General features: G+C 46.5%; 2 protein-coding genes and 1 long non-coding RNA gene across 3 annotated transcripts; 2 read left to right on the plus strand and 1 right to left on the minus strand.

The window, feature by feature from the left end:
- The first annotated feature begins 13,736 nt into the window (after window positions 1–13,736).
- On the plus strand, window positions 13,737–77,754 carry ADAM17 (ADAM metallopeptidase domain 17). Its single transcript, XM_066597421.1, has 20 exons — window positions 13,737–13,852; window positions 17,909–18,239; window positions 27,047–27,179; window positions 27,451–27,584; window positions 29,477–29,565; window positions 31,160–31,325; window positions 49,516–49,652; window positions 51,345–51,431; window positions 57,083–57,196; window positions 59,270–59,414; window positions 62,482–62,570; window positions 64,459–64,611; window positions 65,828–66,027; window positions 66,926–67,029; window positions 68,443–68,577; window positions 69,687–69,817; window positions 71,015–71,093; window positions 72,310–72,398; window positions 74,286–74,342; window positions 77,219–77,754. The coding sequence occupies exons 2-20, from the start codon at window positions 18,110–18,112 to the stop codon at window positions 77,555–77,557; spliced, it is 2,511 nt and encodes an 836-aa protein (XP_066453518.1). The 5' UTR covers window positions 13,737–13,852; window positions 17,909–18,109; the 3' UTR covers window positions 77,558–77,754.
- Window positions 77,755–85,763: 8,009 nt separating this feature from the next.
- On the minus strand, window positions 85,764–99,164 carry IAH1 (isoamyl acetate hydrolyzing esterase 1 (putative)). The gene is made up of 7 exons (XM_066597433.1): window positions 99,124–99,164; window positions 97,347–97,415; window positions 93,082–93,134; window positions 92,767–92,915; window positions 90,389–90,550; window positions 89,861–89,982; window positions 85,764–88,795 (listed from the first exon to the last, which is right to left on the minus strand). The coding sequence occupies exons 2-7, from the start codon at window positions 97,392–97,394 to the stop codon at window positions 88,604–88,606; spliced, it is 726 nt and encodes a 241-aa protein (XP_066453530.1). The 5' UTR covers window positions 97,395–97,415; window positions 99,124–99,164; the 3' UTR covers window positions 85,764–88,603.
- A 13,461-nt stretch (window positions 99,165–112,625) lies between these two features.
- Window positions 112,626–138,299, plus strand: LOC136609919 (uncharacterized). Its single transcript, XR_010790059.1, has 2 exons — window positions 112,626–112,738; window positions 137,998–138,299. It is a non-coding gene; the product is annotated as an uncharacterized lncRNA (long non-coding RNA).
- The last annotated feature ends 5,880 nt before the right edge of the window (window positions 138,300–144,179 follow it).

The raw sequence follows: 144,179 nt of genomic DNA on the forward strand, positions 1-144,179 counted from the left end.
GAGCAACTAGAGAACCACACCCCAAACCCTCTCTCAGGTATAATTTATAGTCAGCATGCAACCATGCTGCATACAGAGAGATAGCAACAACAATCTCTGCACAACGTGCATTAACCCTTATCCTGCATAGCAATAAGGCGACAGGTCTGACCCTGCATCACAGCCAACATGCCACGTTGCTGTCACGACCGACAAGCCGCGACAATACCTCCCCTTTGAGTTGGGGCCTCTGGACCCTTAGGACCTGGTTTACCAGGATTCCATTTATGAAAGTTTTTAAGCGGTCCGCGTTGACCTCAGCCACTGAAACCCACGTCCTCTCCTCAGGATCCTACCCTTGCCAATGCACCAGATACTGCAGCGAGTTCCTGACTTGACGAGAGTCAATGATGCGGCTGACTTCGAATTGCAGATTCCCATCCACCAAGACTGGCGAAGAAGGTGACGATCCAAGTACAGGATTCACCACCTTCTTAAGTAAAGACTTTTGGAACACATCGGTGATCTTTAATGAGCTAGGAATCTCCAATCTTAAGGACACCAGATTAATGCTCTCAGTGATCTTAAAAGGACCAATAAAATGTGGACCCAGTTTAAAAGATTTTTAAGCTTCATTTTCCTTGTAGACAACCAGACCAAATCACCCACGTGAAAACTAACCCCCTCTGACCAACTGTCATCCGCCACTCTCTTATAGTTTCTTACCGATCTTTTAAGATTTCTCTGAACTTCCTCCCAGACTGCCTCAAGGCTGGACAACAATTCATTCTCTTGGGGCACCTCCGATATGGATTTAGCGAATGAACCAAAATACACATGGAACGCATAATTGCAAAAAAAAAGGAGATGTGCCCGTAGACTCTAAAGATGAATTGTTCAGAGCAAATTCTGCTAGGGGTAAATACCCCGACCAGCATTCTTGATTATCAGAAACAAAGCACCACAGGTACTGTTCGAGACTGGTTACACCTCTCTGTCTGACCATATGTCTCAGGACTGTAAGGGGACGAAAAAAGACAGCTGTATAGCTAATTGGCGACACACAAAATGCCAGAACCCAGATACAAACTGAACACCTTGATCAGAGACAATATTAGATGGTACCCCGAGCAATATGAGCTTTGAACAGCTAAGCCAATTTTTTAGCATTGGGTAGGCCAGGCAAAGCAACAAAATGACACATCTAGCTGAAGCGATCAACCACCACTTGGATAAGTGTTTCCCTCTGAGGATGGTAAGTCACTGATGAAATCCATGGACAGATCAGTCCAGAGTCTCACCGGTAGAGGCAACAACTTCCTGGCTGGGAGATTCCGAGGCGATTTAGCTATAGCACAGACCTCGCTTGTGGAAACAAAACAAAGAACATCATGTCTCAATGACGGCCACCAAAAAAACTCTATTTACCAACTTTAGAGTATTGTTAATGCCTGGATGAACTGCCAAAATAGAGCTATGCATTTTGGAGAGTACCTGGAGCCTCAAATGTAGAGAAACAAAAAGTTTCCCCTCTTGTGCCTTCTGAATCTGCTCCTCTAGATTCTGGAACACCGCAGACAGAATAGGTGCAGGGGGTTCATCAGAGACCACTGGAACAAACCTCCTAGAGAGAGCATCCGCCCTGATATTTTGACTACCAGGCCGGTATGTGACCACAAAATCAAGACGAGCGAAAAACAACGACCACCGTGCCTGTCTAGGGTTAAGTCTCTTCGCTGATTCTAAATATATCAGATTCTTGTGATTGGTGAAAACTGTCACCTCATGTTGAGCCCCTTCCAGAAGGTACCGCCACTCCTTGAAAGCCTATTTAATGGCCAACAACTCTTTGTCACAAATGTCATAATTCTGTTCGGCAGAGATAAACTTTTGTGAAAAAAATGCACAAAGGCAAAGATTCTTCAATTCACCAGTGCCTCGAGACAGAATAGCCCCCACCCCGACCTCTGAAGCATCCACCTCAACAACAAAAGGCTTGGACAAGTCGGGCTGAACAAAATAGGCGCAGACGCAAAACACCTCTTCAATGTCTCAAATGCATGAATGGCTTTTTAGAGACTATTCAGAAGAAAAGGATCCTTTTTTCGTAATATAGGTTAAAGGTTTGACCTTCTCCGAAAATCCACGTATGAACTTACGATAATAATTTGTGAACCCCAAGAATCTTTGAAATGCCTTCAAATCCTCAGGCTGAACTCAGTCCAAAACAGCTTGAACCTTCCCCGGTCCATCCTAAATCCCTCTGGGGGTTATAACATGTCCCAGAAAGGTAATCTCCTTGACGGCGAAAATACACTTCTCTGTCTTGGCAAATAAATCATTTTCACAGAGAGCTTGCAACACCTGTCGAATGTGCAAAATATGACAGTCATAATTGGGGGAAAATACGATAAATATATACAACTGAATAAGCAGCAAGGAGGAAAGGGAAGGATATGAATATAAAGCTCTCCACACCTGCTGATAGGAAGAGCAACTAGAGAACCACACTCCAAACCCTCTCCCAGGTATGACTAAAAGTCAACATGCAACTATGCTACATACAGAGATAGCAACCAGCAATTTCTGCACAACGTGTATTAACCCTTGTCCTGCTTAGCAACAGGGCGACAGGTCTGACTCAATGTAATTGTTGCCAACAAGAGAAACCAAGTAATCTTGTAGATATGATACCTTTTAATAGCTAACAAAAATACATGATGTTATAGCGAGCGTCCGATCCAATGCAGAGTTCTTCTTCAGGCTTAAATGAAATAGATCCAGGACCTCAGTGACATGTTTACTAGCGGATACCTAGCTAGACTTCAACAACCAGCAACATAAATTGACTCAAAATATATGTACGGCTACCAGAGTCTATATAGCATCACAATGGTTATTGCCTGTACTACAGATTGGTCTGGTCAAGGCTAGAATCTCATGAATGATGGTATACGAGAAGCATTCAGCTATCAGGGAAGATAGGATGGAGTTGTTCCTGAAAACGTGGCAGCCATGGTCTGACTATTTGGGAGCTCCAGGTCTTACCGAGGCCCTTCAGCGGTGAGATAGGGAGGATGGTGGTCGGGGGAGGGAGGGGAGATTTACAGATGCCCTACGGAAGAAATAGAGAGTAGCCAAACTAACCAAAAGAAATATCTGATATATTATGTGAATATCATTGCCTTGATCCTTCATTACCTGTTATTATGCTATGTTTTATTTTACAAATTTTTAAATTCTGGAATCCCCCTGGGCGGGGTATATTTTTTGCAAATATACTGCTATATTCTTTTTTTTCTCATTCTTTATTTTATTAAAGTGGAAGCATACAGAAAATCAACTATTATCTTGTTACAATGGAATATTCTGCAAATCATAGTTGTACGATGCTTAGCAAAGTTTTTACAGGTTTAGGGGGTGGGGGTGAGATAGAGGGGAGGGGGAAGATGCATCACTTATATCTTATATCTGACGATGCCATATACCTGAAGACATATATGTTGCGTTCAAATACTCGTTTTCTTTAGAGGGGAGAGTTACGGTTCAGGTTTGTTGGGCTGCTCTGGTGTATGGAAGAGTAAGATCCTGTTCTGCTGCGGTTTTATTTGTGTGGTGTGGGGGAATTGCCTGGCCAGTGTTCCCACGTTTTCCTGAATTATTCATGTGTCCTGCATGACCAACTCGTCAACTCTTCGAATCTACGAATTTCATTGACCTTTGCCATCCATTGAGTAAAAGTTGGTGCCTGAGGTTGGAGCCATGTTAGGGGTATTAGAGCTTTTACTGCAGATATGAGGTGTTTGGTCAGGTTTGTTTTAGAAGGTTTATAATCTTCTGACGGTTTATATACTGCTATATTCTGAGGAAAAATAATAAAATTATTTGAAACTAAAATGAAATAGATCCGAAGAGACATGCATATTTATACCACATACTTATGACAAGGTACATATATGGATAGGATTGGTTTGCACTTAAATGAATACTGCAACAAAAACACAAACATTTTTAACTAGACACTGATAAGCGGGTGAAAGTTTTATGGTCCCTGAATTACTGTTGGGAGGGACACCAAGCCAGGGTGTTATCTGTGCTATAGATTTCTGATACTTCTCAGTCACACATGAATCCTCGTAAAGAATGTAACCCTCTGTTGAAAGTGTCAAAAGTTGTTATACGTTTATATTCCCAAAATTTTTCTATGGCTTTGTGACTTGAGACCGTCCTTCAGTATCATAACTCTAATATCTTCTATGACTAAAAATGTGCTCGGCCACAGGTAATTCTGTCTTTCTCTGTTTAATTGTGTAGCAATGAGATCTCCTTGCTTTCAGTTTTTGTCCCTCAACTGGACATACTGCACAAGATCAGGTACACAACATCAGACGTGGAACATGTGAATGTTCCCGGGATCTTATAGTCCTGCTGTGTGTTGGGGATTTGCATCCTGTCTGCGGTCAGTACATGTGAGCAGGTCTTGCAGTTCCTCACATTACAGGGATAAGTTCCTTTTTGTGTGTCGGAGAGCAATGCACTCCTGATTCTGAAGTTCCTCAAACTTGGAGGTTGCCTGTAACACAGAAGCGAAGGGTCAGGGAATATAGTTTTCAGACGGTCATCCTTGTGTAGGGTATGATGGAGTTTCTTTGCGGTTTTACTTAGTACCTCTAGCTGCAGATTGTAGGCCACTACTAGAGGAACACGATTGTTTCTTTCTGTCTCTGTGTATCGGAGTAGTTGTTTCCTGGGTATCCTGGTGGCCCTGGTGATTTGGTCATCAATTAAGGTGGGATGGAAGCCCTAATTTAAAAATGTCCTTTTAACCCCTTAACGACCAGCCCATAGTGTTTTTACGTCCTCCCGAAGTGGGCTCTATTCTCTGAGGACGTAAAAACATGCTTCCTGCAGAGAATAGTGCCCCTCGGGATGTGGACGTGACAGCTCCATGCTGTCGGTGTCCGCAGGTAGCTGACAGCATGGAGCTGTCATCCCGGGCTGTTCGGAGCCCCCCCCGGCATTGCGATCGGCGCTATGCAATGCATAGCGCCGATCGCAAAAAAAGTAAATAAAAGGACATAAAAGTTAAAGATTCAGCTGCTCTGATGGATCGGATCCATCGGAGCAGCTGAAATTACTCACCCAGGTCCGGCACGCTGCTCCCCGCTCTCCTGCCGCTCCGGGGCCCGAAGCCGGTCTTCTGCGCATGCGCGCCAGGCGGCATTACGTCAGCCGCATGCGCAGAAGGCCCGGCGGCGCGGGAGATTTAAAATCTCCTGGCTCCCGGCTCCTGTAGGTAGCCGGGAGGCAGGAGATGTCAGCGGGGACTGCGGTGAGCGGTCCCCGGTACCGCGATCGCCGTTATCCAATGGTTAGCGGCGATCGCGAAAAAGTTAAAAAAAAGTTTTAAAAAAGTCAGTTTCACCTCCCCTCATGGATCGGATCCATGAGGGGAGGTGAAAATACTCACCCCCAGTCCTCAGCGGTGTCCCGATGTCCCGGGACCCGAATCCCCGTCTGCGCATGCGCGCCCGATGATTGACATCGGGCGCGTGAACAGACGGGCTCGAGCCCCGGGAAATTTAAAATCCCTCTGCTTCTGGCTGCCATGTGTAGCTAGGAGCAGAGAGATTATACCGGGGACATGATCACTGTCATCCAATGGATGACAGTGATCATGTAAAGTGAGAAAAAAGTGTAAAAAAGTTAAAAAAAAAAAAGTAAAAAAAAGTTTTTAAAAGTTTAAAAAGCGTACGTTTCATCTCCCCTCATGGATCATATCCGTGAGGGAGGATGAAAGTACGTACCTAAGGCCCCCAGATTTATCCGCGGACCTTACCACAGCTTCTGCACACGCGCCCGTCGCCAAAATGGCGGGCGCATGCGCAAAAGCTGTGGATTGCCAGGATAATTTAAATTCTCCCTGCTCCTGGCTACAAAACGTAGCCAAGAGCATGGAGATTTAATGGGGGTCCGCGGTGAGCGGTTCCTGGTCACGTGTTCGCCATTATCCAATAATGGCGATCACGTAAAAGTAAAAAAAATAAATTTGAAGTTTCATCTCCCCTCACTGATGCGATCGGTGAGAGGAGATGAATCTTTTTACCGGAGGCCTGCGTATTTGAATCCCGACGCGATCTTCCTCCGTGGACCTTCCAGGATTCTGTACATGCGACCGCCGGCAAAAAGCCGGACACATGCGCAGGAGTCAGGGAGCCCAGGAAACTTAAAATCTCCTTGCTCCCAGCGACCAACGGTCACAGAGAGCCTGGAGCAGTGACGGGTGGCCTCGTTGAGCCGTCCCCGGTCACGTGATAAAAAGGTAGCGATCTACCTTAGGCCGGTCTCACATGACCGGATAGGAATTACGGATTCCGCATGCGTCTGATCCGGGGTAATACGCAGATCAATCGCATTGGATTACACAATTCCGCTCACATTAGCGGGTCAGAATTGCGTAATCCACTCGCAGAAAAGAGAACGCAGCAGGTTCTATTTTACTGCGGATATCGGCAACATAGAGCCCATTGTGCTCCATGGTCGCGGATATACCCGCAGTCCATACGCAACTACATTGTATACGGGCTGCGGGTACCCGCGTCATCGCTAAGCGATGGTGCGGGAAATACAAACAAAGGTGTACTGTGCATGACCGCCTGTGTGAGTACGCAGTTATGCGCAGTACATTACGCAGCCGTACGCAGGGTCACAGCCGGGCTCACAGATGGGATCCGCTGTGGGCCTCCGCAAGCGGATTCCGCCTGCACCCGCGTGAGCCCGGCGTTATTCAGACCGCTACCTGTGATACGTATTTTACAAGAAGCCCCGGGAACGCTCGCCTTCCTGCAGTTCCAGGAGCACCTTGTTGAGCGCCTTCTGTGCGAGACCGCCGCACCTCATCAAGCTTACGGAGACTCACGGAACGCCACTTTTTACACCCCATACCCGCCACTGAGGTCATGAAATACCCCCAAAAAGCATGAGAGGAGGGGGGGGGGATACCCGGTTTTATTGCCCCATGGGCCCATTCCAACCAGCCTCCGTAATTACCCCTGTCTTCGGAAATACTACACAGTTCACATTTTTACTTTTATCTAAGATTTGCGAACGCCAAAAAGGGCGCGGAGGGTGTGGGGGAGGGGGGGAATTTTTAGGGAGTCAATCTTTATTCTGTACAAATAAGCAATGGGGCCTGGAATTTATTCAGTTGTGCCCTAAAATCCAACAGGTGTTCCGTCCTTTATAGGCCTTGCCATGCGTCCTGTAAGTAGATTAGGGCCACAATGGGTATGTTTCTGAACTCGGGACAAACGGGGGTATGCATTTTGGGGTGAACGTCTTCATTCCTATGTGCACTGTACAAAAAAACTGTTTTTAAATTGAAAAAATTGCCAAAAAAATTGAAAATCGTAACTTTTTCCTTCTGCTTTGCTTAGATTCATTCAAATACTGTGGGGTCAAAATACGCAGCACACCCCTAGATGAATTCGTTAAGGGGTCTAGTTTTCAAAATGGGGTCATTTGAGGGGGTTCTTTATAGTTTTGGCCGCTCAATGGCTCTATAAGTGGGCAATGGGGCCTGAAATTTATTCAGTGGTACCCTGAAATCCAACGGGTATTCCTTTCATTGTAGGCCTAGCCATGGGTCCTGTAAGTCTATTAGGGCCACAATGGGTATGTTTCTGAACACGGGACAAACAGGGGTATCCATTTTGGGGTGAAAGCCTTCATTTATATGTGTGCTGTACAAAAAAAACTGTTTTTAAATTGACACAATAGCCCAAAAAATGAAAATCCTATTTTTTTCCTTTTGCTTTGCTTAAATTTATTCAAAAACTGTGGGGTCAAAATATGCAGTACATCCCTAGATAAATTCGTTAAGGGGTCTAGTTTTCAAAATGGGGTCATTTGTGGGGGTTCTATATGGTTTTGGGCGCTCAAGAACTCTACAAGTGGGCAATGGGGCCTAAAAGGACTTCAAGCAAAATCTATGTTCTGAAAGCCACCAATTACTCCTTTTATTTTGGGCCCCGTTGTGCATGCGGACATAAGATTAGGGCCACAATGGGTATATTTCTGAAAACAGCACAAACAGGGGTATCCATTTTGGGGTGTAAGTCTTCCTTCATATGTGTGCTGTACAAAAAAAGCTTTTTTTAAAATGACAGAATTGCCAAAAAAACAAAAATCCAAATTTTTTCCTTTTGCTTTGCTTGAATTTATTCAAAAACTGTGGGGTCAAAATGCGCAGTACACCCCTAGATAAATTTGTTAAGGAGTCTAGTTTTCAAAATGGGGTCATTTGTGGGGGTTCTCTATGGTTTTGGCGCTCAAGAACTCTACAAGTGGGCAATGGGGCCTAAAAGGACTTCAAGCAAAATTTGTGTTCCGAAAGCCACCAGTCGCTCCTTTCATTTTGGGCTCCGTTGTGTATCCAGACATAAGATTAGGGCCACAATGGGTATGTCTCTGAACACGGGACAAACAGGGGTATCCATTTTTGGGTGCAAGTCTTCCTTCATATGTGTGCTGTACAAAAAAAGCTGTTTTTAAAATGACAGAATTGCCGAAAAAACGAAAATCACAATTTTTTCCTTTTGCTTGGTTTGAATTCATTCAAAAACTGTGGGGTCAAAATATGCAGTACACCCCTAGATAAATTCCTTAAGGGGTCTAGTTTTCAAAATGGGGTCATTTGTGGGGGTTTTCTATGGTTTTGGGCGCTCAAGAACTCTACATGTGTGCTATGGGGCCTAAAAGGACTTCAAGCAAAATTTCTGTTTTGAAAGACACTGACTACTCCTTTCATTTTGGGCCCCGTTGTGGACTCAGATATAACAATAGGGCCACAATGGGTATATTTCTGAACACAGGAGAAATAGGGGTATCCATTTTGGGGTGTAAATCCTGATTTTCATGTAAACTATAGGAAAAAAATATGTCTTTAAAATGACAGATTTGCAAAAATATGAAATTTTACTTTTTCTCCTCTAAATTGAATTAATTCCTGAAAAAAAACTGTGGGGTCAAAATACTCATGACACCCCTCAGTGAATACATTAAGGGGTGTAGTTTTTAAAATGAGGTCATTTGGGGGGGTATCTATTATTCTGACACTCATGAGCCTTTCCAATCTCGGCTTGGTATAGAAAAACAAAGTGTTCCTCAAAATGCTAAAAAGTAATGTTAAATTTGTACGTCTCCTAAATAGTTTTAAAAAAAACGAAAGTTTTTCCACTGTGCGCCCAAAATAAAGTAAACGGGTGGAAATATAAATCTTAGCAAAAATTTCTATATTATGTTTGCACATATTTAAGATATTGCAGTTGGAAATGTGAAAAAATGACGATTTTTTCAAAATTTTCCCAATTTTGGCGCTTTTAATAAATAAACACAATTTCTATCGGTCTATTTTTTCCGCCTAAATGAAGCACAACATGTGGCGAAAAAACAATGTCAGAATCGCTTGGATATGCAAAACCTTTCTGGTGTTTTTCCATGTTAAATTGACACATGTCAGATTTGCAAAATTTGGCCTGGTCATTAAGGCGCAAACAGGCTTGGTCACTAAGGGGTTAAGATGGTATAGATGTTCCTCTCTGTCTGTTGGTTTGGAGCAGATCCGGTTGTATCTGATGGCCTGGATGTAAACTATCGACTTTTTGATGTGTTTAGGGTGGAAGCTGTCCCATCTGAGGTATGTGGGCCAAGCAATCGGTTTTCCGTATAGGGATGTCTGTATTGAGTTGTTTGAAATTTTTATAGTGGTGTCCAAAAAGTTGATTTCGATATACAAGTAACTTAATGTCAGGTTAATGGTGAGGTGGAATGCATTGAATCTCTCATGGAATTTTATTAATTCTTGTTTAGTGTTGGTCCAGATGATTATGATGTCATCAATGTAGCTGAAGTAGGCCAGTGGTTTCCTGAAGCAGGAGGCCAGAAAGTCACTCTCCAGTTTTGCCATGAAAAGTCGGCAAACACGTGTGTATTTATATAGAGAGAGATAGATAGTGGTATATCTTCCTTCTTAATGGATAGCTATCATCTAAATGGTTATTTTGTTCATGCTATACACTGGTGTGTATTAGATGCTGGCTCATACTCTTACATATCCTTTCCTGGCTTCGGAATGTCCAGAGATAGCGGATTCTGACCCCCCTCCATTCAGAAAGGAACTATCAGAACAATGAACACTAAATAAACTCCCTCTTAAGTTTTGTTTCTTAGGAATTACGTGTTTAGTAGTAGCATACATCTTAAGGCGTTAACATATGTTAATCATTAGAGTCATTACAAATGAAGCTGATTGTGTAGATCATAGTCACCCTAAAGGCTGGTTTACACGGGACGATAATCGCTCAAACGACAGTTTGAGTGACAGCTTTGCGCGATCATTTTGCATAAACTATTAAGTAGCTACTCAGCTACTTAAGAGCAATTAAGTGTGCAAATGAAGCCTTAGCTGAAAGCAGTTAATAGCCCGAGGGCTATTATCTGCGCTCAGATCCTTTGTTCTCCATGGGAAACACTGCTATTAGCACTCCCCGTAGAGAACTGCTGATAAGAGTTAACAACGATTTTTAGGTTGGACTGAATTTAACGATCAGCTAGGAGAGCCCGAAAAATGCACGATGGGCGCACGTTTAGATTCGCCGATGATTGCTAAAACGATCGACGTTTAGAGTTTGTTTTTTTTTTGCGATCATCGGCTGGTGTAAATGGGCCTTTACTCTTGATTACGTAAGTGAACTGCCTTGTAATTAAACAGAAGAGCTTCATTGTCATATGATACTGGCTAGTGTAATGTATAATTTGTGTACACAACTTCTTATATACAATCTGCAGCAGACAATGAAACGCTGTATGGAGTTTCTTAGAACTCCGACAACAAATGGATAATAGTGATAACGTAAAAGTTAAAACCAGTTGAAGTTTAATGCTCCTTTCGGTTGGGGCCCCATTGTGCATATGAACATAAGATTAGGGCCACAATAGGTATGTTTCTGAACACAGGACAAGCAGAGGAATTAATTTTGGGGTGAAAATCTTTTTTCCTTCTACTTTGCTTAGATTCATTCAAAAACTGTGGGGTCAAAATACACCATACACCCCTAGGTGAATTCGTTAAGGGGTCTACTTTTTAAAATGGGGTCATTTTGGGGGTTCTGCACAAGTGTACAATGGGGCCTAAATCACCTTTAAACAAAATTTCTGTTCTGAAAGCCACCGGCTGCTCCTTTCGGTTTGGGCCCTATTGTACATACAGATATAAGATTAGGGTCACAACGGGTAAGTTTCTAAAAACTGGGGTATCCATTTTGGGCTGCAAATCCTTATTTTCATGTGCACTGTAAAAAAAATCCTGTCTTTAAAATGACATATTTGGAAAAACATGAAATTTTATTTTTTCTCCTCTAAATTTCATTAAAGGGGTTGTCCCGCGGCAGCAAGTGGGTCTATACACTTCTGTATGGCCATATTAATGCACTTTGTAATGTACATTGTGCATTAATTATGAGCCATACAGAAGTTATAAAAAGTTTTTTACTTACCTGCTCCGTTGCTAGCGTCCTCGTTCCCATGGAGCCGACTAATTTTCGCCCTCCGATGGCCAAATTAGCCGCGCTTGCGCAGTCCGGGTCTTCTGCTCTCTTCAATGGAGCCGCTCGTGCAGAATGCCGGCTCCGTGTAGCTCCGCCCCGTCACGTGCCGATTCCAGCCAATCAGGAGGCTGGAATCGGCAATGGACCGCACAGAAGAGCTGCGGTCCACGGAGGGAGCAGACCCCGGCGGCCATCTTCAGCAGGTAAGTATGAAGACGCCGGACCGCCGGGATTCAGGTAAGCGCTGAGCGGTTTGTTTTTTTAACCCCTGCATCGGGGTTGTCTTGCGCCGAACGGGGGGGGGGATAAAAAAAAAAAAAACCCGTTTCGGTGCGGGACAACCCCTTTAACTCCTGAACAGAAACTGTGAGGTCAAAATACTCATGACACCCCTCAGTGAATATATTAAGGGGTGTAGTCTTTAAAATGGGGTCATTTGTGGGAGTATCTATCATTCTGACACCTATGAGCCTATGCAATGTTGGCTTGATGCAGGAAAACAAAATGTTCCTCAAAATATTAATCAATTTTAAATTTGTAAGTCTGCTAAATGGTTAAAGAAAACACTAATGTTTTTCCAATGTGCTTCCAGAATAAAGTAAACAGATGAATATATATATATATAAAATAAAAAATGTATACAGTTTGTATATTTCCACATATCTGAGGTATTGCAGTTAAAAAATGATAATTAAAAAAAAATTCCCACTTTTGGAGCTTATAATAAATACTGTACACACAAAGTCTATTTTTATCAAATGGATGAAGTACAATGTGTGGTGAAAAAACAATGACAGAATAACTTGGATATGCAAAACCTTTACGGGGTTATTCTATGTTAAAGTGACACATGTCAGATTTCCAAAATTTCGCCTGGTCATTAAGGTGCAAACAAGCTTGCTCACTAAGGGTTTAAGAATGAGTGTGCAAAGTAGATCTTTTACCTCACTTACACTATGCCTATAGAACCTTTCCTATCTGCGTGCCTCTTCCTATTTTAGAAATCTTCCAAAAAGACCACCTTAACTCCTTCATGACCAAGGCCTTTGATGCCTAAATGTCTGCATCACCATTTTATATTTTCAAAACAATAAATTCTAAGCTGTCATATTTTTCATTTGATGCCTAATTTTATTCATACATAATTCATAAACCCCGCCTCCGGGAAGCGATGGCTCTGATTGGTTCTCGAGCACTGCGACTCAGCCAATCAATACATAGCTCGATGAACCAATCACAGTCATCGGATCATGTTAATTATGTATAGGCTGAAGGTCGCATGCCTCCATTGACATCAACGGAGAACGTCTGCACGGATTCCGCGGTAAAGTGGGAAGGAAAATTTGAAAATGCATGCCTTTCAAGGCACGCATTGTACCAAGGATCGTGCGTGCAGACTCCGCAATTCAAATCAGGTCGCGTGAGACCTCCCTAACATTGAGGAAAATCCCCATTAGGCCTCACGTCCATGGCATGCACAGATCCGCACATGGCTTTCCCCAACGGAAGACCTGTGAGTCAGTGCGGAAATGATTTCTAAATGTTTGCCGGACGATTGCGGATGCGGTTTTTTTTCCCGCACGGATGTTCAAGGATGCACTGCGGATCGTCCACTCGGAAAATCGCAAGCCCAAAGTGACTGCCCCCTCCCCCCCCCCCCCCGTTTGGTCTCTAAGCAACCAGAGAGGTATCTGCCTACAATTCTGCAATGCATCCGCCATTGAATTGCGGATGCATTGTGGATCGCTCGCTTCTATAGAGATTAATAAAGCCCAACTGCGCAGAATCCGCGGTTTATCAACAGCCCTGTGGAAATTCCGCACAGGATATGTCTCAGCGTATCCATCTCATGTGAACATACTCTAAAGGGGTTCTAAAAATGCAGCTAATATCAATATATGTGACAATCCATAGCTGTAAAAATGCCCAGTACTACGAAGGCAAACAGTTCCTTCCTCTGTATGCACACAGCCCACATGCTGAGGCATGCCGCCCAACCCCAGCCCGCCAAAAGCACTTCTTACGTAGACTACGTAGCTTATCTCGTCCCTTACACAAACTACGTAGTTTATTACGTCGTTTGCGCAAAGCTGATCACATGATCCGTAGTGTATTCACACAAGCGAAAGGATATCCTGTGGAATCAAGTTCCGGCTCTGTGTGTAGGAAGAGACTTGTTGCTCGGCTGCGCTTCATTCTCAGCCGAGAGCTGTATCCGTGCGCTGCATCCTCCGCTCAGCGGGCACATCCGGATTCACAGCGAGCAGGTACGTAATGTGTTCTATGTCATTTATATCCCTGTGCCGTCACTGTCTTCCAGGGTTGTCTTCCTGGTAACCCTTTAGCTGCCTCGTCCCTGCCTTTCTCTAGACTACAAACAGTCTCATTTCCTCTTAGGGTTCTTACTTCAGTCTTTCTATAGCTGATGATAAAGGTCCGAACCGCGCCGGGCATTTAACGTGGACGCGTCCTTTATGTGTCCCCTGTAAACTTCCTTGTACTTCCTATGGAAGTCAGCGGCACACGATTGTTCTGTGCGGTTTCCTTCAGTACAACTATTAAGCGTCAGCAAAGCGCATTCGCACGGGTTGAAGTAAAATGGCGTATTCAGATTTTTTTTTTTGCGCACCGATATTACGTATAAAAAAAAACCCATTTATGGATAAAAATTACCCATGTGAGCATGAAAACCCCACAGCAAACATGGACATTACATGCTATGTGTTGTGTATTTTTTACACGTGTTGCTAGGCGACAGTGTATACAAAAAAAGTGACATCTGATTGCCCTTTCCTGCATTTTTTTTTCCGCACGCGCGGAAAACCGATGGTACGTGGGCAAAGAAAACGTACATACGCAACAAAAAATGCGTCCAATATACACGCTGTGAATTCGCTTAGTTTTCACGGACTGAAATCGTATTCGCCTCCGTGTAAAGGAGCCTAGATTTTGATGCCCGCTGCTGTCGCCGCCATGAGACGCGTTTATGTTTTGGCGTGAAAAGTTCAAGTATACCTAGAAAAATCCAGCTAAGAGCCCGCGGGCGTCACCTCGGGGTCCCCGATTCCGGATCGCTTGCTCTTGAGGGGCACAAACCTCTATTATGTGACATTTTGGGGGACAGATCTGCTGATTTCAGAGGGATACCCGATAATTTTGCGTCCGCTGATACGGATTTTGAAAGATACCCGTCTGCCACAGGCTGTTCTGCAGTTAGTTGGGCGCGACTGGATACTCCAGGAGGGCTCATCGAACGCCATTTTCATGGCAGCAAGTGAGCGGTTTGCAGCATCCTTGGGCAACTCCCACACTTACCATCGGTAAAACGGCGCATTTCAAACGCGATATTTTACCACGATTTCGAGGAGCATTGTAAAGCGTTCGGCAGTTGGTTTTTTTCGCACCCCATTAGAGATGAGCGAGCGTACTCGGAAAAGCACTACTCGCTTGAGTAATTTGCTTTATCCGAGTATCGCTGTGCTCGTCCCTGAAGATTCGGGTGCCGCTGCGGCTGACAGGTGAGTCGCAGCGGAGAGCAGGGGAGAGCGGGCGGGAGAGAGGGAGAGAAAGATCTTACCTCCGTTCCTCCCCGCTCTCCCCTGCAGCTCCCCGCTCCGTGCCGGCACCCGAATCTTCAGGGACGAGCACAGCGATACTCGGATAAAGCCAATTACTCGAGCGAGTAGTGCTTTTCCGAGTACGCTCGCTCATCTCTACACCCCATCATTGTAATCGGCGGTGAGCTATGTTTAAAAAGCGCTTAAACGCACAAAAAAAGAGCAGACAGCGCTATAAAAAATCGTGGCGTTTCGAGCGCTAGTCTGCGAAGTCTCATTGAAACCAATGTTGGCATTGTACAGCATTGACCTCAGTGCTCGAAAACGCATTGTGTGTGAGAGTGGCCTTACGCCATATTTACACAGGGTGGATTTGTCGCAGATTTACCGCCACATGGAAAATCCTGAGCAGCAATGTGGATAAGATTCTCATCACCGCTACGGAGCGCGGTTGCGGCTGAACGCGGGAAATTTCTTCTCCATCGCCAGCTTTTCAAACTACGCGCCAAAATAACCGCCGGCAGATAGGTGCTGCCCGATCTTCCCCGCCTGATGTATTCTCTCCCTGCGGGGAAGATTGGGCAAGTCCTATATTGTCTCAGCCGTAGTATCCACGCCTGAAAAATCCCAATAGTGAAAACAAAACCACTGAAAACCCATTGACATCGCATAAGGGGAGAAAAACTTTGGCGCAGATCAGCAACAGACTCCACAGCTTCGGTTTAACGGATGAAGCCGGCCGCAGATCTGCGTCAAAATCTGCCCCAAATGGTGTGGATTTTTCCACTGCAGATAATTACCACCCAATCTGCTACGTGTAAACGAAAGTCCGTAGCGCTTACACTGCAAGCTATGTGGGCGAGATTTAAAACGCGTTGTACACGTAGCGCAGAAGGACTTTACAGTCCATTGTGTAAAAGGGCCATTAGACATCTCACGGGTGGCATCTCACATGTCCACTCTTTCATGTCAGTAATACTTCTAGATTGTGGGGGGCTATGAGCGTAGTCCAAAAGAAAGTGGCCAGTAGTGGTGGTCCAATAAAGAATAAAGCTGCCCGCTACTGACGGTTCCTCACCCAACAGCCACATGGACACTTAGCGCTTTCTCTGAAGATACATTGATGATGGAGCTTCTGGCAGCGCTTCTCTCCTGAAAACAAAAGGATTGGGATCCTACTGCCCTCTCCTCATCGCCCGTATCCTCTACCATCAGTGGAGAGCTGGGTGGCCTCCATACACAGTAGAGGATTGGCCAGTCCTGCCATAATCGGCTGAGTTGGCTATCTGAATCTAATATGTAAGACTACCCTAAAGACTCTCTTTACATGTGCCGACAACAGTCGTCTAATCCAGAGGTCCCCAACTCCTGTCCTCAAGGACCACCAACAGGTCATGTTTTCAGGATATCCTATAGAGCAGGGGTCCCCAACCTTTTTGGCACCAGGGACCGGCTTCAAGCAAGACCATTTTTACAAGGCCCGGCAGGGTGGGGCGGGACATGGGCGGGGCTTTGGTTATATTGGGCGGGGTTATGAAGGGGGTTGGAGTTTAGTGCATATTTATTTAATTATGACATTTAGAATGTCCTGGCAGTACACACATAGGGCAGTATAATATATCCCTCCCCCTGCCTGGCAGCACACACAAAGGGCAGTGGGCAGTATATATTCTATCTCCCAAACCCCCGCCCCCCCCAGCACACACATAGGGAAGCATATAATTTATCTCCACCCCCCCCCCTCCACCCCCGGAACACACATAGGGCAGCATATAATTTCCTCCCCCCTTCCCCAGCACACACATGGGGCAGCATATGATTTATCTCCCCCCCAGCACACACATAGGGCAGCCTATAATTTTGAGGTGTGTGTGTGGGGGGGGGGGGGGGCGTGTGCCCAACAACCAATGAGGTTGCTGGAATCGCTCACCGCTTCTGAAGTGCGGCTGAAGTACAATATATGCGGCCCCTTCAGCAGCGCTCTGAGCTCACACTAACCTGCTATGTGTGGAAGCGGCCCCTTCAGCAGCGCTCTGCGCTCACACTATAGCAGGTTAGTGTGAGAGCGCAGAGCGCTGCTGAAGGGGCCACGGAATTGTTTCTTTTAGAACAAAAGTTCCCAGCGGTGCCGCGGACCGGCAGTAAGCACCTAACGGCCCGGCCCCGGTCCGCGGCCCGGTGGTTGGGGACCCCTGCTATAGAGAGAACACCTGCGGCAATGTCTGAGGCACCGACAATGATTACATCACCTGTGTAATACTGAGGAAATCCTGAAAACATGACCTGTTGGCGGTCCCTGAGGACTGGAGTTGGGGAGCACTGGTCTAATCCAACGCTGGTCAGCAACATCGGCACTCCTATAAGTGGCCTTCACACAGGTCAGTGCTGGCTATATGGCAGATGAGCAATTGGTGATACTGTATTGGTAAGAAATAGTCATATTATCCCTGTCGGCTAACCCAGTTAGCCAACAAATTAGTAGTTGCTGATTCATTGGTTGATTGGGGGCATATTTACGAGGTCCAATGATTGGAAAACAAATGTTTGGACCCGATCATTGTGCCTTAACAAAGGAAAGAAATGTTATTTTAGTGGGTGGTGAGACCCGACATCCAACTGATCTACTGGAGAAGTCCACAGTGACTTGCACTGGTCTGTTTCATGGACTTTACCAATGCAAGCAGTGGCATACCCTAGTAGTGCAATCAAACTTGGGACATGTAATCGCTTTCATGTGACAGATTCCTTGTTTTCCTCTTTCTCCAGACAGGTGTACATATATATAACTATGGTCGTCATATTGTCTACTTGCATATCTTCCGAGACGTGATGAAAACCTTTTTCGGAAAAAAGTAGTCCTAAAGTGTTTCTCTTGTCATGTGGCTCCTTCCCCGGCATATGTTGAAAGTGAATGGACCAGTTGGACATTGACGATTTGGAGTTTTGAACTTTGGTACACGGAGCGAGATGGATTCCTGTGGGCCTTATTACATCGATTTAGTTCTGGTACTCTCCCTATTACTCATCCTATCACCAGGACTACCAAATGGCGACCGGATACCTGCAGGGTATAAGTTGGATAGTTCTGGAGAACATGGTAAGAACAGACTGCTAGTCTTATAATTCCATTTTATGTGTATTGCATGAATGTTCTTCAAACAGGTCGTGGCTCCGTTTCCTCTGCAGGGAAAGTAAGGACTGGGGAGGTAGAATAGCTGGTAGGGGCTTAAAATACGTTTTATTGTTAGTGCTGCCCCATTGTAAATAATAAAGGGAACGCCCCAATTATTTATGCCAACAGTGTGTTCCTCATTAACACTTTGGCATCACACTGTAGATCTATGGCGCTGGAAACCTTTTGTTAAAGACCAGTGCCATAAATGTCCGACATAGTGAGGATTCTGGAATAGCACCATCGCCCGTAGGAGAACGGCTGGGATTGACGACAAGACTTGAGATCTCACGGCAACCGTTGAGATCACGGATAACTCCAGATATTGAATGTTCAACACCTTAGATGCCCGTTCATTATTGACTGTGGCATCCAAGTGGTCAAAGCAAAGGGATGGGACTCTCTTCTCATTGCTGAACCCTATCAGTTTAAAAAAAAACTGTAGTAGAATAGTTTTTGTTTCTTTGCATTGCCACCAATACAAGTAAGAAAAGTTAAACCGGAATATAGATGTATCCCAAAATGCCTGTATTAACCCATTAGGGACCAGGCACAGTAAATTTACAGCACCTGGTCCTGGGCTTAAAGCACCGCCGATAGTAAAATTACGGCGGCTCTTTAAGCCTGCTGCTCTGCAATCAGTCAGAGGCAGGAACGGGTTATCAGCTGTTAGTGACAGCTGATAACCCGGAGAAGAAGGCAGGAGGCATTTTTAACCCTTCCTGCCTTCTGCTTCCCTGAGTACACAGCGCTCAGTGAGCACTGTGTACTGAAAGTGAAAGTAACATGTAACTTTCACATCGGGAGCTCGGGGGGGGGGGGGGGGGGGGTCATGTGACTGCCTGGGTTCCCTGCTACTGCAGAGCTAGAGGGTCATACTAGACCCTAGCCAGCTCTACCAGTGACTACTGTCACTGCAGGGGCTGTTTTCCCCTGTAACTGGAGCTCCTATGGATGCCCCAGCTACAGTGAGAAAGTGTCAAATTAAAAAGAAAAAAAAAATGATTGTCCCCCAGAGGTATTATATGACGTAATGAGGGACATAAATAGTGAAAACATAATTCCATACATCAGTAAAACAAAATAGCAGAATAAAACAGCAATACATACATAAGAAAGAAAATAACCGAAAGCCGACGCCAACAAAAACCGTCGCTGTATGCGCCCTGTAAACCAAAACCATACATATTATATATCAAAATGTCCGAAACAAATAGAGGAACCCATTCCCATACTTTATTTTAGCATAAATATACTAAATAAAAAAAAAAAACTATAAATGTTTAAAAAATCATTTTTTTTAGCATTTTAGCAATAAAACTAAAAACGGAAAAAAGTCAGTGAAAAAGATATTTAAAAAATCGCCCTATATGTCACGGGAAAAAAACGCAGAAAAAATAACTTTGGTAGCTAAAGGAAACAAAATAGGGCAGTAAAACCGCCACATGGGTAAAATCCCTAAAAAGTGTCTGGTCTTTAAGGGGTTAAGTAATACAGCTCTTCTTGCAGAAAATAAACCCTCTTATATAGGCAAATGGAAACAAAAAGCTAATGCTGTTAGACAAAAGTTTTATTGCATAAGTTTCTTGAATTGGAACAATATGACAATGTAGCCGTCGAACCAAATAAGGTTGTGCACCCCCGCTGTACAATTATAAATTATCATCATTACCCGATTATTAATTATTGGAACATCCCTGTTGCTTAACCCGGGAGCCATTTTTAGTAATGCAGTAAAGTTCCTCTTGGGTTTGATTCTCATCTGTGTCATAGCCTCCATTTTAGATTCTGCGCCCATCGCCTCTTCCCCCTAAAAAAAAAATTCTTTCATTCTTCAAGAAGAATGACAGACACCATAATCGAAATCCGACAGATCCTGTTAAAGGCAATGAGGTCCAGTGGGTGCGGTTGGTGTATGCTATGTGACAGAACAAAAAACTGGGAATTTGGGGATGTCAATTTTGCTTTATCTGGAACTCTGAGATACATTTTACCTACTCTATTACATTGTAGCAAACTATCTGCACTGGTGAAGGATTTGTAACTGCTGCTGGTGTACTTCGCTCACAGAGCATTGCCTAGCCTGGATACAAGTGTAGTAAACTCCGCTGTGGAAAGTATTAGTTCTTTACTAGTTTTCAGCCACTGGATTAAACAAAATCCTTTATCGCTAACAGCAAACAGATATTTTGAAACTAGTGATGGATAAAAACAAATTAAAAAAATCACTGAAAGAGGCTCTCTTAAAACATAATCCTTATTACATCATTTAAAATCCAATTAGATCTCATAGACAAAACTTGTCACACATAAGCGATAAGAAGCCATGAGAATGATACAGATCAGTGACTGCAGGAATAACACAGTAAGCAGGAAAACTTACTATGCCTACCAAGCGGGAGACCCGCCCTGACGAGGGCGATCCTGCCCATGTGCCTCCTTTAATTTTGATAAAGCAGAGGATACATATCTGATGCAAGAAACATTATATGAACTCCGTGTGTCATAATTCCAGACTAATGGGATATATGTCTGGCCTCCTAGATTTTTTGCATTACATCAGGATGTCCATAGAAGGCACATGGTCGGTATCGCCTTGTCGGGGTGGATCTCTTACTTCATTGGCAGGGTATTATTAGGGTGTTAACAGTGTGAGTTTTCCTGTTTATTGTATTATCCCTGCATACAGTCTATATCATTCTGATGGCGTCTTATCAGCTATACATGGTTAGTTTTATCTACGAGGCCCGATTGGATTTTAACCTATTATGAACCAAGCACAGTAAATTTATGGCGCTTGGTCCTGGGCGTTAATGCCAGCCGATAGTAAACAAAAAATCCCAGACGGGGGATTAAAGTCTCCTGGCTCTGCAATCAATCAGAATCAGGTCGGGTTGTCAGTTGTCACAGCTGAGAACCCGAAGAAGGCAGAAGTGTTTTTTTGAACCCTTCTGCCTTCTTTTTTCCCTAGTACACAGTGTTCAATGAGCGCTATGTACTAAGAAGTGGAAGTATAACTTCCACTATGCGAGCCAGTGGTCACCTGACCGCCGGGATTCCCTGGCATAGCAGAGCTACAGGGTCCTAGCAGACCCTGATCAGTTCTGCTATTGACTGTTGTCATTACAGGGGTTGTTTTTCCCTGTAACTGGGGCTCCTATGAATGCCCCAGCTACAGTGGGAAAGTGTCAAATAAAAAAATAAAAAAACATGAATGTTCCCCAGAGGTCTTATATGACATCATGGGGGACATGGATGGTAAAAAGAATAGTTACATAAGTAAAACAAAATTACAGAATAAAATAAAAATATATATACATAAAAATGAAGATAACCCAAAGCTGACGCCAACCAAAACCGTCACTGTATATAACCTGTAATCCAAAACCATACATATTATATATCAAAACGTTCAAAAAAAATGAGTAACCTATTACTGTACTTTATTTTATCGAAAATATACTAATTAAAAATAACTATATATGGTCTTTTTTTTTTAAGCTTTTTACCCCAAATAAAACAAACAAAAAAAAAAACAGGAAAAAAGTCAGTGTAAAAGATAGTAAAAAAATAGCCCTGTATGTCATGGGGAAAAAATAGGGCAGTAAAACTGCCACATGGGTAAAATCCCTATATAGTGTCTGGTCCTTAAGGGGTTAAATGATGAAATATAAGTTATGTTTTTGGATGGCCTCTTTCTGCAATTTTTTTTGTGATTTCTTGGCTTCCTATATTTTTTGTGACTTTTCTGACAATTGCTTGCTGGAAAGAAACAGCATGTGAGCGTTTCATAATCCTGGCTTGTACAGTCATTCAGCTCTAGTCACATAAAACGGAAAACCCCTATATAATGTACAGTGCGCAAATCTACAGTATATCCAGAATGGTCCCTGCAGTGTACAAAAATGTTCCGTGAAGCACTACAAGTATCAGCAATGGAAAAGCCACAGAATCCATGGAACCTTCAAGAAAAACTGTTGTAAATGAACATTTTTGTAACTATTTTACTTCATTAAATGGGTTTTCTGTAAATCCTATTACTAAAAGGAGAGTTCCCTTATATGACTATAAGACACACTGAGGCCGGCTTCACATCTACGTTGATCGGAGGTTATGTCATGAGTCCGGCTCAAAATACCGGAAGAAAAAGCGCTGCATGTCCAAAAGCCCGGCAGCTGAGTGGAAAGCGGATGGAGCCCTTTATTGTCCGGCGTTGTTTGGTTCCGCCCAGAGACGGAGCCCTATGGCCATGGGGATGTGAAACCACCGTAACGCCCTTTTATTTTCTTATATTCGCCCAATTGTCTACCAAAAAGAAAACCGTCTTCCACTACTAATTTCCTTCCATTGCGGAGCCCCCTCGACTTCTATCGGGAATATCGCTACAAAGAATACTCGCCAAGAAAATGTTTGTGTTCTTCTCTTATGCAGAGACGATTTATTGTTTACCGCTTGTTGTGGTTAACACTTAAGCGCGGCAAATAATGAGCCCGCCGGGAGAGCGAGCGCTTAGTATATTTAACAAGCCGAGGATGGCTTTCCTGCAGCTGTTTCGGTGGTACTAGCGGGAGCCGTAATTCTTACTGCAGGAAACCTAAACCTCTTCCCACTGACAGAAGACACGAGAGCTCAAGTGGCCGACTGGAAGAGAAATCTTGGCAGCCGTCCCGCGGAGTGTGTATGGATTCCAATCAATCATATCACAAGTGAAGCCTTGGCAGAGCATTAGAGGAGGAATATTATTCCTTTTGTTTGCTGCATTGTTGTCACCAGAATTGGTGTAATCGCACTAAATTTGTTCTTATCCAGTGTATGAGCATATGGTGTGTCTTGTAACCCTGCCCCAGTATCTGTACAGTAGTAAGTGCAGACCCCCTGGCTATTTCCTAAGCACTTGGATTTCAGCTCCTGAACCAAAGTCTAATATCTTTAGAGAAAGCTGCCTCCACTTCCCCGGTTGTGTTAGGTCTTCCGGATTAGGAGACACCACTGTGACACCTATAATGTGCAGATGGGTCAACCAGCCTTAATATATTATACATGAGGTTGTTTGATTTCTATTGTAATGTTTTCCAAGGCATTGCAGACTGAAGGACTGAGATCTTGGCAAACCCTGTCGGAGTAAAGTAACAACTCTTCCCCTAGCCTCCTCCCCTGTTAACTTGACTTCGCTGCCTTTCATCTGAGCTATTACAGAGGGCTGTGTGACAGAGCCAGGGAATGGTGGAAGAGATCAGAAGGACAGAGATCAGAGAAAGCTAATATTACACAGCTGAATTTTCTGTCAATAGTGAGGGGAACCAGCAGCTTCTCAGATAAGTGATAGCTGTGTAGTATTGTATGGGCGTGGTTATACTACACAGCCTCTGAACAAGGAGGTGTACCTGGGCTTGTGTACATTCATAAGAAAGACCAGCTGATCACTGCTGGGAATGCCCCCAGCCAGAAACTTGAATTTAGGAGAGCCTGCAAATTAACCAAGTATGAGGCTTTCTAAATGCATAATAGAGAAAAGTCAATGCAAAAAACCCAGATAAGTGCATCATTTTTTCTGCAGTGAATTAGTAAGATGTGTATTGATTTTTCATGCACAAAAGTTTCCATACCCTTTAAGTCAACCGAATTCCTGCTGCCCCTGTTCCAGTAGTGTCCGATTCCCTGTTCTTTCCTGCTACATCAGTGATGATGTCCTCAGTTTGCATGGCTCCAAGTGCAGTGGATCCCAGATTTAGTTGTGTGCTGAGCAGAAGTGAACATTTAGGATAATCATCTGATTAAAATATAAAGTCTTGGTTTTTTTACCCTGTTTTCCTGAAAATAAGACATACCCTGAAAATAAGACGTAGCATGATTTTCCAGAATTTTTGAGGATGCAAAATGATTTTTCAGGCTTTTTGAGGATGCTTGAAATATAAGCCCTACTCCAAAATTAAGCCCTGCTAACAGTTAATTAAAAAAGTCAACTTAAATAGTGTCCAGGCAGCTATACATTTAAAAAAAAGTTAAACCTTTTGGAACAAAAATTAATATAAGACACTGTCTTATTTTCAGGGAAACACGGTATTTAACATTTCTACTTTTTCTTACTGGAGTTTTTCTACAAGTGGATGCTAGTTTTATGAAGTTTTATAAAATATCTTATAATTTAAAATATTTGATAATCTGCCACCAAGTCACATTGATAACGGATTAAGGAAGTGTAGTCCTTTACAAACTTTGCTCCCCAGTGTGGTCAGCTAATTACCACTGTTTACGGTGTTGTCCAGGATATTGCATTGGTGACTCCTGGATGCAATTCACGTTCCCAATAAAACATTATTTGAAGTTAGGTTAAAGGATTTTCCTATAATGGTGTTTGTACATGTAACAGTAATGTGGCATGAGGCAAAACCGATTTCGGTGAGCTGCAATATGGCTTTCTTTCCACACAGCTTGTACTTTTACTGCGCAAAAGTTAACTCAAAATAATGTACAAAACATGAAAGCAAGAGGAAGGAAAATAAACCTCCAAAGTCATGATGTAGACCTTGTTTTCAGAGCTTACTAATTCCTTGCAGAAAAAATGATGCGCTTGTCTGTGGGGGTCTTTTTGCATTGAGATTTCCCTCTTATGCATTTTAGAAAGCCTCATAATTGGTTTGAAGGCTCTCCAAATTCAAGTTTCTGGCTTGGGGGTTCTCAGAAGTGTTCAACTGGCTTCTCTCATGAATGTACATAAGCTCAGCTCCTCCTCTTTCAGAGACTGTGTAACATAACCACACCCATTAAATACTACACAGCTATCTCTCAACAAATGTAAGGCCTCGTTCATATCTGCTATTAACGGATCCCATTTTTTTTTTAAATCACTATAAACTTTATTATGTCTCTCAGAACACAGACCTTGTTCGGGCGTTACTGATAATACAAGTGTGTGTGGCATTTATTCTCTCCTGTGTTACAAGAGGAATTAACCACTTTACTACACTAAGGCTAGCTTTACACAGTGCGCAATACGCAAAGAACATTACCCATTGATTTCTATGGGTTCGTTCACATTCCCATACTTTTGTCACGCAAAAAAACACTCAAAAAACATTTTCTATATTTCTGCGTATTTGCACTCTGAAGGTCTCCAAGTCAATGGGGAGGGGTGCGAAAACGTGAGTGAATACGGAAAACACTGCGTAATTCTGCTGGGAAAAACAACGGAAACTCATTAGCATATTCAATTGGTGCGTTTAGCTAATATATCAGGAACGATACGGCTAGTCTGGGGAGCTGTTGTACCAAGTTGTAGAGCGATTCCTTTACCTGTGCCCCCACCTACTTAGTGCTCCATTGGTATCCAGTGCTTATAACCTGTATTCTCCCCTGTTTTACCGGGCATGCTCAGTGCCTTCACATTCTGTCATAGTGACACTGTATAGTTGTGAACACACGTTAGTAACTAGAAATGGAGCATTGTGGGAGATGTAGTTTTTGCCCTCCCCAGGCCATTTTTAAATAACAATGGGGAAATCTGAAGCTGGTTGGAACGCAAGAGTGGCGCAAGTCAGAGAAAAAAAGTTACTAGAGTTCAGTGTGATGATTTAGTTGAAAGTTTAGAATTATGCCACGAAGTGGAAACAGTAGGGAAAGTTTGAAAAATTTGCCCAGTCTCTGGAATTGCCATTTAGGCAACCTACGCACGGGCAAGAGCGATATCGGGCCAAGTTTCTTGCCAACATGTGGTTTCATGCCCATGCGAGGCATTTTTCTGGCAAAAATGCCTTCCGTCATTTCTGGGAAGTAGCGATCCTCTGGCGTGGTTTTCAGGCGCATTAGAGGATCAGCAAGTGTTCCCTATTATTTTCAATGGGAAACCTTGCATCGCACATGAAAACAACGGCCGATACATTACAAGGAAAAGTCTAAGGCCAGTGTCACTGGCCCCTTAGAATATCCTTTGTATTGATGTAAGGTAAAGTCCCCTGATGTAAGCACCGAGCCGTGACTGACTCCTAGGGTGATGTCACACCGTGACGTTTTCTTGGCAGACTGTTTTTGTGGGGTGGCTGCCTTCTCCAGTCATCTTTTACCCCCCCCCCCCCCCAACCAAGCTGGGTACTCATTTTACCGACCTCGCAAGGATGGAAGCCTGAGTTAACCTTGAGCCGGCTACCTGAACAATGCAGTGATTGCACCTGCAACCTTCAGGTCGTGAGCGAGAGCTTAGGACTTCAATTCTGCTGCCCTAACACTCTGCACCACACACAAGGCTCCTTTGTACTGATTAGCGTTCCACAATAATGGAAAAGTTTTGTATAAAGCAAAGGGGGCAAGAATATTTGGAAGAGGCCCTACTAAGATGTACTTCACCTTCATTAACTCCAATAACCCCTTCCAATCCAGTGTGGGACCTCGTCCAACATTGAGATTTCCCTGTATTGCTCCCATATTGGCCGAGGTGCAGAAGAGAACTTCAACATCGTATAAGGAGGGAATAAACAGAATTGATGCATAGTCTTGGGAGGGAAGATGACGAATCTGTAGGTTCCCTCTCCGCTATTACCATATGGATGGATTACTCATTGCTTGCTGTTACTTGAGTCATACCTGGTGTAGTTTTGGTTTCTGTGAATATATTGACCTTTACTACTAAATGATTAGATTAATCCCAATATTTTTCTTATTAAACCCCATCCCTTACAGAATGCCGCTTTTTCCATATGTTCCTGCTTCATAATTCTTCCCATTCTTTTTATCCTCAGCAAACCTGGACTCCATGTTGTCGGAGTACGAGGTTATCTCGTTGTCTGGGATCCAGCAGCACTCCATCCGGAAACGGGATCTAGAGACACAGTCCCAGGTGGAGAGGATGGTGGACTTCACGGCCCTGCACAGGTAACCCACCCCGACATTGCAAGAACTACAGCTGAACATACACGGCCTATTGGATGCATTTGGGAGAGAATTGGGATACGGGGGGGGGGGGGGGGTGCTAAAACTTCTGCAAAGTAATTTCATTTTTATTATAAGTCAGGGCTGAGTTTTCGAATCGCCTTGCCGGTGACCTACAAAGGGGTTGTAGTTCTCTATGGCCGTGTAAGCCAGAGATCTTCCCATTCGTTATGCAGATTTTTAGTTCTTTTTAATCACATTGTGTGTTTTCCAGGCATTTTAAGCTGTATTTAACCTCTGATGCGGATCACCTCTCTGAAAACCTAAAGGCCGTGATACTGGATGGGAACGGCAAAGGAGAAGAGTATCCTGTAAAGCGGTCAGACTTCTTCACCGGACATGTTGTTGGTGGGTGGGCGCTGCCAGCTAATTACTTGTAAAGAGCCAAATTCTCTATTTCTTGTTGCTTCCGTGATGACATCATAATCCGCACTCACCCGGTGGGTCTCGCAATCCAATTTCCCCATCTCATACATGTACATACGAGCCACATGTAAACGTTGTCATCTGTTGGATTTGAACGCAGTGCTGCAAGACAACAGAGCTAACCTGTAAGCCACCATTATTTCCACTTTGGTTATTAACCCTTTAAGGACACGGCCCATTTTGATCCAAAAGATGCAATGATTTTTTTTAGAGGGAATTTCCGTCTCCACTTTTCAATAGAGATAACTTTATTTTTCCGTCGACGCGGCCGTATGAGGGCTTGTTTTCTGCGCGGTGAACTGTGGTTTTTATTGGTAACGTTTTTGAGTACATATAATGTATTGTAAAACTTTTAAATATTTTTCTTTGACATGGCAGGGAGAGAAAACGCATCAGTTGTGCCTTTTGCTTTTCATTTTTACAGTGTTAATTGTGCACATTTTTTTTTTCTGTGGGTCGGTAGGATTACAACACCAAAAATGTTTTTTCTGCTTTTGCACAATAAAAACCCCTTTCTTTCGGGCGGTGGGGGAATTCATTTTTTTATTCAAAATTCCATAACTTTCTTTGTTTCCATGTACACAGCTCTGTGAGGGCTTCTTTTTTTGTGTGACGAGCTGTAGTTTTTATTGCTACCATTTTGGGGTACATATGGCTTTTCTTTATTGCTTTTTATTTGCGGGTCAAAATTAATTAAATGGGCATCTTGCCTCCTCCTTTTTTTTTCAGGTCGTTTACGGATACAATGTTACCAAATATGTGGGATTTTAAAGTTTGTTTTTTTGAATTATTTTTTAATTGGTTTTTAAACTAATGGGGGGAAAAAATTTCTTACACTATTTCTGTTCTGTTTTTCGTTAAGTGCCCCTTAGCCAGGACATAAACTTACATCTGTTAGCGTGAAGGAGTTAAAGAAGATTTTCTCCCAACACATAAAGGGGTTTCTAATATTGACTATTAATGCTTATGACACATTTACAGTCATATGTCACCTGTTTACTCCCATGTTTAAAAAAAAAACCAAAAAAACATATAAACAGTATACCATGCAATATACATGTATCTGCAGGATACCTCTGTACACAGAAATGGAAGAAGTAGTATACAGGTACACACTGGCCCGACCGAGAATATAAGGACACTCTTTTGGTCAGGTGAATGGAGCCTATGAAGATGTTTGATGCATTATATCGGAAGCTTTCCTGTGACATAGCAGCAGATGTGGTGTGGGAAAACGTGCGGATTTCTGTCATAGACTTCAATGGAGTGGCCGAGATTTATAGCAAGTTCACAACTGGAGCTGTGATTTTTGCAGCCTATTTACTACGCAGAAAATACGTAGATGATCTGCAACAAATCTACATTAGTAGCCATGGATTTTTTTTTTCTTTCTACCCACGGAAGCATTGGAGATAGAAAATCTGCCCCTTGTGGCCATAGGGTGTGTTCACACGTATCTCATTTTCTGTAGCAGAACTGCACCCCTTCAATTTAGATTTGTTTGAAGGGGTAACATCCGTTAAAAAATCCACAGCAAATGGTGCAAATGTAGGTGCAGATTTTTTTTAGTCCAAAGAGACCGCAGCGCCCGCTTTTTAACCCTCCCTAAAATCGGGACAGTTGGTTTTCCGTCTATGAGAAGCTTTCACAGATGTCAAGTGATAATTTTTCCCTATGTCATGTCTTCTGTATACTTGTGAATAGCGTTTATCTTTTATGTTAGACCCTTTGCTAGAGTGCTTAATAGAGAGGAGGTATATGCTATGTGTGAATAGTTCTTTTAGAGGACTTGTTATCGTTTCTTTCTATTTCAGGAGAGCACAATTCGAAGGTCATCGCACACATAGGTGATGGCGATTTTACGGCACGGATCACAGCTGATGGGGAGGAGTATAACGTTGAGGTAGGACTTCTCAATAAGTTCTTTCATCAGTTTCAGCTGCTACCATTTTTCTTCAAAAATAAGACCCTGTCTTTTATATGAATTTTTGCCCCAAAAGAGGCGCTAGGTCTTATTTTAGGGAGATATCTTATTATACTTACCTGGCAGTCTCAGTCCAGGTCCCTCCCGCTGCTCTCCGGAGCTCTGACACGCTTTTTGCAGTCCTCGGCCGCTCACAGAAGATCACTTTCAGGTTACGGGATTCATAAATCCCTCCTCTAGGAAGCAATGGCTCTGATTGGCTCTCGAGCGGTGCTCAGCCAATCAATGCAGCGCTCAATGAAGCAATGCGATGGCTGTGATTGGTTTATCAAGCGCTGCATTGATTGGCTGAGCAGCGTCAGCGCTGTGGAGAGCAGTGGGAGGGACCTGGACCAAGCCTGCTACCATAGGTAATGTATTTCTTTTTTAATGGAATGCAGCTAGGGCTTATTTTGGGGTAGGTCTTATTTTTGGAGAAACGGGGTATTAGGAAGTGTATGGTCAGCTTAATAAGTGCTTCTATCCTGCATTACAGTATCCTTTACGAAGGGAGAAGTTACATATAAAATGACAACCCTTTCATTGCACATGGCATTTTGCCTGGTTCGTAGCATCATGTCTGCAGACATATTGTTTTGCAGATTTGCCAAACTTTTTTTTTATAAACTTTATTTTTAAGGTAAGTACAAATCAAAGATGAATTACTTGTGGTTGCTCTAGAAGTCTAGTTTTAAAGGAGCTTTCCAGACATTTATTATTGATGACTAGAGATGAGTGAGCGTACTTGGAAAAGCACTACTCGCTCGAGTAATTTGCTTTATCCGAGTATCGCTGTGCTCGGGTCTGAAGATTCGGGTGCCGCTGCGGCTGACAGGTGAGTCACAGCGGGGAGCAGGGGAGAGCGGGCGGGAGAGAGGGAGAGAAAGATCTCCCCTCCGTTCCTCCCCGCTCTCCCCTGCAGCTCCCCGTTCCGTGCCGGCCCCCGAATCTTCAGACCCAAGCACAGCGATACTCGGATAAAGCAAATTACTTGAGCGAGTAGTGCTTTTCCGAGTACGCTCGCTCATCTCTATTGATGACCTATCCTCAGTATCAGTCATCAAAAGTTGATTGGCAGGGGTACGCCGCTTGGGATTCTCGCCTGATCCTCAGACCGATGTCAGTGTGGCTGAGTCGGACATCCACATCGGAGGTCAGAGACGGAAGTATAATAGAAAGGCTTCTCTCCCATTGAAATCGGTGGGAGAAATATATTTTTTTTATTACACTTCCGACTATAACGAGGAGCCAGTAGTGCAATGGACAGCATCACTTCCATTGATTTCGAAGGAGTAAAGCATTATGTTATACATCCAGCCCTGACCACCAATACGGTTGTCCAAGTGCACTGGCAGCGGCCGGAAGATCAGCGGGGGTCCTGAGCGGTGGAGGATAGGTCATCAGTAGTAAATGTCTGGAAAACCCCACTAATTGGGCATCTCTTTGCTCTGCAGGAGATATATACGTGCAAACATTGTTTTTTTCATGGAAGTAAAAGGTGGATCCTTTAATTTCAGAAGGATTTCTCTTTCAGCCACTGTGGAGGTTTACAGGGAACTCCTCGAGAGATAACCTACTGGTCTACCGATCCGAAGACATCCGAGAAGTGTCCCGTCTCCAGAACTCCAAAGTGTGTGGTTATGTGCAACCTGAGCAGGATGTCTTCAGAAACCAGGGGGAGTCTAGAGACGCGCACAAAGGTAGATGCTTATTCATCCTTAAATCACAGCGGTTGTGGTACAAAATACACTATAAGAGGGTCAGCGACCATGCTCCTGTAAGATAGCCATATCTGTGTGTTAGACCATGAGTCCTCAGACTTGGTGGGAAGTCTTATAAAACAGATCTGTCATGGCTACCCTACGGCATGTGCATCATTCCCGGCTCATGAATGTGCAGTTGTGTGTACTGATCAGTGTCCCGGATAAGATCCTATGTTCTCCCAGCCATTTCATTGTGGTCAGTCATCTGCTGATTCATGAAAGCTGGCCATCTGTCTGCAGACTCCCCTGGTGTGCAATAGTCTGCAGAGGGTCTGCCCTGCAGTAGCATCTCGATGTATTCCTGCATGGGTGCGCTCGTTACAAATCCACCATATTCGTAAGAAAATGACTGCCTTTGTGTATTTGACATCCATTACACTATACACTCCAGTACACAGGAGGATGTCGCTCACGAGTGACTTGGAAGGTGCCCTTGTTATGGTGCAGACACACGGTAGAGCTGTACTTAAAGTGTACCTCCAATTATATAGAATGTTATTATGTAGGACTGTGCATAAAAATAGTTTTTTTTAACACATTGCAGAGCAGATTACGCTTCTAAATAGCAGTACGGACAGGGGCCAGTGCTGCGGAATCATACTATGGGTATGGGTATGGGTACACGGGACATAATCTCTTCCACTGCAGATTTTGGTGCAGATCCTCATGTGGATTTTGACCCGATTAACTGCGGATTTCACTTTCTCACTTGAAGGGGTGATATATGTTGTGAAAATCCGCAGCATAAAGCTGCATTCACACAAGCGAGAATTTCGCGTGTTGCAAGATGCACGAACTCCATATATTTGAATGGACTTAGTCACATGAGCGATTTTATTTTTTTATTTTCCATCGCAACGATGCTGCAAGGAAAAATATCGTAGCATATTCTCTCTTTTGGCGTTCCCTCAGAACGCCTCGTTCATTGTTTTCAATGGCACCTCTTAAAAGACCTTGCATGGCCGTGCAATGTGATGTTTCCCATTGACATCAATGGGAAACACCTGCAATCCTGACGGACGTGAAACACGCGCCAAAGGATTGCAATTTCAATGCAAGGTTTTTAGTTTTTGACACGAATGAGAATGCGGCATGCGACATGACAGAAATCACAGCGGTGTCGGCATCTCCAACTGGTATCCTTCTACTGTAGACGTATACAGAGTTGTGACGTTTCATCTCCTTTGAGCCTTGCAATCTCCGATGTGAAATCTGCAGTGTTTATGTGTGATTGTACTCGCATCCCACGGCGCTGGCTGCCATACTGGATACAGGAACCTAGGAGGCACATGAGGACACTTCGTCTGCTTCACAGTTATACGCAGCCCACAGAACAGATCACGGCTGCTATCTAGAAGCAGAATGTGTTCTTCAATGTAGTTACAAAAAAACCCAACAAATTGGACATTCTCCTAAACCGTAATCGTTTGTCTGTTTATTTGGCGGTACACGGTAAGTGACGGATCCAATTAAAACACCTTTTTAATTTTAGGTAATCTATAAGATGCAATGCTAAGGGGAAAACATGTGGTGCGCCTGCACTCACTAAAAGGCCTTGCCACCAAAATATCCAGAAAATGTATGCCTGGGTCAGTGCCATACTGCTAAACTGTAACTGGGGCTTCTGAATAATAGCAAGGAAGTCTCCTACACAGAGAGAATACTAATTCCAGACATAAGAAATAGATGACATTGGTGCAGAAATATATATCAATCCCCATTCTTCTAGCACTATTTTAAAGAGGAACTGCACTTTATCTTTTTTTTTTTTTTTTAAATGTACAAAATAGGTGATTTATAAGCATTTTTGCAATGTTTTATCATCTTATTCTGTACGTTTTTAGTAAAGAACCCCAATGCAGCTAGGTGAAGACAGGAAATCCATTTTCAGCTAGCTAACTGTATAGCTGAAGAGGGAGTTCCAGCTGTGCCTGCACTGTTATCTCTAGTGCAGGCACAGTTGTTTCCATATACCAGTTTTTTTTTATATAGTATTTTTCTTCAGCCATGCTTTCTCTGCGTTCCACGATCTGCCCCTAGAGCTGCTTCATTCGCTGTCAGGAAAGCTCTCCTGTCTCTGATTCTCTACACCCCGGTGTTATGTAAGGCAAAGCCATTCTGTGGTGCAGACTCTTCTCCCCCCATCGGACCTGATTTACTCTCAGGGTCTCCGTGTTGTGACATACAACGTACTGTATATCTAATGCCCTGAGACCCTGACATGCATTGTTCCTGGTGGGAAAAGGACACTCTGTGAGTGAAGAAGCAGTCTGCAGCATAGAACAGCTTCTCCTTACACAGTGCCGGGGAATAGAACAACAGATGAGAGTAATAAAAGCAGCGCTGTGGACAGATCATTGGGGCATAGACAAAGTATGGTTGAAAATCTATAAAATAAAGTATAAAGCTGGATTTAAAAATTGGTATATGGAAACAACTGTGCCTGCACTAGATATAGCAGTGCGGCCACAGCCGGAGGCCCCTCTCCAGCTTTGCAGTCAGCTAGTTGAAGGTGGATTTCTCAGCCCCGTCTTCACCTAGCTGTGTAGCTAAGCGGGGTTTTTAAATGAAAAATGTACAGAATAGGCTTATAAAACCTATAGCAAAAAATGCTAAAAATCGCCTATTCTGTACATTAAAAAAACTGTTAAAAATGGTGGCGAGGGGTTGTGTTTTGTTTTTTTTCTGCTGCTCATGTAGCGAATCATCTTTTTCCTTGCGCTGTCAGCTGCAGCATACTTAGATGTAACTACGGTAGAGCAGCCTCGTTGGCATTGTAATGTCTTCTCAAGAAGTGCACAGGTCGCTTATTGTCTGCCTCTCAGCCGTACGGCAGTAATGATCATCCTTGTAGAAGGTGAAAAGCAAAGGCTTGAAATTAGCTGTAAGTGGCGCTCCCCACCCCCTCCTCCTCCGCTGCCCACTCACATGTAATACAGAACAGCTCCTGCGTGGGGAGAATCTTGTAGCAGCGGAGTCTTCTCTTTGTGGGATAATGTGCCATTCCATGGACTGCGGCTCTATGGGAGGTGGGTATTAATGACCGTACTGATATGGTCTGTTAAATCCAGGGAAATCATGTAGTTGCTGGAAGGGATGAGCGCTCTGTGATAGTTTATTGTGACTTTTATATGCAGATTGGGTGGCTGGCACATATAGCAAAGCTCTTGCAATATATGGGGGGAAAAAACGCATTTTGGAGTATGTTTAGTTTTAAGCACATTCATCGCTATCTGATGGTGGGGGATCGCATCTTGTACTTCTGCATTAAATATTGTGTCGTAGTATATAATTAAAAAGCAAGATGCCGTATCACACACATGTTTTACGTGCTCCAGACCCCCCTCCATGAGTCAATAACTAGGCTCCAGTTTGGTGGACCTGACTTGACTGTTAGAAAACGCCGCGATTTTTGAGCGGTCTGCTCTAGTTTACCGTGTTTAGCGCACCTCATCACCCATCACAATGATGGGGTGCGCTAAATTCCACTGTTGGGACATGCAGTCTTACACTCAAGTAAAATTGCGGCAAAACGCGATTTTAATTGGAGGAAAACCCCTTTAAAGACGGCGACTCAATATGACAACCCCTTTTAATTAAATTTTTTTTTTTTAAAGTAATAAACCATCTCGTCGTTCTAATTGCTGTGGTTTCAACTGCTGAAACCCCAGTAATTGGGAAGTTGCACCCATTTTCCCTTCAGTAGTGTGGTAATTAGAGATGAGCCAGCACACTCGGAAACAGCATTTACACGAGCGAGCATCACTCATCTCGAGTAACTGCTTACTGGTCCGAGCGTGCTCAGGGGTGGGGGGCGGCATGGGTGATCGGGGGGTTGGGGGGGGGGGGGGAGAGTGAGAGATCTCTCTCTCTCTTTCCGCCTCCCCCCGAGATTAACTGCTGTTTCCGACCGTGCTCGCTCATCTCTAGTGGTAATACATTGGCCATGGGGGTCCTTGCCCATCATGTGCTCTGATGTGACATATAGACGGGGGCTGTCATCATGACACAGTCCCTTTTAAGATGGAGATATACTTTAAGCATGAGTATATTTGGAGCTTACAAACAATGTATATGGGTGCAAAATGTACAATAGTGATGTTTTGCACGAGTGTCCTCATTGCTTGATGACTTCTACATGAGCCTTACGGGTTATTTTCCATTGAACCCTTCTGTACGTTGGCATACTTCCAGTACTGGAATCCTGCATTTCTGCATTCTTTGTTTCCAGTACTTCAACCTGTTGCCGCCGTTTCGGATGTCTTCTGTCTTCTTGCATTGCCCTCCAAATTAAACCGTACAGAAATCTCTACTGCGGTGTATTATCAACCACCGTTTCATTTACATTTTCCTTTTTTCATGCCTTCAGGGCTTTACAGTCCTTGGGTGTAATCTCTTATGTCTCAGCTGTGTGAATGCCAATTGCGCTCAACACTATTCTCTGTTACTGTATGGTCATATTGTGGCTCCACATGGAAAGGGAACATTTCACAAAGATGGTGGTTCATCCCTTAACTAAGATCACTTTGGATCCATGGAGCTTTTAAGGAGCTCCTAATCCCCTGGGTGCATCACTGGACAAGTGCATTATGGATTACGAGTGTCATTTGGGGGCAGCAATATAATAAAACCAAATTCCCAAATGATGCAACTGACAACTAGTGGTGCACAGCAACTCAAACACCCCCAAAGAATATCCCTATGTTATGCTTCACTGCCACAGGCTCTGCAACAACGCTTTAGCCTTGAGTTGTTTTTCCTTAACCCTTTCCAATCCACTGTCTGACCTCTGAAGACATTATGATTTAAGGCTGTACAGCTCTGATGTTGGAAGACGTCCGTTAGGGTTCTCTTACTGTATATTGCCAGCCTCTCTGCTGTCGGAGCCTATCCAATGTGTCACCTCATGCAGTACTAGCTTTAGCCAGCATATAGCGCCGTTGTATAATGGCAGAAAAAGAGTAAGCCCCCTAGGAAAACCAGGATACAAATTGGATTGGAAAGGGTTAAAGCGGTAAGAATATTGGTGATATTTATGACATATGTGAAAGAAGTCCCACCTCTGAGACTGGAGAGAATGGCTTTTCAGTGACCCCCCCCCCCATTGTGCTGTAAAACCCCAAGAAGGTGAAGCAGGAGATAGCCGGCCATGCAAGGATGCAGCTCTGTCCACTGTAATCTATAAGCGTTTTGGAAAGAGTAGAGCAAGCTAGTGTTCCCACACACTATCCTACCAAAAGTAATTGGACACCTGAGCAAGAATCAAAAGTAGTATTCTTTTACACATAATATTTACTTGGGCTCCTTTGGCCATAAGGACATCGGATACTCTCCGTGGCATACTTTCTACTAACCTCTTTATACACTTCAGCTGTTATTTCCCTCAATTCATCCTGCAAACGTCTGGTAAGATCCCTCAAAGAAGATGGACGCTGTTCATATTTTTTGACCCAACATTCTAGTTCATCCCAGAGATGTTCAGGTCGGGACTCTGTGCAGCCAGTCCAATCATGGAACATCCATGTCCTCAAACCAACGTTAACCCCGTTCGATTTTGTGACAAGCCGTGTCTTCTTGTAAGTATTGCTGACCATTCCCAGAGTATTGTCACATTATTGACATCACATTATTGTCTAGAGGGTCACTGTACACCTCCGTGGGTACTGGTGTATCTTGACGCTACCAGAAGCTAGGGGTTTGACAGGGCTTGCATGTAGCAACGCCCCTGTCACATCCCTAGCTTCCTATAGGCTGAAGAATAGAAGGTCCTTGCAGCGTGTGTATTGCTTGTGTGCCTGCCCTGGAGGGTTAGGGTGAGGGTTCGTTTTCCTATTAGGCTTACATATCTAAGCCTCATAGTAAATTGAACCCTCACCTTAACCCTTCAGGCCAGGCACAAAAGCAATAGACACGCTGCAGCTGTCCCTGCGCTCACTCAGTGGTCCCATGTGGGCAGTTTGTTGCAGCCGTTGTTGCAGCTATCTGCTGGGTTCAGCCCGCCAATTGTCCCGGTCACTCACTCTTCAGCAGCGCTGTCCCTCTGCCCCGCCGCTCACACTCTTGGCGCTGCCCTCCTGCCGGGGGGGGATTGAAGACTGTGCCGCTCCCAGCCTTGCTGCAGTGCTCCGCCCCCTCTACCGGCGCTCCCCACCTCGGCGCTGTCCTCACTTGCCTGTGCCTCTGCCAGCCCCGCCGCCGCTCCTAGCCTCAGAACGCCACTGGCCGCTGTCCTACAGCCCCGCCGCTCTCAGCATCGCCGCCCTCCCTTGCCGTGTCAGAACGGGGATTAAACGCTGTATTAAGTCGCCACGCCTTACTTGCGGTGGCGACATAATGCACCAGTACCACCTCTGTGTTCATGGTTCTTGTCATTACAACCAACGGAGTGAGACCATCCCACGTAAAACATCCCCAGCCCATAATGGATGCTGTGCCATACTTGGCTGTTCCCCAGCATCCTCCACACCCAGGTACATCCTTCTGATTTGAAGATGGGGTGTTGTAATTTGTCACTCCACAGAATGTTCTTCCATTGCTGAACTGTCCGATGACCTCAATCCTTGCACCGTTGTAGATGGGCCGATGCATTGCGCTTCCTGATGGATGGCTAGGGCGCAGCAGCATAACATGTATATCCAATAGCGTGCAGTTCCCTCCACAAACTATGGCTGCTACTTCCCAAGGATCTGCATCTTATGTACCGTGGTTTAGGACACGTGACCTGCTAATATGACATGATGTATTCTGCTGATAAGGATGTCCAAATACTTTTGTAGGATAATGTAGACGACAATAGAGAATGTATGAAAAGTGTTCTTGGCTGTTTCGGTAACTTGCATAGGATGGGCCATGAGAGGCTTGTTGAGATGGGGCCTCCACCCATGAGACATTGATGACACATTCTACAGATAATAGAGCACCCCCTTTAGCTGTTGCAGTCTTTCAATTTCTAATCCCAGTCACCCCTTTTAACCAAAGTTCTGGCTATTTTTTTTTTCTCCCAGGAATAGCGCCACTCTTGTCCATGGGCCGTTTATGGCATCGATGCTCCGTCTCCTTCAGATGAAAGCAGTTGAGCTGCAATGCCAGTTATAAACAAGAGTGGCGCTGTCCCTTGAAATAACAGCAGAACCTATTTTCTGATCCTAGCCTCTAATGGGATCCTATCCTAGCAAGTTGCATGGTTTACAGGAGAAAAGAGAAGTCTGTAAGTTCTCGGAGCTGCAAGTGTTAATGGTAATAGTCCTCTTGGAGTTAATCTCATTAGTTAACACCATTTTTTGATTTTCACTGAAGCTCAGACTGATACCTTATTATAAGAGCATAAAGTCCACTCTTACAGGAAGGTCCCTTTTGTTCTTAACTGAAAATAGAGTATCTGGTCAAGGTTAATTAGTTTCCAGGAAAAAATGTTCTGCTACATCAGTGTAAGATGCTTCTGGCAAGATGCCCTTGGGTTCCTCAGCGATGTTCTGAAGAAATGAATTATCCAAACTGTTGGTAGGAAGACGCTCATTAGGGAACATGTACTCTTCTAGTTCTTCCATAACTAGGCGACCAATTATGTGCAGAACACTCAGTCTGTCACTTATCTTACCAGAGAGGACCAGAACTTCCCCACCTAAAGGACTTTTATCCTGACGGTCATATACTATCGGAAGGGCCCTTTGGGAAAAAAAAAAAAAGTTTAGTATCGTGTTAGCCAGTAGAACAAAATGGGATTGTTCTCAGTAAGAGAAACCAAGTAATCTTGTAGATGGGACGGATACCTTTTGTAATGGCTAACAAAAATACATCATGTTATAGCGAGCTTTCAAACCTACTTGATGAAGAAACCTAGGGAGTCTCGAAAGCTCGCTATGACATTGCATATTTTTGTTAGGCTTCAAAAGGTATATCTGCAAGATTGCTATACAATCCACACAAAAATCACTGAAAAATGGCTGTACTTACTGATACAAAGACTATTTCCCAGCAGAAGGCTAAGATGCTATGTGGGGGAGGCAACGGGTGCTAAATACTGATGAACACCCACTCGCAGACACATGATGCATTGGAGGCTTCTTGGACACAGATAAGGCTTGTGTTGGGTGCCATTGCCACAAGTACGTGTAGTGCACCATTATTAGCGCAAGATTCTCGCTCATGTGCCTGTAGCCTTAGTCTATGGACTTGCCGGACATGAGGACCTTTTGATGTTGGGTTGCGTCCTTTATGCAAGACTGGTGCGACCTTCTGCAGAAGGATCGGCAATCGGAGGCTGAAACGGTTAAGATGTAGAAGATGTTTATTCATTTGGAGATGTAAACCACGTGTGGCATCCATTCTTCATCACATTAAGTGGCGCACGCAGGCAGGGATCACACTGGGAAGCTTGTTTGTCTGTCTTGGCATTGTTCTCTGGTATCAGGCATGATTCAGGGAACACTGCTTGTGTGGTGACAGGCCGCTATTGTACAGAGTACGGCGGGGGATGTGAATACGATTTGTGTTATTCCCTCGCACAGCATGTATCATCGCTCTCAGTGTAACTCTGAGTGATGCAGATGTGGAAAAGTATTAGATCTTATATCCTTCTTCCGCAAATCAGAAAATCTGTCCAAGGCCGCTTTCACACGGGAGTATTTGGGTCACTAATTTGCGTCCGTATTTTTAAAGCGGTTGTAAAGCAATGAATCCTATGGATAGGTGATAAAAGTCTGATCGATGGCGATCGCTACACTGAGACCCCCACTGATCCAGAGAATGGGGGTCCCATGTCCCTTTCTCATCCCTGCGGGCTCACTGCACCCACCCACAGTGATGTGGATATTGAATGGAGTGTTGGTCACACATGTATGATGCGACTGCATTCATTTTGATGAGGGCTAATGGAAGTACAAAGACTCTGCTGTCTCTGGCAGTCCCATTGAAAATGAATGGAGCGGGGCTGTGCATGTGTGATCGCCACTCCATTCAGTCTTATCATTACTCCGAGGGGTGCAATGAGCCCACAGCTAGGAGGAGAGGGGGACACAGGACCCCCGGTCTCGGTTGATAGACGTCCCCCCCCCCCCCAGATTACATTATCACTTATCCTATGGAAAGATGGGAAGGTAATTGCGGTACAACCCCTTTTAAGCCTTTTGGCTTACATATACTGACTCATGTGAAAGTGGCTTTAAACAGGTTTTCTGCTAATTTACTGTTGATGGCTTATACTCAGGATGGATTGTCAATTGTTGATCAGTGGGGATCGCCGCCCAAGATCCCTGCTGATTGGCTGATCCTCCTGCCGGCTGTCAGTGCAGCGCAGCCGGATGTCTGCATCGGTGGTCAGAGCCGGAAGTGTAATAGGAAAGCTTCGCTCCCATTGAAGTCAGACACTGTTAGCAGTGATCATGCAGACAGGATGCATCTTCTCTGCATGCCTGATATGGTATGCAGACGGAAACCCTGTGATGTCATTACTGATGTCACGGGGATTCCTTTGCGACCAGCTGAATGAGGAACAAGTTCGTCCTCTTCGATACTCGTACAAGCATTGTGTTTGGGGCTTCTGTGTGACAGCCAGGAACTGTAGGAAATCCTCCGCTTGTGCCTTCACATGAGGACCTGACTGTGTCTGCTCCGAAGTTACTTACTGTACAGCTTGTGCTGCAGGGAGCCGCCGAGCCTGATGTCTTCTGATCCATGTGCTCTTATCAGGACCTGAACCAATCGGTACCCGGACAGAAGCTGTTAATTACAGCCATAATTGAAATTTTCCAGAAGCTGGAAGCCCATGATCAGTGGGGAAAGGAGGACTGTAAATACACGGCTGCTCTGCACACTACTGCTAAATACCATGTATTTATGTGAGCTGGTCAGCAAGGGGTTAAAGAGAACGTGTCTGATCCCTAATGCTATCCTGGCTGTAAGCGGCACAGTGTAGTGATGATCATGCCGATTTCAGCAGTCTCACTTACACAAGTTGGTGCCAGAGTTTTATGAAACTTTTGAAAGTTTGCAGCGCTAACCTGAGCAGAGTTCAGTGATGTTAAATAAATGTGTGTGTGTGTGTGTGTGTGTGTATATATATATATATATATATATATATATATATATATATATATAATATGTATGTATATATATTTGTGCGTGTGTGTGTATAATATATAATATTCACTGCTGCACCTGCCCTATATATGAGCATCATTGGTCCCGTCTCGGACGGAGCTTTCAAAAGGAAGTTCGACAAAACCTTTACACCACTTAGTGACAGACCGCTGAAATCAGCTTGTCTTTTGCTATACCCTGCCTGCAGCCACGGTAGCTGAAGGGACTGGACAGGTTTCCTTTTAATTTCATTTTGTAAATCCTTTCCTTGAGACCCAACATCTAGTAGATCCAGTGCAACATAAATCCCGATTTCAGCTGTAATGGTTAACTCCATAATCAAAGCTTGGCTCAAAAATCCAAACTTGGCTCTGCCCAGAACTTCTGTAATTCTATTACTGTTCGCGAAGTGCTCCCCCTCTCTGAGGGTTAATTCCCACGGACTGATTACTGTCGTGTTTCCTGCAGCGGAATAACGCAGGTATACAGTATTAATGGAGACCTTGGGATTTCTGCAGTGGAATGACCCGATCGCTAGCGGGCACTCGCGGTTTTGAATGCGGTACTCCCGCGAGGGAAATCTGTGGGTGTAGCTCGCTCCGTCCGTGGACATGAGGCCGTAGCCTGGTTTTTAGATGCGTGAACGTGATATCTGCAGAAACGATACAAAACGGCAGAAAAGATAGTGCCTGTGAATGGACTTGTTACACTTGCGTCGTGACTTCTGTTTAGAGCGGAAGTCGTGGCTCTTCGATGGTTCCATGTTCATACAGATCCAAACTGACACTGACTGATCTCTCTTTTGATTTTATTGGGCTCAGTCACAGTTCCAGTATTTTTGGCTGCTCTAGTCTTGCTGCCAAAAATATGAGACCGGCGGACTGACCCCCCAGATGGCGGCTCCTAACGCAGTGGCCATTTTTAATTTACAGTGCGACCTTTCCAGGAAAGAGGAAATATATTCATGAAAACATGATTAAAATAACTTTGTTTAGTAGTCGGAAGTCTTTACCGGTGTCCTTCATTTCCTTCTATAGTAATATATTCATCATGGAATCTCAAAATAACCTTCAGCTTCCTGTTCTAACCGAGATCATCAGTTTAAGCTCGTTAAAGAGATTTTACAACAAAGATTCTTTTTGTTGCTTTGCACTCATTTCCACATGGTTATTATATTAGGACTGTGTTTTCCCGCCTTTTTTGGTTTTTAGGAAACCCTGAATCCAAAATTGGATTGGAAAGGGTTAAAGCAGCCTAACTTGCCCATAGAGCTAGTGCTCCTTTTTGACACATGCTTGACCGGTAGACCTTTGTGGGAAATCCTGGCTTCAGCCGGTGTGGGCTCTATAATGGTACTTCTGTTGATCGCCATCATCTCTTCTCGGGACGGAATTTACTAAGAAGGGCAGAATTAATAGAAACTTGTCAAGTCAAGGGTGGATAGAGACTTACTTGAAATACCGGAGTCCTATTCTTCCCCAGTGCTCCTGTTCTACGGTTTGCATGGTGAGCTCATTCCTTCATGTAGTCTATACAGCTGTGACCACAACAGGAAGATGTCCATGATGGATCAGTAATGTGGATGACATGTATATACACTGTCTGACTGCTGTGGTCATTCCGTCTGCCAAAACTGATCACGTCCATAAAATGAGGTGACCTCCTACTTGTCTCTTATTCTGTCAGTGATTTCTAGAAACTTCTAGATGTTTTTTCTAGACCATTATTTCTAAAACTATACGTTTATGTAGCCGCTGTGCTAGAGTGACTCCTATAGCCGTGACCGTTTCAGAAGCAATCTTGCAGCGGTTAAATCCAACCATATAATATTTTTTGCAACCTTTATTCTCTTTTTCATCCGTGCATCAACGTGCAAAAAATGTCAGACAAGCCATTTTACTCATTGACCTTCAGATATCAGACATGTGATGGGAGTTTATAATCTGATTACTTGATAACATTTGCTCAAGAGGGCTTTATTAGGTCCATAACAGTGGACAGTTTTCCTGAAGTGGCCGCCCTTTTCAGGGCGGAAGCTCTGCAGTCAGGCAGTTATCACTGGAGCACATTACTAGGGAAAATAGGTCAATGAATGTATTGCTCTCCTGACGTTTTTCTTCTTTCGGACTACCAGAAAAGGACTCATTCTTGTAATGTGTGGAATTATTCGTCAGTGTGGTGTGGTCACCAGTACTAAGCCAGCGCTGTGGCCCCTCTGTTCAGAGGATTGGTAGGTGTCGGGACAGTCGGACCTCCTGAATAGGAAATTAGTAGCACATCCTTGCAATCTGCCATCGCTTTGTGTCATGGGAATGAAGCCTTTAAGGCTACATTAGACTCATTCCGTAGCTTTCTACAATATGGAGCACTCTGCAGTTGCCGTGGGCCAGATGGCGGTGAGCCTCACAGATAGTCTGTGGGCGTGCAAAGATCTTTGAAGAATATGTGTTATGGAAACGAGCCAGGGAGATTCAGTAATGCGCTGCTTCACTAATGCTCCTGAAAACACTTCCCTTTGTAAATGCATGTCAGAAAAATATGGCAGGTAATGCAGAGTAATGTGCTTCATTTACCTGATTATTCATTTATCGCTGAAGCCTTAAGTGTTGGGCTTTTACTGGAAATCCACTACAAAGTGCAGCATGAATCTTCTCTGCCTCACACCATCGTTTAAAGGCTTATGGTCCTGTGCAAAAGTGTAGATTGGGCCAACTCGGTGTAATTTCCCTTCATGGCCTGCCTGTAAGTGATCCGTCGATTTGAGCACTAGCACCCAAGGGTGTTGCTAGGGTCTTAAATGATCAAAGCACAAAACATCCCCCCTTTTCGCTGGAAAAAATATAAATATATATATAAAATACCACTGCATACATATTTCCAGTGATAGTGTTTAAAGTGCAGTTACCTCCAGTGATCACAAGTCATCTGCTTTCTCTTTACCTATCTATCCATGCCCAGACCACCATGACAACTTCTCTGTGCATGCTGTAAGTTAACATGTGGCTCCCATGGAACTGTATGTTGGATAAGTCACTCACAATCTGTGACCAAAACTCCAAGCTGTTTGGATTTTGCACTATGGTGGCGATGCATCACTTTGCATGTAGTAACGTGATCTCATTCACATTCATTACTTGCAGTGTCCCGCATGACCGTATGATCTTGGCATCGCGTGACGAAAGCCCTAGTCTTGCTGTTTTTGTAAGCAGCTGTGATTTCCCTAGGGCTACGCTGAGACTTTAGACACACAAAACCAAGATCGCAAGGTTGTAATGTGACGTGACTGTGAATGTGTTACTATACAAGATGTGATGCAAACGTGACCCAAAATCCAATGCCTGCTTGTTTGGTCACAGATCACAAATCGTAAGCGACTTTTCCAGCATAGGGTTCAATGCAGGTTGTGCATGACTGTGACTCGCCTGCAACTCCTCCTTCCCCGGCCTCCTGTGAATGTAAGGCATTTTGCAAATTCTAAATTATACAGCTGAACCACACCTTAACCCCTTAAGGACCGGCTGTTTTGGCCCTAAAGACCAGACACATTTTAGGGGTTTAACCCACAGGGTGGTTTTACTGCCCAATTTTATTCCCCCTTTTACCTACCAAAATGAATTTTTTTTTTTCTGTGTGTTTTTTTTTTTTTTTTCAATGACACATAGGGCTATTTTTTTTTTTTATAAGTTTTTTTTTCTTCTTTTACTGACTCCCCCCCCCCCCCCCCCCCTTTTTATTTGAGAAGTGAGGTTGGTTGAAGGAGAGCACCTGGCAGTCACGTGATCGCCGGGTTGCATAATGGAAATAATACTTTCACTTTTTAGGACATAGCCCTCATTGAGCGCTATATAACCGGCTAAGGAGAAGGCAGAAGCAGTTAAAAACTGCTTCTCCCTTCACCTCTGGGTCTTTGGCTGTGTCTGACAGTTGAGGACCCAAACTGCTCCTGCTTGAATGCAGGAGCAGAGGCTTTAATCCTGCACCGTACATGTGCTGTCCAGGACCAAGCATTCTATATTTACTGGGTTTGGTCTCTATGGGTTTAAGAATGGTTCCGCACAGTGTTTTTTGGAAAGTATGCCAGGTTTTTAGTGAGGGTTTTGCTGAGAAAAATGCTGCAGACAGATGTTAGCTGTAGGTCAATAGGGAATTGTGAAAGGCATTATAGACTGCCTTTTATTTGATGGTGTTTTAACTTCATTCGTGCTTTTTTTTTTTTTTTAAGGTGTGTGTGTGTGTGGGTTGGGGGGGGGGGGTGAAAGTGAATGCCACTTAAAAGTGTGTTACTTCAATGAAGCAGCAAGTTGTATATTGCACGTGTATGTAACTTGCCCTCCATCATAAATCCCATCTGTATCCTATTGACTGTTTGCCCAGGGCAGTTGCAGAGAATTTTGTGTTCTAACTATTGCCCTACTCTATCAGTGTACTTCCACATGGGCAACATTAGGCTGCAATATGCACTACAACACACGGAGAATTCTGCACCAGGACTACCTGTGGATTTTGATGCAGAATGGAAATTGGCTTAGAGCTGCTAGCAATTCCACATCAATACTTACAGAAAGACCGGCAGATTTTGGTGCGGAATTCTGCTGCGGGTTTTGTAGCGTATTGCTGGCTAATTCTGGCCTATATTAAAGCACCCTTAGCATGCTATTATGTGGTCGTAAGTAAGACCGGCCTTATACTAACGTTTTACCAACAATTGCAAGCTCACTCTGGACTTGCAACTTGACGCAATTGAAAATCCAGGTGCAGCGTGGTAATTGGAAATGGCAAGTGCCCGATATTGCTGGTGTAATAACACCCTATTTGAATTCCACCTACTAATAACGTAGTGATTCTAGTGACGTATTCTAGGCAAATCACTAGTAATGCAGTTCCCTAATAGTTTGAAAGTAGCTTTATTGTTTTAGTCAAAGGTCTTCGCAGTTCAGATGACTCGGTGCGTCGTATGAGTCACAGAGGAGGTCTGACGAGGATGTGTCATTCAGACCTTGTAGTTAACAGGGATATATTGGCTTTATTACATAAGCTTTTATGGCTTTGACGTGTAACCCGTAGTTTATAAATTGGGCAGCAAACTATCCTGCATCACAGGAGGGGGGCTGTAAGCTAGTGTCTGCTACTGGATACACATCTGCCAGATATTACACAAGTGCGTCTGCACAGTCTCCGCCAGATTACCTGTACACTATCTTATGCGGGAGGTTTTCTCGTACGGCCGAAACGCATCTTATATTCTAGTTGCTTGTTTTAAAGTAATGACTGTTCTATTTCATTTCAGTCATGGAGAATTTATACAAATAGGAAATTACGTAAGTGGTATTCCAATAATTTACTTGTAGTATTCCTGCTTGTAAACTACAGTGTCTTAGAGAATGGCTGTACATGACGGGCTCTTACGGGGACACCAGAAGACCGCAGCAGCGAGGGTTCACTTGCATGTACTTATGGGCGTTCCGTGGACTTGGCAACCAATGAGTGTGTGTTGGGGATGGAACGAAATTACAAATGCAAATCGCCAAAGAACCTCACGCCCCATAACTAGTTGAGAAATAATATTTTGACCTCTGTAAATATGTCCAATATTGTTCTGTGGAAATCCACCCCTATTCCTTTTTGTTGGTGGGTGGCCAGGAGCATCTCTATGCAAGGCAAATCTATGAAACGGTAGCCATGCTAAACCAGCACCCCAACTTCGTCATTCTGAGGATCGCAGTCATCCCATCAATTAGACACCTCCAGTCAATCGGTGATGGCATTTCATGGCTGAATGCCATCACTTTCTATCATGGAACCATCCCTTAGGCCTCCTTCCCACGAACGGATTTCCGCTGCGTAATTCGCGGCGAAAATCCGCTGCGTTGCCCGCAGCTATTAGGTTCTATTGAACCTAATAGCACAATGCTCACGATGCGTAATTCCAGCGCGGAATTACGCACCGCGATTTCTCCCGTCCTCACCCGCAGCATGCTCTATTTTCTGCGGGTGAGGACGGGCTGTACGCACTGACGGCTTCCATTGCAGTCAATGGAAGCCGTCCGTTCACGCTATCTCCCGCTGTAACCAGCGGGAGATAGCGTGAAAAAACGCTTTCCCGCCCACCGCCGCGCGTCATATGACGCCAAATGACGCGGCCGGCCGCGTCACGTGACACGGCCGGCCGTGCACGTGACACGGCCGGTGACGCGGCGGTGGTGGGCGGTGACGGGCGGTGACGCGGCGGTGGTGGGCGGGGAAGCGATTTCACGCTATCTCCCGCAGGTAAGTATAGGGGCTCTGGGGGGCGCCGTGACGGGCTTCACTGCGTAATATTACGCGGCGGACCCCGTCACGCTCGTGGGAAGGAGGCCTTATATTTGCATATACAGTAAGGTTGGGTCCCCATGGGGTTAATTTGCTGCGGAATATCTGCAGCGGACACTCTAAAGCAGCAGAAAGTCTGCTCAAAAATGATTTTTCTCGTATTTTTATGCAGAAATCTTTCTATGCAATTTCTGTGTTTCTAACAACAGCCTATGCTAACACGCCCATATATATATACACATTATATAGTCCTTCTGTTAGTATAAGCAGCAGGCAAATGGTTAAAGGGGTTTTGTCATTACAAAAAAAATTCTATGCTCTCCTATTCCTCCACAGGCAGACTCCTTACCACATCCTCTCAGTGATCTTAACCAGTCCTCCGTGCTCACCGCAAGCTGTCTGGATTCTCTTCTTGTTATGAAGCTAGCATTCCTCTCATTCTTCTTCATGAAGGTCTTGTCCCGGTGGCATAGCATTCACTGCTTAGAAAGGAGTGCTGATCTATTGCAGAGACAGTCTCTGCAATAGCTCGGCATTCCCTACCAGACTGTGATTTAGTGATGTAGTGAACATTGCCGGCAGGAAGGAGACATGCCTGTGAATGTAGGGAACATCACAGGAAGCAGAAGAATCAGACAGCAGAAGATGAGGTAAGTAGACTGACGGGGAAGGAATAGGTAAGTATAGAATTTTTGCTTTTTAATGACAGAACCCCTTTAACATATTAATATTTTACACTTGTATACCCTCCTACGCATCGTTCTCAGGGGTAAACTGGCCTGGGAATGATTTCGGGCTCCCTACACTGATAAGAGAAGCTGCCCGTACATACTTTTTGCATTTTTAGGCTAACGATCACAGTACGAGTTTTGTTTCTCCTTGTTTCTTAGAAATCGCATGTTTTAATAGTAAGACACACTTTAAGGCGTTAACATATATTAATCCTGAGAAATTAGAACCTATCCTGAGTTCGTATGACTTTGAGTATGTATTTCTACTGTTACATCATTTTGTGTATGTATGTAACTAATCTGGTGTGAATACGATTACCCTTCTGTACACTCCTCTTTTCGGATGCAATGCTTTGTCTGTAAAAGTTGTGTTACTTCCTGACATAAACCAGAAGCACATTGACTTTGAAGCAGTCTTTACGCGCACGTTTTCTCTGACAATCAATTTGCAGCAAACTGTGAAATCAGAGGAACCGATTTGGTTTCCACGACAGTCACGCCCTCCATTGAGAAGAGATGAATTCTGCCGTGGATCGGCCCGTGTGACCAGGCCGTCGTTCATCTATGAGCGACTGCCTGTTTCCTGTGAATGGAGATGGGAGGCTGAAGCGATCTCCGACCTGCTTCTTCTCTATTCACTGAGTGATACTCGCTCCCGTGTGAAAGTGCAGGAGTGAGTATCGCTGGGACAACTGTCATGTACTTCCGTGCCTGACAAAGTATAGTCCTGCATTGGCATTAACCATATCATGTGTAGCCGTCAACTCAAGAAGGGTAGAGAAAAGGATCTATCCGAACTAGCACAATCACAAATTATATAGTCGCTGCTCCACTTTGGAAAGGACTGCTCAGATTTTACATGGCTAGATCCAATCGCTATACAACGCCTGTATGATGCTGTAATATGGATGTGTTCTTGCAAGCCAAAAAATGTCATCCAAGTCGCTTGTGTATATGTAAATGAGGAAGCCCTACTTATTAATAATTGTTTCCATATTTTTTGCATACAGAACATTTCCACCGGGAGAAAAGGCAAAAACCTTCCCCAGATGCCAGTAAGAACACGTGTAAAATGCTCGTGGTGGCAGATCATCGCTTCTACAAGTACATGGGACGCAAGGAAGAGAGTACAACCATCAATTATTTGGTAAGGGGCCTACATTCATTAAAAAGAATATGTCAGATTACTCAGTTTTAAGAGGATTCTGTACAATCGTTACTTCTTAGAAGAGTCCTAATCAGCAGATCACAAAGTATTCATCTATTGGGACCCCCAGGAGCAGCTGTAATTTAAATGGGAACCTGGTGGAAGGAGTTTAGTTTCCTTGCAGTGCCTCTGCAGGTGAAATTCAGCATTACACAGTATCCATTTACATCAGTAGATGCCCATAATATAAAACTGGTCCTTCAGCATGAGAGCTGCTTTTTATAATCTGTCCCCACTCTGGTCAAGAGACCGGTATATCCTAACTAGCACCCCCTCCTATTAACCCAGAATTCCCTACTTTGGTGTATAAAAAGTATGTTATGCTATTGAGATTTAAAGAGGAACTCCAAAATCCCTTTGAGACTGATTTACCTACAAAGAGGTTTTCTGGGCATTTGCTCTTGATGATTAATGGGGGTCCACCACTCCGGATCCCCGACGATCAGCTGATGCAGCCCACTGTTAGTGCATCCATGCCAGACGTCCGTATCGGGGTTGAGCTAGAAGTGTAATAGAAGCCGTTGCTCACACGGATTTCAATTGGCGTTAAGTAGAGATGAGCGAGTATACTCACTAAGGCACATTACTCGAGTAAGTAGTGCCTTAGCGGAGTATCTCCCCGCTCGTCTCTAAAGATTCGGGGGCGCGGCGGGGGAGAGCGGGGAGAGACGGAGGGGAGGTCTTTCTCTCCCTCGCTCCCCCCCGCAACTCACCTGTCGCCCGTGCCAGCCCCCGAATCTTTAGAGACGAGCGGGGAGATACTCGGCTAAGGCACTACTCGCTCGAGTAATGTGCCTTAGCGAGTATACTCGCTCATCTCTAGAGTTAAAGGGGTTGTCCCGCAGCAGCAAGTGGGTCTATACACTTCTGTATGGCCATATTAATGCACTTTGTAATGTACATTGTGCATTAATTATGAGCCATACAGAAGTTATCAAAAGTTTTATACTTACCTGCTCCGTTGCTGGCGTCCTCGTCTCCATGGAGCCGACTAATTTTCGGCCTCCGATGGCCAAATTAGCCGCGCTTGTGCAGTCCGGGTCTTCTGCTTTCTTCAATGGAGCCTCTCGTGCAGGATGCCGGCTCCGTGTAGCTCCGCCCCGTCACGTGCCGATTCCAGCCAATCAGGAGGCTGGAATCGGCAATGGACCGCACAGAAGAGCTGCGGTCCACGGAGGAAGAAGATCCCGGCGGCCATCTTCACCGGTAAGTATAGAAGTCACCGGAGCGCGGGGATTCAGGTAAGCGCTGTGCTGTTTTTTTTTTAAGTCCCTGCATCGGGGTTGTCTCGCGCCGAACGGGGGGGGGGGGGGGGGGGGGGGGTTGAAAAAAAAAAAAAACCCGTTTCGGCGCGGGACAACCTCTTTAAGCTTTCTACTTCACTTCAGACTCAAACCACGATGTGGACACCCGGCTCCACTGCATTGACAGTGGGTCAGTGGATAAGGTGATCAGTGAGGATCTCACGCGGCAGATGACCTGGGGATAAGGTCATCAATAGACTTTCAAAACCTCTTTTAATTAAGTCCTTTTTGCTGTAAAGAAAGGTTTTACAGTGTGATTAGTTTTATGAGACGTCTGTATTTCCGTTTTTACCAAGATGATTCACTAATGCTAATTTTTGATTTATAGATTGAACTCATTGACCGAGTGGATGACATATACAGGAACACATCATGGGACTCTCAGTGGAAGGGATACGGAGTCCAGATAGAACAGGTATGTTGTTTTTAGCAGTGGTAAGTAATCTATAATGATAACATTTCTCGTTTCTTGTAGATTATTTTGGAGGATGGAATCGTGTAGTCTGTGCTATTCTATTCTCAAAAATAGACAGAAACCTCAATGGTTTCCATTTTACAGGTGAAAGTCTATGGTTCCATTCGGGGTTCTCTCTGAATCTTGTTTACAGGGATTTAGATGGAACCCAGGAACATAGTCAGAAACACGGTGAGAATGCTCCTCAAGGCCTCATACACACAACCACTCGTTTCGAATTATATGGGCTATAATCTAGCACTTGTAGACATCTGTGAGGCCTTCCTGTAAGCCTCTGATGTCATTATGGCATGTAATATTATAGAGGCACTCTCCTTTTACAGCATTGCTTCTAGGAGAGAATATCTCTATAATATGGTGCCATACAGATGTGACACACAGTGTTTACCTCTGTGCAAGCTCCACACATACGACTCTGCTGTACGCGTAACACTTAAAAGGGTGTCCAGCGCATTGCAATACAGCCGTCTCCATTGAAAGCAATGCGCTGCGGGCGAGCCCGGGATGAATTGTCGGTAAGGGCTTAAATATATAAGCCCTTCCCTGCAATCCATCCTAAAATGTGTTAAAATAAAAAAAAATTGTATACTCACCTTCTGCCGGCAGCCGGAGCTCCGCGTGGCCGTCCTGCAGTGGGTGTGAAGGGGGTGTGAGTCAGACCTGCCCCCTGATTGGCTCAGCGCTGAGCCAATCAGAGGCATGCCTCACTCACACCCATTCATGAATTCATGAATGGATGTGAGTCAGACCTGCCCCTGATTGGCTCAGCGCTGAGAGGCAGCAGTCACTCACCCATTCATGAATTCATGAATGGGTGTGTGAGTGTTTTCAGCCTCTGATTGGTCAGGGCTGTGACCAATCAGAGGCAGATCATTCAGCAGGCGGGGATTTTAAAGCCCCGCCGGCTGATTAGTGCCAAGAAGCAGTTCAGGAGAACTGACAGCGGCCGCGGCTGGACTCCGGCTGCAGCGGAAAGGTGAGTATACAATTTTTTTTTATTTTAACACATTTTAGGATGAATTGCAGGGAAGGGCTTATATATTTAACCCCTTCCCGACAATTCACCCCGTGCACGCCGGCAGCCCATTGCTTTCAATGGAGCGGCTGTATTGCCACTCCATTGAATTCAATGGGCAAACATCGTTCTTCTCTGCCACAGCTGTTACAGCTGTGGCAGAGAAGAATGATTTGTCTTCTATATGTTCTCAATGGGGTCGGCGCTGCTGCCGCCGGCCCCATTGAGCGCATATACAGAAGAGAACAGGAATCGCAGATCGCAGATAGGTGCGATCTGCGATTTTATTTTTTTTTGTTCTATAATTTATCGGACGAGCGCATAAAAAGCGCTCATGTGTCCGATACCATTGCAAAGCAATGGTTTTAAAAAATCGCCGGACGCATGCGCAAATCGCGGCTAAAAACGCCCGTCTGACTAAGGCCTTACTGTTAAGTATGGTATGAACTTCAGACACAAATCTGCAGTAGGTTAATGTAACCGTCACTAATATCCCTCCCTTCTCCCAGACCTGCTATTAGGGGGCCTCAATCTGCTGCTTCCGACACATAGTGGATTGTTAGAGGCCTTGTGCAGGATTAGAGTAACATGGCTGCTTTTCCCCATAACGGCACAGTCTTCTACAGGTTGTGTTCAATATTGCGGCTCAAGCCCAATTACTCCAATGGAGCCATGCTGCAATACCAGGCACAGTCAATGGGCCAGAGTGATGCTGTCCCTGGAATAAAGCAGCCATGCTCTCCTTATCATGGACTACCCCTTTAAGACTTTTCAGGTGCTATGTCTATAGGTATTACAGGATGATATTTGGACTTACACTTCCACATCCTCCATTGCATATTGAGTATTTCTGCGTATATGCTTTTCTATGAAAATCAATCCCCCCCTGAGCCCGGGGGCAGCGGGGGCTCATCTGCGGGGATCTTTCCTTTATACACTTGGGGGTTTTTCTCGCATCCAGCTACATGATGTCTCTTTCAGTCATACACCAGCTGTGATGTCCTGTCTCACCGCCCCATTACTTTTGCTCATGCCGTATTGGAGGAAGTGGAATCTTTGTTGCTGGGAATCCTATTTAATAATTAATGGACGACTAATGATCCTTTTGCTCGGTGCAGCGAAGACTTCATCTCTTCTTGGAGAATTCAGAACACTGACATGCCTGATGGATATACTGCAGAGGAATTGGGGCATGCCGTTCTCTTCCTTCTTTTATAGGATTTACCTTCAGCAATTTTTTTCATCATGGCTGTACATTTTAACCGCTTCAAGGCCATGTCTGTTTGTGCCCAATTTAGGAACTCTGGCATGTGTCACTTTAATAAAGAAGAACTGTAACGCTTTCACACATCCAAATATTCCTGACTAGAGATGAGCAAGCATACTCGCTAAGGGCAATTACTCGATCGAGCATTGTCCTTAGCGAGTACCTGCCCGCTCGGAAGAAAAGATTTGGCTGCCGACGGCGAGGGAGAGCGGGGAGGAACAGAGGGGAGATATCTCTCTCTCTCTCTCTCTCCCTCTCTCCCCCCCGCCCCCCCTGCTCACTGCCGCAACTCACCTCTCACCCACGCTGGCAGCCGAACCTTTTCTTCCGAGCGGGCAGATACTCGCTAAGGACAATGCTTGATCGAGTAATTGTCCTTAGCGAGTATGCTCGCTCATCTCTATTCCTGACATTGTTTTTTTCGCCACATAATGTATAAAAGTAGATTTGCATAGATTTATTAAAAGACACCAAAATTGAGGAAGGCTTTTAAAAACTCGTTTTTCAAATTTTCAACTTTAGTATGTCGAATATGTAAATGGATTTGTACAAAATTTTTTGTCTAGTTTTTTTATTTTGGAAGCACATTTGAAAAAAATTATGTTTCTGAGAGATTTAGGGGACTTTATTAATGTTGGAATATAATTTTAGAATTTGTATATTTAATTTATATACATATTTATTATTGGTTATTTTAAATCCGCTCTAAAATCTAGATTTTGACATGGATTTGCCACAGACTTCATCCCTGCGTGGAATCTCTGTGCCAATTCAGATTTTAATATGCTACCGATTTTGATGGAAATCTGCTATTTTTGAACAATTTTATTTGTAGGCGAATTATTGAGAATGAACCCTACTCTATACAATCGCCAATACTAAGTAAATAGTATCGGTTGTTGCAATAGAAGGGGTTGTGTGGTTAATTTAAAGTAATAATACTTTCAGCTTCTCTCTCCTCTCATCTCACACGGAGTGTGGGAGGGTAAGACATTTACAGCAATGAATCGCCTGGAAAGTTTGTTGCTACAACAGACGTCCCCAGGCAGCGCCACGCTATTACTCTGATGATGTCATTGGGACTTGAACCAATCGGGTACTCATGATTTTATCTGAACTACAGGCTGATGGTAGCAACTGGTTCAGGAGGACACGATCGCCCAATCAGTAAAGAATATAAATTTACATCGCTGCTGCACAGAGCCCAACCAGCAGCTACGTAAATTTACAGTGGGCGGTCGTGAAGCGGTTAAAGCAGATCAATCTGATCTCCTGTACTACAGATGTCTTATACTGTTTAGTGATCTATAGTTTTCTATGATTTTGTTTTAGTGTTTTCATGTAAAAAGCTGTATAAATACTGCCAGCACAGAAAGTCTTCGATCCTGCTTACCCCATACAGACTGATAGCTTTTCTTTGTATGGGTTGGTTTATGGCGTTAAGTATAGCAATTATTTGTAATGATCTGACCAATTTTTTGCAATCTTTAACAGTCTTACTAATACTTTGTACCCTAGTCCCTCTCCTACATCTGACAGTAGCGACGGTCATTCACCGACGGTCTGTCTGCAGTAGGAATGCTCATCTCCACCCTCTGGAAAGGTGAAGGGTTCAGTGCCAAATATTAAAGGGTCATCCACTTACCCAACAACATTTTTTGCATTAGCTTCAACTGTCTTAAAATAACAGAGTAGTACTTACCCATCCTCTGCCACGGGGATCCAGCGCTGTTGCCCCACAGTCGTCCTGGTGATTACTGTGTTAGGTGATGTCAACAGAAGTCCTCTGATCGCTGCAACATCTCCTTTCTGAACTCCTGACAACATGGCGCCTAGGATGGGAGCACAGATGCCCGGAAAACAGGTGGTTATGTTGTGGACTCTGATTGGCTGCAACGGTCAGGTGACTTCCCCTGACATCCTCTTCCATAACTATCACCGGGAGGACTTTGGGGAAACATCGCTGGATTCCAGCGGCAAAGGACGGGTAAGTACCATTCTGTTTGTCATTTTAAGCTAGTGGGATCCATAGCTAAAAAGTTGTGCCCCTTTCACTCCTGTGTTTTCTGCAAGATTTCTATAAGGCCCTTTTCACATCACGTTAATTAAAGGTCTAATTAAATAGGGTAAAACTTGCAGACGGATCCTGAGTATGGTGGTCTTGTGTTCTTTGTCGTCCTTACTGCACCACCTGTGGTCAGGAGGAGACTGAATGGAGCGCTGGTCACACACTTATAGTGGGTTTTGCGGAGTTAGCCAAGCAGCAAGTGCTCAGGTACTTCCAATAGCGCTATTGAAATGAATGGAGCGCCATCTACATATGCTCGTCCAGCTCTAGGTTCATATTGACTGCTGGGGAAGAAGCGACACCGTATTGACATGCAGAGGGGAAACTGGGAACCTTGTTCTCAAGATCTCCGGTAAAACCCCCACTGATCACCAAGTACTACCCATTTAAGCCCTATACATTAGCGTATACATCGGGAAAACCTTATGCTAAATGAATCCTTTGGGCGCCATTCATTTGATATAGACCAAAAGAGTATATATGACGGTATACCTTTTTACTGTATAGAAAAGCGTAGTTGACTATGAACAGTATAAATGTTTTTGCATAGGAGCGTATGGATGGCATATGTGTCTGAGGGGGCCAAAAGGGCCAAATGACAATAAGGCGATGCCAGTATTATAAATGGCACGTGCCCTATTGCAGCTTTTATTCATTGATGCCAGAAGAAGCTTCACGGGTTCCCAGAATATTTTTTTTTCCATCCCTGAATGTGTTGTCTGGTGTCTTCAGAGATCTCAGCAGGGATAATTTAGAGCCACCATTATTACTATGTTGCTGCACCGGTTGTTCGATAATGGCGTAGCGATTATCAACGTTAATAGTTTATGATGATTACTGTCTGCTGCACCATGCGGTGTTTGTTCAGGGACTACAGTAGCAGTATTTGGGCACAGATGGCACACACAAATGGGTGAAGTTCTTGGCACAAAGGAATGAGCTAGTGAGCAGAAGGCTGGGATCACGAGGTGACGAAATGACAATATTCCTAGGAAGAGACAAGATGAGCAGACATTAAGACGGGGCAGAAGCACAAAGCTGAGCAATCTGGAGTATGTAGTGAGCATGCGGAAAACCTGCTGGAGAGACCAGAACGTACGAGGAAAGGCATTGGGTTTTTTTTACGATGAAGACACTCTGTCCAATAGGGACATAAGCAGCCACGTGACATAATGAGACTCCTGTACCAACTTGTAGATTTAGGTTATACGTCCATATGACTTCTTGTCCTTCTTATACAGATCATCGTTCACAAGGAGCCCGAGAATGTGACCGGCTCCAAACTGCACTACAACATGGCGAAGAATTACCCGAATGAGAACAAAGATGCTTGGGATGTGAAGCAGCTGCTGGAGGTGAGAGGGCAAAGCGGACAGATGTAGAATATGCCTGTATTGCACTTTGTATAGGGAGTGAAATCATGTTCATGGACAATACTGGTCAAAAGTTTGGACACACTTTTTTCCTGCATTGATTCATATTGAAAACTATGAAGGAACACGTGAATTTAAGTAGTAAACAAAAAAGTGTTCACCAGAATGTTTTTTTTTTGTTTTTTTAGATTTTATATTCTTCAAAGCAACACCCTTTTTTGCTTTGATGGCAGCTTTGCTCACTCTTGGCATTCTTTCAGTCAGCTTCAAGAGGTAGTTGTCTAAAGTGGTTTTCCAACAGTCTTAAGTTCCCAGAATTGGTGAGCACTTATTGGCTGCTTTTTCCTTCACTCATCCCAAGCCATCTCAGTTGGGATTACGTCGGGTGATTGTGGAGGCTGAGCCAGCGCCGAGAACCAATCAGAGCCGGCGAGCTCTGATTGACTAAGCACAGTCAATGAATGGCTGTGATTGGGCATCAAGCCAGCGCCGAGATCCAATCACAGCAATCTATTACTGAAGGCGGGGTTCTCAAACCTGGCTTACAGCAATAGATGATTGTCAGTGCAGGGGAAGGCTGGAGCAGTGCCAGAGACCAGCAACCGAGGCCCCTACGGCACCTGTAAGGTGAGTATTGCTTTTGTTTTCCATCTAGTGTAGCTAGGGCTGATTTTCAGGGTAGGGCCTACATATGGTTTCTATTAGTACCATTTTGAAGTACTTATGACTTTTTGATAGCCTTTTATTACATTTTTTCTTGGAGAAAGGATGACAAAAAAGCGCAATTCTGGTATTGTGTATTTTTTTTGTCTGTCAATTTTCATGATGTGTTATTAATGTTTTATTTTGATAGATCAGACATTAAAGGGGTTGTCCCGCGCCGAAACGTTTTTTTTTTTTTTTCAATGGCCCCCCCGTTCGGCGCGAGACAAACCCGATGCAGGGGCTAAAAAAAAAACCGCACAGTACTTACCCGAATCCCCGCGCTCCGGTGACTTCTTACTTACCTTGTGAAGATGGACGCCGGGATCTTCACCCTCGGTGGACCGCAGGGCTTCTGTGCGGTCCATTGCCGATTCCAGCCTCCTGATTGGCTGGAATCGGCACACGTGACGGGGCGGAGCTACGAGGGCAGCTCTCCAGCACGAGCAGCCCCATTCAAAACGGAGAAGACCGGACTGCGCAAGCGCGTCTAATTGGGCGATTAGACGCTGAAAATTAGACGGCACCATGGAGACGAGGACGCTAGCAACGGAACAGGTAAGTGAATAACTTCTGTATGGCTCATAATTAATGCACAATGTACATTACAAAGTGCATTAATATGGCCATACAGAAGTGTATACCCCCACTTGCTTTCACGGGACAACCCCTTTAATGGACATGTCAATACCAAATATATGTTGTTTTTTTAAATTCACTAGAAGTATGAGAAAAGGCTTTTTAAAAACTTTTTAATATCCTCAATTTCTTACAATAATGGAAACTTGTTTCATTCATTTTTTTGTTCTTTGGTCCTTATGGGGACTTGAACTTGCGATAGTTTGATTGCTTATACCATATACTGCAATACTTTGGTGAGAATATTTCAGCCGTCACTCTATTAAGACAGGTCACAGGCTCGTCTTAATATGCAAAAATACATGGCAGTCCTGAGGGCTTTCAAAGGGCCGCCAATGATCTCATGGAAATATGAGGTGTGTAAATGCCACTGTCGGAAATGCCATTAGGTTAACAGCTGCGATTGGCGTGAATGGTGATCGGACGGGTGACTAGCCATGTGTGCCATGCGGGCTCTGCTTCCTGGCCTGCTACATACAGACCTCGCAGCTAATAGGGAGTACATGTATGAGGTGTGAACATAGGCTTAACTAGCTGCTCACCAGAAACAAAGCTGAAGATACAACTACAGAATGTCTTTGTGGCTTATGGTATTGTGTAGTATTAGGGTTTGTATGCGTTACTGTTGAGCTTTTCATCGTTCTTCCTGCTGTGTGCACAAAGTCTTATCTGAACTTGTCTAGAAGGTCATTAGTGGGAATTTCTTGTCTGCAGCAATTCAGCCATGACATATCCGAAAAGGCATCAACTGTCTGCCTGGCTCATCTCTTCACCTATCAGGACTTTGACATGGGGACTCTAGGACTCGCTTATGTTGGATCCCACAAGCCAAATACCCATGGTGGAATCTGTCCTAAAGGTGAGCGACAGTCAATGGGGAAAATTTAATAAAGCTTGATTGGCTTAAAAAAAATTTGTGCAAGAATTGTGATTTTTAGTTTTTAAATGTACACCTTGGTTAACGTGGGAGAGGCTTGTCAAGACGATTTGCCTGATGTATGAAGAGGGTTGTTTACCAGCATGGATCATATTAAGATCGCTGTTTGATACGCCAGTAGAGATGAGCGAGCACCCAAATGCTCAGGTCTGCGTTATTCGAGTCGAGCTTTTCGTAAAATTCGAGAGTTCTACTCGAGTAACGAACCCCATTTACTACAATGGGAGACTCATACATTTTTGTATGTGGGATGCCGGGTGCCGAGCTTTTTTTTTTCTTTCTCACTCTCTCCCTCTCCTCCCACTCTCTGTCCCCCCACTCTCTCTCCCCCCACTCTCTCTCCCCCCACTCTCTCTCCCCCCACTCTCTCTCCCCCCACTCTCTCTCCCCCCACTCTCTCTCCCCCCACTCTCTCTCCCCCCACTCTCTCTCTCCCTCCCTCTCCCCCCCTCTCTCCCCTCTCTCCCCCTCTCTCCCTCTCCCCCCTCTCTCCCTCTCCCCCCTCTCTCCCTCTCCCCCCCTCTCCCTCCTCCCTCTCCCCCCTCTCCCTCCTCCCTCTCCCCCCTCTCCCCCTCTCCCCCCCTCTCCCCCTCTCCCCCCTCTCTCCCTCTCCCTCTCCCCTCCCTCTCCCCCCTCCCCCTCTCCCCCCCTCTCTCCCTCTCCCCCCTCTCTCCCTCTCCCCCCCCTCTCCCTCTCCCCCCCCTCTCCCTCCTCTCCCTCTCCCCCCTCTCCCTCCCTCTCCCCCCCCCCTCTCTCCCTCTCCCCCCTCTCTCCCTCTCCCCCCTCTCTCCCTCCCCCCCCCCCCCCCTCTCTCCCTCTCCCCCCCTCTCTCCCTCTCCCCCCCTCTCTCCCTCTCCCCCCCTCTCTCCCTCTCCCCCCCTCTCCCTCTCCCCCCCCTCTCCCTCTCCCCCCCTCTCCCTCCTCCCTCTCCTCCCTCTCCCCCCTCTCCCTCCTCCCTCTCCCCCCTCTCCCCCTCTCCCTCCCTCTCCCCCTCTCCCCCTCTCCCCCCCTCTCCCCCCTCTCTCCCTCTCCCCTCCCTCTCCCCCCTCCCCCTCTCCCCCCCTCTCTCCCTCTCCCCCCTCTCTCCCTCTCCCCCTCTCCCTCTCCCCCCCCTCTCCCTCCTCTCCCTCTCCCCCCCTCCCTCTCCCCCCCCTCTCTCCCTCTCCCCCCTCTCTCCCTCTCCCCCCCCTCTCTCCCTCTCCCTCCTCCCTCTCCCCCCCTCCCTCCCTCTCCCTCCCTCTCCCCCCCCCTCTCTCCCTCTCCCCCCCTCTCTCCCTCTCCCCCCCTCTCTCCCTCTCCCCCCCTCTCTCCCTCCCCCCCCCTCTCTCCCTCCCCCCCCCTCTCCCTCTCCCCCCCCCCCCCCTCTCCCCCCCTCTCTCCCCTCCCTCTCCCCCCCCCCTCTCTCCCTCTCCCCCCTCTCTCCCTCTCCCCCCCCCCCCTCTCTCCCCCCTCTCCCCCCCCCCTCTCTCCCCCTCCCCCCCCTCTCCCCCCCTCTCTCCCTCTCCCCCCCTCTCTCCCTCTCCCCTCCCTCTCCCCCCCCCTCTCTCCCTCTCCCCCCCTCTCTCCCTCTCCCCCCCTCTCTCCCTCTCCCCCCCCCCCTCTCTCCCCCCTCTCCCTCTCCCCCCCCCCCCCCCCTCTCTCCCCCTCCCCCCCCTCTCCCCCCCTCTCTCCCTCTCCCCCCCCTCCCTCCCTCTCCCTCCCTCTCCCCCTCTCCCCCCCCCCCCCCCTCTCTCCCTCTCCCCCCCCCCCCTCTCTCCCTCCCCCCCCCCCCCCCCCCCCCCTCTCCCTCCCCCCCTCTCTCCCTCTCCCCCCCCCTCTCTCCCCCCTCTCCCTCTCCCCCCCCCCTCTCTCCCCCTCCCCCCCCCCTCTCCCCCCCTCTCTCCCTCTCCCCCCCCTCCCTCCCTCTCCCTCCCTCTCCCCCTCTCCCCCCCTCTCCCCCCCCCCCCTCTCTCCCTCTCCCCCCCCCCCCCCCCCTCTCTCCCTCCCCCCCCTCTCTCCCTCTCTCTCCCTCTCCCCCCCCCCTCTCTCCCTCTCCCCCCCCTCTCTCCCTCTCCCCCCCCCCTCTCCCTCTCCCCCCCCCCTCTCCCTCTCCCCCCCCCCTCTCCCTCTCCCTCTCCCCCCCCCTCTCCCTCTCCCTCTCCCCCCCCCTCTCCCTCTCCCTCTCCCCCCCCTCTCCCTCTCCCTCTCCCCCCCCCCTCTCCCTCTCCCTCTCCCCCCCCTCTCCCTCTCCCTCTCCCCCCCCCTCTCCCTCTCCCTCTCCCCCCCCCTCTCCCTCTCCCTCTCCCCCCCCCTCTCCCTCTCCCTCTCCCCCCCCCTCTCCCTCTCCCTCTCTCCCTCTCTCCCTCCCTCTCTCTCTCCCTCCCTCCCAGACAAAAAATTTGCCATTGACGCACGCTGCATCGTGACGGGAGGGGCCAAAACAGGCACGTCACAGTGGGGAGGAGCCAAAAACTGGGGCGGGATCGAACGCGGCTTGATGCTCGTTCCGGTAACGAGCACCATCGAGTATGCTAATACTCGAACGAGCATCAAGCTCGACCAGAGTATGTTCACTCATCTCTAAACGCCAGTCTTCAATGTGTGTGTGTGTTCGTTTTTCTGTATTGCCGTTTTTGTAGGTTTGTATACGTTGTTCTTCATCCACAAACTTCTATTACGTGGTTTATTGGTTTATTGGATCATATCTTAATTTTGTGGTTTTGACACAACTAGTTTAAGAAAATAGGAAATGCCCTTTATTCTGGCATATCACCTGCTGTCAGTGTCTGGCCTTCCTCCTTTGTAGTAGGTTTGTACCGTTCCTAAGTGTTAGACGTCTTATTTACGCAGGAGATGCTGCCGTCCTTGTTTCGTTTTCATAGTTCGTCTCAGGAGGATTCTCTTCTGGTCCTCGCAAACTAAGTTGATGTCGGTGACTTTTGTTTCTGCATTCTGCTCTAACTGAAATGTCCCCTGTGACATGACTGCATCTCTCTTTATCCCCGGACAGCTTACAGAAGTGAGTCATCTCAGAAAGCCATTTACCTGAACACTGGTTTAACAAGTACGAAAAACTACGGGAAAACCATCCTGACCAAGGTAGAACCGGAAGCTTCTCCGCATAAATTCATAGTAGCAATAGAATAGTAAATATCTTAAAGGTATATTGGGACATGTATGATAATTGCACGTTTTAATACTTTTTCTGAAGTTCACTTAACCCCTTAAGGACGCAGCCCTTTTTTTTCCACTTACGTTTTTTCCTCCATTCTTTTAAAAAAAATCGTAGCTCCTTTATTTATCCATCGGCGTCGCTGTATGAGGGCTTGTTTTTTGCAGGACAAGTTGTAGTTTTCCGTGGTACTATTTAATGTACATATTATGAAAAACTTTTAAAAAGTTAGGTAAAATGGAAAAAAAAACCAATTCTGCCATCTTTTGGTGCGTCTTGTTTCTACGGCGCACAAACTGCAACAGAAATGACGTGATAACTTTATTCTATGGGTCAGCACGATTCCTACAATATCAAACATATAGGGTTTTTTTTGCTGTACATCATTTATTTTTTTTCAAGGACAAAATTTTTTTTATTACTTTCTGCCGCCAACTTCTGCACACAATAACCCTTTTATTTTTCCGTCGACTTAGTTGTGCGAGGGCTAATTTTTTAACGGGACGTCCTGCAGTTTCTGTTGGTACCAATTTGGAATACATACGACTTTTTGATCACTTTTGCTTGGAGACAGGCTTTCATTAATTTTTTTTTCTGACGACATTCATTGTGCGGGGGAAATAATGCGTTATTTTGATAGATCGGACTTTTATGGACGCAGCGATGCTAAATATGTACTTATTGTTTTATGATTTTGATTCTTTTATTAGAAATATGGCAAAAGAGAGGTGATCTAAACTTTTATTTCTTTTCTTTTTTTTTTTACAATTGGTAAAACTTTATTAATCTAGTTTTTACGTTTTACCTTTTTTTTAGCCCCCCTAGGGGACAGCAACTTGCAATGCTTTGCTTTTATTGCTCCTGCAGTATGATGTAATGCCACAGCATTACATCATATTGCGATCGGGCAGGCAGTTATCAAGCCACCCCACAGGGACGGCTTGATGGGCATTCTGCCATGACAGCTCTGAGGCCTTTCAGAAGGCCCCCGGCTGCCATGACACCCGTGTTTGGGGGGATTTTATTGCCGCTGTCAGAACTGACAGCATCGTTCAAAGGGTTAACAGCTTTGATCAGCCACGCGGCTGATCAGAGCTGTTGCCGCCGGGTGTCGACTGTAAGAAACAGCCGCGCGTAGCGGCGTATGATGGGAGATCGCCACGCGATCTTCCTTCATACAAACCCCGACGCTGCAGGCCACAATATATACCCCGCAGTGGGAAGGGGTTAAAGGGACTTTTGCACTTTTATGTAAATTAATCTTTAATTATTTATTTTTTAGAAAATGTTCATAATAGTTGATTCTAAGCTTTTTTGCAATAGGTTTTATCAGAGTGTTCTGTACATTGTTTTTTGTAGAAAACCCCCTATTTAGCTATGCAGAGGGATGCTGAGGAATTAGTCTTCAGCTCGCTAACTGCATAGCTGAACAGGAAGCTCTAAGGCTGCCTGTCCAGGGGTGATAGTTTATTGTGTTTGCCGCGGTGATAATCCGGCTGCGGGTACCGCAATAAGAGCTTTCCATAGACTTACTATGGAAAGTGCACCCCGACGTCTACGAGCCAGTCAACCCTAATGTTATAGAGCGCACCTGCTAGCTGCACCACTAAAATGCTCACCTCCCATAACTCCATATCTGCTATCAACCAACCACCACCAACAGCATTGCTCTGTATTGTACATCATTCCCCAGTGATAATCATCAGATAGATGGTCTAATAGTGGCTTTGACGAATACAGTTGGTTGCCGGTCCGAGTTTTGGCCGCGGATGAACCAATATTTGTAGCACGGAGTGACTTTGTGTCTTTTTACAGGAAGCTGACCTGGTAACTACTCATGAGCTGGGTCACAACTTTGGATCTGAACACGACCCTGACAGTATGGAAGACTGTGCACCTAGTGAAGACCGTGGGGGCAAATTTGTGATGTACCCTATAGCTGTGAGTGGAGACCATCAGAATAATAAGGTAAAGATGATCCTTCACACATTACTCGGTCATCTGCTCCATGTACTCACGTCATACCTCTGACTACCATAGAAGTCGTATGGCAGTGGTGTCCTCCAGTCTTACATATATATCGTGTTGACCTCATGATTTCACTGTTGTATATTATATTTTGTTAATGACCATTTCCGAAAACTCACCTATTTACAACCACCTAGGTGGTAAACTCTTGAAACACACAAAGCTCTTATCCCTTCCTGATCTCCGTCATCTTTGGTTACGAATCCACTACTGGAAGGGGTTAGTTTAAGGTGCCTTACATTGAAGAAAGGGAGCCTTATCTTAAAACATTAAATTGCCCCCCCTCCCCCCATTGGCCACCCAGGGCAGAAGGGCAGAACGGCCATATAGCAGCGACATGAGTTACCTCTATGATACATATGCCCTTGCTCTGCCTTTTACGCTGCACTGCATTTTTGCACTGTGCACAATGGGAGAAGACAAGAGACATACAATGGATGCTTTCTAGTACAGTAAGTGCTTGTATGGGACAAGTCCTTTTAAAGGACCGCTCTAGTGAAAACATGATTTGCCATCCCTTCCCCCTCACCTGATTGCCTGTCACACTCTGGACGCCTATTATGTATGTTGCAGTCACTTCCATACAGTGCAGCCCCCTGTCTAATACTTGTCAGATACCATCTTGATGCTGAGATTTCCTCCTGCTCACTTTCTCTCTATTCTGCTACACTCTTATGATGCATTAAGTGATCAGCTATAGCTAGTACCATCTCTGCCTGCTGGGAGGATGCTGATTATATACTCTGTAGTCTATATTCACACAAATAAATTACAAACCATAATTATACAGAAGAATAAGCTGTAATCTCCTCTATTATAACTGTAAGAGGAGCCTCTAATCACACAGCATTAACAGTGATAGGAGTATGGTTAAACTAAATTATGGTGCCGTTGGGGAAGGTGACAGGGGAGCCAGGGAGGGTGTATATATATATATATTTTTTTTATATACAAGTCTATGGGAAAGCACGCTCATGGGAATCTGAAAAATAACATGTAGATCACCTGGCTTCCTGTCACCTCCCCCAACAGCTCCATAACTTAGTATATAGTGCTGTAGAGAGGTGACAGGTTACCTTTAAAGTATTTGAAGTTGATTTGGGTTTGATGCTCTGTATAAGTAGGTATTGAACTCCTTTCCGCTTCTCTCCATCAGATGTTCTCCATTTGCAGCAGAGAGTCAATCCTGCGCACGCTGATGAGCAAGGCTTCTATCTGCTTCAAGGAGCGCAACAACAAGGTCTGCGGTAACTCCAGGGTGGATGAGGGGGAAGATTGTGACCCAGGCCTGCTGCACCAACATGACGACCCTTGCTGTACCTCTGAGTGCAAGTTTAAGAATAATGCAAAATGCAGGTAAATCAAAAACGGGCAACTATATTAGGTCGTAGCTTGAGAAATGGCCATTTGGAGAATTCATCCCTCTTTATAGTGCAAAGTCCACTTTTGAACTCCATTTCACAAGATTCAAATCCATATGAGTAGATTTGCTGGAGGTCAACTAGTTTGTCATTAAACCATTTTAAAGGGTATTCTGGCAAATGGCACTTAGCATAAATTTGTAGGATGTACACAAATGTTTGGTAATTGGACATTTTCCTCTAGTACACCCACCTATTGGGAGAACTGGGGTCCTGTGACCTCCATTGTTTTGTAGAAAACGATCCATGTCCCTTGTAACTCACCAGTATCCAGTGAGACAGTTTTCCTATCATAGACAATGGCATTATTGTCCAGGACCAGAAATTCGGGGTCTGCTGGTTTTCTCTCAGTCCAAGGGCTATGTCTGGTATTGCGAATATTCAGTTGAATGGGAATAAACTGCAATACCAGACTCAATCCATGGACAGATGTGCTGTGACTTTTTGAAAAACAGCATAACATTTTTTGTAGTCCTAGGTAACCCCTTTTAATCTTCAGGAGCATACAATAGTGTAAGAGGAGATTATAAGGGGAATTAAAGGTTCTTGGTGTAACACCGTGTATGTTTTGCACATATATATTGTCCTGTGTACTCTCAGATTAGAGGTCCACATTACATGAGAACTCTGCAGTAAACTTGTGAGAGCCACCCTGGTTAGAATGTACAGGCATCTTAACTTATCTGAGACCCCCTTCCTGGCTTTTGCAGAACCGTCTGTGTGCTACAAGTTGTGTTTACACAATGTTTTGCTATATCGTATAGTGTGATTTTTTTTTTTTAGCAGGTTACTAAATCTTAAAAGTATGTTGTTTAAATCCACTATTATTCCAGTGATCGGAACAGTCCTTGCTGCAAGAATTGCCAATTTGAAACTGCACAAAAGAAATGCCAGGAAGCTATAAATGCCACCTGCAAAGGAGAGTCCTACTGCACAGGTTAGTGCTGCATTAAAGATTAAAGGGGTTGTCCAGTTGTAAACTATTGGTGGCCTGTCCTTAGAATAGGTCATCAGTAGTAGATCAGTGGGGGTCTGCCGTCTGTGACCTATGCTGATCATCTGTTCATTGGGCTGATGCTTTCATGCACTGAGCTGATTTCTGCAGGAAGCACACAGCGCCTTTACAACTGTAGTGGACAGGTGCGGTATTACAGGCAAAGTTCCCATTGAAGTGAATGGCCTGCAATACAAAGCCTGGCCACTGCAGTGGCAGTAGGAATGGAGCTGTGTGCTTCCTGCAGAAATCCGTTCAATGCACGAGCAAACATCTGATTGTTGGGGATACCTGGTGACAGACCCCCACTGATCTATTATAGCTATTAATGGCCTTTTGTAAGGATAGACCATTAATATTTTATAACTGGACAACCGCTTTAATCTGAGTCTTTCAGCCACGGCATTTATCACTTGCTATCTTCCTTTAGAATATTTGTTGTCTTCTGTTCTCCTTCTGTGAGGCTAAAAAACAGGGTCTGCTTTTTTTCATGGAAACCGCCCTGTTTTTGCCTATGGGCTGTGTCTGTTATTGCAGCGCTGCCTCATTTATTATATTGCATCATATGACCCGTAGATACTCTACATGTCCTCCTTCTTTGACGGATGGCTACAGACCTTATGGTATGCATTTGTCTACCTCTTGATTTTTAGAAGCCTAGATATAGAGAAAAAGTAAAAAAGAAAATCTTTATTTTTGCATCACATTATTGGAGACTTCTGTGCTTGTGTTAGCATGATAGCATTTCCTTTAGCCATCTGTCAATTCTGTATCCCAGATAAGAACGTTAAAGGGAGTTAACATGGACATGCCAAAAGTCATGGGATAGCAGTATATAAATGGATTACCTCCGCTGATCGCTTGGGAACGCACCACACCTGTATACATTATGAGATGATATCTTGTGAGGTTGAACACTGGACAGCGTGCTCTCGGCAAGGCAGTGTTAATTATCGGAGTTTGAACAAGGCATAATGGTGGATGCCAGAGGGTTGGGCCATTCCATTACTAAAATTGTGTGGGCAGTTAATATTCCTATAACGACAGTGTCACGTGTGTATTGGGAATACATAATTGAAGACCTCACCGCCCACCGTGCACAGTACGGTGGCTGCCCACGGGCGTTTAATGATCGCAAGCAATGGTGTCAGGCTAAAGTCGTCTGAGCAAACAAATTAGTAACTCTATAGAGTGCCATGGGAATGTGGGCACAAAAGCTCTTTTCATTGATTCTATTTAACATCTGTTTTTGTTTTTTTTAAATTGGTTATCCATATGTACCATCCTGTCACTCAATCCACTATGGACATTTCAGTATTGGTGATAGAGTGCACCTCACTTTGTACCCATCCACAGGGAACAGCAGTGACTGTCCTGCGCCCGGTAATGCAGCTGATGACACCGTCTGTGTAGATCTGGGAAAATGTTTCAACGGGGAATGTCGTCCATTCTGCGAGATAGAGTTGAGCCTAAAGTCCTGCGCCTGCAATGGTAAGATATTCTGTATGACCCAGACATACACAGCAACTGAACAGGAAGCTGCCGCCATGTCCCAGGCCAGTACTAATAATTCTTGGTCCCGTTCCAGGTCTGTTCTATTTCTAAAGCAGCTTAGTCGACCCGATCATCTGTTGTTCGTACTTCTCTACAGAGTCATCAGTTTATTATACACAGTCACGTCTTCTGAGGGTCCAAAATAAATCCACTTTTGGGAGGGGGGTGCAGTTTTAGGAAATTCATGTTAAAATACTCTATTAGGGAATTGTGCGTTAATAGACGGGTTCCCCATGGAGGTTTTCAAAGCGGAGAGTGGCTACAACAATGTCTGGGGAGTCTAGGATGTCATTACATTTATGGGCAGCCCATCCAACTGTGTAATACTTCATTCTCCCTCTGGTATAGTAAATTGATGCAATTTCTGTCGAGCACTTAGTTTCCTCCCAGGGAACCACATTGTGTACAGGATTGGAGGGGGGAAAAAACCTAAGCTTAGTTGCAGATTGATTAATACCGGGTTTTGCAGGTTTATTTCTTATCAGTAATTGTCTGATTTCGCTTTTTCAAAATGAGCTTAATAGAGCTATTATGTAAGCACTTGCCAAAAACTATTGATTTATCCATAATGCGTGTAATCTAACAGTATAATGCAGTAGGTCCGTTCTTCTGATGCTGAACTGTTGGGTAGAAAATGTGGGAGAGGGAGGAAGATGCGTGTAGAAAACACACTGCAGCCTCCGGCTTCCCTTTATGTAATCCTAGATTTAAGGGGTTGGCAGTATGTTTTCTACCTGCGTCTTCCTCCTTCCCCCAGAGACGTAACCATATAGCATAAGATCTGATACACCGTATTCTACTCTGTTAGATTACACAGGATACCTTTATAGATGATCTGTTGACAGATAGCTATCAGATCGGTGGGCATGTCATGCTCACCACTCCGTCCAGGGACCACCGTGTACTGGAAGGAGCACAGCTCTGTACATTATGCAGCATGGTACTGCAAGCTCAGTACTATTCTGGGGTGGGGGGGGTAAATCATTCTCCTTTTATTTACTTGAACATCTCATTTTAAGATGATATGCTTTATTTTGTGTTTTCAGAAACGGAGCATTCATGTAAAGTCTGCTGCCGGGACCACAATGGGAGTTGTAGCCCATACATGGACTCCGCTAAACAGTACCGCTTGTTACGTAAAGGGAAGCCGTGCACCGTGGGCTTCTGTGATTCCAATGTAAGTTGTCACCTCTCCGTATCAGAAAACTCCTTAAAGGGAACCTATTGTGTCCTATAAGCACCATAAACTAAGATATGGTGCTTATAAGACGGGCAACGTGCAGTCTGGAGGTGTATATTTTATACTTGGTCACCCCTGGAGATCGGCACTTTCTTTACTGTCAGACTCTTCTTTAGTAAATGTGCTCACACATTGTTCTCTACGGGAATGCATGTACACTGACCAAGCGCTGGTTTCCAGGGGTGACAATGAGGGAACAGGGACCTGGATAAGTTTAAAATATACACCCCGAACTCCACGTTCTCATAGTTTATGGTGCTTCTAGAAAGTGACAGGTACCCTTTAACACCTTCACCCTAATAGGGCATACCAATAGGCCTTCTGGTGGTGGGGTTTGTATTGAGCTGGCCCGGGAGCCAAGCCGGCTGTATACACAGGCAGTATAAGCTGTCTTTAACAGCTGACACCCACCCCCAACAGCCACAATAAGCACTCACACTGATCATGGCTGCTAACTCTTTAAATGTCCTGATCAGAGCTTGGGGGCCTCAAACGTTTTTGCCAAGATATGATTGCAAGGTGCTGTTAATTTGTCATGGCTGCTCAGAGCCTTCTGAAGGCCACCTGGGCTCTCATGTATTTCTGCCTATAGGGATGGGACTAGAGATGAGCGAGCATACTTGCTAAGGCTAACTACTCGAGCAAGTAGTGCCTTAGTCGAGTACCTGCCCGCTCGTCTCTAAAGATTTGGCTGCCGGCGCGGGTGACAGGTGAGTTGCGGGAGTGAGGTGGGGGGGCGAAGGAGAGAGGGATCTCCCCTCCGTTCCTCCCCGCTCTCCCCTCGCGGCTAAGTGCAGGGGGCTTTGAAGTTGCGCTTATCCCACGGAAATCTTGTGGTTTTTCCCTCCGGCAAAACCGCAAGATTTTTAACGGTGAAACCGACCCGTGGGAACCCAGCATTAAAGTTCAACCTCACACCCTCATGGATTAAAGCTCTCCCAAATATGAAAATATGTCCCTTTAAAATTTTTGCTCTGGTCTTCCTTATCTCCCTGGTATTTAGTACCAGTACCATGTTGTCCACAATGATGTGACATTATGTAACCACAGAGGTCGTCTTACAGCAGTAATATAGTGTTATCTGTATAATGTCCTTGTAGATACTTAGTAATATGTTTTTTTTTTTACATTCAGGGAAAATGTGAGAAACAAGTACAAGATGTGATTGAGAGGATCTGGGATTTCATTGACAAACTCAGCATCAACATGTTGGGTGAGTAATACCTGTATGACATGAAGCGATCCACCATAACTGCAGTGATCCTGGACTCCAGGCTGTTTAGCTTAAGGAGCGATCACACATCGTTTTTTAACACGCAGTGTGATTCCGTTCTGAGCTTCCGTCACAACTGCAGAGAACATTTTGATGGAACCTCTGAACAAGAACAAACAGAACCATTTACTTGTATTGCTAAACGGACACCACTTTGGCAGTTTTAAAAGGTTTCCATTATATTTGGAGTATAGAATAACATGGCCAACTACACTATTCTGTACTCCGAATATAATGAGAACAAACAGAAACCTGGTAAAACTGACACGAAAGTGGTGTCCGTTTTACAATATAAGTAAATGGTTCTGTTTGTTTTCTTCCGAGGACTGTGTTACAGCGCCGTTTGGCCCCTTTAAGGAGGACCTCTAGTTAGAGAATTTCTGTTGTATCATACTGGGGTGTGAGGCTTAGAATCCTAGAATGGTAGAGTTGGAAGGGACCTCCAGAGTCATCGGGTCCAACCCCCTGCTCAGTGCAGGATGTACTTAATCATCCCAGACAGATGTCTGTCTAATACCCCATTGTTTACTAGAATGAAGATACCAGAATGCTTAAAGGGCCGTTAACATTGGACAATTATCATGCAAAATTAAAAAAAAAAAAAAAGAATTTGCTTGATAAATGCATAGAATGTGAAGCGCTGGGCGAGAATTCAGCGAGGATCTGCCTGTGTAAACGCTCTGCACAAGCGCAGACAACCTAGCGGTGACGTCAGTGCTTGTGCAGTCATTCAGACAACCATCGTCCCGTCTAAACGAGCCATTAGTGTGTGCACTGGCCTTGGTTCTTATCGGATTCACTTGAGAGAGCTGAAAGTGCCTGTAGAATCTCATTATAGTCCGAGAAGCCGAGAGGAGCCAAAGCTTCTGCGCTCTCTAATGAGCAATTTGGCAGCTTTGTCTCCTTTCCAACGAGCTGCACGATGGCAAAAATATTGGGAAAGTGGAGCATAGACAAAACAATTATGGGAACACTAATGAACCGTCATAACAAGGGGCCTGCCTATGATACCAGAATAGCCGGGATCCTCTGAATTCTCCGGCTATGTCATATTTATGGGACCTCCTATTTCCTTACTACACGTTACAGATGAAGGTCATTTTGGCGATGGTTTTAGATTGTTTCTACCATAATTTGTCTCTTATTTTTCTTTCAGGCAAGTTTCTGGCGGACAACATTGTAGGGTCTGTCATTGTATTTTCCTTGGTCTTCTGGATTCCTCTCAGTATCCTTGTCCACTGTGTGGTCAGTATATGAGCCATTTCCCATCCTTACTTGCTTCACGGGAATGTATGATTAGAAAATGACACATTGTTTAAATGGCCACTCCTACAAAAACACGTTTTACCATCTCTGCCCCCCTCACGTGACTGCCAGTCACGCTCTGGAGGTCTCCTCTGTGTATTGTAGCCACTTCCATGCAGTGCAGCCCCTTGTCTGATGCTCATCACTCACCATCTTGATGGTGAAAATTTCACTTTCAGATCAATCCAATGATGCATTAGCTAGAGGCTGTACCATCTGTGCCTGCTGGGGGACAGTTTAACATTGGGGGGATGAGCTGTGGTCTCCTGTATTATACCTGTGTGACAGGAGCTGTGTGATCATCATCACGAACTGTGACAGAAGTATCTGCATCCCCCTCTAAGTATTTTATATGGTGCACTCCATGTAACAGCATCACTCAGACCTAAGAAATTGACTAGAAGCTGAACACATAACCTCAAATACATTTGAGCCGGTCAGATCACATGCCCATCTGAGGAGAAAGAGACCAGGAACTTCAAATAGAAAGTAATGACTAACCAAGGTGACACTAGCTAACTTATATATACTGGGGGGATAGCTACATAATGAAAAACAGCTTCACAGGTGTGGACCTTTAAATTGTTGTTATGTTAAACACATTATAATCTTGAAATCCTACAGTTTTCACAGGGACTACTGAGCCCCATAATAGTCTGATACTATTCTGTAGAGAAAAACTATCAGTAATCCTCTTATCATCACATGGAGGATTACAGTTAAAGTTAACACCTATATATAGATAACATCGGATCCACCATTCACAATAAGTGAATGTCACAGCTCACCTCCTCCCCTGAACAATGAGCTCTGTACAGAGCATGCCCACAGCACTCTCTCATAGAAATCAATGAACAAGTCCAGAACACGAACACAGGCTAATATTTCCATTTGGCTTCTGTAAAGCATTTCTCTCCCTTCTACCCCCCAATGTAATATCTGCACTGTACATGTAACTTAAGGGTAAAGTGATATAATTACCAGAAAAAAAGGGTCTTTTTAATTACCAGAATGAAAAGGGTTGTACCAGAATTTCAAGGACCTTGATTGTTGGGGGTCTCATTGTGGAGACCCCCCCACTAATCTCAAGAACAGGGGTCCCCGTGTCCCCTGTCGACCTCACTGCTGAGTTACTGCACCCCCTGCAGTGAGGAGGACACTGAGTAAAGCGCTGGTCATACAGGCGCACCAACGCTCCATTCACTCTCTATGGGACTGCCGATTTACCTGAGCAACATCCACTCAAAAATTTCTATCAGCCCCACTGAAATGAATGGAGCGCTGACTGCACATGTGTGGCCAGTACTCCATTCACAGTGACGTTACTGTAAGGGGAGAAGCGACGCTCGTAGTGACAGGCGAGTGGGACATGGGAGCCTTTCTCAAGATCGGTGGGGGTCTCAGCTGAGATCAGCAAGCTATCCCCTCTCTTATGGATATCCTATGGATGGGGCATGACTTGAAATTCTGGTACAATCCCTTTAAAAATATTCTTCTCTTTGTACAAAATGTAAATCTTATGTTGATGATAAAACAACATATTAAAAGGATAAAAGAGCTGCAAGAAGTGTCCCTAAGCTTTTACTGAGAAGAGGTGGTGGGCCGCCACAAAAGTTGGGCTAAAAATGCAGTTGCCTTGATATTAGTTTTCTTGGACGTTTTGCGCGGCTCCCACTTTTTGGTTCTTTCCTGTCTCTAGCACTAGTCATCTTCTGGTCACATAAGAGATGTCTTGTTACTAGTGAGCGGCCATTCCAGGTCGGTCTTATTCAGTAATGTCTGATGCGTTACACACTTCTAAAGCCTGCGCTCTCCTCACTTTTCTAGGATAAGAAGCTGGACAAGCAGTATGAAGAAAATGCCAAATCCTTGTTCTTGCCAAGTGTAAGTGTTGGTGGGGTAATCAGGTGCTGCGTGATGGGGCGCTTCTGTTTAGCTGAAATGAATGGCTTTTACCAATGATAAACTAAATGGGACGGAGCTGCACTACAAATATACAGAGCCGTGCCTGGTGAATGATGGAGAGGGCGCAGCGGCCCCTTCAGACTGCTGAGCCATACCCCTTCCAATCTGATATTCTAAGGAAAGGCCATCAATATTAAAGTTGCAGACACTTAAAGTGGAAATATAAATTAAGGTCACCCTCCAGTTTCAAGCCAAATTCTGTCCCAGGACACAAACAGAAGGGGTGTATATAACCTTCAGTTGTTCTTCTTTGTCATCAATCTGATTTACCGGCTCCTGGTCCTGCTTTTGTCCTTCTAAGATGGCCGACGCAACCTTCAGACTACTGATGCACTATAGCTGCTCTGTGATTGGCTAGAGTTGCTCATGTGATCAGCACTGGCCAATCAGAGAGCAGCCTGCACTAGATAGTTAAAAAATTGTTGCCACCATCTTGGAGAGCTGAAAACGGGCATGAAACCGACAGACTGCAGGGGTGTCAGAGAAGAACAACTGCAGGAAGTGCACCTTCCTTTCCCCGGGGTCGTAAGACAGAAATTTTTCCTGAAACTGGAAGGATGCTTTAACCTCATTAATGGGCTTTAAACCTGTAAATACATAATTTTAAAGCAGTGGCTTAGCTGGCTACTAACAGCCAGGCTCCTGCTCTAACTGCCAAGAGCAGAGAAACCTCAGAGCCTAGTAGTTTAACCTCTTGCATGCCACAATTAATGGCAACTGCAGCATGTAAGCAGATAACAGGAGGAGGGGGCTCTTACTATCACTCATTGGCACCCCGCAGTGTAATTGCAAGGTACCAATGGGTTTACATGGCAGCTGGAAGCCTGAAAAAGGCCTCCACGTCTGCCATGTAACTTTGCCTAATAGGCCCTGGCTACCACAGAGTCCGATAGGCTGCTGTCATGGGCTTAGTAGAATGCTCTATATAAGTAATACAGTGTACTATCCAAGTGATTGATCACATCTTCAAGCCTCTTTCAGGAACTAAAAGATAATGCTAAAAAGTGCACTAAAGTTTAATTTAAAAAAAAAATTTAAAAATACACCTTTTCCCCCCAAAAAAACATTTTAAACGGATGCAATTTAAAAAAAATTCTTTAAAAAAGGAACACCTAATACATAGCATTGCGTTCATAACAACCGAAACATTAAAAATACTTTATTTATTTCGCACAGTAAATGCCGTAAAAATGATTTAAAAAAGCAATGTCAGAATTCTTATTTTTGTTTTGTTTGCCTCCCAAAAAACACAATAAAAAAGCAATTCAAAAGGCAGGTGGGCCTCAAAATCTATTAAAAACTGCAACTTTTCTTGCAAAAACAAGCACTTGCGTAGACTCTTTCTGGTTTTCCAGCAGTGAAGCTTAAAATGTGACAATGCCGATTCATTCGTTTTTTTGTTTTTTTAAAAAAAAGGTGTTTATAGTGTGCAAAAGTAGTAAAAAATAATTAAAAAAAAATCTGTATAAACCATTCCAAAGTATTGAAAATGGCATTTAGAAAGTTTGTTAACCATTTAGGGGGTGTTTTACAGGAATTAAAGTAAAGTGGAGGTGAAATGTAATCCCTTTTTTTTCCTACCGATTTTCCATATTAAACCATTTTCTTCCTAAAAGACATTAGAAGTTGGCATATAAAGCTCAATTTATTACCCTGAGGCCGGCTGCACATAGCAGGGCCGGATGTCGCATGCAGGTGCCCGCAGCAGAATCCAGCTCTGACCCGGCCCGGTCTTCTTTCTTCATAATCCTTACATGCGGATGGTCCGGACCGCTCGCCATCAGACATGTGCAGCACAGATTTTTTTTTAATGTTTGTTTACTTTACCCGTGCCACCGCTAGGCGATGACGTGGGTAACCGTGACCTATCTGCAATGTCATTTGCGATGAGGTGTACGGCTTCTATTCTATAGCCATCCATGCGGAATCTACACTAAAATGGAAAATGCTGCGATTTCCCCCCCCCCCCCCCCGAGCAGAAATCGCAATTGACTTCTGATCGTGTGCAGGAAGAAGCACTTTTCCATAGCATGTTACAAATGGTATTTGCTGTGGATCCACGGCGCGGACGCCACTGCGGATTCCGCACTGCAAATCCGTCCATGTGCAGCCAGCTTGAGTCTGCCGCTTTTAGTAATCTCCCACGTGTGGTCCCAGTGTACAATATAACTCCAACGCAGGCCTCAGAAATGAAGAAGCACCTTGTGGATTTTAGGGCATCCCTTTTTTTATATTCCAGACACCATTTCAAGTTTGCAGAGGCCTTCAGGTGCCAAGACATAAAAAAACGCCCCTCAGAAGCCCCTATTTTTGGAAACTACCCTCCTCAAGGAATTCATAAAAGGGGTACACTGTGTACATTGACCCCGCCCCCGCTGGTGTTTGATGGAATTTCACACTGGGCCATGAAAGTGAAAAATTATAATTTCCTTTTTCAATAATGGCTTCAATCCTGGCAGTTGCAGTGGGAGCCTAGCTGTCAGCTACAACTGGGGTCCTCTGGTGATCGCACAAACCCAGAGGCAGAGCCTGTGCTATCACCATCACGTTGCATTAAGGGTTAACAGCCTTTAAGTTTAAGGAACAGTAGACCTAGAAGTGAATGCTGAAGGTAATTGGCAGATAAATATGCATCAGTGTCTTACGACTTTCTTGATCAGTATGGGGAAGAGCTCCTGCTGCATCCAGTTGCCTGTCAGACAGGTCTGAACTGAGGTTGGCAGGAGGGGGATACATGGACAATATGCTTTATTGTCTTTGTTTCATGTTATAACTTGGCTGTTTTTTCCTGACAGAATGTGGAAATGCTGAGCAGTATGGACTCTGCCCCTGTACGTATTGTCAAACCTTTCCCATCCTCCCAACCCAACTCCCGATTCCAGCCCTTGCAGCAAGTGCCAGTAGCCCCAAGCTCCGCCAAGGGTGACCATCAGAGGATGGACACAATCCAGGAAGACCCCAGCACAGACTCTCACCTTGAAGAACCGTTTGATGATGATCCCTTCCCCAACAGCGGTTCTCCTGCCAAATCTTTTGAAGACCTGACTGACCATCCAGTCACGAGGAGCGAAAAGGCCTCTTCCTTTAAACTTCAGCGCCAAGGGAGAGTAGACAGCAAGGAGACCGAGTGCTGATACCTCCTGGCTGCTCAACTGTGACAAGCATTTATATGTCTGAAGACATCCCCAATTTTGTGTACTGTTTTCTGAGGTTACCAGATGTTGTATATATTTAATATTTTCTGCCAAGTGTTGTTTTGTACGCCCTTAACACATTCTTAAAGGGAAGCCTTTCCACAGCTCTATTTATGATTAAACAGCTTTATATTGGTTTTGTACTGGAATGATTGCTAAATGTTCTCTCCTTTCTAAAAGTGTTCGCCGTTGTGAAGATTTGTACTTTAGTTGTCCAAACAACCAAATGTATGTATTTTTCAGACTATAAGATGCACCAAAGATTCTGCCGTAATGGAAACAATAAGAATTAAAGGGGGTTTCCAGGGAAAGTGAATTTATTGTCAATCTGCTCAGCCCTCTGGAAAATGGCCCAAAAAATCAAGAGCTGCATGTTGAAACGGCTGAATGCTGATGGGTGATTTTTCTTCTGGAGAAGACTCTGGTTTGGCTTATATCCTTAGTTATGGTGCAAGGCCTGTTAGATGGTTAAACATTAACCTATAGGGTAGCTACCTTCCACTCGGTGGTGCTGTGGATGCATTTTTCCATCTTCTCATTTGCATAATTTCTCCCAGGGAGCATTGCATAGCTGACTAGACCCTACAGCCTTGTGACACTGCAATAGGAGAAATAGTAACCTCAGCCACTATTGCGAAATATAAATTGCATTAAGCAGAATAGGGCAGATTTCCAATTGCTGTAAAGTTTGCACATTAACAGTAGAATCCAAAGAAGGTTTAATCTCTGAAAACCAATGACTAGGTCTTGTATTTCTGCCGTAGAGGTGTGTTAGCCCTGTGAATGAGGCGGATCCATTGTGATTAACTGACAAGTCACTTCATTCACAGGGTTAAACCCATGTACTACACGGCTTAGCTGCTGATTTCTGCTGGAGTTATTAGACGCAGAAGCCGCTGTCTGAACATAACCTTAATGTGCTGATGTATCACAGACTCAAGAGGGATGATCAATCTGGCCTGCTGGTTTTCTCCAAATTCCATACTGATAGTCCAATTTCATAGAACCTCAACTCCCCCCTAGTGCGTGTTTCCAATATTCCTTGATATTAAACAAGTCTGTCTGTTTTCATGACTAAGCAGGATTTTTTTTTTTTTTAAATTACAGAAATAACAAGATTTGGTAAGAACTTACCGTAAAATCTCTTTCTCGTCTTGTTCATTGGGGGACACAGCTCTGACCTTGGGTATAGCTTCTGCCACTAGGAGGCGACACTAAGCACAAAAGTGTTAACTCCTCCCACTAGCTATACCCGTCCTGCAAGCAGCATGCTAGCTCAGTTTATGTGCAAGCAATAGGAGCAGCCAGTAGGATACAACATAGATAATAAACAACAATACTCACGAACTGTAACTCATTCCAGCACCGTGTGTGACTGCACTGAGGATCCTCCAAACGAGGAGTATACGTTACAGTACTATACCAGACTGGGTGGGCGCTGTGTCCCCCAATGAACAAGACGAGAAAGAGATTTTACGGTAAGTTCTTACCAAATCTTGTTTTCTCGTCTGTTATCATTGGGGGACACAGCTCTGACCTTGGGACGTTCTAGAGCAGTACCCAAGGGGGCGGGAAAATATAAGAAGTCGCATGTGTAAGGAAGCAATCTGTCCTTCAACTGCGACCAGCGTTAATGGATGGCTAGGTATCCCGTATGCTCAGACAGAGCCTAAAGGGGCCTAAGTAACGGCCCCATCCACCCTCTGAGGGAGGAAAAAAACAGAACCTAGACAAGGAGCTGCCGACGAGGCACACGCCTTCCAAATAATACGGCCTGGGAATATGACCTTGCTGGCATAGTCGCCCTGAATTGCTGCAAGGCAGAGTCATTGTAAGGAGTCCACTCTGGAAACGCAGGGATCCAGTCGGAGTTGCCGGGATTACCGGCAGCGCGCCAGCGTGACTGAGACATGCTACCTGCACGAGGTACTCTGGCGTAGTCAACCGAGAAACCTGCCCTGGAGCGTTCCTTGGAACTACCGAGAAGGTGCCCACCGATACCTCACCGAAGTGGATCCTGATACCGGCGGTAGGCCATACAGCCGGTAGATAACGACCGTTTCCTGTACCATTTGTACCCAATAGGCATCCGAAGATGGAGCTGTGAAGCCATAGGCGCCGAAACATCAGGGTTGTGGGCCTTCTACCAGGCGACTTAGTTGTAAGTCAGGTCCCCTATACCTCCAGGTATTCGATCTCACCTTCACCGTCCCTCCGTGATGAAGGGACATTTGACTCCAGCCGCCAGTGGAGAAACGACCTGTTGAGATATGCAACCGTCTCATGCTGGAGTCCCATGTTGACCACGGTTGGAAGGCCTGCCGTATGACCTTGATGCTGTATATGCTGATGGCGTCGGCTGTCTGATTAGCTGTAACTTGAAAAAGGGTCGTGAGAGGAAAAAGTTTGGTTCCATGATTCTGCAACAATGCCCACGGCGTCCGCCTCTGCATGGCCCCATGGGCTAGCTAGGACATCTGCCCATTTCGTGATCAACTAGGGCTGGCCCCGTGCTGGGATGCAATGTAACCGTGACTCCACTGGGTACAGAAAAATTGACCACACAAGGCAGCAAGGGTACACTGGTCCAAGACTCACTGATCCCTTTGAGGAAACCTCCACAGTAAGGATGGAGGAACCCTAAAATTGCAGACAGTACAAGTATGGACTGTCGTACGCTGTCCTGCAAGTCATAATGCAGGGAGAACAATGCAGGAGGATCGCAGCGAGTCGCTGGATCTGTCCGCCTTAACCCCATTGGACGTTTTACCTTCCTATACAATCAGTCTCGCAAGCGACTAGGAGGGCCTAGTTTGCTGAGGATCAGCGCTCTACACCTGAACCAACACTAGCGACCGCTTAGAATACCGAGCACTCCTACGGTCAGTCTCCCCATCCCCAATGGGAGGAACGTGGCCTGTTCTGCACCCCACCAGGGTCCGCAGGAGCTCTGTCTCCTGCAGAGAGCTATCCATGTCCTACTGACACGGCTGTAGAACTAGCAGTCAATCATTCCTAGAGTACACACATGCCTTGTAGTTCAGAGAACTCCCGAAAGAAACTAACTCAGCATTACAAAGCGCCGCCAGAGAGGCGCCCCACGTCACTTCCGTCTGTGGCGGGGGCATAAGAAGTATGCGGCTCTTCTGTCATCGTAGATCGCCCTAAGCTGCCTGTAGGAAGCTGCAGGTGGGAACTCCAGGGAGGCTAGCCATTATGAAAAACGTCTGGAGCGTAAGTTTCTGTGGGGTGGAGGCGAATACGACGTGTTCACAGAATTCCTGAGAATAGTATATTCCTCAGAAGGGTACCACAAGACTTAGCCAGACCGAAGGAAGCCCAACAGCTGTTCGACTTCCTTAAGGGTTTTGGGCTGTATACTGCTGCCTTAACAGCTTGCTCCACACAAGGCCCAATACATGTTGTCCTTAAGGTGACTAATTTTTGGGGGGAATGCAACTCTCGTACAATAGCGAGACCCCATACCGATGTGGTACTAGCCAGACTCTGTCCGCGTGCTATCCCGGCATCGGACCTAACGGTCTGGTTGCCTGCAGGGAAAAGCGGGGGGCTAGCTGTAAAGCCAGGGAAACCCAGTCAGGCCTAACATCAAGGCCAGGATACCGCTGATAATCAGCTTGTAAACCAGTACGGCAGCAGAGAGCGCACTTGATATGCGGCTCTGTCCCGAACTGCGACTCAGGGTGCAGGAAACTACTGAGGGGACAAAGCTGACCCCTGCTCAAACCAGTCTATGCGCTGCTTCGGGCATTGAAGTACCCCCGGTCTCAGCCGCCTGGGGTACCGCCGACAAGCAGCTTAAACCCTGTTGTACGTAGGGCAAGATATTCTCCGGCTGGATGTAGTCTCGTTCCTTAACGAGAGCGCACCTAGTATGTGACCCTTGCCAGCCGCTGTCATCGTGTCCTCCTGGACACGGACACTGTGGTGCGACTGCCTGTAGAGGAGTTCAACCGGATTCAGGACAGACGTGAGGAAAAATGAGTCCAGAGACTCCTGTGTGAGTACTGACAAGAGATCGCATACTGTTATCTGTAAGACGAGATTCTCTCTGCTTAAAGGGGTTGTCCCGCGAAAGCAAGTGGGTCTATACACTTCTGTATGGCCATATTAATGCACTTTGTAATGTACATCGTGCATTAATTATGAGCCATACAGAAGTTATTCACTTACCTGTTCCGTTGCTAGCGTCCCCGTCTCCATGGTGCCGTCTAATCTTCAGCGTCTAATCGCCCGATTAGACGCGCTTGCGCAGTCCGGTCGTCTTCTCTTCTGAATGGGGCCGCTCGTGCCGGAGAGCGGCTCCTTGTAGCTCCGCCCCATCACGTGCCGACTCCAGCCAATCAGGAGGCTGGAATCGGCAATGGACCGCACAGAAGACCTGTGGTCCACCGAGGGAGAAGATCCCTGCGGCCATCTTCACAAGGTAAGTAAGAAGTCACCGGAGCGCGGGGATTCAGGTAAGCACTATCCCGTTTTCTTTTTTAACCCCTGCATCGGGTTTGTCTCGCGCCGAACGGGGGGGCTATTGAAAAAAAAAAAACCCGTTTCGGCGCGGGACAACCCCTTTAATCTCGAACTACAGCGTGACCGCACTTGGTATGTGGCTCTGGCCGCCCCGCCAGCATGTCCTCCTGGACGCGGACACTATGGTACATGTGACCGCGGGGGGAACCACAGGGGAGCTGCCGACATGTAAGGCTCAACCCGGTGCGGAGCCGACACGGGGAACGATGAATCCAGTCAAGCGAGCCCAGAATAATGCTGACAAGAGTTCGCACACTGTTGTCAGTATATATAGAGCTGTAGCGAGAGCGCACCTGGCATGTGGCTCTGGCTGCCCTGTCCGCGTGTCATCCTGGACTTAGACACCGCGGTACTGCTGGCTGCAGGGGGACAATGGGGGAGCTTCCGTCAGGCAACGCTCAACCCGGTCTGGAGCAGATATGGGTAGCTGTGCGGTACTCCTGTATGGAAGGGGTAATAGGGGCGCTATCAGCGACCAGACACCGATAGTCTGTGTGTAGCACGGAAGGGGTCCCAGCAACCTCAGTTTCACTGAGAGGATTGCGTAAGGAGTGGTCAGCTGCTGCCTGCGGGCAAAGCGGGTCGCACAGTAGCATTATACGCCAGCCTATGGCAATCAAACGCCCGAACGTCGCGAGCTACGCAATCTGTTCAGCAGCAAGGCAACGGTGGCCGTGCGACACGGTTATCCACCACCCGTCCTGACCGGCGACAACGCACGCAGGAAACGTGACCAACGCTGCTGTAGGGGGCGATGTTGGTGCACAACCTCTAAAAATCGTGTGTTGTGCTGCGCGTGGCCACTTTGGAGGCGATTTTAAAATGTCCCTGCGCCGACACGGAGAGTGGAGCCGGCAAACTGGCTGTGTGGGGCTATGCGTACACCGGGTAGCGCTACGGAAAGAGGGACGCGGGGCGCAACAGGGTAGTCGCCCGCTTGGCGGGAAAATCAAGCGCCCGCTCGGGGGGAAAATCCAGTCGCCCGCTCGGGGGGAAAATCCAGTCGCCCGCTCGGGGGGAAAATTCCAACGCCCGCTAGGCGGCAAAATTCCAATGCTCGCTAGGCTGCAAAATTCCAACGCCCGCTAGGCGGCAAAATTCCAACGCCCGCTTAGCCTGAAAAATTCCACAACACCCGCTTGGCGGGAAAAAGCAAACGCCCGCTTGGCGGGAAAAAGCAAACGCACGCTTCGCGGGAAAAAGCAAACGCACGCTTGGCGGGAAAAAGCAAACACCCGTTGGCGGGAAAATTCAAACGCCCGTTGGCGTCTGCATGCCCGGCCAACGGCGCGAGGAGCCCCTGCACGAAACGAGCAGCAGGCACGCGCCGGGTCCGTGGCAACCTCAGCCGCGGCCAGCCGGTAGCGCAAGCCGCGGCCGACAAAAAAACAGCCGCGGGGGGGCCGTGCCATTAGCCGTGGCCGTCATCAACAGGCGCGGGCGGCACATCAACCGCGGCCGTCACCCACAGGTGCGGGCGGCCGGTGGCACATCAACCGCGGCCGTCACCCACAGGCGCGGCCGGCGGCACAGCAGCCGCGGGGGGAGACATCGCGGGCGGCCAGCGGCACAGCAGCCACGGCCACAGCCGCGGGCGCCCACCAAACAGCCGCAGGCGCCGACCAAACAGCCGCGGGCACCCACCAAACAGCCGCGGGCACAGCATAAACATCGGTGCTGAGGGTGCATAAGCTGCAGCCGCCCTGTAACAGCGCAGCAGGCGGCATAACTAGCAGCGCAGCTAACAGGCAGCGCAACGGAAAACGAGTAGCGCAGCAGGCGGCATAGCAAGCAGCGCAACGCACATCGGGCGGCAATAACAAAACAAACCCACATACTTACCTCCCTTCCTGAGGTAGGGTGGCTCCCGAGCTCCAACAGAGCTTCTCCCCATTATCGCCTGCCTTTGGTGGGGCAGTGGATGCTGGACCATAAATAAGGGGGGCTCTATGGCTGGCGGGTCACACTCAGTTTGGTGGCCGAGTGTGCCTCCTTTTCTTCAGAGGGGGCCCGGCAGGCAACAGAGGGCTACATATCACCTCTGTTCGCCGCCCTCGGTGGGTTAACGGGGAGAGTCCTGCCTCCTCGTTATGCCCTGGCCTTCCGGAGAAAAAACTGATAAAAAATAAATAAAAAATAGTCTCAGCAGGAGAGCCAGTCCTGCCTCCTAGACACTAAGCTAAAAACTGAGCTAGCATGCTGCTTGCAGGAGGGGTATAGCTAGTGGGAGGAGTTAACACTTTTGTGCTTAGTGTCGCCTCCTAGTGGCAGAAGCTATACCCAAGGTCAGAGCTGTGTCCCCCAATGATAACAGACGAGAAATAACTTTTTCCCACCCTTTGTCTCCACAATTTAAAGGCACATTCCAGAAAACAAGTTGCACTGTTGTGTCCCTCCCTCTCAGGTCTGCAATAGGGTGTGCGGCTTAATTGCATGTCAGGCAGTTTATTGCTTCATGATGTACAGTTACGCCACGGAGGTTCAGGGTTTGTATGTAGGGGGATCGCAGGTGACTGCCAGCTGTTACAGCCAATACCTGCCTGACCCAGCTCTGATCAGCCCGACTGCTGATTGGAGCTGTTAACCTTTTAAATGCTCCAATCGATGTTCAGGGGTCCCAAATGCCCCCTCCCATCCACAATGAGATTGTGGGGTTATTGTTGCAGCCAGGGGCCTTCTGAAAGCCCCCAGAGCTGACATTACAGATTGCCTATTAAGCCATTACTAGAGCATGTCTTGATAGATTGCTTGTCTGATCATGGTATAATGTAATACTATGGCATTACATCATACTGTAGGAATGATCAAACCATCACAGTTTTTGTCCCCCTACGGGAACTAAAAGAATATGTAGAAATTTAGTTTAAAAAAGTTGCATAGCGCCGGCTTCACATTGGTGTGGGTGATAGCGGGCCATGTTTCACAGCCGAATACCGCCCTCGCAATCCATGTGAAACCCCTGGATGTGAGGCATTTCCACATGGAAACAGCCTCACATCCCTGTGGGGCTAAACGATTTCACCACCACTGCTGTCACAGCTGCAGCAAAGAATCGCAGAGTTCTCCCATTGTTTTTAATGGGTCTGGTGCTGCTACCGCTGGCCCCATTGAAAACAATGGGAGATTTCACCAAAAGATAGGACATGCTGCAGGTTTTTGCTTTTTTTAAATTATTCCCCCCCCTGCATCGCAACACGGCACAATGCAGGAAAACATAGCAAATGTGAATGAACCCATTCAAAAGAATGGCTTTCATATCTGGGCGAGGTTTGTGCATCTCACAATGCTGTCTCCAAGAAAAAATGTAATAAATGATCAAAATGGTACCAATAGAAACTACAGGATGTCCCACAAAAAATGAGCCATCACACAACTAGGTCGACCAAAAAATGAAGAGGTGATGGCGGCATAAAATAATTTGTTTTTTTCCAATGATGTCTTATATTTTAAAACTAGTACAGCAGAAAAAAAAACCAAAACCTATAAGTTTGGTATCCTAGTAATAGTGCTGACCACTAGACTAAAATGTTTTGGTTTTTTTGCAGTGCGTATGCCATAAAAAGCCCCCCGCTGATAGTAGATAAAAATTACACGGATCTTTCAGAAATGTACATTTCATATTTATTTGCTGTAGTGCACGATCAACCGTACCGCCACCCCTTGTAACATTTAATTCTATACATTGGAGCAGCAATGTTACCTGAGTCATCTTCATTGTAAACTAAAGAGGGGTCCACCCAAAGTGCGGCCCAGCAGGTCTGATCAGAGCAGCCCCTCAGAGAAATTATTTATCCCCTTGTCCCGATTATAACAGCAGTGCGCTATAATTTCCAGGTTCCCTACATTCCATAATGAGTATGGCTCTGTTCACAGAAGGGCCGTTCCATGCCAAATCTCCACAGCTCCCAACTGTCTCCGATTTTATGAAATTGGATAGGAAGATAAAGGACATAAAGTAAGTTACAGGTGTAAAGTTATAGTCTTCAGTGATGGCAGTCCTACAGCAGGGTTGTAAACAAGAGGAAAAAAAAAACTTTAATTTTTTTGTTGTTGGCCTAGTAAGCATAAATTCCACTTTGCTTTTAATTACGGTAGAACTTTCATCTTGGCCTCGTTTTGGAAGCTAATGGAGCCTACTTTTCATAAATTGTTTTGGAATTACATTTCCCATTTCAAAGTCACATGATGTAGACTTTGAGCTTCAATATCAAAAAAAAGTGCCATTCCATATTTTTAGGATTAAAGTATGTAATACGGGGAAATGAAGTCTCTTCTTGGTGCAAGTTTCATTTTGGGATCGGAACAGGAGTCAATTCAAAAAAAGATGAGCGAGCATACTTGCTAAGGCAAACTACTCGAGTACCTGCCCGCTTGTCTCTAAAGATTCGGCTGGCGGCGCGGGTGATCGGTGAGTTGTGGCGGTAAGCAGGGGGGAGAGAGTGAGAGAGAGAGATCTCCCCGCCGCTCCCCCCCCCCTTCCCGCCGGCAGCCGAATCTTTAGAGACGAGCGGGTAGGTACTTGAATAAGGCACTACTCGCCCGAGTAGTTTGCCTTAGCGAGTGTACTCGCTCATCTCTAAAAAGAATGTATAACTCACATTCAATTAAATGTCTTGGCATTTGTTTGGGAAATTACTTTATTCTAGGATGAAATATAATGCTATATACAAAGAGGAAAAGTTACAAGTCCGCGCCTTCCCAGCTGTGCTTTGGGTGGCTGTAGCAGTTAGTGTGTGGGTTGCAGTAAGTGAATCAACCTGTGTGAGAACTTGTTCTCTTGGAGTGTCGAATATGACTGGCTGATGAAGAGCGCACATGATGGAGATGGACCATTGGGATCTAGAAAACTGATCAAAACCTTTTGTAACGTTGCTTTTTAAATTTATGACAAAACCCAACCAGCATCCTTATACCGAACATGCAAGTCTCAAAACCTTTTATCTTCTATGGACAATGTTTCATATGGAAATTTTGTTTGCTGCACTTCACTAGTTGTCTCGGTAGAAAACCTCTTCGTTATTGAAAGGGAGAATCCAGGCAGCGCCTGTCAGGATACACCGGGGTCAGAGTGAAAGCACTGCTCCGACACCTGTATAGTAGCTGGTGCTTATAAATGCAGGCGCAGCTCTGATTGAAATCAATGGAACTCTAACCTGCAGTTACAAGCACCAGCCACTACCCAGGGGTCAGCAGCACTTCCTGGCTACCGCCCTTAAGCCATTCCTTATTCCAGGTATGAAAGCATTAAATGTTGAGCATCAGGTAGTCATCTGGCTTCATCGGTGTAGCAACTTCTCATTGTCCATTATTTTTTCTTGACACACATATACAAAGTTCATATTTTTATTGTCTTTTACCCAAACTATCCCGGAGTCATAATGTGTTCAGTATAAATACATTGTGGAACTGTGAAGAAGAAGCTAGCAGCTCCAGAAAGCTTACAAAGTCCATCCCATGAATTCTTACCCTGAGATGTGGCCTTCTGTAGGCAGTGATTGGCTGCTGCTGTCACATGTCCTGGTCAGCAACAACCAGGAAGGACACAATGGTTGTGAAGCAGTTTTAAGTGGAGGGACAACCATTTTAATATTTTTTTTTGTACTTCTGTTCTCAAAGTAATCCCCAAATGAAACTTGCACCAAGAAGAGACTGCATTTACTTATATTACATACTTCATTCCCCAAAATGTACAATTTTTTTTAACATATTTAAGGTAAAGGTTTACATCATGTGACCTTGAAATGGAGAATGTAATATTTTATTCTAAAATAGTGCAAAATGAGCCCAAGATGAAAGCTCTACTTTAATTTTTTTTGTTGACCTGGTGGGCATAAATTTCACATTTTACTCATGTTTGTAACCCTGCTGTCTGAATACTGTGTATCACTGAGGGCGACAACTTAACATCTGTAAGTTATGTTATGCCCTCTACCGTCCTACCCAATTTGGTAAAATCTGAGCTGTTTGGGTTGAAAAGTTTTGGGTTTTTTTGTAATGATTTGGCATGAAATGACCTAGTATGTTCTCCAGTTTGTACTCCTAATGTATGTGCTAAACATGTTTATAGGGTTGCATTAGCCAGACATAGACTGGTTGGCAAACATCTGTATACCGCAACAACAAAGGGATGTAATATTTGACTGCTATTCTCTACAGCAGTATCCAGTGACAATAACATATGTCAAAAGTTTTGTTTTTTTAACAAAGAGGCCCGATTAGTGACTTATCACTGCACGGCATCAGTCATCAGCTTAACCTACACATTAAACAGAGGCCATAAATTTGATGTGAACAGAGCCCAATTGTGAAGCTACAATATCATCCATGTGGACTGCATGTGTTGTGATCACTGTGGATAATTCTGTCTGCTAAAGAGATATTGGACCCCCCACCCATCCCCTGATTTAAAGGTATAACGCGCTTTGGTGGAGTGGATCATTAGTCTTTCTTTTCAGTGACGTTTTGAAAAAGAGAGGATTCTGGGTTGTTGTTGTCAACGTCGTTCCAATAAGGGAAGATGAAAGGCAAAGACCCCAACTTCTTCTCCAAGAGGAGCCACAAATTGGACTCCAGGAACTGGTTGCCTTCATCTGATAAGTGGAGGCCATCTGACAGATAGACGGCGTAGTCCTGGATTCAACACAATGAACAAGTTACAAGTACATTCTATTACAGATCGCATGAGTATTAGGGCTCACAGGCGTACGAGGGGGAACCCAAAAGAAACAGGGATCATCTTCTGGTGGGCTGGTTGCCACCAGTACAGGGTTCTCTTGCTGGGTGAATGTCTTCTGAGGAGGTACACCGGCCCACGTTGCTGGGGAAGGTTGCGTTCGGCTCTAATGATTTTTTTTTTTCAACAAGTTCAGTTTTTGTCCATTTTGTGGTGGCCAATTCATACGAACGACGTGTAGCTGGGAAATTTTGTTTCCCTTTCCATTGCTCAAAGCACTTGTAAAAAAAAGCTACACAGAGCGAGATCAGGTGAATATGGAGGGGAAGGCAAGAGTGATAAGTAATTTTTGACGAAAAATGGCATAACACTCCGCTGTGTGGGCAGGTGCATTGTCATGATAGAAGAACCAGTCACCTGCCTGCCCACACAGCGCTGAGTGTTAAGCAATTTTTCGTCAAAAATTGCTTAACACCCTTGCCTCCCCCTCCGTACTCACCTGATCTTGCTTCGTGCAACTTTGTTTTTTTAAGTGCTTTAAGCAGTGGAAAAGGAAACAAAATTTTACCAACTGCACATTGTTCATATGAATCTGCCGTCACAAAATAGGCAAAAAACTGAACATGTTGGGGAAAAAAATTTTTTTTTAAAATCACTGGAACCGAACACAACATTCCCCAACAACGTGGGCTGGGGTACCACCTCAGAAGGGAAAGGGAGAAAGGACTTGTTATTTGTATAGCGCCAACTTATTCCGCAGCACTTTCAGGTAATTGATTTATTACCCCCCACCAAGCTGGGTACTCATTTTACCGACCTCAGAAGGATGAGTCAACCTTGAGCCGGCTACCTGAGCCATGCGGGGATTGAACTCACCACACACAGCTCTGCAGACATTCAACAAGCAACAGAAGCTGGTATTGATTCAAATACCCCAGGATGGTGTAAAGCCATGTTTCCTAAATTATGAAACCTTTTGCAATATTTTCAATATTCACTGATGACGTCACAATTCTTCTTACCGAGTTGCTTTCTTGCATCAGCGTCCACAAATCCACAACATCTGCTCCAGACTCCATGCCAATTTGAACACAGGCCTTGGCATATGCCCCGGTCACAGAGTTCAGACGATTTAGCTTGTATCCTTCACAATGGACAGAGATATTAGTGCAAGTAAATGTAGGGCCTCTAATTATCGTCACATCTAAAAATCACTTTCTAGGACTAGTAGAAGGCCGGGTTATGAAGAGAATACTCTACCCCAATAGCAGAGCAAAACTGATCTAAGCCATCAGGTTATCCTAGTGGCTGAGCTGTGGAGTATTCTGAGCCAGACTGGTTGCAACCTTGTAACCATATCCAGCCTAGGGCTACAGTGTGACTACACAACAGGGCTACAATGCTGCTTCAATTATTTCCTACTGTGAAATCACAAGTAATCTCACAACTATATCAAAAGATAGAAACTTTGAAACTTCTGCGGTACGAGATTACCTGCGATATAATTCAGCTCAGTCACAAAGACAGGGAATACGGCATGGCAGCTATACCTTTTGTGAAGCAATGGTCTTCCCAATGCGGTTCGTAAATAGGTGGTGGTGTGATCACAATGATTTTATCCTGCTGGATGTTGACGCTTTTCAAGTAGTGGATCATGCTTCGTAGATTCTCAGCGTATTCTTCCAGCGGGACGTGCTGCTGAGGGTTTTCCTCTATGTACAGATAGGTGAGAGCAATGTAACGCAACAGATGAGACAGTTCCGTCAATTAACATTAAAGGGGTAATACAGGTATTTACTGTTGATGACCTCTGCCCAGAATAGGTCATCAGTAGTTGATCACCTATCATCAGGATAGGTCATCAGTAGTTGATTGGTGTGGATCCCTGATGATCAGTTGATCCTCCTGGCCTGCCGTCAGTGCAGCGCAGTCGGACATCCGCAGAGGTGGTCAGAGCAGGAAATGTAATAGAAAGGCTTCACTACCATTGTAATTAATGCGAACAATGCCTTTTATTACACTTTTGGATCTGACTGCAATGAGGAGCAGGAATTGTAATGGAAGGCATAGCTCCCATTGATTTCAACTTTCCATTACATTTCCGACTCTGACCACCAATGCTGAAATCAGTGGGCCCAAAGGAGAAGTTGATCCGCAGGGATCCTGTGGGGCAGATCCCCGCCGATCAACTATTGAGGATAGGTCTTCAATAGTAAATGCCTGGAATACCCATTTAAAGTCAGAACTGGCTCATGAAATGTGCAGGTCATACAATGCGGAAACACTGGACAAATCTTATCTTTGCTATAGTACTAATACATGTTTCTCCCATCAGCCTAGGCAAACACGTGTATGTATATAAGTATATGCATGTAGATACTGGTATATCTTCCTCTTTAGTGGATAACCAGCATCTAAATGGTTAACTCAGTTCGCATTGTACACTGGTATGCAGATGTAGGTTCATCCTTCCTCCATATCCTGTCATGGCTTAGGAATGTCTAAAGATAACTAGAGATGTCTAACTCTCCACACACATAGAAAATACTAGAAGGGTGTATACTAGGATCCAGTTTCTATTCCTGGGAATTACGTGTTTGGAGTGACACGCCTTGAGGTGTTAACATTTGTTAAACCATTAGCACCTAGAGTTAATCATGAGTTCTTATGATTACAGGGGGGCATGTATTTCTTATCTAACATAACATATATATATATATATATATATATATATATATATATATATATATACACACACACATTGTCTGCTTTGTAATCAACTCAGAAGAGCTTTCATTGTTGGATGATACTGACTGTGTCATGTGTCAGGGATTTGTGTACACGGCTGCTCTTATAATTTGGAACAGGCAATGAAACACTATGAAATCCCTCAGACGATTTCCCCAACAACTTCATAAGACGATACACAGTGTGATAGACAGACGTCAAGACAGTCAGATACCATGTGGCCATCAAAATTTACATCAAACTTGTGAAGGATTAACAAAAATACAGAATTCTGTCCCCAAGACTAGTTTGACTATTTAAAGCCTACAATTCTGTCCAGGGTTCTATCTAAATACAGTTTTCTGCAATTCAGATGGAACCTGGGACAGAAAGGCTGAGCACACTGTAAAATGTAGTGTGAACCCAGCCTTAGATGCTCATGTACACTACTTGTGTGGAGCTTTTCCTTTCAAAGCTCAGCCATCTGTGCTGCAGATCTCCCCTTCCAAACTCACTAACAGAAAATTATCACTGTTTGCCATGCCTGATCACTAATCACTATGTCTACAAGCCAGCTAGGGCATACTACATTTGCCACGCCACCCTCTTTCTACTCACAATGCAAAGAAAGGCTGTTTAAATTAGTGCTGATGCTGCTGTGATCACAGGACCCTGCATGTAGTGCCCTGTTTGGGTAAAATATGCAAGTTACTTTACCTTTCATTTGCTAACACTCTCGTTTGTCAGCAGGGCTGTAGTAATTCAATTCTCTACCTGCTTTGCCCCAAACCGAAATTAATGTAGGCAGCTGATAAAAACAGCATACAGCAGCACTATTTTTATAATTCTAGGTTAGAAGCCTAAATGTGCACATCCTAAGAGAACTTTTAGTGATTGCTAGAGGTACACTAAGGGGACAGTCCTATTTTGATTTGCAACTCCCTATTGGTAAACCTCTCATAACCAGCTGATATGACCTGAGAAGCTTCAGTAACCTACAGCTCCTGCACCCAGTACTCCTGTCTCTGAGAGGTCCATAACAGATGGCAGGCCCTCACGCTTATTGTTGTATACCATGTCTGATGTTGTCTATGTGCCCCCTGATATGTACAGTGCTGTAGAATATGCTGGCGCTCTATAACGATTATTACTACTACACATATGCTCCTATAAATATGATTTAAAACCGAGTGGATTTTACCTTTTATGGAACTGTCATTAGCGCCAAAAAAAATGATAACGGCAGCAATGTTTTCAGCATGGGTACTATTTGGTATGAGTTTCGGCAGGATGTGTTTAGCCCATCTTGTATTGTACCCGGACAGACCACGGTTGACGACGTCACACTTTCTACAAAAAGAGAGAAACTAAATAATACGTCACTTTTTCAGAAGGTCTTCGGAGTTGCACAGTTGATGAATATGGTGCATACGGCACTGGCGTCCTGTTCATATGGTGCGCCAATAATAATAACCCCTTCCTCCTTTCTGTCCTATATAACTCTAGTGGCACTCACCTTACAAGCTTATTAGCCAGTGTCGCTCCCCAGCCATTTGCGTCAAAGGCAAACTACAAGTAAAAATAAAAATGGAACAATGTAACAGATTTGTAGCGATCCTGACTTGTTACATTTTCAGTTTTTCAGCAAGAACCACTGGGGCATATTTACATTGACAAGCGCCTCATACGCCGGTCTAAGTAAACTATGTGCTGGCGTAAGTGCCACAAATGTATTAAGAGGAGCAAGACTCTTAACCCTTTGCAATCCAATTTTGGATTCAGGGTTTCCTAGGGGGTTTTCTCTTTCTGTCATTATACAATGGCTCCATCTGCTGGCTAGAGCCAATATTGCGGTATGTGACATGCTGGAGGGGTCCCCAACAGAGCAGCCAGTAATATATAGTAAGAATACCCTGCTGGATGCCTTCCGACATTGAAGCTGTACAGCCTTCAATCAGAATGTTGGAAGACGTCAGACAGTGGATTGGAAAAGAGTTAGAGTTTTTTCTATAGGTCATTTGATAATTGTCAGCGGTCTGCTGCTTGGAATCCCCGTCGATCAGCTGATTCAAGATGCCGCTGTTATTATTGACAGCACTGGAAGCAGAAAGTGTGGCCCAAAGCGCAGCACCGCAGGTTAGTATTGCAGGCACAGCTCCTACTGAAGTCAATTCATTACCAATCCGGGCTGCTGTGCTATGGTCAGCACTTTCTGTTTCTTGCACTGTCTGTGCTTACAGTGGTGCCGGGGATCAGCTGCTCGGTGGGGGTGTTCTGAGGATAGGTCATCAATAGAAAAAAACTGAGAAAACCCCTTTAACCCCTTAACGACCGCCAATACGCCTTTTGACGGCCTGTATCGGCAGACTATGTATGAAGAGAGGTAGTACCATTGAAAAATACCACTCGTCCTGCAAAAAACAATCCGCCATACCGCTACGTCGATGGATAAATAAAGGAGTTACGATTTTTTAAAAGGAGGGAGGAAAAAACGAAAATGGAAAAAGAAAAGGGCCGTGTCCTTAAGGAGTTAATAAATGTGCAGTGTTGGTGGCACCACTGTGCGCCAGATTGAAACTCACACCAGCTACAAGTTGGTGTAGGTTTCATCTATAATTTACGCCAGCGTCCGATGTAAAGTATAGTAAAACTATAGAGCGCCTGTGGCCATGGCCCCCAACGCTAGACTCCATCTACTTTTGTTAAAAGTCACATTTTTGGTGATTGTGCCAAAATTACAAATTTGTTGCGCCAGAGTTCTGGTGTTAAGTGGTTTAATACATATGTACCACTGTGTTCTATAAAGCCAAAACTATGTAGTGTGGTGCTATCCTCCAGTTTACTAAATATATTAAAATCGCCTAAGGGTGCAATCTTAGGCTATATTTACACAGGCAATTGCTATTTGGGTGCATATAACACTATCCGATTTTGCCAGCTATTTTCATGCGTTTTCCATCCATTGTTCAAACATGTTAAAACAGCATAAATGTCCAGGCTCCGCCCTTTCTGGTCCTTTTTATTTTTTTATGGTTCCCAATGTTACATGCATTAAAAAAACACAACCATTGACTTGAATAGGCGATATTCGTCAGAAAATCGCACAACAATATCCCCGCCCACAACAAGGTGTGGTACTTCCACGCAACTGGACGCAGTCTGAAAACTGGATGGAAAAATTGTCCGTGTGCTTACAGCCTTAGGGCTTATTCAGACGACCGCATATCGGCGGGGTATTCACGCCGGCCAATATACGGCGTCTCTCTCTGCAGGGGGAGGAGGCTGGAAGAGCCGGGAGCAGTGCACTGAGCTCCCGCCTCCTCTCCGCCCCTCGGCACTATTTGCAATAGGAGGGGGCGGAGTTACGTTGAGGAACTTAGCTCTGCCCCTGCCCGCCCTCCTCTCATTGCAAATAGTGCCGAGGGGGAGAGGGGGTGGAGAGGAGGCGGAGAGGAGTGGGAGCTTAGAGCACTGCTCCCAGCTCTTCCAGCCTTCTCCCCCTGCAGAGAGGGACGCCGTATATCGGCCGGCGTGAAAACCCAGACGATATACGGTCGTCTGAATGCGCCCTTAACCCTCAACAGTCACGTTAAAACTGGAACTCCCTCCACCCAAAAAGTCACAATTTTTTATTGTGCACTTTGAATTTATGTCTCATGTAAATTTATTTGACGCAGAACTTATACTCCTTAAGTGCATTTTTAACCTCTTAATGGCACTACTAATAACTCATCTCCCCTTTTCTGTTCCAGTATCATACATGTGTAAGGCCGAAAAAAGACACATGTCCACCTAATTCAGTCTATTACCCCCCAATGTTGATTCAGAGGAAGGCAAAAAAAATGCCCATGAGGTAGAAGCCAATATTCTCCATTTAAAGGAAAAAAAATTCCTTCCCGACTCCAATCTGGCAATCGGAATAATCCCCGGATCACCGCCCCTCCTGAAGTTAGTACTGATGACAACATGTAATACTGTAATACTGGCATCTTTCGTATTTTTTCATCCGTGTAACCGTATTCTGCGGGACGAGCTCAAGTTTTTATAGGAACTAATTTTGGGTACAAATAATGTATTGAAAAACGTAACTATTAATTTTTTTTATTGCGCTAAGGGGTAATGGAAATAAGCACAAGTGGCAGCCACAGGGGTCGGAGGAGTGCTTCTGCTCCAACCCCAATGTATCCCGGCGGGAGCTGCCTGATTAAAGGTATTCTACTCACCCCACCTGCAGCTCTAGTCCAGCATGCAGTGCAGTCTATGACTGCTGACCTCACCTCGGCACAATGGTCAGGAGAGAGGTCAGAGGTCGCACTCTGCATTACACCACTGGACCGAAGCTGCAGGCTGGGTGAGTGTAAAGCCTGTAGGGATACTGCCTAGCCAGAGGCCAATAAGAGAGGTGGCTAATGGCCTCTGGCCCTGCAGCATCACTGTGACTACTATGGGGGTCACTATTACTACTGGGGACACTATGGGGGAAAGGGGTCACTGTCACTACTAGAGCCACTATGGGGGTAACTATTACTAATGGGGCCACTATGGGGGTAACTATTACTGGGGCCACTATGGGGGAAAGGGGTCACTGTCACTACTAGAGCCACTATGGGGGTAACTATTACTAATGGGGCCACTATGGGGGTAACTATTACTGGGGCCACTATGGGGGAAATGGGTCACTGTCACTACTGCAGCCACTATGGGGGTAACTATTACTACTGGGCCATTATTGGGGTAACTATTACTACTGGGGACACTATGGGGGAAAGGGGTCACTGTCACTACTAGAGCCACTATGAGGGTAACTAGTACTACTGAGGAGACTATGGGGGTAACTATTACTACTGGGGATACTATGGAGGTACCTATTACTACTGGGGACACTATGAGGGAAAGGGGTCGCTGTCACTACTAGAGCTACTATGGGGGTAACTATTACTACTGGGGACACTATGAGGGAAAGGGGTCACTGTCACTACTAGAGCCACTATGGGGGTAAGTATTACTACTGGGGCCACTATGGGGGACACTGTTACCACTGCAGCTACTATGGAGGTAACTATTACTACTGGGGCCACTATGGGGTTAACTATTACTACTGGGGCCACTATGGGGGGTCACTATTAGGACTTGCTCACATTGGCATAAGCATATTTTGGTCATGTAAATACGCCGCATATATGTGCAATCAAAAAGCGCTTCCGCCCGTGTTTTTGGACGCTCTGGTGTCTTTATTCATGCGCAAATACAATGCTTATTTGAGTACGCAAAAAAGAGCGCAGACTCATTGACATGATGAGGGAATCCGCATCCTGCGTATTCACTGTGTATTCGCACCCACCTATTCACTCTAATGGCCCATTCCTGTGCGTAATACACGCCAAAATAGGTCATGCCGCATATTTGTCCCTTGAAACAAATGGGTTCCATTCACTGCGGATCGTGTGTAATCCGCCCGTGTGAACGAGCCCTTACGATACAATTACAACTGGCCCGTTGAAGGCAGCCATAAGGCTCACTGAACAGGAGCTTGCCCCCCTGATCTAATGGGACTGGATCTAGAGTTCTGGTAGCTTTCCACTACTAGAGAGCAGTGCATTGTGGGAGCCGTGATGACAGCGTGCAGATAATCCGCCGTGATGTCTTTATAGCGGTAGGGCGAGGATGCAGCGCGGTAATGATTATAAATGACCCTCTCAGGCAGGACGGCCATTATACAGCGAAGCGACGACTCAGCACTTCCACGGACTGCAGATGCAAGCGAGCGGAAAATCTCCTTACCTGAGTGATTGAATCTCCGAAGAGGAGGACGAGCGGCCAAGAAATCATCCCGAGGGTCGCCGCGGACTCCTAGAAGATGCAGATGGTGTCAATGAATAACTACGGCGGGCGCAGAGGATTGGCAGCTTCAGGGTTAATTATTGGACGGGTCTATAAATCGCTCCACGGAAATTACCGCCGCGACCGCAGTGTTGTAGAAACACGTCAGCCATTGGAACGATTCCAGCAGCAGCAGCCATGCTGGGCAATAATGATGCGCTAAAACGGGGCTGGCGCATCAACCACGATCAGGTGGCCTAGTTAGTTGGTTGTAGGCTGACTGTGTGTAATGGCCGGTGACCAGCGCCCGCATTCTCATCCAACAGCTGGAGAGGAGTCGTACAGCTCCCCCTGCAGGGCGCTATTGTGCCAGGATCGCCAACTGTGGCGCCAGAAAAAGTGGTTTAAAGCCACTGACGTGTGATGATGATGCAACCACGGCAACCAATGTGACTTCATGCATGTTTATTTTTGTGCGCAAACCCGCGGCATATTTGCGCACACAAACACACGGGAGCGGGCAAATACGCGGATTTGAGCGCATTTCGGCCATGTAAACGCACATCGCAGTAATGTGCCCAGGGGAATGAGCCCTTAACGATATTAATTAACTGCGTTATGAGGCGCTCGCACGCACGCATTCAGATAAACGCCACTCGAAACCACTGCATTTTACCGCAATTTCGCATGATGTGCGGTAAAACAACCGCGAAAATGCAGAAAAATAGAGCAGCGCTCAGAAAACGCGGCGTTAGAAAAGCTGCATAAGAGCGCAGGTCTGTGAGGCACCATAGAAACCAATGGGAGCGTTGTACTGCGATTAGCGTAGCGCTCGGCATGTCGTGGTCATTGCGGTGAAAAGCGGCCGGTGAGAGAGCGGCAAAAGGGCGGGGTCACACGGGTGAAAGCGCATTCTGCCCACGTGAATATGTATATGTACGGTGAATATGCGGGTTTACGGCGGATTTACGCCCGCCCAATAATTTTAGCGGGCTTCTATAGGCCCCAAGGTGGGACGTACCGTGTCATTTTTTACGTAATTGCCCTAAATGAACGAATCACTGGGTTCGTTCACGTGTATATTTTGCACGGTTGCGTAAAGAAAAAACGGAACGAGCCATTTTGCACAGCGCAAAAGCCTATTAAATCAACGCGACCGCGGAAACACGCGTGGCGTACGCTGAAAACCTGCACATTCGTGACGCCTATATGAACATGTACTGATTTGTGCGCGCAAATACACCCGGAAGCAGGCGAATACGGCGGTGTAAGCGCATTTTGGACTTGCAAACACGCAGCATATTGGTGCGGCAGAAATACACTGACGCCCGTGTAAACGAGCCCTTGAGGAGTTAATTTAATTGCATTGTTAGGGCCGGTTCACGCGGGCGCAAGCGCATTTAGACAGTGTAAACACGCTGCATTTTTGCGCAACCGAAAAGCCCTTCCGTCCGTGAATTTCACCTGCGGCGGCCAATAACACTGCATATTAATTTTGCATTGCTTGCTGTGTAAATATGCAGTGCATTTGCAAGTTTCCTGCGTATTTTGCACGCATAATACGCAGCGCAAATTAGCTCGTGCGGACGCGCCCGTTTGGCGCAGTTGTTGGTGGAGAATGACCCCCAAGCCTGTCACTGGAGGAAGTAGTGTTTGCTCTCCGGATACACCAGGCAGCCGCTGCTCTCCGCACATAACCCCTACAGCGCCACTCACAGGCTGCAATACAAACACTCACAAGTCTGCACAGTGTCGGGCCGGCAACTGGAGAGGTGGAGCATGAGCGGTCACATGACCAGATCCCACACAAGCCCCGCCTCTCCCGGATGCAGTGCGGCAGGCGGCTTCCTCCTTGAGGGCTTCTTGAGTCAGCACAGCGACATCTAGTGTCAGCCACCAGGTATTGCCGGAGGCTATATAACACTTTTTCCATATTCGCACATATTTTGTACATTTTTTTCATCAATGTATTTATTCATTATTAGGAAAAAATTCTCTCCGGTGCAAATTTTAGTCATATAGCCCCAAATTTCTGACCATATTGATTATAACCTGCATCCTGGGCCATTCATTGTACCTGATTTAGGCTGAGGCCACAACAAACCACATTCACCGTGTAACCCGGCGACCTCGCACTGTCATAGCGGTTAGCCTCAGCGGACTTTTTGTAGCCTGCAGGTCGCACCCTGCCCTCAATGAGAGTGCGAGATCACAGGGCTACACAGCTATCTATGGTTGTACTAGTCTACGGCTCATTCGCATGGGAGTATGCGTCCACCGTATTATGCGTGTAGAGAAAAGTATGGCAGCAAACCAGGTGCAGATAAATGATGCAGAGCTTTATTCCTCCTCAAGTCACAGATACATGACGTTTCGACACAAAGTCTTTTTCAAATGCAACTCTGCTTCTCTTCACCGTATTATGCGTGTATTTTTCACGTGCATAAAATACGCAGTACACAGCAAGTATGCACGTGTACTTGCTGCGTGTGGGAAATCTCCAGAGCCTATATTGATGCGTATTACCCGCGTAATATACGCCAAATTAAGTCATCCTGCAGTTCTACACATGCAAAAAGACAGGAATTAGGTTTACCTGTTAATTCCTTTTCTGGAAGTCATCCTGACAGCATACACATGGAGGTTGTCCGCTGGACACCTGTTGGGACAGGAAGCGAAAATACAAAAGGTAACTCCCACCACCGGCTCACCAGTGTGTACCAAATAACTACAGTGACCCGGCTTTGCTTAACCAATCATTTTTAATACCGAAATCATAGTACAATACGTTACTTCACGTAAAATATAACCGAAGGGGAGGGAAAAGCCCCTATGCTGTCAGGATGACTTCAAGAAAAGGAATTAACAGGTAAACCTAATTCCTGTCTTCCCCTCATCATCCTGACAGCATACACATGGAGGAATACCAACAACCAAGGGCTTTAGGGAGGGACCACTGCCTGCAGCACCTTCCGCCCAAAGGCCGTGTCACGGCTGGCCCCCACGTCCAGGCGATAGTGTTTTACAAAAGTATGGGTGCTTGACCATGTGGCGGCTCTGCAGATCTGGGCGGTTGTCGCCTGGGCTCTCTCCGCCCAGGAACAGGCGACCGCCCTAGTAGAATGTGCTCTAACTTCGCCCGGGAGTGGGATCCCTTGGGATCTGTACGCCTCTTCTATGGCCCTCCTGACCCACCGCGCTAGGGAATCCTTAGTAGCGGCCCCTCCTCTGCGTGGACCCTGAAATTGAATAAAGAGGTTGTTAGATTTCCTGAAGGTATGTGAGACCTCTAAATACTTCAGGATTGCCCGTCTCACATCTAGGTTATGGAACCTCTGTTCCGTGGTGCTACGGGGTTCCTGGCAGAAGGAGGGAAGTACTATTCTTTGCTCTCTGTGAAAGTCTGTGAGGACTTTCGGTTGAAAGAAAGGGTCAGGCCTGAACTCTATTTTGTCCGGGAAGATGGTCATATATGGAGTTTTAATAGAGAGGGCTTGGATTTCCCCGATCCGCCTGGCAGATGTGATGGTCACTAGGAAGGCAACCTTATAGGAGAGGATCTTAACTGAGAGCTCTTCCAGGGGATCGAAGGGGTGTGTGCAAAGGGCCTGCAAAACAAGGCTCAGGTCCCATGGGGGCATGGTTTTCCTTATAAAGGGGTGGAGTCTGACTGCCCCTTTAAGGTATTTTTTAACTAGCCTATGGTCGCCTAAGGGGAAGTCAAAGAAGGCTCCCAGGGCGGCCACCTGGACCTTAAGGGTACCCGGTTTTAGCCCCATTTCCAATCCATCCTGAAGGAACTCCAGAATCTTATTAATGTCAGGTTGTTGGAGGTCGTGAATACTATGCCCCAACCACCTAGAGAAGGTATCCCACACCCTGGTGTATATATTCCTGGTGGATTCTTTGAGGCTCTCACATAAGGTGGTGGTCACCCTCCCTGATAGGCCCTGGTTCAGGTATTTTACCCGCTCAGCCTCCAGGCCGCCAGTCTGAACTGTCGGACTTTTGGGCAAATCAGGGGACCTTGTTGAAGGAGGTCGTCTCTCCGCGGCAGATGTAGAGGCTCCTGTGTTGAGAGAGCGGCCAGGAGCGGGAACCAAGGTCTCTTGGGCCAGAATGGGGCCACCAGGATAACGGAGCCTGGGGACCCCTGGATCTTCCTTAGAACCCGAGGGATCAGGGGGATAGGTGGGAAGGAGTATGCCAGGTCCCACTCCCACGCCTGGGACAGTGCGTCTATTCCCAGGGAGCCCCCGTCTGCCCCCCTGGAAAAAAACCTGGGACACTTGCTGTTCTCCCGAGAGGCGAACAAGTCCACTTTTGGTGTCCCCCATCTTTCCGTAAATAACTGGAATGCCTCTGGATGTAGCGCCCACTCCCCGGGGTCTATCCTCCTGTGGCTGAGGTAGTCTGCAATGGAATTCTCTGGGCCCCTTACATGGAACGCTGAGACAGAAGGTGTCTGCTGCTCTATCCACCAGAGAACTTTCGCCGCAAGGTCTTGTAGTCGGGGGTTCCGCATGGATCCCTGGTGGCGAATGAGGGACACCGTTGTTATATTATCTGAAAAGATCTTAATGGGTCTACCCCCGATCTCTGTCTCGAGGCCCCGGATGGCCCTCCAGACAGTGCAAAGCTCTTTGTAATTGGAAGATTGAGTAGCTTCCTTCTGGTTCCAGCCCCCTTGGACGTAATGACGGCCTAAGTGGGCCCCCCCAGCCAGTTGCGCTCGCGTCAGTAAAGATGGATACTGGGGATGCAGGGTCCCAAACCGTGGCCCTGGCAAGGTTGGAGATAGACGTCCACCACCCCAAGGAGGACTTTGTGGGTAAGGACGACTTTCTGATCCAGGGAAGCTGGTGATTTATCCCAGTTGCTCAGGATGAAGTCCTGGAGAGTTCTACAATGTAACTGGGCCCACGGGACTACTCCAATGCAAGCTGTCATGAGGCCGAGAACCCTCATGCCTCTCCTAAGGGAGACTTGGGTGGCTAACGAAAGTGCCCGGCTCTCGTCTTGGATCGTTTTTTGCTTTTCTAGAGGAAGGGAAGAACACTGGCGGTGTGAGTCCAGAATAACTCCCAGGAACTTTTTCTTTTGTTCGGGCAGAAGACTGGATTTGTCGAAGTTGATGATCCAGCCTAACGACTCGAACAGACGGAGTGTGAGGTTGATCTGGCACTGGAGTTCCGAAGCTGATCCTGCTATGAGCAGGAAATCGTCGAGGTATGGGACAATCAACACCTTGTCCGTCCTTAGTGCCGCCACCATCTCGAACACCAGCTTGGAGAACACCCGAGGTGCGGAGGAAATCCCGAATGGCAGGCACGAAAACTGGAAATGAGAGACTGACCCTTCTATCACCAGGGCGAATCGCAGAAACTGTTGGGAATCTGAGTGTATGGGGACATGATAGTAGGCGTCCTTTAAGTCCACCGTGGCCATGACGCTCTCTGGTGCGATTAAGGGGGATCGCTGACCTCACTGATTCCATTTTAAATCTTTGGTATGATATAGATTTGTTCAGGTGTTTCAGGTTAATTATGGTTCTATAGGACCCGTTAGGTTTTTTGATAAGAAACAAGGGGGAGTAGCACCCCTTGAACAGTTCTTCTGCGGGAACCCGAGTGATGGCCCCTAGGGACAACAGGTCCCGTACCCCCGACTGGAGGGCCCGAGCAGACGCGGGTGACTGGCAGGGGGTAACCACAAACCTCCGGGAAGGAGGGGAGGAAAATTCAATTTTATAGCCCTCCGAGACTAGGCGTAAGGCCCAGGGATTGGAGGTTATTTCGCTCCATTTACTGGCGAACCCCCTCAGTCTACCCCCCACATGCCGGATCCCGGAGGGCGGATTCTCACCCTTTCCGCCTTTGGGATAGGACCAGCATCCGGTTTTCCCCTTCCCCCTGTATGTTCTAGCGGGAACAAAGGGAGGAGGGTAGGAGGAGGAAGGCCGCTTGAAGGGTTTCTCTGACGGTAATCCCTGGCTCTTGTGATGCCTTCTCTAGGAGTGTATCCAAGGAAGGCCCGAAGATCCGGCGTCCTTGGAAGGGCAAGGAGCAGAGCCTGTTCTTTGAGGCATTGTCCCCCGTCCAGGCCTTTACCCAGACGGCCCTCCTGGCTGTGTTCAAGAGCGCTGCTGAACGGGCCCCGAACCTCACTGACTCCATAGAGGCGTCTGCCAGGAAGCCGGTTGCCTGTTGGAGGAGGGGAAGGCAGTTGGAGAGGTCTTCCCTCGAGCCCCTTTGAGTAATCAGTGTCTGGAGTTGGTCTAACTAGACCGTCATAGATCTCGCCACGGACGTGGCCGTGATATTGGCTTTAATGGTGAGGGCCGCAGTCTCCCAGGCCTTTTTCATTGCCGAATCCACTCTGGTATCCAGTGGATCCTGCAATTGGGAAATGTCCTCAAAGGGGAGGGCAGCCTTCTTTGAGACCCTGGCGACCGCCAAATCCACTTTAGGGACGGTTTCCAGGAACTCAATGTCTTCCGGGGTGAAGACCATCTGATCTTTGAATTCTTTGGACAGAAAAAACTTGTGTTCTGCCTGTTTCCACTCGGTCAGGATTAGCTGTTTCAAGATGTCATTGACCGGGAATGACGGTTTTGGCTACGGTAGGAGTCCCCGGAACAGGCTATCCTGAAAGGATGGCTGCTGCGGCGTCTCTTCCTCCACCTGCATGGTGTGTCGGACCGCGGTTAATAGTTGCCCCAGGTCCGCCGATGAGAAGAAATACTTCCTTGCGTCCTCCATAGGCGGCATGGATTCTGAGGGGGAATCTTCTAGGAGCCCTTCCTCAGAGTCCGACTCTTCCATCCATGACCGCCTTACCCTTTTCGTGGGGGGCGGAAAGGAAAGAGATGAGAGAGAGGCTTCAATCTCCTCACGGATCATAGATCGGATATCCGATATGCCCGAGGAGCCTTCCTCACGGACCACTTTCTCCGTGCAGTCTGCGCATAAGGGCTTGGTGTGGCCCTCGTCTAGTCGCCGCAAGCAGACCGGACACTTGCGCACTCGCTTCTTGGCCTCTCTAACCTTTTGTGCTTCTCTGTCCTAAGAGACGGAGACAGCAAAAGGGGAATTTCCAGCACCTGATATTCTCTTCTTCTCCCCGGTGCGAGACCCAAGGAAGTCTACTCACCAGCAGGCTGCTCTCCGTGTCCTCTCTGGCTGACATCTTCTTCTAAGGTGCAGACAGAAGACACGCGGGGTATATCCAGCTTTTTTTTTTTTTACATTTTCTAATTTTGGTGCCCTTTTTACGAGGCCCCGCCCCCCTGTGACGCGGCCGCGCTGACGTCATGCCGCCGCGCCGGACCCGGGGGATACCCCATACGTCGGGACGCTCTGAAGAGGACACACTATGTGGAGACGCTGGCTCGAGCGCGCCGGTCGGACCGCGCTGCTCGCTCTCTCCCCGCTGGCATACCTGCTCAGATGCTCTGGATCCCTGCCTGGAGGCGCCGGCGTTCGGAGGGCGGATTCTTCCAAGCCCTGCAGGTACCGGGCTGTATCTTCCCAGTGCGACAACCCCACTGGGCAGCGCACTGGGGAAGGATTTCCCTGCAGGGAACGCGATGCTGGGTAGATCCTGCAGGTGAGGGTCCCCACGTAGGGTCTCACCCGCGCAAGCCCTGCCAGCCCGAACAGAGAGTCGTCCCCCCACGGGCGGACAGGCTGCATAGGAGTTTTCTTTCCTTCTTTTTTCACCTCCAGCATACACCTGGAGGCTTCCGCTTGGACTGTCCTGTAGGGACAGGAAGACACTGGTGAGCCGGTGGTGGGAGTTGCCTTTTGTATGTTTTTCCGCTTCCTGTCCCAACAGGTGTCCAGCGGACAACCTCCATGTGTATGCTGTCAGGATGACGAGGGGAAAACCTCAGGTGTGAGTAGCCCAATAGAAATCAATGAGCTTTTAACACTGCGTATCACGTGCGTGACATATACCCGTGTGTGCCGGGGATTATCCTGGTGGAAGCCGCCATGAGAGGAACACGTGGGTGCAGGACGTCTTTAACATTTCGCTGAGCTGTCATTGTCTCATGTACCACTACAAGGGGTGACTGACTAATATGCGATGTCTTCCAGACAATTACACTAGCAGGGGGCAGTGTGCCACTCCACAGAAAGGCAGGATTGAGGCGCTCACCCTGAGGTCTGCAGAGATGAACACGGCAATCGTCAGTGCCCAAACTAAACCTGGATTTGTCGCTTATGATACCCCGGTGCGTCCAGTTTCATCATTCTCAACACCACTGCAAATGAAGGCAACAGTGGGTGGGTGTCAAGGGCAATACACATAATGGGTGCTATGAGACCAAGTGTCCTTCAGCCAAGCGCCTAGAAATGGTTCCAACAGACACCGCGACCTGTAACAATGGCGCCACCTGTGTCTGGCTGGCAGACAACAAAACAGTTGGAGCTGCTCATGCTTGTTAGACGATCCTCTGTACTAGTGGTCTGTCAAAGGCGTCCTGAGCCCGGTTACCTACTGGTCCCAACAGTCTAGTCAGAACGGCCCAGGTGGTGGCAGTTCATCAATATGACCATCCAGCTTCTCATGTCCCAATAATGCGCCCCTCTCAAACTCTGCCAACTGGGTGAAATCTCTTCTCTGCATGGTAGAGTCATCTGTGGGCTGTCAGAGTCTGGGAGACACCACACTCATCCAGACTGTTGTCTGCAACCTACGCTGCCTCTTCTAGGCTCTTCCTCTACAAGAATAAGTTTTTTTAATGGTTTATACTACTTTCAAAGAAAGGTTGTATAAAACCAGCCAAGCCAAGAGAGCAGTATCCTGTTCTGGAGACTTCCAGAGCAGCTCTTACCACGACAGCTCAAGAGTATGTCATCTTGGCAGTTGCCTGAGCGATATAAGGGTGTTTCCAGGGAGTTGGGCAACTTTTTGATGTCACCCCCCCCCCCTCCTTTGCTTAGTGTACGTGTCATAGTGGCAGTAGCTAAGTGCAAGGTCTTCGCTGTGTCCCCAAATGACACAGCCAGGAAATCACGTCTCTGCGTCAACAAGTGGCACGCCACGTCTTCATGCGGAAACCAGATTTTCTGCGTTGGAATTCCACACGCGGATTTTGCTTATTGACAGGGCAGATATCGTGGGCAGATCCGCACTAAAGACACAGATTTTGCCGCAGTTTTTGAGGCAGAATTCACCATGGAAAGTTCCACAGTGAATCCTTCCGTCTGAATATACCCTAAGGGCTCCTTCCCACGGACGGATTTCCGTCGCGTAAATCCGCTGCGCTGCCCGCAGCTATTAGGTTCTATTGAACCTAATTGCACAATGCTTACTGTGCGGAATTCCACACTGTAAAATCTCCCGTCCTCACCCGCGGCATGCTCTATTTGCCGCGGGTGTACGCGCGGACGGCTTCCATTGCAGTCAATGGAAGCCGTCCGTCACGCTATCTTCCGCTACAGCGGAAGATAGCGTGAAACCGCTTCCCTGCCTACCGCGTCATATGACGCTGTGGGCGTCACATAACGCTGTGGCACGTCCAAGCTCTATTGCGCATGCGCGCCGAAGCGTCGTGTGGGACGTAGGACGCCGGATCCGGAAGTATTGGATCTCTGGGGGGCGGCGGAGCCCGTCACGGCCGTGTGAAGCCGGCCTTAAAGTGACAGACCCACATGGCCATACCCTCTAAATCCAGGCCATGCCTAGTTTTAGAGAAACAAAATGGTATAAACGAAAAGCCTTGGAATTAAGCACAACCCTTAAACAGACAAGCACATACACAGGTATTTGTCATTAAATGTTTTTATTCGCTAGAATCAGCTTAAAAACGCATTTTGAAGCAAATCAATTCTTCGTCAGTATTGCTGGGGACACGTGCTGATAAAGTGGGACAGGTGTAGGGCTGACAGTAGTTTTGGAGAAAGTGGTGCAGCGTACGTGGCAGAAAAGTAAGTTTTGGCCCCCTTGTCTCTATCTTACAAGCTGATTTAAAAGTGGTTTGTGTCTACTCCGTTTGTGTGCGGTGCCTGGTACTACAGCTTCATTCACTTTGAATTTTGGATTAACCCATTCAAGTGGAGAGATCAGAGGCCGGTACATATGGGAGCCCCTGAGACGCACACATTATTAAAGGGCATTTACTAGGTTCAGCAAAAAAAATAAAAAATCAAATTTTGCCCAATAGTACAGTGTATTGTGGCACTGAGGAGCCGCTACTATAAAATGGCGCAGACACAGTTCAATCGCAGCTTACAGATTTTCTGTTGGGCGCAGCTGTATATCACAACACGCGGGTGTACAACAGTGTTCTCAGTGGGAGAGACAGTGTCTTAAATGTTGCAATAACAGTTCACTTACAAATGGCTGTATGGCCAACGTGATAATGGTGGCATCTCCTCAGTGGTGTGCCAAATATATACAGTTCTGAGGTTTCTCTGATGTAGGGATATTGGTAGCCAAATAAATCTAGTAGTCTCGGGGGCGTGGCCAAGCAGCCGAGCTGACCAGCCGCATGTGAGGAGAGCTCCCCCGCTTACCGGCGTTTTCATCATCCTGCGGTTATCCTGAGGGTCCCCCGACCCAGAGCAACACCACCAGAGGGAGAGAGAAGTGGTCCGAACCCCCGACGGCGCTCCTGAATGGCCACAGCACAGGCACCATCAGCGGTGGGAGCGGAGACCCGCGACCACCGCAGCTATACAGGGAGAGGCGCCGGCCGCCGGCGAGGACTCCGAGCCCGGCACAGCACCACGCAGGGCGAGAGGTGAGGAGAATAAACCCCCGGAGGAGCGCCCGCGGCGCTGAGATAGAAGGCGCCGCCAGCGAAAAAAGCCCACGAAATCGCGGCTGTGGCGGCCATCTTGCGAGGGGCATTAGCAAGTGTACAGACCCCAGAGCACAAAAGAACGCTGCTCCCAGGCATGGCACAGCGCCACACAGAGTGACAGGAGAGGAGGCTAAACCCCCGACGGAGCTCCTGCGGCGCTGTAATAGAAGATGCCACCGGTCGGGAAAGGCCCGCGAAATCGAGGCCGCGGTGGCCATCTTGCAAGTGGCACTACCAACATACAGGCCCCAAAGCAAAACATACCGTTGCTCCCAGACCCAGCACAGAACCGCTGAAGTGAAAAAAAGGGAGAGGGCAGAGCCACCAGCTGAATACTGGAGGCACAGACAGCGGGGAGAACAACACCGCCAAACCCGCGGCCGCCATTTTAGAGACGTCGCCAGCCAACAAAGTGAAGAAAAGGTAATTAGAGGGGACATAGAGAAAGACCCCCCCACACCTACAAGAGGATTAAATACCAGACAACCCAGAGAACTAAGGGGGAAGAGGGAGGGAGAACCCCAGAACTGAAAGCTGGTTGACGTGAAGGCCACGCACAGAAGCCAAAATAGCAAGGCGCCTCGGGACCCCCACGGGGAACTCAACTCCTATAGTGAAAAACCAAACAAGCGCAACATGGGCCCCACTAGATAAAGCTCATCCGTAGACAAACTTAAAGCCTTTGCAAGGGGTGAAACCCGGAAAGAGCCCAGTCCCGAACCCACTGCGCCCGCCGTGGCAGGAGCTACAGCGACAAAGCACAACAACCCAGATGCAACTGAGGGTACTGCACAAACACTGCAACAACTGTCTGAACAGCTTCTATCCGCAATACAAACATCCACGGCCACGCTTACCAGCAAAATTGATGAAGTTAAAATGGATGTAAGCTTACTAAGGCAAGATCTCCAAAACCTAAGAGAGTGTGTCGCCAACACAGAAAACAGAATTTCCACGCTAGATGATACCGTCACCCCAATGACAGACGCTATCAGAAATCTCACGCAGAAAGCCGAGTATTGGAAACAAAAAGCGGATGACCTAGAAAACCGGTCACGAAGAAATAACTTGCGCATAGTGGGACTACCAAAACGGGTTGAAGGGCAAAGACCTGAAGAATTCATAGAACGTTGGCTCCGGGAACTCTTCCCTAATGCTGGACTATCATAAGTTTTTGTAATTGAACGTGCTCATCGAGTACCCATGAAGCCAGCAATACCAGGAGCCCCACCCAGACCCCTGCTAGCAAAGCTGCTCAACTCCCGCGACAGGGACATAATTCTACAAGCCGCCAGAAAGGGAGGACCCCTGCGACATGACAACGCCACTGTGTCCATCTTTCCGGACTTCTCGGCAGATCTCCAAAAACAGTGAGCAACATTCTTCGGAGTCAAGAAGCAACTAAGAGAATTGCAGCTCCCGTATTCTATGGTGTATCCGGCGCGACTGCGAGTGATCGACGGGGACCGCACCCGCTTCTTCTCCTCACCAACTGAATCAGGAAATTGGCTGAGCACCAGATGACGACCAGAAGGGCCGTAATGTATACATAACCACTTTTCTTTCCCCCCTCTAGGTGCCGAGACTCCTACATAAGGGTGAACACTCCCCTCACAGTCCCCAACTACACATTAGAGACTATTCTCCAAATACGCCACAAGAATACCTTAGCCAAAGGCACAGAACTGAAACTTTCTTTATCCGTGGCAGACATGAGGACTACTTCTCTCGGGAGAGGGCGGTAAGCCCTCCTCCCTTATGGCACCAACAGATCTTCCCCCCCCCCTCCCTTACCGACCCCCCACCCCCACTGCTACTTCGCAAGGTAACTCAGAACCCACATGCTGAAGGGGGCCCCCCCCCCCCATATTCCCCCTACCCCCAAGGGGACCCACCCAGGAAAAATTGTCGGACTAACGTCGGTCTACACAATTGATCCAACAACACAACAATACCTTAAGTATAGCCTTGAAGCAAGCTATACTTTGTAGGTACCCCCTAATATATGACTGCCACGAATACGATCTAGACAGAGAGGATAACCTTAAAACCTGTCTAACTACAAGCTGTTTAAGATTTAAGTAGATAGTAGTTTATTGAAATGTTTATAAGTTGTACACATCAAGTGCTCTATGATAACCTTAAGAATGTGTTGAAGTACTATTGTATGATAAAAATGTAATCGAGTGTCAAGGAGAGACACCTGACAGGCAGAATGACATGAAAAAATGTATCCGGACCCGATTAACATCTCTTAGCCCATGGCGGAGATAACCTTTGCGTCCTGGAACGTCAGGGGAATGGGATCAGCCAGAAAGCGAACAGCAATAAACACATCAATACGCTCCTGGCGACCACATGTCCTGTGCCTGCAGGAGACCCACCTCACTCCTGAAACCACAAAAGTTCTGGTGAAACCATGGGTACAATGGTCCGCTCATGCATGCCACACATCATACTCCAGGGGGGTGTCCCTGTTAATAGGAAAGACACTCAGATGGGAAGTAGAACAGTTTAAGAGAGATACAGAGGGCAAATACATCTTTGTGAGAGCTAAAATTAACAACGACCCATACGTCCTCCTGTGTTGTTATAACCCGCCGCCGGCGACAACAACCATCCTGGCAGACGGCATCCAATTTGCATCATTCTCACCAGACGCAACAGTCGTATGCATGGGAGATATGAACATGGTGATGGACCCCGCCATGGATAGATTGGGGGGTGGTGCTCGGAGGGAGGGAGACGCGGGTAAGACCCGCCTGGCCTCTATTATCTCGGTGACTGGATGGCTAGATCTATGGCGAATATTTCATCCGCAACAAAAGGAATACACCTGCCACGCAGCGCACAACCACGCACTCAGTGGAATAGACTATATATTTGGATCCCCTTCACTATTCCCGAAAATCGACTCAATAGAGTTCTTACCTCGAGGAGTCTCAGATCACTCTCCAATACGTATAATCCTTAAAAATCCAGGCCCAATTACAATCAAGAGACCAAGGGTACACCCATTCTGGCTCTCGCTATTTGGACCTAATGACCGCATACCAGATCAGATCCAAATATACTACGAGGCACACGAGACACACACAGATACAATACTAGTATGGGAGGCATTTAAACCCTACCTCAGAGGCTGTTTAAGATCCTCAATATCATTTGTTAAAAGAGCCACAGCACGGGAGGGCGAACTTTTAGCAGAACAATGCCAACAATTAGAAAGAGAATTTGTAGCGGACCCTACAGACACTAAAAGAGACAGATGGCTCCAGATAGGCAGAGACTATTTACTATATCTGAAAAAGAAAGCCCAGAGGAACCTCTTCTTTACCCGACAATCCTTTTTTGAACAGGGAAACCAATCTAGTAAGTTACTTGCCTATATGGCGCGACAGGAGACCGCCCCCCCATCCATACTGAGAGTTAAAGGGGTTGTCCGCCGCCTAAACTGATTTTTCCCCCCCCCATGAATGCCCTGTAGAGGAGAAGCATCACACACTACAGCTTTACCCATAAAAAACTATATTTTGCTCACCTTTTTATTCCTTTCCTTCCCTTTATAAAGCTTGCCTGAAGGATTTTTCAAAGATGGCGCTGCTGGGTAGTTCCCATGATGCACTGCTGCCTTTCTCTCCTCAGTGCGCGCTCCCGATGACACCGGTCACATGACTGGAGGACCGGTGTCATGCATGCTTCACTGCTTTGAATGGAGCCGGCCGGCCCCATTCAAAGTAATCAGAGGGCAGGGAGAGCAGTGCGATCTGCTCCTACTGCTCTGACAGCAGTAGCAAGAGTTTCCTTCATCTCCCCGGCATGTCCCCTCATCACTGGACACTGTGACAACAGTGTCCCAGTGTCCAGTGATGAGGGGACATGCTGGGGAGATGAAGAAATCTCCTGCTACACCTGTCACAGCAGTAGGAGCAGATCCTGATCTCTAGCGGCACTTTCAATAGCAGACGATGGTCTGCTATTGAAAGTGAAAGTAGCACCAAACATGCCCTACACACACACACACACATATGCCCACCCCCCTTACAGTGCCCCCTCCACACTGTCCCCCCCTCCACACTGTCCCCCTCCAGTCCCCCCCCCCACAGCCCCCCCTTCACAGTGCCCACACACAATGCACCCCCCCACAATGACCTCCCCACAGTGCCACCAGAACCCCCCCCCCCCCCCCCCCCCCACTCGGCATCTGACAGCCCGGCCGCCGGAACTACTAGCACACACCCCCCTTCCCCCGCTGCATCTGACAGCCCGGCCCCCACCAGCACCCCCCATCCCCCCAAACTCCCCCTTCAGGTTCTTACCTTACCAAGAAGATCAAGCAGCAGCACGTCCCCTGCAGGCAGACCAGAGCTTCCCAGCCGCTGAAGCTCTACTGCACATGCGCAGTAGAGAGAACAACCAGGAAGCAAGAAGCGCGTCCCCCGACGTCCCGTCAAACATGGAGCCGGCCCGACAAGAAGAACAGAAGACTTGTCGTAACCATGGACGACGGAGGAGCAACACAGGGGGGGCACCCCTAAAGGTAAGTCAATAACTTCTGTTTGCATCATTTTCAATGCACAATGTATATTACAAAGTGCATGGAAATAGGCAAACAGAAGTAATGAGATGTAATGTTTCTGGCCGGACAACCCCTTTAAGTTTCGATGCAATTTTAACATTAGAAACTCCTATTAACTTTCTCCTGACAAAAATCGCGGGTAGCAGCGACGCGATGCTACACTTCTTCCAAGAAAAAAGCATCACTGACGCTACAAAATCATGTGTACATAGCAACAATATTGTAGCGATTCTGTAGCAGGGATATCGCTGTCGCCCGTGTAAAAGAGGCCTAACGGTCCTTTTACATGGAGCGAGAAATCATTCGAACGTGCAAACAGTGACAGTCATTTGCTTTAAAATGCAGTTAGTTTACATGCAAAAATAATCTTTTAAATGTTTTTGTCATTCGCTCGATGTTTGATCTTCCAGAGGTCTGTGCCAGTCAGTGGGAACGACTGAATGAACTTTTTTTTTTTTGCATATAATGACTTGAAAACGACAGAATGATGATTTTTCTGTGTGTTGTGACAATGTCTGCGTGAGGGGTGGGGGTCGGCGACAACACAGCGGCTCATTCAGTCCATGTAAAAGTCCAATTTACTTTTATTGTCTTCAATACTCAGCAGTAGCAAGGAAATCCAGTGCAAACACATCAGCCACTGGCAGCACATAAACGGAGTGCTATGAAAAATAATAAGCGCTTTACCATCAAGGCGCTAACTAAACAGTAGTTCCCTCACTACTAACACAGTGGCCTAGCACCACTACATGTACCCAACAAGGTGTCTGTTTGGAGGCGTCCTTCCCTATCAGACTCTTGGCCGTACTGCAGCCTGGTCTCCCACAGACATCAGGCTTTCCTTTTCCTTTCAGGGAGTATCTCCAACTCTCTGAGCCTGGCTCTGGTTCCCAGCATCAGCGCTGCTCTGGCTTGTTGCTCTGCCTCAGCTTGCAGCATGGGACTGAATGTGTTTGGAGTTTTTAGCTCCTCTAGACACACCCACACGGCTGTCCATGCTAATTAGCATACATTCAGCACGCAGAAGGCCTGGTTACAGCCCCCTGCAGGCCATTCTCTGCATAGTCTTGCCACACCGTGCAAAATGAACAACGACTGATAAAGGAACGCATTTTCATTTGTCGTCTAATCGTTAATCGTCTGCCATGTTTATACTGAACAACTATCTTTCAAATTTGTACGATCCAATAATTGTTTGAGTGATAATGGTTACGTGTAAAAGAGTCTTTATTTCCATCGTAGTCTGAACCTCCCACTCTCGTCTCCATGATTTTTCCCAAACAGCACCAGTTCTCTGGAATGCGCTAACCATAATGAACTATTATCTGCACGAGACAGTTCTGAACTGAGAAATTAAAGGCCCATTTACACGCAAAGATAATCTTTCAAACGACTGAAAGATTGAAAGATTTAGCGATTTATTTGCATAAAGTGTTAATGGCCTTTAATGGTCATTAACTCTTTATCATCTTCATTTGCATGAAAAATGTCCTCCAGGAGCTGTTTGCAGAGCCCAGTGTGTGTTTAAACACATGCCCAACTGTGAAAACAGCTGCATTGCTCTCCCCGCGGCTGCCGGGAGATTGCATTGTTCTCTCCCAGCTAGTGTACACATGCCATGGAGATAACAGCCTGTTGTCTACTGAGAGATAAATGTGTTAAATCATCTTAGAATCTACTAGGGGTTCCCACTTGACGTTGCTTCGTCCGACAGTGAAGTCAATACGTTCAGGCCAGTCTCGTCGATGGTAGTGTTCAGTTTGGGCTCTGCTATCCCAAAGACAAAAGATAGCAAGGAATCTTTGTGAAACCACCTTGAAGACCCATTAGGAAAGCAACCATCTTGAAGTCCCCAATTACCTCCCAACCATACTGATAGTACTTTAGAACTTGCAACAGGAATTTGACACTACTGTACTCCTCCTTGAGATGTGCAAAGTAAGCCAGTGGAAGGGATTAATGAAAAGATTCAGACGTTTTCATTAATTGTGAACTGTATGGACATACGCTGCATTGTATAAGGACTTTGGCTCATGATTGGAAGGAATTTATTTTCTCACTGTGTATGTCCTTGAAATATTCGAAATTCAAAATCATATACTTTTAATTATCGATGTCCTGACTACAAAAGCAAACTTTTTTCAAAATGAGAGTTATTTCCCATTATATTTTACAATAAGCTAACAGGAACAAATAAACTTTTCTTAGACACAAAAATTGCGTTGCCTAATGTTATGTAATGAAAGTACTTAACCCCTTAACGACCAGCCCATAGTGTTTTTACGTCCTCCCGAAGTGGGCCTTATTCTCTGAGGACGTAAAAACATGCTTCCTGCAGAGAATAATGCCCCTCGGGCTGTGGACGTGACAGCTCCATGCTGTCGGTGTCCGCAGGTAGCTGACAGCATGGAGCTGTCATCCCGGGCTGTTCGGACACCCCCCCCCGGCATTGCGATCGGCGCTATGCAATGGATAGCGCCGATCGCAAAAAAAGTAAATAAAAGTACACAAAAGTTAAAGATTCAGCTGCTCTGATGGAGCTGAAATTACTCACCCAGGTCTGGCACGCTGCTCCCCGCTCTCCTGCCGCTCCGGGGCCCGAAGCCGGTCTTCTGCGCATGCGCGCCAGGCGGCATTACGTCAGCCGCATGCGCAGAAGGCCCGGCGGCGCGGGAGATTTAAAATCTCCTGGCTCCTGTAGGTAGCCGGGAGGCAGGAGATGTCAGCGGGGACTGCGGTGAGCGGTCCCCGGTACCGCGATCGCCGTTATCCAATGGTTAGCGGCGATCGCGAAAAAGTTAAAAAAAAGTTTTAAAAAAGTCAGTTTCACCTCCCCTCATGGATCGGATCCATGAGGGGAGGTGAAAATACTCACCCCCAGTCCTCAGCGGTGTCCCGATGTCCCGGGACCCGAATCCCCGTCTGCGCATGCGCGCCTGATGATTGACATCGGGCGCGTGCACAGACGGGCTCGAGCCCCGGGGAATTTAAAATCCCTCTGCTCCTAGCTGCCATGTGTAGCTACGAGCAGAGAGATTATACCGGGGACATGATCACTGTCATCCAATGGATGACAGTGATCATGTAAAGTGATAAAAAAGTGTAAAAAAGTAAAAAAAAGTTTTTAAAAGTTTAAAAAGCGTACGTTTCATCTCCCCTCATGGATCATATCCGTGAGGGAGGATGAAAGTACGTACCTAAGGCCCCCAGATTTATCCGCGGACCTTACCACAGCTTCTGCACCCGCGCCCGTCGCCAAAATGGCGGGCGCATGCGCAAAAGCTGTGGATTGCCAGGATAATTTAAATTCTCCCTGCTCCTGGCTACAAAACGTAGCCAAGAGCATGGAGATTTAATGGGGTCCGCGGTGAGCGGTTCCTGGTCACGTGTTCGCCATTATCCAATAATGCCGATCACGTAAAAGTAAAAAAAAAAATTTGAAGTTTCATCTCCCCTCACCGATGCGATCGGTGAGAGGAGATTAAACTTTTTACCGGAGGCCTGCGTATTTGAATCCCGACGCGATCTTCCTCCGTGGACCTTCCAGGATTCTGCACATGCGATTGCCGGCAAAAAGCCGGACACAGGCGCAGGAGTCGGGGAGCCCAGGAAACTTAAAATCTCCTTGCTCCCAGCGACCAACGGTCACAGAGAGCCTGGAGCAGTGACGGGTGGCCTCGTTGAGCGGTCCCCGGTCACGTGATAAAAAGGTAGCGATCTACCTTAGGCCGGTCTCACATGACCGGATAGGAATTACGGATTCTGCATGCTTCTGATCCACGGTATTACGCAGATCAATCGCATTGGATTACACAATTCTGCTCACATTAGCGGGTCGGAATTGTGTAATCCACTCACAGAAAAGAGAACGCAGCAGGTTCTATTTTACTGCGGATATCGGCAACATAGAGCCCATTGTGCTCCATGGTCGCGGATATACCCGCAGCCCATACGCAACTACATTGTATACGGGCTGCGGGTACCCGCGTCATCGCTAAGCGATGGTGCGGGAAATACAAACAAAGGTGTACTGTGCATGACCACCTGTGTGAGTAGGCAGTTATGCGCAGTACATTACGCAGCCGTACGCAGGGTCACAGCCGGGCTCACAGATGGAATCCGCTGTGGGCCTCCGCAAGCGGATTCCGCCTGCACCCGCGTGAGCCCGGCGTTATTCAGACCACTACCTGTAATACACAATTGACAAGAAGCCCCGGGAACGCTCGCCTTCCTGCAGTTCCAGGAGCACCTTGTTGAGCGCCTTCTGTGTGAGACCGCCGCACCTCATCAAGCTTACGGAGACTCACGGAACGCCACTTTTTACACCCCATACCCGCCACTGAGGTCATGAAATACCCCCAAAAAGCATGAGAGGAGGGGGGGGATACCCGGTTTTATTGCCCCATGGGCCCATTCCAACCAGCCTCCGTAATTACCCCTGTCTTCGGAAATACTAAACAGTTCACATTTTTACTTTTATCTAAGATTTGCGAACGCCAAAAAGGGGCGTGGAGGGGGAGGGGGGGAATTTTTAGGGAGTCAATCTTTATTCTGTACAAATAAGCAATGGGGCCTGGAATTTATTCAGTTGTGCCCTAAAATCCAACAGGAGTTCCGTCCTTTATAGGCCTTGCCATGCGTCCTGTAAGTAGATTAGGGCCACAATGGGTATGTTTCTGAACTCGGGACAAACGGGGGTATCCATTCCTATGTGCACTGTACAAAAAAACTGTTTTTAAATTGAAAAAATTGCCAAAAAAATTGAAAATCGTAACTTTTTCCTTCTGCTTTGCTTAGATTCATTCAAATACTGTGGGGTCAAAATACGCAGTATACCCCTAGATGAATTCGTTAAGGGGTCTAGTTTTCAAAATGGGGTCATTTGAGGGGGTTCTTTATAGTTTTGGCCGCTCAATGGCTCTATAAGTGGGCAATGGGGCCTGAAATTTATTCAGTGGTACCCTGAAATCCAACGGGTATTCCTTTCATTGTAGGCCTAGCCATGGGTCCTGTAAGTCTATTAGGGCCACAATGGGTATGTTTCTGAACACGGGACAAACAGGGGTATCCATTTTGGGGTGAAAGCCTTCATTTATATGTGTGCTGTACAAAAAAAACTGTTTTTAAATTGACACAATAGCCCAAAAAATGAAAATCCTATTTTTTTCCTTTTGCTTTGCTTGAATTTATTCAAAAACTGTGGGGTCAAAATATGCAGTACATCCCTAGATAAATTCGTTAAGGGGTCTAGTTTTCAAAATGGGGTCATTTGTGGGGGTTCTATATGGTTTTGGCCGCTCAAAAACTCTACAAGTGGGCAATGGGGCCTAAAAGGACTTCAAGCAAAATCTATGTTCTGAAAGCCACCGATTACTCCTTTTATTTTGGGCCCCGTTGTGCATGCGGACATAAGATTAGGGCCACAATGGGTATATTTCTGAAAACAGCACAAACAGGGGTATCCATTTTGGGGTGTAAGTCTTCCTTCATATGTGTGCTGTACAAAAAAAGCTGTTTTTAAAATGACAGAATTGCCAAAAAAACAAAAATCCAAATTTTTTCCTTTTGCTTTGCTTGAATTTATTCAAAAACTGTGGGGTCAAAATACGCAGTACACCCCTAGATAAATTCGTTAAGGAGTCTAGTTTTCAAAATGGGGTCATTTGTGGGGGTTCTCTATGGTTTTGGGCGCTCAAGAACTCTACAAGTGGGCAATGGGGCCTGAAAGGACTTCAAGCAAAATTTGTGTTCCGAAAGCCACCGGTCGCTCCTTTCATTTTGGGCTCCGTTGTGTATCCAGACATAAGATTAGGGCCACAATGGGTATGTCTCTGAACACGGGACAAACAGGGGTATCTATTTTTGGGTGCAAGTCTTCCTTCATATGTGTGCTGTACAAAAAAAGCTGTTTTTAAAATGACAGAATTGCCGAAAAAACGAAAATCACAATTTTTTCCTTTTGCTTGGTTTGAATTCATTCAAAAACTGTGGGGTCAAAATATGCAGTACACCCCTAGATAAATTCCTTAAAGGAGATGTCCCGAGGCAGCAAGTGGGTCTATACACTTCTGTATGGCCATAATAATGCACTTTGTAATGTACATTGTGCATTAATTATGAGCCATACAGAAGTTATAAAAAGTTTTATACTTACCTGCTCCGTTGCTAGCGTCCTCGTCTCCATGGTGCCGACTAATTTTCGCCCTCCGATGGCCAAATTAGCCGCGCTTGCGCAGTCCGGGTCTTCTCCTCTTCTCTATGGGGCTCCGTGTAGCTCCGTGTAGCTCCGCCCCGTCACGTGCCGATTCCAGCCAATCAGGAGGCTGGAATCGGCAATGGACCGCACAGAAGCCCTGCGGTCCATGAAGACAGAGGATCCCGGCGGCCATCTTCAGCAGGTGAGTATGAAGACGCCGGACCGCCGGGATTCAGGTAAGCGCTGTGCGGGTGGTTTTTTTAACCCCTGCATCGGGGTTGTCTCGCGCCGAACGGGGGGGGGGGGGTTTAAAAAAAAAAAAAACCCGTTTCGGCGCGGGACATCTCCTTTAAGGGGTCTAGTTTTCAAAATGGGGTCATTTGTGGGGGTTTTCTATGGTTTTGGGCGCTCAAGAACTCTACATGTGTGCTATGGGGCCTAAAAGGACTTCAAGCAAAATTTCTGTTTTGAAAGACACTGACTACTCCTTTCATTTTGGGCCCCGTTGTGGACTCAGATATAACAATAGGGCCACAATGGGTATATTTCTGAACACGGGAGAAATAGGGGTATCCATTTTGGGGTGTAAATCCTGATTTTCATGTAAACTATAGGAAAAAAATATGTCTTTAAAATGACAGATTTGCAAAAATATGAAATTTTACTTTTTCTCCTCTAAATTGAATTAATTCCTGAAAAAAAACTGTGGGGTCAAAATACTCATGACACCCCTCAGTGAATACATTAAGGGGTGTAGTTTTTAAAATGAGGTCATTTGGGGGGGTATCTATTATTCTGACACTCATGAGCCTTTCCAATCTCGGCTTGGTATAGGAAAACAAAGTGTTCCTCAAAATGCTAAAAAGTAATGTTAAATTTGTACGTCTCCTAAATAGTTTAAAAAAAACGAAAGTTTTTCCAATGTGTGCCCAAAATAAAGTAAACGGGTGGAAATATAAATCTTAGCAAAAATTTCTATATTATGTTTGCACATATTTAAGATATTGCAGTTGGAAATGTGAAAAAAATGACGATTTTTTCAAAATTTTCCCAATTTTGGCGCTTTTAATAAATAAACACAATTTCTATCGGTCTATTTTTTCCGCCTAAATGAAGCACAACATGTGGCGAAAAAACAATGTCAGAATCGCTTGGATATGCAAAACCTTTCTGGTGTTTTTCCATGTTAAAGTGACACATGTCAGATTTGCAAAATTTGGCCTGGTCATTAAGGCGCAAACAGGCTTGGTCACTAAGGGGTTAAAGTTTCAAATTTACAATGCTTCACCAGTTTCAAAGCTCCGCTTGCTGTCGGTGAATGATCCTAATCTTGCATATAGAGTTACAGTTTTATACATTGTATCATTATGTATGCATAAACTACATCAGTCCAAGGTGTACAAAGCAGAAATATTTGACCTGCTGATTAGTTGAAAGTGTCTCTCCATGATTCACAGCCCAATATCGCCCTTGCAGTTCTTCTGAAAACCCCTGGATGCAAAGCGTTTTCAAAAGAAAGCAGGCTCGCATCCCTATGGGACTGAAGGAATCCCCAATAGCGAGGAGAGAGAGGGAGGTGGAGGAATAGGGGATCTCCTACAGATCTTTCCATATTTGGAGAGATGGGGGGGGGAGCTAAAGGGCTCCCCCAGGGCTTCCTGAGAGGACGGGGCTAGAGAGGGTTTTCATAGTGACTCCTCCCCAGCCAAGAGAAGGGGCGGGGCCGAAGGGTGGATCCTTCTAGCCCTGCCCCCTCTATTAGCTAGAGAGGAATCACTATGAGAACCCTCTCTAGTCCCGATCCCAGGGAATCCCTCTAGCCCCACCCCCTATCTCTCCAAATATGGGGAGATCACTAGAAGATCCCATGTAGCTCCGCCCCTATGATTTACTATGATTCTTTGCTCGCGGACGTCGGGCTGCGCTTTCCATAGTTAAGTCTATGGAAAGCGTTCACTGCATTACCCGCGGCCACATTATCGCCACGGATAACACAGTGACATATTATCAGGACAGGAGGCTTACTCTTTCTCTCCTGATCTGATATCAGGTGTGTAGTGACCCAACTGTATGCTGGGTGGTAGAGTTGTTAAAGGGGTTGTCCCGCCGTGACAAATGCAGCTATATACTTCTGTATGGCCATTACGAAGCACTTTGCAATATAATGTGTGCTTTGTAAATGAGCCATACAGAAGATATATACTTACCTGATCAGGTGCCTCCCCCCCCCCCCTATATTTACCTGTCCGTTGTCTATGGATACGACAAATCCAGCGGTGTCTCTGCATCTTCTAGTCACGCAGGCGCAGTAACTCTTGCCGGCTGGTTGGGTCCTCGTGAACATGCCTGGTGCACGCGCATGTGCAGTCCGCTCACTCCATGGCAACGGCTTTACCGTTGCCAGCTGGCTCCCGCTGAAGAAGAAGAGCAGCTTTCCCTGACGGACCGTTCTCAGCTGAACGGTAAGTATGAAGGGGGGTGCCAGGCTGCCACTGGTCCTGCGGGGGGTGGGGGATCGGGCTGTCACTCAGTGAGTGTTCCCCTTCCAGGAGCAGTACCATACAGATAACGAGGACTGTAGGGGCCGGTGTTTCCTGCCTGACCTCAAATCTACTATCTTGCCTGCACAAGTGTGTTTACTCTGTAAAGTGACAAAGTTTTCAAGTAAAGTTTACCAGGCCCTGACCGTTCCCAGGGACTGAGGTACTTAATTACTATACAGTGTGTGGACTCTCTTTATTACCGCCGAGGTTTCATCCTGGTGGGTAAAGGAACGGTGGTGTCACATGACAACATGTATTCCTGTCATACAGTATGTATATTGGCCATCCCTCTCCTATGGGTAACTAGAAGAGGCCCAGCGATGCTCCACCCGAAGCTGCATGTGTCCCTCTGGGGAGGAGTCTAGTAAGTGCCACCGTGACAAGTGACAGCTTTAACCTCCCAGCTCCTCAGCGAATGCCCTGTGTCCTGAGTTACCCTATGGCAGTGATGGCGAACCTTTTAGAGCCCGAGTGCCCAAACTGCAACCTAAAACCCACTTATTTACGGCAAAGTGCCGACAGGTCAGGGGGCGGGGCTTATCACGACGTATGATTTTACCCCCGTCGTTCTAAAAAGGACAGGGCTGTTTCAAAATAGACAGCGTGCAGATTCTGACTGCTTTTTGGAAATACTGCAGAATGTCCTCAGCGGAAATTTCTGTGGAAAATTCTGCAGCATTTCCGCATCCAAAAAGCAGTCAATTCTGCACACTGTCTATTTTGAAACAGCCCTGCCCATTTCCGCCACATGTAAACCTACCCCAGAGGTAATAGTAACACCCCCCAGCAGCAATAGTGACTCCCACATCACAGCAGCCCCAGCGGTAATAGTGACCCCCACAGCGGCCCCAGCGGTAATAGTGACCCCCCACAGCGATAATAGTGACCCCCACCACACAGCAGCCCCAGCGGTAATAGTGACCCCCACCCCACAGCGGCCCCAGCGGTAATAGTGACCCCCACCCCACAGCGGCCCCAGCGGTAATAGTGACCCCCACCACACAGCAGCCCCAGCGGTAATAGTGACCCCCACCCCACAGCGGCCCCAGCGGTAATAGTGCCCCCCCACAGCGATAATAGTGGCCCCCACCACACAGCAGCCCCAGCGGTAATAGTGACCCCCACCCCACAGCGGCCCCAGCGGTAATAGTGACCCCCACCACCACACAGCAGCCCCAGCGGTAATAGTAACACCCACCCCCCAGCAATAATAGTGATTACCCCCCCCCACCACCACCACCACAGAAGCCCCAGGGTTAATAGTGACCCCCACCCCACAGCGGCCCCAGCAGTAATAGTGACCCTCGCCCCACAGTGGCCCCAGCGGTAATAGTGAACCCCGCCCCACAGCGCCCCCAGCGGTAATAGTGAACCCCCACAGCGATAATAGTGACCCCCACCACACAGCAGCCCCAGCGGTAATAGTGAACCCCACCCCCAGCGATTAGTGACCCCCCAGCGATAAGTGACTCCCACATCACAGTGGCACCAGTGGTAAGTGACCCCCACAACAGCCCCAGCAGTGATAGTGACCCCCACCCAACAGCGACCCCAGCGGTGATAGTGACCCCCACCCCGCAGCGGCCCCAGCGGTGATAGTGTCCCCCACCCCCCAGCGATAATAGTGATTACCCCCCCTCCCAGCAGCCCCAGGGTTAATAGTGACCCCCCACCCCACAGCGGCCCCAGCGGTAATAGTGACCCTTGCCCCACAGTGGCCCCAGCGGTAATAGTGAACCCCGCCCCACAGCAGCCCCAGCGGTAATAGTGAACCCCGTCCCCCAGTAATAATAGTGATTACCCCCCCCCCCCAGCAGCCCCAGGGTTAATAGTGACCCCCACCCCACAGTGGCCCCAGCGGTAATAGTGACCCCCACCCCCCAGCAATAATAGTGATTAATCCCCCCCCCCCCAGCAGCCCCAGGGTTAATAGTGACCCCCACCCCACAGTGGCCCCAGCGGTAATAGTGACCCTCGCCCCACAGTGGCCCAGCGGTAATAGTGAACCCCGCCCCACAGCGCCCCCACAGCGATAATAGTGACCCCCACCACACAGCAGCCCCAGCAGTAATAGTGACCCCCACCCCCAGCGGTAATAGTGACACCCCCCCCAGCGATAAGTGACCCCCACCCAGCAGTAATAGTGACCCCCACATCCCAGCGGCACCAGTGGTAAGTGTCCACCACAGCGGCCCCAGCAGTGATAGTGACCCCCACCTCACAGCGGCCCCAGCGGTGATAGTGTCCCCCAACCCCCAGCGATAATAGTGACCCCCCCCAGCGGCCCCCAGTGCATTAGGGACACCCCCCAGCAGCCCCCAGTGCATTAGGGACACCCCCCAGTGCAGTAGTGACACCCCCTAGCGCCCCCCCCCAGTGCAGTAGTGACACCCCCTAGCGGCCCCCCCAGTGCAGTAGTGACACCCCCTAGTGGCCCCCCAGTGCAGTAGTGACACCCCCTAGCGGCCCCCCAGTGCAGTAGTGACACCCCCCAGCGGCGCCCCAGTGCAGTAGTGACACCCCCCCCAGCGGCGCCCCAGTACAGTAGTGACACCCCCCCAGCGGCGCCCCAGTGCAGTAGTGACACCCCCCAGCGGCGCCCCAGTGCAGTAGTGACACCCCCCCCAGCGGCGCCCCAGTACAGTAGTGACACCCCCCAGCGGCGCCCCAGTACAGTAGTGACACCCCCCCAGCGGTCCCCCAGTGCAGTAGTGACACCCCCCCAGCGGCCCCCCAGTGCAGTAGTGACACCCCACAATGCCCCTCCCGAGACCCACATACTTACCCCCTCCTCCTCCTCCTCCTCCTGGAAGTTCAGCTCCTCTTCTGGTCAGCGATGGTCCCGGCATGCATATTAACTTCTTCTTACCCACTTCTGCCTCAATAGGTAATTCCCAGCAACCTGATTGGTTGTTTGGTGAATCAGCCAACCCAAACAACCAATCAGGTTGCTGGGAATTGCTGACTGCTGCAGAAGTAGGGAAGAAAGTGTTAATATGCTCCCTGCACACACACACTCTGACACACATGCTGCTGGACGCCTCCCCCCTCCCGACGGAACCAAGTAGTAGGAGACATCGGGGCAGGGGGAGAGGGATTCCTGCTGCACACTGAAGTTAGTGTGTGGCGGGATCAGCGCGGCTAGCAGTGCCGTTTGTGAATGCCGGCAGGGTAGCCGCGGCCCCTGCTGGTATTCACAAGTGGTGAGCGGCCGATGGGGCGCGTGCCAGTAGGGAGGGCTCTGCGTGCCACCTCTGGCACGCGTGCCATAGGTTCGCCACCACTACCCTATGGGATGCTGCACTTGCACTGATGTCCTATTTTCTATGGAAAGCAAAAAGAAAATTGCACTCCCATGTAAATGCATGTGCAATGCGATCTGTATACTTTTACTATTGAGGGTAAACACCCACTTTTTGCTCGCGATTGTCGATGGGACTTTCTAATGTTAAAAACTGCAGTCCTGGCTGCTGGCAGATCACATGACTCTGCACCCAAATCCCACTGCGTTTGCCATGTGGACCAGAAGTTAGGCTCTATGCAAGTCTGAGAAACTCACATTGAGGCATACGGGTAAGTGGGGGGTAAGGAAGAGGGAATTGGACCAATAAAAGAAAAATCTTGTAGTGTTTCTTAAGTCCAATATGGTTATTACCTATGGGAACAGATTGCATCCCGAAGCACTGAAGTCACCTTCATGGTGCGGTATATTGGATACAGAGACGTAGACTTCTTTTATTTCACATTTTATTAATTCAGTGTAAAATACAGATATAAAACATTGTAATCCCACATGTAAAATGTACTGTACGTCGTCATACTGATCTCTGGAAACATTAGTGTTTAGACATTTTCTACATTCAACTTACAGCAAGACCCAGATACTGTACCTAGAGGCGGTCAGGCTACAGCGAGTATGTACTGCTTGTAACCCAGTGTCTTGACATTGAATACCACTTCTATATCACATTACCATTGGCCTTAGGTCTTGTCAGTTTCAGGACTGTGGGCTGGACGTTTTTTACACCACCCGTAATATGAGGCTGATTTAATCCATAGATGACATTCATGGGAAGGACAGCCTCACCAGCAAAGTCATTAGTGGAGAGCCAATCATGATCCATGACAGTAAAGACAATGCAGGCAGACTTCCTCCGACACTGCTCTGACGAGACTGAGCTGTGGAAGACATTACAGTATATTAGGGGCACGCAGCTTATTTTACATATACTCATCAAGTGGAAAATGTAAAAAGTAAATCTATACAAAGTATACAGAGCAACATCTGCATGGAAGTTGCATGTTCCCTCTGTGCTTACACAGATTTCCTCCCAAACACTAACATACTTAAACGCGTTGTCTACTATGCACGGAGGGGCAAATTTACTATTGAATAGTACACCAGAAAACTGTCTTACAAGCTCTACGGCACACTGATGATGTGACTTTTTTCAGTGGATGCAATTAAAAAAAATCAATACTTTTCCGGTTAGGAGTTGTGGCTTCACGGGAAAGGAGCACAACCTATCTGTGCCATTAGAAAGGGACCCTCCTAAGGGTGTGGAGTGCTAAAGAATATATCGCTGCCATATAAGCAACAGGAACTACATTTACATAAGGGAACAATGCTGAGATGAAAAATAAAACCATGCTTTCTCTAAGAGCCCTCATCTGCCTCACATTGCACTTTAGCCTATGGGATTCAGATCTAGGGTAAACCATAAGGTAGGTAGAGCATGGGTCATAGAGTGAGGACTTCTAGACTCCTTACATGGTCCATAAAGAGAATGTGTAACAATGAAAACTCCCTTGCAGCTACTATAATGAGTAGAAAGCAGAAGAGCCAGATTCCAGTCATGTCATTATTATATCTGAACTCACTTTCACTCCCCACAGTAAACCTGCAAACAATTTGTGCTCTGCATTATAATATATCCCCCAGACTCCTAAACTCTGACAAACACCACAGGGGACTCCTAGATGCTTCATTAGAATACAGTGCACAGGCTATTTGCAGGCTTGCTGCGGGGGAGTGAAAGTGAATTCAGAGATAATCATTACATCACTGAAATTATCTCTCTTCAGCTACCCATCTATATATATAAAGACGAAAGCCCCCACTGACTCACTCACTGACTGACTCACTGACTCACTGACTGACTCACTGACTCACTGACTGACTCGCCAAAAGTTCTCCAACTTCCCGATGTCATAATAACATGAAATTTGGCACAAGCATAGATTATCTCCAAAATAGGAAAAGTAATTGGGTCCCAACTCGATTATTCAATTCTAGCGCAAAAGAATTGGAATCGAAATTTAACGTACATAATCTAAATCTCTCACTTCCCAATGTCATAGAAACTTAAAATTTGGCACGAGCATTGAATATGTCATAAATAGGAAAAGTTAATGGGTCACAACTCGATTATTCAATCTATGCGCAAAAGAATTAGCGTCCAAATTTTACGTACGGAATCTAATTCTCTCACTTCCCGGTGTCATAGAAACTCGAAATTTGGCAGGAGCATTGATTATGTCATAAATAGGAAAAGCTAATGGGTCCCAACTCGATTATTCAATTCTAAGCACCAAAGAATTAGCGTCCAAATTCTACGTACGGAATGTAATTTTCTCACTTTCCGGTGTCATAGAAACGTGAAATTTGGCACGAGCATTGATTATGTCATAAATAGGAAAAGCTAATGGGTCCCAACTCAATTATTCAATTCTATGCGCAAAAGAATTAGTGTCCAAATTTTACGTACGGAATGTAATTTTTTCACTTCCCAATGTCATAGAAGCGTGAAATTTGGCATGAGCATTGATTATGTCATAAAAAGGAAAAGCTAATGGGTCCCAACTCAATTATTCAATTCTATGCACAAAGAAATTAGCGTCCAAATTTTACGTGCGGAATGTAATTTTCTCACTTTCCGGTGTCATAGAAACGTGAAATTTGGCACGAGCATTGATTATGTCATAAATAGGAAAAGCTAATGGGTCCCAACTCGATTGTTCAATTCTATGCGTAAAAAAAAAAGCGTCCAAATTTTATGTACGGAATCTAATTCTCTCACTTCCCGGTGTCATAGAAACTCGAAATTTGGCAGGAGCATTGATTATGTCATAAATAGGAAAAGCTAATGGGTCCCAACTCGATTATTCAATTCTAAGCACCAAAGAATTAGCGTCCAAATTCTACGTACGGAATGTAATTTTCTCACTTTCCGGTGTCATAGAAACGTGAAATTTGGCACGAGCATTGATTATGTCATAAATAGGAAAAGCTAATGGGTCCCAACTCAATTATTCAATTCTATGCGCAAAAGAATTAGTGTCCAAATTTTACGTACGGAATGTAATTTTTTCACTTCCCAATGTCATAGAAACGTGAAATTTGGCATGAGCATTGATTATGTCATAAAAAGGAAAAGCTAATGGGTCCCAACTCAATTATTCAATTCTATGCACAAAGAAATTAGCGTCCAAATTTTACGTGCGGAATGTAATTTTCTCACTTTCCGGTGTCATAGAAACGTGAAATTTGGCACGAGCATTGATTATGTCATAAATAGGAAAAGCTAATGGGTCCCAACTCGATTGTTCAATTCTATGCGCAAAAGAATTAGCGTCCAAATTTTATGTACGGAATGTCATTTTCTCACTTACCAATGTCATAGAAACGTGAAATTTGGCACGAGCATTGATTATGTCATAAATAGGAAAAGCTAACGGGTCCCAACTCGATTGTTCAATTCTATGTGCAAAAGAATTAGCGTCCAAATTTTACATATGGAATGTAATTTTCTCACTTTCCGGTGTCATAGAAACTTGAAGTTTGGCACGAGCATTGATTATGTCATAAATAAGAAAAGCTAATGGGTCCCAACTCAATTATTCAGTTCTATGCGCAAAAGAATTAGCGTCCAAATTTTATGTACGTAATGTAATTTTTTCACTTTCCGGTGTCATAGAAACCTGAAATTTGGCACGAGCATTGATTATGTCATAAATAAGAAAAGCTAATGGGTCCCAACTGGATTATTCAATTCTATGCGCAAAAGAATTAGTGTCCAGATTTTATGTACGGAATGTAATTTTCTCACTTTCCGGTGTCATAGAAACGTGAAATTTGGCACGGGCATTGATTATGTCATAAATAGGAAAAGCTGGGGGGGGGGGGGTGGCCTGGACGCTGAGCAAGATGGAAATGTGAGGGAAGTGCTCCATCTAAGCAGCACCACTCAGGCCTCTTTACAGCAGCAAGCAGCCGCAATTATGGGGAAAACAACAAGGGACTGGAGCACGGAACATCAAGGGACCCCCCGCCCGGCAAAAGTGCAGCCCGATATGCAGCGCTTCTTCAGGGAGAAGAGCGCTCACTCACCGAGGCCTCCCTCCAAGATGGCACCGGCCCGGGAGCTCATCTCATCTCACAGTAAGGGGGAGGAGGAGGGAGCTTCCTCAGATGGGGAAGATTGTGAATCCATTTCAAAAGGGTTCATGAGGAACCTGATTTCTCAAGCCCTGCGCCCCATCAGCACAGACTTTGCAGAGATTAAAGAGGAGTTTAAGCAGATGGGGCACAGACTGGAAGATCTGGAGTTCTCCTCCTCGGCAGTTATCTCTCATGCACAACAGTTAGAGCAAGCTTTGAAAGAGCAGCAGGCACATCTAAACAGAGCTTTACTGTTACAGGAAGATCTTGAGAACAGGAACAGGCGCAATAATCTGCGTATCAAAGGTCTCCCTGAAGCTTTTACAGGAGACTCTCTATATAAAGTCGCCAAAGAAATCTTTGTGTCTCTATTAGGTGCTGAGAGAGCCGCCTCCATCTCGATTGAGAGAGTACACAGGGCATTGAGACCCCCGCCAAGCGATGCAGAGCTTCCGAGGGATATAATCTGCAAGCTCCTCTCCTTCCCAGACACCCTCGCCTTACTGAAAGCTGCCAGAGCCCATAGGTCTGTGCCCTATGCGGATGCATCTCTGCTTATATTTCAGGACTTAGCGCCTACTACACTAGCCAAGCGCCGTCTCCTACGCCCCCTCTTGGAGGTTCTCAGGGAGAGAGACATAAAATACGCCTGGCTTTTCCCGTTTGGTCTTGGCTTCTCATATAAGAGTAAGAGAGTCAACGTTCGCTCGCAGGAAGACCTGGAAAAAGTCTGGCTGTTACTAGAAATTGAACCTATCTCCCTTCCCTGCTGGCAACCACTTCCGGACCTCCCTCACTTCCACCCGCTGGAGGCACCGGAGGGGGGGGGCAAGCCTCCGATAGCACTAAATCCCCTAGAGGGAAAAAGAAAAAGTCAAGAGAGGACTTTTCTTGAGATCTGGCAGCAAAGGAGTCTTTTGTCTGAGAACCCCTACCTGGTGATCCCTTGGACAGGGTAGGAGGGTCACCATTACCGATGCAGGCCAGCAGGCGAGTTCAACGACTGAAACTCGCTACATTTCAAATTGGAGAGTTTTAGAGACCCGGCTGCGAGTCCCGTTTCCCCGTCAGGACATAACTAATTCCAGCCCGGGCTCTCGCTCTCGCCTCCGTAGGGAGGCTTTCGTGTTCCAGGTTGGATGTTCCGTATCCACGTTCCTGTTCTCCCTAAGCCTATTTCAAGAACTTGAGTAATATTGTTTTGCCGTTACACTAAGATATAGTTATATGTATACCCCATGATCAGCCCAAGGGGCCCATGAGGGTGCCTGTCAGACCAGGCTGTGTTGAGCTTTTTTGATTCCGATTGAGTCACTGGCTCTACACACCCCCAGTAGTACGCCCTCATCTTGGAGAGGGGATTTGGGACTATAAGTATCCCACCCCCTCCCAAAGTACTACTTGTAATAGTTAGCGGACCTAATCGTCTGCGCTTGTACCTTACTCGATTTACCTTCCTCTTTCCCAATCCCATTAGCCTTCCCATCCTCCCCTTCCCCCGGACCCACAACTCTGTATAACCCCTCCCTTTTTTGTATCCTTTTACCTCCTAAGCTACCATCTCTATCGCCGGGTACCACAAATCGTCACCTTTCACCAGTACTGAGGTGCTGTGTTGCTAGTTGAATTTTTGTTCTTCTTCTCATCCTCTGCTCTCTCTTCTGAACAGGAAGGATCTGATGGGAGACCTCCGGCTCACTTCCTTCAACGTGAGAGGCCTAAATTCGCCCTCTAAAAGACATAATGTCTCGCTCCTAACCAAAAGGTATGGCACAAAAATTCTTTTTATCCAAGAATCCCATTTTAAGGGAGACAGAACCTTTAATTTGCCAGGTAAACACTTCTCCCAAGCTTTTCACAGCACTCACCCTTCATCGGCATCAAAGGGAGTCTCTATCTACATACACAAGGATATTCAATTCACGGTAGAAACACAATACAGAGATGAGGAAGGCAGGGTCTTATTTTTAAAAGGAACGCTAAATAATGTTAAAGTTATCCTAGCCAATCTCTACTCTCCAAACTCGAACCAGATTCAGTGGCTTGTTCATCAACTAGAGACCTTGAAACACTTTGCTGTGGGCCATCTAGTGATAGCGGGGGACTTCAATGTCACCTTAAATCCGCTTCTTGACTCATCCTCGGGCCGCTCACAAATTTCACAAACCAAATTAAGGAAACTAGGGAGGTGTCTATTCGACCTGGGTGTGGTGGACGCTTGGCGTCTTCTTCACCCCTCGACGAAGGACTTTTCCTACTACTCATTGGTCCATTCCTCGTTCCAGAGGTTGGACTACCTCTTTGTCTCCTCCGCACTCCTCGCGACCCTCGAGAAGGCAGAAATAGACACAATAACGATTTCAGACCATGCTCCGATTCATTTGGTTCTTCGGTCCCCCCACGGTGTGCCAAAGGAGTGGAGATGGAGATTGAATCCGTCCATATTAGAATCTCTAGAGGACAGGGAGCATTTAAATAAATCGCTTGAGGAATATTTCCAGTTAAATAGTAATGGCGACACCTCAATCCCAATAACTTGGGAGGCTCACAAAGCCTTCATTCGGGGCCAGCTGATCTCTCTTGGATCTCGCATTAAAAAACGTATCCAAAAAGAGATAGATGAGAAGCTGATAGAGATTGCCAAATTGGAACACTTGACCAAACTCTCTCAAACCAAACTGAATCTTGAAAGCCTAGCCGCTCTCAGGACAGACCTGAGACGTTGTCTAGACTCCAGATTCAACAAAAAACAGCTCCACCTAAAACATATTTTCTTCGCTCAAGGGAATAGAGGGAGCAAATATATGTCGTCCATTATCAAAAAGACAAAGACAAAAAATTTAATTAAATTAATAAAAACCGAAAAAGGGGACTCTGTCTCTGCCTCATCTGACATAGCAAGAGAGTTCCAGGCATTTTATTCTAAGCTCTATAACTTAAAAGCTAACTCCACCCCTGAGGGACAAAAAGACTCAACTCTACTAATAGACCAGTTTCTACAGCAGATAAATCTCCCTAAGTTGAGCTCCGCAGAAACATCCGCTCTGACCTCTCCGGTCACCCTACCTGAAATTCAAAAACTGATAGCATCATGCCCTTCGAACAAGAGCCCGGGCCCAGATGGTTTAACCATACACTACTACAAGACCTTCCAGGCTACCCTAGCACCCAGACTCGTGGATCTCTTCAACGACCTGTTGAAGGGTGCCCCACTACCAAAACAGTCCCTAAAAGCCCACATAACCTTGATCCACAAGGAGAACAAGGATCCTGAACTGTGTGGCAGTTATCGCCCAATCTCTCTGATCAACCTGGATGCAAAGCTCTGGGCCAAGCTTCTCGCAGAGAGACTGGGTACTTGCATGCCAATTTTGATCGGAGAGGAACAGGCAGGCTTCTCTAGGGGAAGGGAGGGGAGAGACAATTGCCTCAGACTTTTGCACGCTGCCCGATACGCCCAATCTCATAACATACCCTTGGCCCTAGTAGGCACAGATGCCGAAAAGGCCTTTGATAGGGTAGATTGGAGCTACATGGAGGGAGTCTTGCATCATTTCAACTTTCCCAGAGAATTTATAACATCCATTTTCTCCCTCTACTCGCAGCCGTATGCTCGACTCAAGATAAACGAGGTCCTCTCCCCTCCCTTCGATATAAGAAATGACACGCGCCAAGGCTGCCCTCTTTCTCCAGCCCTCTTTATATTAGCTCTTGAACCTCTATTGCTGAAAATCAGACAGGACCCAGCTATAAGCGGCTTAAACTGCGGGAACAATTCTCTATCTTCTGCAGCTTATGCGGATGATATTGTGTTCCTAATTACAAATCCAGAGGAGGGGATACCGAGACTTACGGAGCAACTCGAGGAGTTCGGTGTGGTCTCCAATTTTAAAATTAATTTTTCAAAATCAACAATTTTGAATATCTCCATTCCCTTGGCCCGCTATGACGCACTCCGGACTAACTCGCCCTTTTCTTGGTCAAACACCTCTATCGACTATTTGGGTATTAAACTCACAAAGAAAGCAGAGGACCTATATAATGCCAACTTTGCCCCCTTGATTAGTCAAGTGAAGAACTTGCTAAGGTCTTATGATGTTCCCTTCGCCTCATGGTTTGGCAGAAAAAACATCATTAAATCATACGTCTTGCCAATCATAATCTATAAAATACGAATGCTTCCCATTCACCTGCCAAAAAGCTTTTTTAAATGTCTCAGCTCTGCCTTCTCGGGGTTCGTGTGGAGGCGGAGGAGGCCGAGACTGGCCCATAGCCTGCTGATAAGGAAGAGGGCGGAGGGCGGGATCGACTTTCCGAATCTCTATGAATTTTATCAGGCCTCTCAGCTGGGATATTGGATATGTCTAGTTAAACCCTCTAAAGATGGATTACCCCGAATCCTTGCGGAAGGTTGCGACGGAGACTCTCTGGATGCGAACCTGTGGTTCCCATCAAAGACTCACCTTAAGGGTCGAGGCTTTAATCACCTGCTCAGAGGCCCCTGCGAGGTGTGGAACATGCTGAGACCCATACTAGCGCCGGACCCCTCTCCTATCCTCCCTCTACGTTCCATAGGCAGATTATTAAAACATCCTTCCGATCCATGCTCCGCCTCGATTTGGAGGAGAGCTGGATCTTTGACAATTTCGAACCTACAATCTTTAGCACACCTTCCCCCGGAATCCATTGTTCAGGCATTGGGCTTTGCTGATAACCTCTCCTTCTTACACAAAGCCCAAATTAAAAACACTGTTGAGGAATTCTTCAACTCTTACCAAGCATCCAGACAGGCATCGCCCTTTGAAAAAACTTTCCTGGAAAACAAACCCTGCCTAAGAAAAATTGCGTTCCTCCGCAAAAACTTCATCACCCCTCCCACAGACTACAAACCGGCATTTCTATCCTCGTGGGAGAAAGAGTTAGGCATCACGCTCACCCAACACGAATCCTCCCTGATACTCAAAACTTCCTTCGGGCGGTCGCCCTGCATCCTTGCCCAGGAATCCCATTATAAGTTATTAGCTAGGTGGTACAGGACACCTCAGTGGCTGTCTGACCACAATCTGACCACCCAGAACCTCTGTTGGAGGTGCAAAAGCGATGTAGGCTCCTACCTCCATATTTGGTGGGCGTGCCCATCCATCATGCCTTTTTGGAAAGGAGTAGAAAAGATTCTCCAGAAAATCTCCCCTGATTTTGCTCTCACTCCGGACATAGTCTTCCTATGGAGACCCTCCAGGTCCTTTCACCCGCAGAAGAACAAGCTGCTGGCATCTCTGATTGATATCGCTAAAGCCTTGATTCCCCCTCTCTGGCAACAAAACACACCACCCACACTGAAACAATGGAAGGACAGGGCAGACCTCCTCTACAATTTAGAGGAACTGCATTGCTGGTCCAATAACACATATGATAAATTCCTGCTGACGTGGTACCCATGGAAAGCCATAAGTGACTTGGACGTTTGGACCCGGTGAGCGGAGGTCTCCCATCCTTTCCCCCTTCTAGGACGGTGAGTCCCTCTTCTCTTTTCTACCCTTCTAGACGACAACCATGCTGATATAAAAGGATACCCACTCCTCCTACCCCCTCCTCCCCCCCCCCCCCCCCAGAGTTCATGATATTGTTTTACCAATGTTTGTTCTATATTTTTCATATTGACTGTACTCTTTTGCGGGGCTCACACAAGGATTTAACTTAGAGTGTATGTTTCCCAGCCCCACCTTGAATGTGACTTCAGCTAACCCAAAGCGATTTGTTGACGCGCAACCAGGAGCAAATTTATGTAACTCAAAGCTGACTTGTACTCATTCGGGCTCTTCGTTGTGTGACTGTGTACATGTTATATAATAAAATCCAAATAAAATTGATTTGAAAAATAAATAAATAGGAAAAGCTAATGGGTCCCAACTCAATTATTCAATTCTAAGTGCAAAAGAATTAGCGTCCAAATTTTACGTATGAAATCTAATTCTCTCACTTCCTGATGTCATTTTATATAAAGGAAACGTCGCATGGTTACCTCCACGTGGTGTTTCCTGGGTAACGCAGAGAACTATGCAAAATGGTGAACATATGTTTTTCCGGTATCTCTAAAGTAACCACGACTTCATAAGATTTTCCGTGTGAACATCAGATAAACACCAGTACCAAATTAACTCGGGCGAAGCCGGGTATATCAGCTAGTACATTATAATAGTTTAGTGACATTTTCCCTTTAAAATAGAAGAAAACTGTTACTCATATACTTACAAGTAAAACAGCTCATCATACACTGGGTGTAAAGTTTTAGCTTTAACTTGTGTTCGTTGACCTTTCACCATTGGGAAAATATGATGGGGACAGAGCTCAATGATGACGAAGGGATCACTAAGACTTATAGAATATTATAGCATTAGACATAGAAATCATCTGCAGATAGTCGATCACATATAGCATATATCTTAAAGAGGCTCCTAGTATACATAGCATATTATCATATGTACATTATATAATGCTGCAGAGATCATTAGAAGTAAATGGCCTTCTTTAAACTCTCGATACACAGTTGTTTGTGTCAAACGGTCACTTACAGTACTGCTTTTTTTGCAAATGCTGGCTGTAGAAACAAATGCAACAGCAGCCCCTTTCACATTTTAAAGGGAACCCGTCACCAGTTTTTGAGATAAACAGGGAGCATGATGGTCTAGCAATTTTTACAAGCATTCTACATATGTAGTTATTAAAATTGCAATTGTCTGATTCAACCCCAAAAACATACCTTCACAGCTGCATGTGCAATCTGTTACTTGGGCCCTCGGAGTCACTGTGGTGGGGCCAAAGCCTTCCCAATTGACTGTTTGTACAGGGACCATTCTGCTTACATTGACCCTCCATGTGCTTGTGACATCATACTAGAAGTGCTGCTGTAAAGGTTTTTTGGAGTGAACAGCACACAGACAATGTGGAGATGGACACAGAGCACAATAAGAGTTTGTCCCTCCCACTAGCTATACCCCTCCTGCAGGCACTGAGATACAGTTTACCCCTCCTGCAGGCCCATAGCAGGCGGTCCTTCCTCCTCTCTAGGTCTCTGCGCTTATCCCCTAGCTGGGAGCTGAAATGAAGAAAATGAAGACACGGTGAGTAAACGGGATTCGTAAGTATGGCACTACCACCCCTCACCTCCATACTTCCATCTCCCCCTCCTCCTAAGCAGATAAGAGGAGGTGAACCTCTCACTGGCGCTCCTTTAGGCTCTGACGCTGTGGTTGGCACTGCCTTACCCTGCGACATTACAGTTGCAGATCACTGGTCCTTTCAGGTACCACTAGCACTTTTGGGTCCTGTCATCGCAAAAGTGTAGATTTTTAACCATTTGTAGAGCTGTGCCATTTTATTGCTATGATTGTAAAGGCGGAAATGGCCTTCACTGATGGGCATTATGGACATGTTTTAGATCAGTGGTCCCCAACCTTTTTGGCACCAGGGACCGGCTTCAAGCAAGAACATTTTTACAAGGCCTGGCAAGGTTGGGCGGGACATGGGTGGGGCTTTGGTTATATGGGGCGGGGTTATGAAGGGGGTTGGAGTTTAGTGCATTCTTATTTAATTATGACATTTAGAATGTCCTGGCAGTACACACATAGGGCAGTATATAATCTATCCCTCCCCCAGCACACACATAGGGCAACATATAATTTATCCCCCCCCCAGCACACACATAGGGCAACATATAATTTATCTCCCCCCCTCCCCCCCAGCACACACATAGGGCAGCATATAATTTATCTCCCCCCCCAGCGCACACATAGGGCAGCTTATAATTTATCTCCCCCCCCAGTAATTAGCAGCCCCCCCAGTAATTAGCAGCGCCTCTCCCTGTAATAAGTAGCCTCCCCTCAGTAATAAGCAGCCCCCCCCAGTAATAGGCAGCCCTGTCCCTTAGTAATAGGCAGCCCCCCCTGTAGTAAGCAGCCCCCCCAGTAGTAAGCAGACCCCCCCAGTAATAACAGTAATAAGCAGCCCCCCACCCCAGTTGTAAGCAGCCCCCCCCCCGTAATAAACAGCCCCCCAGTTGTAAGCAGCCCGCCCCCCCCCTCCCAGTAACAGGCAGCCCCCCCCAGTAGTAAGCAGCCCCCACCCCTCAGTAATAACCAGAACCCCCCCCCCCCCTCAACCCATATACTTACCTCCTCCCCGCTGTCATCGTCGGTCCCTCTCTGCTTGCCCAGACGTCAGTGTGCAGCCCGGCACGCTTCCTCCCAGAGTCCTCTCCTGCGGAACTAATGAGCAGGGAACTCGGGGAGGAGGTTCCTGGTTGCACACGGAGGTCAGTGTGTGTCGGGACCAGCGCGATTACCAGCGGGGAGCTGGGGCGCCTCCGCTGGTAATCGCCTCAGTGGTCAGCGGCGTCGGCACGCTGCGGGCCACATAGCACAAGGCAGCGGGCCCGATTCTGCCCGCAGGCCTTGTGTTTAGAAGAAAAGTTCCGCGGACCGGCGCTGACCTCCTAACGGCCCGGCCCCGGTCTGCGGACCGGTGGTTGGGGACCCCTGTTTTAGATGACGTGACAGCCGTTTGTCATCAGTATTTGCCTTTTGCGATCTACTGGGCAAATGTTGTCGGCATTTGTCCAATAGAAAATAATTGCAATACTGATGCAAATATGCTGATAGATCGTGAAAAGGCTGCAAACCTTCCACAGCAGAATTGGCTGCAGAAAATCCACAGGATTTTACAGAATCAGCAGTGTGGATGAGACTTCAAGGAATCTCAAGCAAACGCTGCAGTGGAAATCCGTTGCGTAAAATAACCTACAGTGCAGATTTTAATTCTTGTCAATCCATGCTGCGGATTCTTAGCGCTGATTTCACCGTTTCATAAATGGAGTTGAAATCCATGACAAAGTTGGCCTGATTTGCATCAAAATCCAGAGCGGAATGCTTTACGATGAGGGAATGTAGCCTTTAGCTGTATAATTGGCAATGACCTTTTCTATTCCGTTGTCACCGGCATTTGGTATCTATGCAGTCTTAAAAAGATGTTTGTAATTTTTCAGATTAACAAATGATGAAAGTGATGAAGAAGAGTCGTCTGATGAGGATGAAGAAGAGGGTAGTAGTGATGCTGCGAAAGGAAGTGATGAAACCTCTGGAGAGGAGAGTGAGGAGGAGGATGATGATAAGGCAGCCTGTAGTAAACCTGTTGTTTGGAAAGGAGTCAAAAAGAGACTCAGAGACTGAATTGGGAAAACCATGATCGTCACATCCCTCTGTATGAAATCATATATGTATAGTATTTTGTACTGTAAATGTACATGTTGAGTATTAAAATTAATTTAAATTTTCATTAGTCATCACATATTGGGCACTAATATTGATTTGTTTTAACCTTTGGCTGACAGCTGATGTACATCGGATATGCATGGGGTTTGTATGGAGTGGGCCCTATCTGGCTATTAACAAGTAAAGGCCCATTTAGACAACGATTATCACTCAAAAGCCGTCTTTTGAGTGATAATCGTTGTGTCTAATTGCACTGACATTGTCCAGTTTTCGTTAAGCAGTCGCTGAACTTTCAGCATGCTGAAAGATAGCGATCAGTTATCAGGCATTCACAGCGGAATACAGCTGATAATATTGTTTCAGTTGTATCCCGCTCTCTGAAGACAGGCGGGGGATATAAAGAACACAGCTGTCCAGCTGTGTTCTTCATCCCCCGCTCGGAGCGCTTGGCTGTATAACAGCCGGTCGCTCTGAGCAGGGAACAGCTGGATGCAGAAGACATGCAGCCCCGCTTGTCTTCTGCATCCCCTGCTTGGAGCGCAAGGTGATCGCTCAACGTTTGAGCAATCACCTTGCGCTATAAATGGAAACCCGATTATTGCTCAAAAGACATCTTTTGAGTGATAGTAATTGTGTTTAAATGGGCCTTTACTAGATATGAGCAAGCACGCTTGGCAAGGTCAGTTACTCGAGCGAGCCTCGCTCATCTCGACTAACTGCCCTCTCCTCCGAGCGTGCGCGCGCGGTGGGGGGGGGGGTGGAAGAGAGAGACATCCCGCTCCCCTCCGCTCTTCCCTGCCGACCCCCGCTACCTCACCGAGCACGCTTGGAGAAGAAGGCAGTTACTTGAGATGAGCAAGGCTCGCTCAAGTAACTGACCTTACCGAGCGTGCTCACTTATCTCTAGCCTTTACATCTTGTGGTCAGTACTGGCAGCAGCATTTAAATGGCCCAACAGAAGGGGCTCCCACTGTCTGCCGATCTCTGAGATCTCGGGGTGCCATTCATTGTGGAGGCCCGAGAGCTGCCATGGATTTTCGCCTATAGAATGTCTGCAAAAATACAATATACTGTGATACTGAGAAAGTGCAGTATGTTATAAGCATTCAAATAATTGCAAGTTTAAGTTCCCTGTGGGGACAAACAAAAAAATGTAAAAATTAGAAATCTGTTTACCTTAAGAAAAAAAAGGAAAGTTTCAACCCCCCCTTCTCATTTTTAACATTGGATTTATTGAAGTCCTATCAATGAATTTGTAAAACAAACAAAAAGATTTATCCCACACAGTGAAAAGAAATGCACAACACTAAAATTGTGTTGTTTTTGGTCATCCTGTCTCGAAGAAAAGATTTAAGAAGCATTTAAAGAGTCATGATGTATCTGAAAATAATACCAATAGAAACTGCAGGATGTGCTGCAAACAAATGAGCCCTCCTACAGCCTCATCGACGGAAAAGTAAAGTCACGGGGTTAGAAGATGACAATGAAACTTTTAGTACGTAACTTTTTTTTCTTTACAAAAAATATTTTTTTTGAAAGTAGTGAAAAAAAATATGGCCGTATCAAATTTATCCTTTATTCGTCCTGACCCACAGAATAAAGTCAGCACGTCACTTTTGCTGCACCAGGTATGCCGTAAACACAAGATGCCCCCCAAAATAGCACAAGGGTTTTTTCCATTTCATACCACGGAGAAATATTTTAAAGTTTTTCAGTACGATAAGTTGTACCATAGAAAACTACAGCTTGTCTTGCAAAAAACAAGACCTCGAGGCAGCTATGTCGATTGAAAAATTAAAATTTTTTTTAAAGCCGGGCAACCGCTTTAATTTTTTTTTCAACAGCTGTCCATGCAATAAAATAATAAAAAATACAAACTGTGACCTCTGATTGGCTGCAGTGGTCACCTGACTTCCACTTTCAGTACAATCAGACCTCACAGGAGCTGCTGCACTGTTATCCAGGGGTAGAAGAAAGTTGTTTTGCGGGAAAACGCCTCAATGGAAATGGTGTCCACGGCATCAGGGATCCTGTTTGCTAAGGACACGGCTCCTACGGAGCAGGAGAGGTTGGTCCTATGGATGAGGAAGCCCAAGGTAACAGTAGTGCCGCATATTTCTTGTGTGACACCCTTGTGCTGGTGACATCGACGACGCCTGGAGTTCTGTGGTGTTCGGACGCAGCGCCTACAGAGTGGAAGGAGTCAGGGATGATTGCAGAAGGCCCATGAAACAAGTGCCTTACGGCCACCAGATCGGGGCGTTGCACATGACATGTATACGCTGGTCTGAGACGCCACATGATGGCAAACGCAGCGTATTATGCAGTGAAAAAACGTCCATGGGACTTACCCATAAGTTGTGATTGTGTAAGGAGATGCCGAGTTATGACACAATTCTATACAGCATGTGGAAGCGATGGGAACACATATGTATTTGCCTACTGACAGAGTTATACCCACATGCAGATCCGCGGCAGAATAGCCTTGGCATTCTGCTGTGCTTTTACAGCCGTGTGAATACAACCTTCGGACATGTTCACATGTTGCAGATTTTCTGCTGCAGAGAAAAATCCACACTAAAATCTGCAATGATGCGCATTTGCCACAGATTTTCCCCCCTCATTTGAAGAGTAGAAACTCGCTGTGAAAATTTGCAGCTCAAATAAAATGTTGCGGATTTAAATTCTGCGTCGCTTGTCATTTTATGCTGCAGGTCTTCTCCGCAGCGTGCGGACGGCGTTTCTTAAAATCCCATCCACAATTCCTGTACTATAACTGCTGTGGATGTTTTCCACGTGGAAACGCACCTTAAGGCCTCCTTCGCACATGGCAGAGTCGCTGCGGCTTTCCGCAGGAAATACACACCACATCCACAGCTAAATGGTGCCCATTTGGCTGCAGTTTTTTATTCAGATCCTAACCCCTGTAGTTCAAGAATTGAATTCTGTAACATAAATGGACATTCTGCAGATTTGTCGCAGAAAATTTCCGCACTGTGTGAATATTTTTGAAAACTCCTGCCTCTGGATTGTACTGTAAGGCTGGGTTCAGATAGGGCGGAAATTCCGCCGGCAATCTTAAGGCGGAGCTTAAACACCAAAGTGGCCAAGATTTGCGCAACATGCAATGTCAGTAGCCCATTGATTTTTATTGGGCCACTCATACTTAGGTGTGTGAAAAAACACATCATTCACGTGAAAGAGAACTGCAGCATGCACTATAATGTTTGGAGATTGGCATCACGCAGCAAACAAACATCACTGTGTAGTTGTTGTGCAGCGCGCCGCTCATCACGGCCATAATAATGGTGGCCAAAAGCAATTGTACTATATTTTTCAGTGTATCCTCCATATATATATGGCGGCAAATTCTGAATATGAATTCACATGAAAAATGCGTCAAAAAGACGCGTACTTTGGAGGCAGAATTACCGTGGACATTCACCCGTAGTGGAACCAGTGCGGATTTTCCGGAAGGAGAATTTGGACCAAAATCTGCATCAAATTCCATGTAAAAAAACTGCACAATTGGTGTGGACTTCAAAGGGGTGACGTCTGCTGCGGTGCCAAGTCAAAGGGTGAAATCTGTTGCAAATCTGTTTAATAAAATCCAAAAAAAATCAACAATGGTGCAGAATGTGATGTAAATATTCCGCTGTAGAAAACCTGCATCGATTCTGTTACGTGTACCCTATGGCTGGGTTCACACAATCCAGAATTGCCGCGGAATTTCGGTGCAGACTTTCTGCAAGGAAATTCCACTGGCAATTCTAATCCCGGGATGAAGCAGCAAATTGGACGAGATTTGCAAAATTCTAGTCCACATGCTGCGGCCAAGCTACGCAGAAATTAACATGGCGCACGGAAATCCAAGCCGCAGCATCTCAATATTATTGCCGTTTCCGCTGCGGCCAACTCTCTTCTTAATGGGGAAGAGCTGGCCGCAGAGGAATAAGCCGCTTGAAAACCCGCTGGACTTCAAGCTGCGGAAATCTTGTGGAATTTCCGTGCTGTCCCACTGCGGAAATTCGCGTGAGATTTCCGCGGGATTTCCATCCTGTGTGATCGCAGCCTAAGGTCTCCCTCACACATGCGTTACGGTAAGCACCGCGATTTAAATCACGGTGGCTTGCGGCAATTTTACTTTCGCTTTTAGCCTCAGGGAGCTGCGGCTGACAGCGGAGTTTAACATACCTCACCATTGATGAGGTGCGCTAAACAGGCAAAAATAGAACAGCCACCGCTCGAAAATCGCGGCACTGCGATGGAGCTGCTGTATAAGCGGTCTCATTGAAAACAATTTTTTAATACAAAGGAAAAAGGGAGGAGTTAATGCAATTTATATGAATAATATCTACAATACATAGGTAAAAAGGATGAAAACGCCTGTGCTTGGTAATTTATGAGAAGAAATTCATCATGAGAAATTAGGGTAATACAATAGTGTTTAATTCATACATGCATTTTTCCACCTGAACACCATAAGGCATTAAGCCTCAAGAGAGTGGAAAAACTGTATTAAAAAACTCCAGAAAAATGCATGCTGGGTCTTGGCCAAATAGTGCCTATAGTTGAAGAACAGGAAATTGCAAAGAAATTGCAAAACTGAAGCAAAAGATTGTCAGGACAGCACCAGGACTGACGATGAAATGGGTTAACCAGGCGTCCGCCATGTAATGGGACACAGGCAGGATATCATTGCGCAGTACAAGTGTCTCTCCCTCGAGGGTCAGCTGTCTGAGGCTCCACAGTCCATCTTTACGTTGACTTTGGGCAAGAGATTTTGCCAATACTCTAGGACTGCATGATCTTTTCCAAATGTGACTCCCAGGATCTTCATAAAGTCCAGCTGGATGGAGAAAGGGGACGTACTATGGACTCCAACCTCCCGCAGTTGACTTTGGCTCCTGTAGCTTGACCATATTCCTCACAGGTCCGGATAAGCACCATCACGAAGTTCATTGTCGAGCAAACACTTGGCCACCTGGTTCTCTGGATTTCTATGAATAGACTCTGTAAGGATAGACTCTGTAAAGAAATTCACGACACAAAAAAAAGGGAAGATGTGAAAGAAGGCAGTTTTATCTGAGCACAAAAGAGACCCAAGGTTATGGACGGAAGCGGGGGACCGTCGCCAGAAAAAGGACCGGTCCCGCTAAAAAGCAAAGAGGGATGCGGGCGGAAGCGGGGGACCGTCGCCAGAAAAAGGGCCGGTCCCGCCAAAAAGCAAAGAGGGATGCAGGCGGAAGCAGGGGACCGTCGCCAGAAAAAGGGCCGGTCCCGCCAAAAAGCAAAGAGGGATGCGGGCGGAAGCGGGGGACTGTCGCCAGAAAGAGGGCCGGTCCCGCCGAAAAGCAAAGAGGGATGCGGGCGGAAGCGGGGACCGTCGCCAGAAGGAGGGCCGGTCCCGCCGAAAAGCAAAGAGGGATGGGGCGGAAGCGGAGGACCGTCGCCAGAAAGAGGGCCGGTCCCGCCGAAAAGCAAAGAGGGATGCGGGCGGAAGGGGGGGAGCGTCGCCAGAAAGAGTGCCGGTCCCGCCGAAAAGCAAAGAGGGATGCGGGCGGAAGCGGGGGACCGTCGCCAGAAAGAGGGCCGGTCCCGCTGAAAAGCAAAGAGGGATGCGGGCGGAAGCGGGGGACCGTCGCCAGAAAGAGGGCTGGTCCCGCCGAAAAGCAAAGAGGGATGCGGGCGGAAGCGGGGGACCGTCGCCAGAAAGAGGGCCTGTCCCGCCGAAAAGCAAAGAGGGATGCGGGCGGAAGCGGGGGACCGTCGCCAGAAAGAGGGCCAGTCCCGCCGAAAAGCAAGGAGGGATGCGGGCGGAAGCGGGGGACCGTCGTCAGAAAGAGGGCCGTTGCCGCCGAAAAGCAAAAAGGGATGCGGGCGGAAGCGGGGGACCGTCGCCAGAAGAAGGGCCGGTCCCGCGGAAAAGCAAAGAGGGATGCGGGCGGAAGTGGCG

The sequence above is a fragment of the Eleutherodactylus coqui genome, chromosome 1 (genome assembly GCF_035609145.1).
Source record: "Eleutherodactylus coqui strain aEleCoq1 chromosome 1, aEleCoq1.hap1, whole genome shotgun sequence".
In the NCBI taxonomy this organism is placed as follows: Eukaryota; Metazoa; Chordata; class Amphibia; order Anura; family Eleutherodactylidae; genus Eleutherodactylus; species Eleutherodactylus coqui.

Coding starts and splice junctions, on each gene's coding strand:
- ADAM17 (XM_066597421.1), top strand. CDS start 18,110: ATGGATTCCTGTGGGCCTTATTACATCGATTTAGTTCTGGTACTCTCC. Junction 49,653..51,344: donor GTACAACCATCAATTATTTG/GTAAGGGGCCTA, acceptor TTTGATTTATAG/ATTGAACTCATTGACCGAGT. Junction 66,028..66,925: donor AAGAATAATGCAAAATGCAG/GTAAATCAAAAA, acceptor CTATTATTCCAG/TGATCGGAACAGTCCTTGCT.
- IAH1 (XM_066597433.1), bottom strand. CDS start 97,394: ATGATTTCTTGGCCGCTCGTCCTCCTCTTCGGAGATTCAATCACTCAG. Junction 92,916..93,081: donor CTGGCTAATAAGCTTGTAAG/GTGAGTGCCACT, acceptor CTCTTTTTGTAG/AAAGTGTGACGTCGTCAACC. Junction 90,551..92,766: donor TAATGACAGTTCCATAAAAG/GTAAAATCCACT, acceptor ATCTGTACATAG/AGGAAAACCCTCAGCAGCAC.